Source organism: Nerophis ophidion, linkage group LG19 (genome assembly GCF_033978795.1).
Source record: "Nerophis ophidion isolate RoL-2023_Sa linkage group LG19, RoL_Noph_v1.0, whole genome shotgun sequence".
NCBI lineage: Eukaryota > Metazoa > Chordata > Actinopteri > Syngnathiformes > Syngnathidae > Nerophis > Nerophis ophidion.
The window spans coordinates 40,629,590-40,762,089 of NC_084629.1; the positions used below are offsets into that span (position 1 = coordinate 40,629,590).

At 41.6% G+C, this 132,500-nt stretch overlaps 2 protein-coding genes across 6 annotated transcripts in view; one reads left to right on the forward strand and one right to left on the reverse strand.

Moving 5' to 3' along the window:
- Positions 1-8,291, forward strand: part of bard1 (BRCA1 associated RING domain 1) — a 54,903-nt gene extending 46,612 nt beyond the window's left edge. For 2 of the 3 annotated variants that reach the window (XM_061879996.1, XM_061879998.1), the window contains one exon: positions 7,904-8,291. In XM_061879996.1, the coding sequence (XP_061735980.1) occupies positions 7,904-8,248 (345 nt within the window). In that variant the 3' untranslated portion in view covers positions 8,249-8,291. The remainder of the gene's footprint in view (positions 1-7,903) is intronic. The other variant, XM_061879999.1, reaches the window with a different exon arrangement.
- A 9,688-nt stretch (positions 8,292-17,979) lies between these two features.
- On the reverse strand, positions 17,980-111,181 carry vwc2l (von Willebrand factor C domain containing 2 like). 3 transcript variants are annotated; one of them, XM_061878876.1, is made up of 7 exons: positions 111,080-111,180; positions 106,743-106,868; positions 105,047-105,150; positions 84,114-85,146; positions 73,689-74,174; positions 39,440-39,569; positions 17,980-18,750 (listed from the first exon to the last, which is right to left on the reverse strand). In XM_061878876.1, the coding sequence occupies exons 5-7, from the start codon at positions 74,067-74,069 to the stop codon at positions 18,602-18,604; spliced, it is 660 nt and encodes a 219-aa protein (XP_061734860.1). In that variant the 5' UTR covers positions 74,070-74,174; positions 84,114-85,146; positions 105,047-105,150; positions 106,743-106,868; positions 111,080-111,180; the 3' UTR covers positions 17,980-18,601. The 3 variants fall into 3 exon arrangements, with proteins under 3 accessions (XP_061734860.1, XP_061734859.1, XP_061734861.1); XM_061878875.1 differs by lacking the exon at positions 106,743-106,868 and having other exon boundaries at positions 111,080-111,181; XM_061878877.1 differs by lacking the exons at positions 105,047-105,150; positions 106,743-106,868 and having other exon boundaries at positions 111,080-111,176.
- Between the last annotated feature and the right edge of the window lie 21,319 nt (positions 111,182-132,500).

Below are 132,500 nucleotides of genomic sequence, written 5' to 3' on the forward strand. Positions count from 1 at the left end.
CGCTTTGACACTACTTCCACATTTACCCATTCACACACTGATGGAGGGAGCTGCCATGCAAGGCGCCAACCAGCACCCATCAGGAGCAAGGGTGAAGTGTCTTGCTCAGGACACAACGGACGTGACGAGGTTGGTACTAGGTGGGATTTGAACCCGGGACCCTGGGGTTGCGCACGGCCACTCTTCCACTGCGCCACGCCGTCCACAGTTCGTTCACATTAAACAATAATAATAATAAATTATAACATATATAATATATGAATAATATAAATATATTTTACATATATTCTACATTTAAATGCAGTCAAGAAGGAACATATCAATCAATCAATGTTTATTTATATAGCCCCAAATCACAAATGTCTCAAAGGACTACACAAGTCATTACGACTACAACATCCTCGGAAGAACCCACAAAAGGGCAAGGAAAACTCACACCCAGTGGGCAGGGAGAATTCACATCCAGTGGGACGCCAGTGACAATGCTGACTATGAGAAACCTTGGAGAGGACCTCAGATGTGGGCAACCCCCCCCCTCTAGGGGACCGAAAGCAATGGATGTCGAGCGGGTCTAACATGATACTGTGAAAGTTCAATCCATAGTGGCTCCAACACAGCCGCGAGAGTTCAGTTCAAGCGGATCCAAGACAGCAGCGAGAGTCCCGTCCACAGGAAACCATCCCAAGCGGAGGCGGATCAGCAGCGTAGAGATGTCCCCAACCCATACACAGGCGAGCGGTCCATCCTGGGTCCCGACGAGCGGACCATCCTGGGTCTCGACTCTGGACAGCCATGGTCATCGGACCGGACCCCCTCCACAAGGGAGGGGGGGACATAGGAGAAAAAAGAAAAGAAGCGGCAGATCAACTGGTCTAAAAACGAGATCTATTTAAAGGCTAGAGTATACAGATTAGTTTTAAGGTGAGACTTAAATGCTTCTACTGAGGTAGCATCTCGAACTGTTACCGGGAGGGCATTCCAGAGTACTGGAGCCCGAACGGAAAACGCTCTATAGCCCGCAGACTTTTTTGGGGCTTTGGGAATCACTAATAAGCCGGAGTCTTTTGAACGCAGATTTCTTGCCGGGACATATGGTACAATACAATCGGCAAGATAGGCTGGAGCTAGACCGTGTAGTATTTTATACGTAATTAGTAAAACCTTAAAGTCACATCTTAAGTGCACAGGAAGCCAGTGCAGGTGAGCCAGTACAGGCGTAATATGATCAAACTTTCTTGTTCTCGTCCAAGGTTTCTGAGATGCATTACAACATTATAAAGTCAAGTAGAGGAGGAACAACAGATCCCTTCCCCATCAACAACAATGCTAATCAAGCAGCCTTTGTGAGACTTTACTTTGGGAAAAATGATGATCCAGAACTTTGTATTTTTGAGCCCGAACACAAAGAGGATGAGCGATAGGTTTTAGAAGCCGAGTGCTAAAGGGATGTAGCTGTATTGTGACACTGTAGCATCCGCAGCCTTGCTAGGTGCTAAACATATAAACACGTGGGGCGGTATAGCTCGGTTGGTAGAGCGGCCGTGCCAGCAACTTGAGGGTTGCAGGTTCGATTCCCGCTTCCGCCATCCTAGTCACTGCCGTTGTGTCCTTGGGCAAGACACTTTACCCTCCTGCTCCCAATGCCACCCACACTGGTTTAAAAAAAAAATGTAACTTAGATATTGGGTTTCACTATGTAAAGCGCTTTGAGTCACTAGAGAAAAGCGCTATATAAATACAATTCACTTCACTTCACTCACTGTAACATTTCCACTCTCGCTGGGATGGCCACCGTCGGGACGCTAACATAATTCTGTTTAGATGAAGACACAGTCGCAATCCTCACGAAGGGTTGAAAAAAGTTTCCGCAAGTAGCATCTTTTTCTGTCTGGAGCAGCCTGTGGGTCCATGGCCACATGTGTCTGCTAGCAGGTGAGACATGCATGAATTATAATCTACAACTGACTTTGAGCAAGTTTGACACCAAGCAGAAGCAGCTGTCAACAATAGCAGCGTAAGCTAGCATTAGCTCACTGCTATCAATGTGCTGCTAAAATTTGCCATCAGCGTAGGCGCTTAAAATAACAATATCACTCATGTTTGCTTTATTCTCAGGTCACCACATGTATATGGAGTATTGTTGGCATGTAATATATACATAATATATGTCATGTAGTGACATCCATAATAAAATGTATTACATACATGATGTGAGTATATACATAGTATCTAGTAACATTCATAATAACATGTAATGTATACATGATGTAAGTATATATGTCATGTAGTAACATTCATAATAACATGTAATATATACATGATGTAAGTATATATGTAGTATCTGGTAGCATTCATAATAACATGTAATGTATACATGATGTAAGTATATATGTCATGTAGTAACATTCATAACATGTAATATATACATGATGTGAGTATATACATAGTATCTAGTAACATTCATAATAACATGTAATGTATACATGATGTAAGTATATATGTAGTATCTAGTAACATTTATAATAACATGTAATATATACATGATGTAAGTATATATGTAGTATCTAGTAACATTCATAATAACATGTAATATATACATGATGTAAATATATATTTAGTATTTAGTAACATTCATAATAACATGTAATATATACACACAATGTAAGTATATTTGTCATGTAGTAACATTCATAATAACATGTAATATATACATGATGTAAGTATATATGTAGTATCTAGTAACATTCATAATAACATTTAATATATATACATGATGTAAGTATATATGTCATGTAGTAACATTCATTATAACATGTAATATATACATGATGCAAATATATATGTAGTATTTTATGTAGTAACATTCATAATAACGTAATATATACATGATGTAAATATATATTTAGTATTTAGTAACATTCATAATAACATGTAATATATACATGATGTAAGTAAATATGTAGTATCTAGTAACATTCATAATAACATGTAATATATACACACAATGTAAGTATATTTGTCATGTAGTAACATTCATAATAACATGTAATATATACATGATGCAAGTATATATATGTAGTATCTAGTAACATTCATAATAACATGTAATTATATACATGATGTAAGTATATATGTCATGCAGTAACATTCATAATAACATGTAATTTATACATGATGTAAGTATATATGTAGTATCTAGTAACATTCATGATAACATGTAATGTATACCATTCATAATAACATGTAATATATACATGATGCAAATATATATATGTAGTATTTTATGTAGTAACATTCATAATGTAATATATACATCATGTAAATATATATTTAGTATTTAGTAACATTCATAATAACATGTAATGAATACATGATGGAAGTAAATATGTAGTATCTAGTAACATTCATAATAACATGTAATATATACACACAATGTTAGTATATTTGTCATGTAGTAACATTCATAATAACATGTAATATATACATGATGTAAGTATATATGTAGTATCTAGTAACATTCATAATAACATGTAATATATACATGATGTAAGTATATATGTAGTATCTAGTAACATTCATAATAACATGTAATATATACATGATGTAAGTATATATGTAGTATCTAGTAACATTCATAATAACATGTAATATATACATGATGTAAGTATATATGTAGTATCTAGTAACATTCATAATAACATGTAATATATACATGATGTAAGTATATATGTAGTATCTAGTAACATTCATAATAACATGTAATATATACATGATGTAAGTATATATGTAGTATCTAGTAACATTCATAATAACATGTAATATATACATGATGTAAGTATATATGTAGTATCTAGTAACATTCATAATAACATGTAATATATACATGATGTAAGTATATATGTAGTATCTAGTAACATTCATAATAACATGTAATATATACATGATGTAAGTATATATGTAGTATCTAGTAACATTCATAATAACATGTAATATATACATGATGTAAGTATATATGTAGTATCTAGTAACATTCATAATAACATGTAATATATACATGATGTAAGTATATGTCATGTAGTAACATTCATAATATCATGTCATACATACATATACTGTCCATTTCAAGTATATGGTGGTGTATTCATTTCACGGACACATAACGTTCACTTTCCCTTCAACAACATGAAGACTACTAATCATGGCAGACTAGATGAGAGACAACAAAGACTACTTTGATGATCCAGAAACTTCTATTTTTGAGCCTGAAAATAAGGAGGCTGATGTACAAGTTTTAGAAGCTAAACAGATGCAGCTTTAAGTCAAACACTAAGCATCATATAGCAATATTGCTAAGTGCTAAACAAGATATAAAAATATAATAAAACAATCACTTACTGTACAATGTCTGCTCTCACTAGGATAAAGACTGATGGCATGTTTACATCTTCCCCTTGAGATGAACATTTCATCATAATCCTCACAAATGGTTAAAAAAAGTGTGTTTCTTTCTGGCCATCTCCAAGTCGGAGTTGGATGTCAAAGTTAGCAGTCCTCACCCACATGGCGGGAACTAAACCTGTGGGATTATGTCCACAACCTTCTACTATCCAGGTGAGAGACATGCTTTATCATCTATAATAACTTTCACCAACTCAGAGGCCATGCAGCAGCTCAATATGTCAATATAGCAGCATAAGCTAGTTAGCTCTCTGTGATCACGACTTTACTAAAAATAGTCTGTGTTAGCACTTTTAATAACAATATTGCTCATCTTCATATTCAAGTCACCACATGTACATGGACAATTGTTGATGCTTTTTACATGTTTTTAGAGGACTTTATGGGGAAAGTAGTGTACTCCCTTTAGCTGTATTGTTAGCCACCTCATACTCGCCATATTTTACGAATTAGAATGCATGGAAAAATTAAAACGTGTGTTCTTGTCTTATGTAAAATAATTGTGAAAGATTGAGTGCTGCCACAGAGGATCTTTGACTCACTTTCTTGCAGAAGGTCCTTTAAAAGCAGCCCAGTGTTCCTGGGAAGAAAAACATAGAAATATAATGTATTTATGTTATTCATATGTGAATATTGCTGTATAATGGACTGTATTTATATTATTCACATGTAAATAATGCTGTATAATAGACTGTATTTATATTATTCACATGTGAATAATGCTGTATAATAGACTGTATTTATATTATTCACATGTAAATAATGCTGTATAATAGAATGTATTAATATTATTCACATGTGAATAATGCTGTATAATAGACTGTATTTATATTATTCACATGTGAATAATGCTCTATAATAGACTGTATTTATGTTATTTACATGTGAATAATGCTGTATAATAGAATGTATTAATATTATTCACATGTGAATAATGCTGTATAATAGACTGTATTTATATTATTCACATGTGAATAATGCTCTATAATAGACTGTATTTATGTTATTTACATGTGAATAATGCTGTATTATTATACAACATTATTAATAAGCATGTATAATAGACTGTATTATAATGTCATTGATTAATAAGCATGTATAATAGACTATTTATATTTTTCACATGTGAATAGTGCTGTATAATAGACTGTATTGATATTATTCTCATGTAAAAAAATACCTAAGTGATTATTGTCTAGTGTGAGTGAACTGTGTTGCAGAAATTCCCCCAGGGATCAATAAAGTACTTTCTATTCTCTTCTATTCTATTATTTTCTATTCTATTCTAAATAGTAGTCAATGGAAGATGTCAGGCCCAGTACTCCTCAGCTTTCTGGGATGTGGCCCACCACACTATTGAGTTGACTAGGATTGTGGCCCACCACACTATTGAGTTGACTAGGAATGTGGCCCACCACGCTATTGAGTTGACTAGGAATGTGGCCCACCACACTATTGAGTTGACTAGGAATGTGGCCCACCACACTATTGAGTTGACTAGGAATGTGGCCCACCACACTATTGAGTTGACTAGGAATGTGGCCCACCACACTATTGAGTTGACTAGGAATGTGGCCCACCACACTATTGAGTTGACTAGGAATGTGGCCCACCACACTATTGAGTTGACTAGGAATGTGGCCCACCACACTATTGAGTTGACTAGGAATGTGGCCCACCACACTATTGAGTTGACTAGTTGGCCATAGGAGGTGAAGTATTGATTATCCGACATATTTGCCTGGTCAATCCAACAAAGCCAACACAAGTGGTGACATTGATTGTCCCGATGTGGCAAAAGAGATTTCCATTGTTTAGTAGTTCTACTAACGTAAACAAGCTCTTTATTTGCAGGTTGTTGTACTAATATTAACTCTAAGTTTGTTTGTACTTCCATCCCAATGACAGCACCTTGCTGCTAAAAACAAACTTTAGCTGCAAAGTAACGTTTCCTAAAGTCCTGAAAGAACCTACCAAACTTAAGACATCAAAGTTACAACTTTTCTTAAAGTCTTTGAATAACCCACCAAACTTTAAGACATCAAAGTCACAACTTTTCCTAAAGTCTTGAATCCTAAAGTCCTGAAAGCACCTATCAAACCTAACACATCAAAGTCACAACTTTTCCTAAAGTCTTGAATCCTAAAGTCTTGAAAGCACCTACCAAACTCAAGACATTTGAGTTACAACGTTTTTCTTAGTCTTGAATCCTAAAGTCCTGAAAGCACCTACCAAACCTAACACATCAAAGTCACAACTTTTCCTTAAGTCTTGAATCCTAAAGTCCTGAAAGCACCTACCAAACCTAACACATCAAAGTCACAACTTTTCCTAAAGTCTTGAATCCTAAAGTCTTGAAAGCACCTACCAAACTTAAGACATTTGAGTTACAACCTTTTTCTTAGTCTTGAATCCTAAAGTCTTGAAAGAACCTACCAAACTTTAAGACATCAAAGTAACAACTTTACCTAAAGTCTTGAATCGTAAAGTCTTGAAAGAACCTACCAAACTTAAGACATCAAACTAACAACTTTTCCTAATGTCTTTGAAGAACCTACCAAAGTTAAGACATCAAAGTAAAAAGTTCAAGAACCTACCTAACTGAAGACATCAAAGTAACAACTTTTCCTAGTCTTGAATCCTAGTCTTGAAATAACCTACCAATCTTTAAGACAGACATCAAAGTAACAACTTGTTCTAAAGTCTTGAAAGAACCTACCAAACATAAGACATCAAAGTAACAACGTTTCCTAGTCTTGAAATAACCTACCAAACTTTAAGACATCAAAGTAACAACATTTTCTAAAGTCTTTAATCCTAAAGTCTTGAAAGAACCTACCAAACTTAAAGACATCAGAGTAACAACTTTTCCTAGTCTTAAATCCTAGTCTTGAAATAACCTACCAAACTTAAGACATCAAAGTAACAACTTTTCCTAGTCTTGAAATAACCTACCAAACTTTAAGACAGACATCAAAGTAACAACTTGTTCTAAAGTCTTGAAATAACCTACCAAACTTTAAGACATCAAAGTAACAAAGTTTTCTAAAGTCTTTAATCCTAAAGTCTTGAAATAACCTACCAAACTTAAAGACATCAGAGTAACAACTTTTCCTAAAGTCTTGAATCCTAAAGTCTTGAAAGAATCTACCAATCTTAAGACATCAAAGTAACAACTTTTCCAAAAGTCTTGAAAGAACCTACCAAACAAGACATCAAAGTAACAACTTTTCCTAAAGGTTTGAATCGTAGTATTGAAAGAACCTACCAAACTTAAGACATCAAAGTAACAACTTTTCCTAAAGTCTTTGAAGAACCTACTAAACTTAAGACATCAAAGTAACAACTTTTCTTAAAGTCTTTGAAGCACCTACCACAGTTAAGACATCAAAGTAACAAGTTCAAAGAACCTACCAAACTGAAGACATGTCTGGTTTTCTTCCAGCTCCCCCCGCTCTTCGATGGTTGTTTCTTCTTCCTCCTGGGCTCCTTCAAGTCTCTCCGCAAGGAGGAGCTGGCCAAGCTGCTGCGGGAGGCCGGCGGACAACTGCTGAGTCGGCAGCCCAAACCTGACAGTGACGTGACCCAAACCCTGGACTCTGCAGCCTACCACGCCATGCCGGGGTCTGACCAGGCCCTCTGTACTCAGTACATCATCTTTGACCCTCAGGGCCAGCACAAGGTCAATGTGCTCCGACGCGGCAAAGTGTGGTCCGCTCCTTCCTCCTGGATCATCGACTGTATCGCAGCCTTCCAACTACTTCCTGTACCGGACCTTCAATCACTCTAGTCGTCTTTTATTTTGAAACACAATTATTAAATCATGGAAGCCACTTCCACTTCCAGTGTGTATTTGACCAGCAAACAGCCTTTCTTAAAGTTACGGTTGTTGTTCTCCTCACATATGAATAGTCCTTCCTAGAGGAGGAGATCTACCCTGCATGACTGACACCTAGAGGAGATCTACCCTGCATGACTGACACCTAGAGGAGATCTACCCTACATGACTGACACTTAGAGGAGATCTACCCTACATGACTGACACCTAGAGGAGATCTACCCTACATGACTGACACCTAGAGGAGATCTACCCTGCATGACTGACACCTAGAGGAGATCTACCCTGCATGACTGACACCTAGAGGAGATCTACCCTACATGACTGACACCTAGAGGAGATCTACCCTGCATGACTGACACCTAGAGGAGATCTACCCCACATGACTGACACCTAGAGGAGATCTACCCTACATGACTGACACTTAGAGGAGATCTACCCTACATGACTGACACCTAGAGGAGATCTACCCTGCATGACTGACACCTAGAGGAGATCTACCCTACATGACTGACACCTAGAGGAGATCTACCCTACATGACTGACACCTAGAGGAGATCTACCCTACATGACTGACACCTAGAGGAGATGTACCCTACATGACTGACACCTAGCGATCTATCCTACATGACAGACACCTAGAGGAGATCTACCCCACATGACTGACACCTAGAGGAGATGTACCCTACATGACTGACACCTAGCGATCTACCCTACATGACTGACACCTAGAGGAGATCTACCCTGCATGACTGACACCTAGAGGAGATCTACCCTACATGACTGACACCTAGAGGAGATCTACCCTACAAGACTGACACCTAGAGGAGATCTACCCCGCATGACTGACACCTAGAGGAGATCTACCCTACATGACTGACACCTAGAGGAGATCTACCCCGCATGACTGACACCTAGAGGAGATCTACCCTACATGACTGACACCTAGAGGAGATCTACCCTACATGACTGACACCTAGAGGAGATCTACCCTACATGACTGACACCTAGAGGAGATCTACCCTACAAGACTGACACCTAGAGGAGATCTACCCCGCATGACTGACACCTAGAGGAGATCTACCCTACATGACTGACACCTAGAGGAGATCTACCCCGCATGACTGACACCTAGAGGAGATCTACCCTACATGACTGACACCTAGAGGAGATCTACCCTACATGACTGACACCTAGAGGAGATCTACCCTACATGACTGACACCTAGAGGAGATCTACCCTACAAGACTGACACCTAGAGGAGATCTACCCCGCATGACTGACACCTAGAGGAGATCTACCCTACATGACTGACACCTAGAGGAGATCTACCCCGCATGACTGACACCTAGAGGAGATCTACCCTACATGACTGACACCTAGAGGAGATCTACCCTACATGACTGACACCTAGAGGAGATAACCCCGCCCCCCACAAAGTCTTTGTGTGATCAACATTTAATTTCATGTCCAACAACATAGTTTGTCCATTACAGTGCACATTGGAGGTCACTGACATGGTAAGATGTGAAGCACCAAGAGTTGTTTTAGTTTCTTCTACCAACTTTGTGTGTTTGTGTACATTAATCATGCTCATTATTATTATTATTATACCTTTTCAGATCTCCTCATGTCCCACAATGCACTGCACGGTAAAACCCTTAGTGAGGTGATTGTATATAAAATGTCTCCCTGTCTGCTCTTTTTCAGCCACACTTTCTTTCTACAGTTTGATTCATAAAATACAACAATCTTCCATTTGTTTTGATAGTACACAAGCTTGTGATGTACTTGTGGAGGCACGTGAAGTACTTGTGGAGGCACGTGATGTACTTGTGGAGGCACGTGATGTACTTGTGGAGGCACGTGATGTAGATGTGGTCGTATGTGATGTACATGTGGTTGTATGTGATGTACATGTGGAGGTATGGGATGTACTTGTGGAGGTATGTAATGTACATGTGGAGGTATGTGATGTACTTGTGGAGGTATGTAATGTACATGTGGAGGTATGTGATGTACTTGTGGAGGTATGTGATGTACTTGTGGAGGTATGTGATGTACTTGTGGAGGTATGTGATGCACTTGTGGACGTATGTGATGTACTTGTGGACGTATGTGATGTACTTGTGGAGGTATGTGATGTACTTGTGGAGGTATGTGATGTACTTGTGGAGGTATGTGATGTACTTGTGGAGGTACGTGATGTACTTGTGGAGATATGTGATGTACTTGTGGAGATATGTGATGTACTTGTGGAGATATGTGATGTACTTGTGGAGGTATGTGATGCACTTGTGGAGGTATGTGATGTACTTGTGGTCGTATGTGATGTACTTGTGGAGGTATGTGATGTACTTGTGGAGATATGTGATGTACTTGTGGAGGTATGTGATGCACTTGTGGAGGTATGTGATGTACTTGTGGTCGTATGTGATGTATTTGTGGTCGTATGTGATGTACTTGTGGAGGTATGTGATGTACTTGTGGAGGTATGTGATGTACTTGTGGAGGTATGTGATGTACTTGTGGAGGTATGTGATGTACTTCTGGAGGTATGTGATGTTCTTGTGGTCGTATGTGATGTACTTGTAGAGGCACGTGATGTACTTGTGGAGGCACGTGATGTACTTGTGGAGGCATGTGATGTACTTGTGGAGGTATGTGATGTACTTGTGGAGGTATGTGATGTACTTGTGGAGGTATGTGATGTACTTGTGGAGTTATGTGATGTACTTTTGGAGCTATGTGATGTACTTGTGGAGGTATGTGATGTACTTGTACTTGTGGAGTTATGTGATGTACTTGTGGAGGCACGTGATGTACTTGTGGAGTTGTTTGATGTACTTGTGGAGGTATGTGATGTACTTATGGAGGCACCTGATGTACTTGTGGAGGTATGTGATGTACTTGTGGAGTTATGTGACGTACTTGTGGAGGTATGTGATGTACTTGTGGAGTTGTTTGATGTACTTGTGGAGGTATGTGATGTACTTGTGGAGGTATGTGATGTACTTGTGGAAGTATGTGATGTACATGTGGAGGTATGTGATGTACTTGTGGAGGTATGTACTCTGCTATAAAACAACACAGTGCCTGTTGTGTCATACTATACAACATCAACACAGTACTTGTGTTGTGCCATACAACATCAACACACTACTTGTGTTGTGCTATACAACATCAACACACTACTTGTGTTGTGCTATACAACATCAACACACTACTTGTGTTGTGCTATACAACATCAACATTCTACTTGTGTTGTGCTATAAACAACACAGTGTTTGTTGTGTTCTGCTATACAACATCAACACACTACTTGTGTTTTGCTATACAACATCAACACATTACTTGTGTTGTGCTATAAAACATCAACAAACCGCTTTTGTTGTGCTATACAATATCAACACACTACTTGTGTTGTGCTATACAACATCAACATAGTACTTGTGTTGTGCTATAAAACATCAACACACTACTTTTGTTGTGCTATACAACATGAACACAGTACTTGTGTTGTGCTATACAACATCAACACACTACTTTTGTTGTGCCATACAACAACACACTACTTGTTGTGTTGTGCCATACAACATCAACACACTACTTGTTGTGTTGTGCCATACAACATCAACACACTACTTGTTGTGTTGTGCCATACAACATCAACACAGTACTTGTGTTGTGCCATACAACATCGACACACTACTTGTTGTGTTGTGCCATACAACATCGACACACTACTTGTTGTGTTGTGCTGTACAACATCAACACAGTACTTGTGTTGTGACATACAACATCGACACACTACTTGTTGTGTTGTGCCATACATCAACACAGTAATTGTGTTGTGCCATACAACATCGACACACCACTTGTGTTGTGCTATACAACATCAACATAGTACTTGTTGTGTTGTGCTATAAAACATCAACACACTACTTTTGTTGTGCTATACAACATCAACACAGTACTTGTTTTGTGCTATACAACATCAACACACTACTTGCTGTGTTGTGCCATACAATATCAACACAGTACTTGTGTTGTGCCATACAACATTAACACACTACTTGTGTTGTGCTATACAACATCAACACACTACCTGTGTTGTGCTATACAACATCAACACACTTCTTGTGTTGTGCTATATAACAACACACTACTTGTGTTGTGCTATACAACATCAACACACTACTTGTGTTGTGCTGTAAACAACACAGTGTTGTGTTCTGCTATACATCAACACACTACTTGTGTTTTGCTATACAACATCAACACACTACTTGTGTTGTGCTACAAAACATCAACAAACTACTTTTGTTGTGCTATACAATATCAACACACTACTTCTTGTGTTGTGCTATACAACATCAACATAGTACTTGTTGTGTTGTGCTATAAAACATCAACGCAATACTTTTGTTGTGCTATACAACATCAACACAGTACTTGTGTTGTGCTATACAACAACACACTACTTTTGTTGTGCCATACAACAACACACTACTTGTTGTGTTGTGCCATACAACATCAACACACTACTTGTTGTGTTGTGCCATACAACATCAACACACTACTTGTCTTGTGCCATACAACATCAACACACTACTTGTTGTGTTGCGCCATACAACATCAACACACTACTTCTTGTCATGTGCCATACAACATCAACACACTACTTGTTGTGTTGTGCCATACCACATCAACACACTACTTGTTGTGTTGTGCCATACAACATCAACACACTACTTGTGTTGTGCCATACAACATCAACACACTACTTGTTGTGTTGTGCCATACAACATCAACACAGTACTTGTTTTGTTGTGCCATACAACATCATCACAGTACTTGTTTTGTTGTGCCATACAACATCGACACACTACTTGTGCCATACAACATCGACACAGTGCTTGTGTTGTGCCATACAACATCAACACACTACTTGTTGTGTTGTGCCATACAACATCGACACAGTACTTGTGTTGTGCCATACAACATCAACACACTACTTGTTGTGTTGTACCATACAACATCAACACACTACTTGTTGTGTTGTTCCATACAAGATTGACACAGTACTTGTGTTGTGCCATACATCAACACACTACTTGTTGTGTTGTACCATACAACATCAACACAGTACTTGTTGTGTTGTGCCATACAACATCAACACACTACTTGTTGTGTTGTGCCATACAACATCAACACACTACTTGTGTTGTGCCATACAACATCAACACATTACTTGTTGTGTTGTGCCGTACAACATCAACACAGTACTTGTTGTCTTGTGCCATACAACATCAACACACTACTTGTTGTGTTGAGCCATACAACATCAACACACTACTTGTTGTGTTTTGCTGTACAACATCAACACACTACTTGTGTTTTGCTGTACAACATCAACACAGTACTTGTGTTGTGCCTTACAACAGTAACACACTACTTGTTGTGTTGTGCCATACAACATCAACACACTACTTCTCATCTTGTGCCATACAACATCAACACACTACGTGTCTTGTGCTGTACAACATCAACACAGTACTTGTTTTGTTGTGCCATACAACATCAACACAGTACTTGTGTTGTGCCATACAACATCGACACACTACTTGTGTTGTGCCATACAACATCAACACACTACTTGTTGTGTTGTGCCATACAACATCGACACACTACTTGTTGTGTTGTGCCATACAACATCAACACACTACTTGTTGTGTTGTGCCATACACCATCAACACACTACTTGTTGTGTTGTGCCATACAACATCAACACACTACTTGTGTTGTACCATACAACATCAACACACTACTTGTTGTGTTGTACCATACAACATCAACACAGTACTTGTTGTGTTGTGCCATACAACATCAACACACTACTTGTTGTGTTGTGCCATACACAATCAACACACTACTTGTTGTGTTGTGCCATACAACATCAACACACTACTTGTTGTGTTGTGCCATACAACATCGACACAGTACTTGTGTTGTGCCATACAACATCAACACACTACTTGTTGTGTTGTGCCATACAACATCAACACACTACTTGTTGTGTTGTGCCATACAACATCAACACACTACTTGTGTTGTACCATACAACATCAACACACTACTTGTTGTGTTGTACCATACAACATCAACACAGTACTTGTTGTGTTGTGCCATACAACATCAACACACTACTTGTTGTGTTGTGCCATACCACATCAACACAGTACTTGTTGTGTTGTGCCATACAACATCAACACACTACTTCTTGTCATGTGCCATACAACATCAACACACTACTTGTTGTGTTGTGCCATACCACATCAACACAGTACTTGTTGTGTTGTGCCATACAACATTGATGGATTGATTGCAACTTTTATTAGTAGATTGCACAGTACAGAACATCTTGCCTACAATTGACCACTAAATGGTAACACCCCAATTAGTTTTCCAACTAGATTAAAGGCCTACTGAAATGAGATGTTCTTATTTAAACGGGGATAGCAGCTCCATTCTATGTGTCATACTTCATCATTTCGCCATATTGCCATATTTTTGCTGAAAAGATTTAGTAGAGAACATCCACGATAAAGTTCGCAACTTTTGGTCGCTAATAAAAAAGCCTTGCCTGTACCGGAAGTAGCAGAAGATGTGTGTGTGACGTCACGGGTTGTGGAGCTCCTCACATCTGAACATTGTGTACAATCATGGCCACCAGCAGCTAGAGCGATTCGGATCGAGAAAGTGTCGATTTCCCCATTAATTTGAGTGAGGATGAAAGATTTGTGGATTAGGAAAGAGTGAAGCACTAGAAAGAAAAAACAAAGGCGACAGCAGTGGGAGCGATTCAAGATGTAATTAAACACATTTACTAGGATAATTCTGGAAAATCCCTTATATGCTTATTGTGTTACTAGTGTTTTAGTGAGATTATATAGTCGTACCTGAAGGTCGGAGGGGTGTGGTGACCGCCAGTGTCTCTGATGGAAGCCATGGAGGAGCCAGGAAAGGCACAGCTGCTGGAGGACACAAGCTCCGCTCATGTCTCCACTCAGAGCCGACTTATACCACAATTTTCTCACCGAAACCTGCCGGTTGACAAGTGGTAGAGAAACATGTTCGCTTGACCGCTCTGTTCCATATTAAAGCTTCACAACAAACAAGGAAACACCGCCTGTGTTTGTGTTGCTAAAGGCAGCTGCAATCCACCACTTTCCACCTACATCTTTCTTCTTTGATGTCTCCATTATTATTGAACAAATTGCAAAAGATTCAGTAACACAAATGTCCAAAATACTGTGGAATTATGGGATTAAAACAGACTACTTTTAGCCGTGAGTGGTGCTGGGCAGAAATGTCAGATCCAACTAATAATTACAAGCACGCGTCGAGATAAGTGTCATCATTCCGCGACGTTTTCAACAGGACACTTTACTAAATTGCAGTTTAGTAAACAAAAAAGGCCGTATTGTCATGTGTTGCAATGTTAATATTTCATCATTGATATATAAACTATCAGACTGCGTGGTCGCTAGTAGTGGCTTTCAGTAGGCCTTTAAGTCGGGGTCCACCTTCATCAATTCATGGTAAATCATCAACATCAAGACACTACTTGTTGTGTTGCAAGCAACATTTCAAAGACTGGTGGCAGATCAACAGAGTCCATTTAATGTTAGTGGACATGAACGTTGGTGAAAAAGCTGCAGACATCCAAAAGAAAAGCCGTGATCTTGCAAGGAAGCTTTGAGAGAGAACTCTTCCACTGGTGTCATGTGACCCCTCAGCACAGGTAATGTGACCCCTCAGCACAGGTAATGTGACCCCTGAGCACAGGTCATGTGACCCCTCAGCACAGGTAATGTGACCCCTCAGCACAGGTAATGTGACCCCTCAGCACAGGTCATGTGACCCCTCAGCACAGGTCAAGTGACCCCTCAGCACATCAAAGTGTGTCTTTTCCCAGCCGTCAGGATAGCAAAGTCTCCTCTCTCTTTGTGGGTTGTGCTCCTGCCCTGCACAGGGGGGTGTCCAGGATCAGGGTCTTGCCAGAGTCTCTCTCTATAGCAAGGGGTGTCCAGGGTCAGGGTCTTGCCAGAGTCTCTCTCTATGACAAGGGGTGTCCAGGGTCAGGGTCTTGCATAAGTCTCTTTCTATGACAAAGGGTGTCCATGCTCAGGGTTGTGCCTGAGTCTCTCTCTATGACAAGGGGTGTCCAGGATCAGGGTCTTGCCAGAGTCTCTCTCTATGACGAAGGGTGTCCATGGTCAGGGTCTTGCCTGAGACTCTCTCTATGACGAAGGGTGTCCATGGTCAGGGTCTTGCCAGAGTTTCTCTATGACAAAGGGTGTCCAGGGTCAAGTTCTTGCCTGAGTCTCTCTCTATGACAAGGAGTGTCTAGGGTCAGGGTCTTGCCTGAGTCTCTCTCGATGACAAGGGGTATCCATGGTCAGGGTCTTGCCAGATTTTCTCTCTATGACAAAGGGTGTCCATGGTCAGGGTCTTGCCTGAGTCTCTCTCTATGACAAGGGGTATCCATGGTCAGGGTCTTGCCTAAGTCTCTCTCTATGACGAAGGGTGTCCAGGGTCAGGGTCTTGCTTAAGTCTCTTTCTATGACAAAGGGTGTCCATGCTCAGGGTTGTGCCTGAGTCTCTCTCTATGACAAAGGGTATCCAGGGTCAGGGTCTTGCCAGATTCTCTCTCTATGACAGAGGGTGTCCATGGTCAGGGTCTTGCCTGAGTCTCTCTCTATAACAAAGGGTGTCCAGGGTCAGGGTCTTGCTTAAGTCTCTCTCTATGACAAGGGGTGTCCAGGGTCAGGGTCTCGGTCTGAGTCTTTCTCACAGACAAACGGGTGTCCATGGTCAGGGTCTTGCCAGATCCTCTCTCTATGACAAAGGGTGTCCATGGTCAGGGTCTTGCCTGAGTCTCTCTCTATACAAAGGGTGTCCATGGCCAGGGTCTTGCCTGAGTCTCTCTATGACAAGGGGTGTCCAGGGTCAGTCTCGCCTGAGTCTCTCTCTATGACAAAGGGTGTCCAGGGTCAGGGTCTTGGCTGAGTCCCTCTCTATACAAAGGGTGTCCATGGTCAGGGTCTTGCCAGAGTCTCTCTATGACAAAGGGTGTCCAGGGTCAAGTTCTTGCATGAGTCTCTCTCTCTATGACAAGGGGTATCCAGGGTCAGGGTCTTGCCAGAGTCTCTCTCTATAACAAAGGGTGTCCAGGGTCAGGGTCTTGCCAGAGTCTCTCTATGACAAAGGGTGTCCAGGGTCAAGTTCTTGCCTGAGTCTCTCTCTATGACAAGGGGTATCCAGGGTCAGGGTCTTGCCAGATTCTCTCTCTATGACAAAGGGTGTCCATGGTCAGGGTCTTGCCAGAGTCTCTCTATGACAAAGGGTGTCCATGGTCAGGGTCTTGCCTGAGTCTCTCTCTATACAAAGGGTGTCCATGGTCAGGGTCTTGCCTGAGTCTCTCTCTATGACGAAGGGTGTCCATGGTCAGGGTCTTGCCAGAGTCTCTCTCTATGACAAGGGGTGTCCAGGGTCAGGGTCTCGCCTGAGTCTCTCTCTATGACAAGGGGTGTCCAGGGTAAAGGCCGTGCCTGAGTCTCTCTATGACAAAGGGTGTCCATGGTCAGGGTCTTGCCTGAGTCTCTCTCTATACAAAGGGTGTCCATGGTCAGGGTCTTGCCAGAGTCTCTCTCTATGACGAAGGGTGTCCAAGGTCAGGGTCTTGCCTGAGTCTCTCTCTATAACAAAGGGTGTCCAGGGTCAGAGCCTTGCCAGAGTCTCTCTATGACAAAGGGTGTCCAGGGTCAGGGTCTTGCCTGAGTCCCTCTCTATACAAAGGGTGTAATTGTCAGGGTCTAGCCAGAGTCTCTCTATGACAAAGGGTGTCCAGGGTCAAGTTCTTGCCTGAGTCTCTCTCTACGACAAGGGGTATCCAGGGCCAGGTTCTTTCCTGAGTCTCTCTCTATGGCAAGGGGTATCCAGGGATTCATGTTCTTGCCTGAGTCTCTCTCTATACAGAGGGTGTCCATGGTCAGGGTATTGCCAGATTATCTCTCTATGACAAAGGGTGTCCATGGTCAGGGTCTTGCCTGAGTCTCTCTCTATACATAGGGTGTCCATGGTCAGGGTCTTGCCTGAGTCTCTCTCTGTGACGAAGGGTGTCCATGGTCAGGGTCTTGCCTGAGTCTCTCTCTGTGACGAAGGGTGTCCATGGTCAGGGTCTTGCCTGAGTCTCTCTCTAAGACAAAAGGGTGTCCATGGTCAGGATCTTGCCTGAGTCTATGACGACTGGCCGTTGAGGCACTCGCGCCGCAAGCACTGAGCTGGTTTCCACCAGTCGCCGTTATGGCAGCGGCAGATGGTGCAGTCGTCCACCTTCACCTCAATCCCGGCTGGGATGATTGTCGATCCGGCGAAGCAATTTGGACCTGCCAGGCACAGAAAAAGAAAGGAATTAAAACAGGAATCAATCAATTCGGCCCCCTAGATGTTATAACTTTGATCAAGAATTTTACCCACAAGAAGATTGCATTCATTTCCAGTAGCCTGACAAATGTGTTGCTGCCATCTAGTGGATAACAAATCCATTGCAGTGCATGATGGGAAAATGCAAAATAATACTCTCCACACTTAGTCATGTTTTGGTGTATTTTAGCTGCTTGATATTTGTGATTGAATACAAACTTTAAAGAGGAAGTAAACAAAGTCAAAGTCAGACTCTCACATACTATTCATCCATCCATCCATTCATTTCCCAACCCTAACCATATATATATATATATATATATATATATATATATATATATATATATATATATATATATATATATATACATACATATATATATATATATATATATATATATATATTTATATATATATATATATATATATATTAGGGCTGGGCAACGATTAAAAATATTAATTGAAGTTAATCGCACTATTTCTCCGATTAATCGCGATTAACTGCATTGTATACGCAAAGCCCAATAATGAATTCAAAAGTAGTGTGTAGTGCACCTTTATTGGAATATTCTGCCACATGAACAAAAGCGCCAAAACATTTGTTGTGCAAACACAATTTAAATCAGTCCTTGTTAAACAGTAGCAGTTAAATAGCATATTTTATGAAAATCAACTCCAAAATGTAAATACAAACATTTAAGCTTATTGCCACTGCCAGGGTATTTAAGTTATCCTGTTTGTTATGGAAAATAAATATAATCTACATACAAATCTCTGAGCCACAATCATAACATCTGAACAGGCAATTTCTGAGGTAACAGCAGAAATTTTTTTTTTATCAGGGATCTTATGTTTAAAAAACCTATATTATAGGTAGTGGGCTGTTTTAGGGAATTTTTGATCAAATTATCCGTAGTAGCAATATTAATAATGTTGTGTTTATTCTGCGTAGTGCACTTAAAATAATTATGACCATATCTAGGAATTGATATGATGGGAATTTTCCGATTGTTTGCTTGGTGCTTTGATAAACTGAACGCATATACATGGTACTATATTGTGATGTTATGAGCCAGGGAAAAAAAGAACTACCCTACCCAGCATGCAACAGGAGTGACGAGCATGCGCGGTAGCCCGGTATAGGTTGTGTCGCCATGACGGCATCTTGTATGTAGTGATATGCACGCTCTGAAAGCAAACGTTAAGAACTCAGCCAACACTCCTGGTCTGCATTATTCATAAATAGACAGACAACACATATACTCCGCTGCTTCACAGGCCGCTGGATGTAGCCGGCAAAGTATTCCCATGCTAGCTAGCCGGTCTAGCAAGCACGCCTCATTCAGTCCAAAACGGCCCGATCTATCCACATCCAGAATTGTCTGGCGGTCGTAAGTGATCCCGGAGTGACCACGCTGTAAGCCAGCCAGGAAATTTGCAGAATTGTCCGGTATTTTTGCCAAATGTTCCATCTTGTTAAGAAAAGGCGTTAACAAAATAAAAGCATGTAAACAACATACGCAAATGTGCGATAAAATAATTGTCGGCGTTAATAGATTGATGAGTTAATGCGTAATTAACGCATTAATTTGCCCACCCCTAATATATATATATATATACACAGTGAGGCTAAAAAGTATTTAGTCAGCCAGCGATTGTGCAAGTTCTCCCACTTAAAATGATGACAGAGGTCTGTAATTTTCATCATAGGTACACTTCAACTGTGAGAGACAGAATGTGAAAAAAAACTCCAGGAATTCACATTGTAGGAATTTTAAAGAATTTGTGGCCTAGTCAAGTGTCAGGTCTATCTACGTTAAGACGGCTGAGATTGCCCGACTGAATGTTTTCTAGCAAGGTGACTCAGGTCAGGCACCCTAAGGTAAACTAGGAGTCCCCAGGATAGAGTGGATAACCAGCTGCAGCTAGGAGAGAATCACCAAAGAAAAAGAGACAGCAATCAAGTTTCCGTTGGTATGCTCTGAAGAGATGCTTCAGTGCTGGGTATTTATTGAAAGCAGACGCCCCCCCTAGGGCGGCTGAGATATGAGCCGGGTGACTTGGTGAAATGGGCTATGTTTTGCAAACACACATTCCTGTAACACAAGGTTGTATTGTCTTCTTGTATGAGACTTGGTACAGGTTGTACTGTCTTCTTGTCAGCCGTCCAAGGGACGGTGGTTCCTTACATTGTTCTAGTGAGTATCGAGGCAGATTACAACGTGAGAACTATTCTAACGGCGTGAGACAAATCAGCATGAACTAAAGCATATCTTACATCAGGTCTTATCCCTGCTACTGGTCAAATGTAAGCCAGTACAACCTGCCACATGGGTAGATGGGACCTGTCAGCCCAGTAATCAATCAATCAATCAATGTTTACTTATATAGCCCTAAATCACTAGTGTCTCAAAGGGCTGCACAAACCACCACGACATCCTCGGTAGGCCCACATAAGGGCAAGGAAAACTCACACCCAGTGGGACATTGGCGACAATAATGACCCAGTGGGACGTCGGTGACAATAATGACTATGAGAACCTTAGAGAGGAGGAAAGCAATGGATGTCGAGCGGGTCTAACATGATACTGTGAAAGTTCAATCCACAATGGATCCAATCCAACACAGTCGCAAGAGTCCAGTCCAAAGCGGGTCCAACTCAGCAGCGAGAGTCCCGTTCACAGCGGAGCCACCAGGAAACTATCCCAAGCGGAGGCGGATCAGCAGCGCAGAGATGTCCCCAGCCGATACACAGGCAAGCAGTACATGGCCACCGGATCGGACCGGACCCCCTCCACAAGGGAGAGTGGGACATAGGAGAAAAAGAAAAGAAACAGCAGATCAACTGGTCTAAAAAGGGAGTCTATTTAAAGGCTACAGTATACAAATGAGTTTTAAGGTGAGACTTAAATGCTTCTACTGAGGTGGCATCTCGAACTGTTACCGGGAGGGCATTCCAGAGTACTGGAGCCCGAACGGAAAACGCTCTATAGCCCGCAGACTTTTTTTGGGCTTTGGGAATCACTAACAAGCCGGAGTCCTTTGAACGCAGATTTCTTGCCGGGACATATGGTACAATACAATCGGCAAGATAGGATGGAGCTAGACCGTGTAAATATAGTATATAAATATAGTAAGGCGAACCATCAAGGAGAAGGTAAACGCCGATCCAAAACCCCCCGAGCCTTGTGGCATACCTTTCTAGGGTAAGGCTTCGGGAGTAAACCCTGAGGAAAAAAATCCGGAAACGGAGTCCCTAAGCTAGCTACAGTGGCAACTCCTGAGACACAGTTGGTGCCAAATTGTACCAGCTCTTGCTGCTCCTTTGGATCCATCAGTGGGCAACAACTTGACCTCCATACTACTCTGCCCTGGCTTGCGCCCTGCAGAGGTCACTCCAGCCTCGTGTCATAGCGTGGAAACAACAACGGGAAGCAAAAGTCTACCGGTTATAAGCTACAATGCTCGATTGGCATAGAGCAGGGGTGCCCACACTTTTTCTGCAGGTGAGCTACTTTTCAATTGACCAACTTGAGGGGATCTACCTCATTTATATATATCATTTATATTTATTTATTTATGAAAGAGACATTTTTGTAAACAAGTTAAATGTGTTTAATGATAATACAAGCATGTGTAACACATATAGATGTCTTTCTTTCACGAAGACAAGAATATAAGTTGGTGTATTACCTGATTCTGATGACTTGCATTGATTGGAATCAGACAGTAATGAGGATAACGCCCAAATTTTCAAATGGAGGAGAAAAAAAGTGGTCCTTTCTGTACAATACCACATGAAAGTGGTTGGTTTTTGGCATCTAATTCATCCAGCTTCCATACACTTTACAAGAAAAACATTGGCGGCAAATTCCGTAGCTTGCTTGATTGACATTCACGGCACCCGAGGGTCTTGTGAGATGACGCTGGCTGCTGCCAGTTCATTATTATGAAAAAATGACAGAGAGGAAGGCGAGAAACACTTTTTATTTCAACAGACTTTCGCGCCGTCCCTTCCGTCAAAACTCTAAAGGCCGACTGCACGTTTCCTATCTTCACAATAAAAGCCCTGCTTCATGCTGCCTGCGCTAACAAAATAAGAGTCTTGGAAAGCTGGCGTGCACAAGTGATGTGCACACCAGCTTTCCGAGGGATCGCTTGTGCACGCCAGTTTTCCGAGACTCTGTATTTAGTTAGCGCAGGCAGCATGAAGCAGGGCTTTTATTGTGAAGATAGGAAATGTGCAGTCGGCCTTTAGAGTTTTGACGGAAGGTACGGCGCGAGAGTCTGTTGAAATAAAAAGTGTTTCTCGCCTTCCTCTCGGTCATATTTTCATAATAATGAACTTGCAGCAGCCAGCGTCATCTCACAAGACCCTCCGGTACCGTGAATGTCATTTAAGTGACGTCTTGGTGAAGATTGATGATCACTCATTTTTAGGTCTATTTTTTTTTAAAAGCCTGGCTGGAGATGGACTGACACACCCCCCGCGGTCGACTGGTAGCTCGCCATCCATGTAATGGGCACCCCTGGCATAGAGCATAGCTCCAGGGGTTGCTTCCAATAGTGGGCTAGATCCTTGAATTTCATTGGACAGCTACCGCCCGCCTTGAGCTGGGCAGCCCCCACCCAACTCGGTGCTGTCCCGCCACAGTCTGCCTTCCTCATCGGGTGCACGGGGAGTAGAAAAATACTATAAGCAGACTGCAAGACCTGCACCAGGCAAGAAACAAAGTATGAAAAACAGGCACCCTGTCCTCATACTGGGAGGCTGGAATGTCCGGACTATGACACCCTGACACACAAACGATGTCCAAGACATCAGTGATGGTAGAAAACAAACAGTTGTCATTAACAAAGAGCTACTGAGACTCCATGTAGACATAACTGCATTGTTAGAGACCCTCTTAGCCGACTTGGGAACCCTCAAGGAGAAAGACTTGACCTTCTTCTGGCAAGGAAAGAGAGCCTGGAGTTGGACTCGTTGTTAAAAATGGTTGAACCATCTTTCATTTCTATTCTTCTCTGAATTTCAATTCCTTTACTTTTCATTTCTATTCTTCTCCTGTATTTATATTCTTCTACTCTATATTTATATTCTTCTACCCTATTTATACTCTTCTACTCTTTATTTCTCTACTCTTATACTCTTTATTTCTATTATTCGACTCTTAATTTATATTCTTTTACTCTTTATTTCTAGTCCTCTACTTTTTATTTCTACTATTCTACTCTTTATTTTCACTCTTCTACTCTTTATTTCTATTCTTCTACTCTTTATTTCTATTCTTCACCTCTTTTTTCTCTACTCTTCAAATCTTTTATTTCTATTCTTCTACTCTTTATTTCTGTTATTCTGTTCTTTATTTTTATTATTCTAGTCTATTTCCATTATTTTACTCTTTATTTGTATTCCTCTCTTTATTTCTATTCTTCTACTCTTTATTTCTCTACTCTAGTACTCCTTATTTCTCTTCTACTCTTTATTTCTATTCTTCTACTCTTTATTTCTATTCTTCACCTCTTTTTTCTCTACTCTTCAAATCTTTTATTTCTATTCTACTCTTTATTTCTGTTATTCTGTTCTTTATTTTTATTATTCTAGTCTATTTCCATTATTTTACTCTTTATTTGTATTCCTCTCTTTATTTCTATTCTTCTACTCTTTATTTCTCTACTCTAGTACTCCTTATTTCTCTTCTACTCTTTATTTCTATTCTTCTACTCTTTATTTCTCTAATCTTCTACTCTTTGTTTCTATTCTTTGACTCTTAATTTAAATTAGTCTACTCTATTTATTGCCCTCTACTTTTTATTTCTACTATTCTACTCTTTATTTCCACTCTTCTACTCTTTCTTTCTATTCTTCTACTCTTTATTTCTATTCTTCTACTCTTTATTTCCACTCTTCTACTCTTTATTTCTATTCTTCACCTCTTTTTTTCCCTCTTCAACTGTTTATTTCTATTCTTCTACTCTTTATTTCTATTATTGTACTCTTTATCTCTACTCTTCTACTCTTTATTTCTATTATTCTACTCTTTATTTCTACTCTTCTACTCTTTATTTCTATTCTTCTGTTCTTTATTTTTATTATTATAGTATATTTCTATTATTCTACTCTATTTGTATTCCTCTCTTTATTTCTATTCTACTCTACTACTCCTTATTTCTCTTCTACTCTTTATTTATATTCTTCTACTCTTTATTTCTCTACTCTTCTACTCTTTATTTCTATTCTTCTACTCTTTATTTCCACTCTTCATTTATATTCTTCACCTCTTTTTTCTCTACTCTTCAACTCTTTATTTCTATTCTTCTACTCTATTTCTATTCTACTCTTTATTTCAACTCTTCTACTCTATTTCTATTCTTCTGTTCTTTATTTTTATTATTCTAGTCTATTTCTATTATTCTACTCTTTATTTGTATTCCTCTTTTTATTTATATTCTTCTACTCTTTATTTCTCTACTCTACCACTTATTCCTCTTCTACTCTTTATTTCTATTCTTCTACTCTTTATTTCTCTTCTACTCTTCATCTCAGCACCACATTCTTGCGCTGCCTGCTGAGTTTGTGTCTGCGTTGGCATAAAATGTGATTAGTTGTGTTTCACTTTGACTCGGCTCAGTTCCCAACACAACATAAAAGACAACAAGAACTGTTGTTTGAAACATCTCACCACCACATTTGCAAACTATCTTCTGTCAAACACATCTCTTTTGAACGTCTCCTTTTGAACAGTACGGCCCTCACACACACACACACACACACACACACACACATACACACACACCCCCTCATTGAGATGTATCTGGCTGCTTGACCCGGCCCCCTCGTCCCCCCCGGGGATGACAGTCCTGCCCTCAAATGCCAAGGTTTGTCACTTTGTCCTTTCAGGATGGATTATCTCCGGCCAAGAAGCCTGTTATTAAGTCCCAGTGTGTAGTCGCCCTGGTGACAAAAGTGAGGAAGCGCTGCAACATGAAGAAGAAAATATGAGATGGGAGATGTGAGTAGTCGTTGAGAAGGCCATTTGTCTTCTGCCTGCGATGGATATCCTGTCATGTCTGCCAGCAATAGAAGCAGGACAAAGGACATATATTCTTTTCAAATAGGCATCCCTCAAGGATGCCTTCCTCCCCCAACAGCAAGGACCTCGCTTAATACAAACCCCGTTTCCATCTGAGTTGGGAAATTGTGTTCGATGTAAATATAAACGGAATGCAATGATTTGCAAATCCTTTTCAACCCATATTCAGTTGAATATGCTACAAAGACAACATATTTGATGTTCAAACTCATGAACTTAATTTTTTTGGCAAATAATCATTAACTTAGAATTTCATGGTTGCAACACGTGCCAAAGTAGTTGGGAAAGGGCATGTTCACCACTGTGTTACATCACCTTTTCTTTTAACAACACTCAATAAACGTTTGGGAACTGAGGAAAGTAATTGTTGAAGCTTTGAAAGTGGAATTCTTTCCCATTCTTGTTTTATGTAGAGCTTCAGTCCTTCAACAGTCCGGGGTCTCTGCTGTCCTATTTTACGCTTCACACATTTTCCATGGGAGACAGGTCTGGACTGCAGGCGGGCCAGGAAAGTACCCGCACTCTTTTACTACGAAGCCACGCTGTTGTAACACGTGGCTTGGCATTGTCTTGCTGAAATAAGCAGGGGCGTCCATGATAATGTTGCCTGGATGACAACATATGTTGCTCCAAAACCTGTATGGACCATTCAGCATTAATGGTGCCTTCACAGATGTGTAAGTTACCCATGCCTTGGGCACTAATGCACCCCCATACCATCACACATGCTGGCTTTTCAACTTTGCGCCTATAACAATCCGGATGGTTATTTTCCTCTTTGTTCCGGAGGACACCACGTGCACAGTTTCCAAATATAATTTGAAATGTGGACTCGTCAGAACACTTTTCCACTTTGCATCAGTCCATCTTAGATGATCTCAGGCCCAGCAAAGCCGGCGGTGTTTCTGGGTGTTGTTGATAAATGGGTTTGGCTTTGCATAGTAGAGTTTTAACTTTCACTTACAGATGTAGCGACCAACTGTAGTTACTGACAGTGGTTTTATGAAGTGTTCCTGAGCCCATGTGGTGATATCATTTACACACTGATGTCGGTTTTTGATGCAGTACCGCCTGAGGGATCAAAGGTCCGTAATATCATCGCTTACGTGCAGTGATTTCTCCAGATCCTCTGAACCTTTTGATGATTTTACGGAGCGTAGATGGTAAAATCCCTAAATTCCTTGCAATAGCTCGTTGAGAAATGTTGTTCTAAAACTGTTCCACAATTTGCTTACAAATTGATGACCCTCACCCCATCCTTGTTTGTGAATTAATTAGCATTTCATGGAAGCTGCTTTTATACCCAATCATGGCACCCACCTGTTCCCAATTAGCCTGCACACCTGTGGGATGTTCCAAATAAGTGTTTGATGAGCATTCCTCAACTTTATCAGTATTGATTGCCAACTTCTTTGTCACGTGTTGCTGGCATCAAATTCTAAAGTTAATGATTATTTGCAATAAAAAATAAATGTTTATGAGTTTGAACATCAAATATGTTGTCTTTGTAGCATATTCAACTGAATATGGGTTGAAAAGGATTTGCAAATCATTGTATTCTGTTTATATTTACATCTAACACAATTTCCCAACTCATATGGAAACGGGGTTTGTATTTATTATTGTATTATTGTATGATATATTATATGCTGACCACGTGCATTTGCCACAGTTGCAGTTGGTGCAGCATGTAGTTAGTCGCTACACAACTTTCTTGAATAAATAAAGTTCCCCTTGTGATCCGCCAAAAATTAAGATTTAGTTCTTCAGGAACTATTTTGAGTTCCTAGTAGCAAGGTGGCCCTTGTGGAAAGTTCCAGGAATTTTAGAGCTGCCCGTTGCTGATTAGTTCAACACAGTTTTGGGCGATCCTAAAACTTTGTTTAGTCCGCCGAGGACAACTTGTTTGTTTAACGCAGTTTGTTATTATTTCCAAACTTCATTTCAATAGTGTGAGAAGTAAAAGGACAAGTACAACAAAAGTGAATTCCGTCCAATATTGACTATTTGTTACATGCTGTAAAAGTAGTCAGAGATTTGGTGTAGTTACTCAACTCCACAGAATTCAAGGCTAACGCTAACGCTAAATCTGATGTTTTTATGGTGAAACTCTGACATTTATTCTTCATGTATTGTTCGTCACAGCTGAAATGGACCGCAAAGACTCAAGGTTGCAGGAACTTAAGGCTGCGATACTTGACTCTTGTGTCACCAGGCAGAATTCAAACTCTAATGGCTGTGTAAAATCGCTAATGCTAATTATTAGCATGTCAGTAGCAAACCCAATGCATATTAGCATCAATCAAGTGGAGCCTTACTGTACTTCCGTTCGGGCTCCAGTACTCTGGAATGCCCTCCCGGTAACAGTTCGAGATGCCACCTCAGTAGAAGCATTTAAGTCTCACCTTAAAACTCATCTGTATACTCTAGCCTTTAAATAGACCTCCTTTTTAGACCTGTTGATCTGCCGCTTCTTTTCTTTCTCCTATGTCCCCCCCCCTCCCTTGTGGAGGGGGTCCGGTCCGATGACCATGGATGAAGTACTGGCTGTCCAGAGTCGAGACCCAGGATGGACCGCTCGCCTGTATCGGCTGGCGACATCTCTACGCTGCTGATCCGCCTCCGCTTGGGATGGTTTCCTGTGGACGGGACTCTCGCTGCTGTCTCTTGGGTCCACTTGAACTGTGTTGGAGCCACTATGGATTGAACTTTCACAGTATCATGTTAGACCCGCTCCACATCCATTGCTTTCGGTCCTCTAGAGGGGGGGGGGTTGCCCACATCTGAGGTCCTCTCCAAGGTTTCTCATAGTCAGCATTGTCACTGGCGTCCCACTGAATGTGAATTCTCCCTGCCCACTGGGTGTGAGTTTTCCTTGCCCTTTTGTGGGTTCTTCCGAGGATGTCGTAGTCGTAATGATTTGTGCAGTCCTTTGAGACATTTGTGATTTGGGGCTATATAAATAAACATTGATTGATTGATACTCACGTTAGGGCGTTTTTTTTTTTGAGTCCAATTCTTTGATGGCATTGGAAATTGCAACGTTACCCTGAGGTAGTTTGCCTGAGTCTGCTCTCGGTGCTGCTGGAGTGCTCACCAAGGGATGAAGTGCAAAGACTCGGTTGAGTAGGATTTTCCCGGTAGAACCAGAGGGATTGAGTCCATGCAACAACAACAAAAGTAGTCATTACATATGTATTGTATAATATTGTTTTAGGAACTGACTTTCACCAAATAGACACCCTCCCCCCCCCGTTATAAAGTCATTAAATGCCCCTGGCGCCTTTTCATTTGGAAAAAACAATTACCACACACAAGTGTCCATAAGTTGAGCATCAAACCTGATGGTCTAGAATCAAGGACTGAATAATTGCCAGAGAACAGAGAGTCCGGTAATCAATCACTAGCTAATTAGTTGGTTCCAGTACGTGCGGGCGAGGGAGTCACATGCAGAGAATAAGTGCTACACTTGCACAAAGAAAGGGAGTGCGGGGAATTTTAAGGAGTGACATTGTAAGGACCTCCAGGGTTAGAGGAGAACCATCGGGCTTGGACTCTTGATTGCTCAAAATACAACCGCGGTGTCGTGATCTCTGCTGTCAATCACTCTGCAGAGTTGGCCAATCAAATGCCACAGAGAACCTTGTAAGACCTGCCTAAAAACGTCGGGGCTCACACGCTAGCATTAGCTTGTAGCCGGAGATAGACTTTGCTTTCCAAAATAAAATAGAATAAAATGAACATACCTATTTTTGAGTCCAACCGTCCAAGAGCAGACATACAATCTACATTTCAGAGGACGACTGGTGGATCTCCACAAGGGCGGCGCCCCGTAAAAAAAAGGTAGGAAAGGTACAAATATGGGACCTGGGGAGAAAAAAAGCAACTCCCAAACTAAACTCTTACGGGGGTGCTCAGTGTGAGACCAGTAACAACAAAACCTCGAGCAACTAGGAACGCATAAGGACACGTTACAGCACACAAAAACTCAACAGGAGGAAAGGGGAGAATCCGGTCCATAGGGCAGTGCTCCTTAAGCCACGATACTGTGATGAGTGGGGGTATGTGTTTAGTAGTCCATGACTAGTCCATGACTGGCAACACTAAATGGGCCCTAGTGTGTGAATGTGAGTGTGAAAGTTGTCTGTCTATCTGTGTTGGCCCTGCGATAAGGTGGCGACTTGTCCAGGGTGTACCCCGCCTTCCGCCCGATTGTAGCTGAGATAGGCGCCAGCGCCCCCCGCCACCCCAAAAGGGAATAAGCGGTAGAAAATGGATGGATGGATGGACTGTAATCGCTCCGTTTGGCGTGACTGAACAGAGTCAACATCCCCGGTGTCCTTGAATAAAAGCCTGTCTTTCACTGTGATGATCTCACAGGAGCGTTTACAGCATGACTTTGCCACAGAGGGCGCCGAATCGCAGATAAGGATTGCTCTCAAATTGATCATATTTTGGCCTTGCGGAGCGGAAAGCTTCCCCGAGATGTTATCCGATTTGCGATTCAATTCAGACATGACATCCACTGTTGGGAATAAAAGCATTCTGGATTGAGGCTGAGGGGCTTTTTCCTTTTCCTGAGGGAACTCTCCTGAAGGAATCAATAAAGTACCATCTATCTATCTATCTATCTATCTATCTATCTGTCTTTAAAGACCAATAAATCAAGTCAAGTAGTGTGGCTATCAGCATATTGTCATGAGGGCAGTTCTCCTGCCTTTTTTTCCCTCTTGTCTGCAAGTCTCTCCCTGGTCGTCAGGTGCAGGTGTGCTGCCAGCCATCCAAGCCCACCTGCACCTAATCAACGACCTGACTTAAACCCTGGATCTCCACCCAGCCAGTGCCAGTTCGTTCGTTGCCTGTGGTTCATTCTAACCTGAACACTATCATTCTGACCTTTTTTTTTAACCCTGTTTTTGTATTTCCTCAGATGCTGAACAGACTTTTTGACACCGTCTTCCTGGAGCTGACTTTTGTTACTCTTAGATTATTTTCTCCAGTGATTTTTTGTTATTGAAAATACTTTTTACTGATCTGCAATTGGATTCAATTTTTTTGAAACCGTAACACATATAACACCTAAGTCATCAATAGAGGGTCAGAGAAGCATATTTTGATGCCATAACACGACTTTTTAGATAAAAAGGAACAACTTTGGTGAGTCATAAGACAGAAAGCAACGCTACTGGAGGGTCACGCCCACTTCAAAACATCACGCATATACGACGCCTCAGCCTCAATCCAGAAAGCTTTTATTCCCAACAGTGGATGTCATGTCTGCATTGAATCGCAAATTGGATAACATCTCGGGGAAGCTTTCCGCTCCGCAAGGCCAAAATATGATCAATTTGAGAGCAATCCTTATCTACGATTCGGCGCCCTCTGTGGCAAAGTCTTGCTGTAAACGCTCCTGTGAGATCATCACATTGAAAGACAGGCTTTTATTCTAAGACACCGGGGATGTTGACTCTGTTCAGTCACGCCAAACGGAGCGATTACAGTCCATCCATCCATCCATTTTCTACCGCTTATTCCCTTTTGGGGTCGCGGGGGGCGCTGGCGCCTATCTCAGCTACAATCGGGCGGAAGGCGGGGTACACCCTGGACAAGTCGCCACCTTATCGCAGGGCCAACACAGATAGACAGACAACTTTCACACTCACATTCACACACTAGGGACCATTTAGTGTTGCCAGTCATGGACTAGTCATGGACTACCAAACACATACGCACACATACCCCCACTCATCACAGTATCGTGGCTTAAGGAGCACTGCCCTATGGACCGGATTCTCCCCTTTCCTACTGTTGAGTTTTTGTGTGCTGTAACGTGTCCTTATGCGCTTCTAGTTGCTCGAGGTTTTGTTGTTACTGGTCTCACACTGAGCACCCCCATAAGAGTTTAGTTTGGGAGTTGCTGTTTTTTCTCCCCAGATCCCATATTTGTACCTTTCCTACCTTTTTTTTACGGGGCGCCGCCCTTGTGGAGATCCACCAGTCGTCCTCTGAAATGTAGATTGTATGTCTGCTCTTGGACGGTTGGACTCAAAAATATGTATGTTCATTTTATTCTATTTTATTTTGGAAAGCAAAGTCTATCTCCGGCTACAAGCTAATGCTAGCGTGTGAGCCCCGACATTTTTAGGCAGGTCTTACAAGGTTCTCTGTGGCATTTTATTGGCCAACTCATGGCTGGGTTGCTTGTCACGCCAAATGTTTTCACTCCCTCCAACCAGGATTTCATGAATGAGCTAGCGCAGGGGTGCCCACACTTTTTCTGCAGGCGAGCTACTTTTCAATTGACCAACTCGAGGGGATCTACCTCATTTATATATATCATTTATATTTATTTATTTATGAAAGAGACATTTTTGTAAACAAGTTAAATGTGTTTAATGATAATACAAGCATGTGTAACACATATAGATGTCTTTCTTTCACAAAGACAAGAATATAAGTTGGTGTATTACCTGATTCTGATGACTTGCATTGATTGGAATCAGACAGTAATGATGATAACGCCCACATTTTCAAATGGAGGAGAAAAAAAAGTTGTCCTTTCTGTACAATACCACATGAAAGTGGTTGGTTTTTGGCATCTAATTCATCCAGCTTCCATACTTTTTACAAGAAAAACATTGGCGGCAAATTCCGTAGCTTTCTTGATTGACATTCACGGCACCCAAGGGTCTTGTGAGATGACGCTCGCTGCTGCCAGTTCATTATTATGAAAAAATGACAGAGAGGAAGGCGAGAAACACTTTTTATTTCAACAGACTCTCGCGCCGTCCCTTCCGTCAAAACTCTAAAGGCCGACTGCACATTTCCTATCTTCACAATAAAAGCCCTGCTTCATGCTGCCTGCGCTAACAAAATAAGAGTCTCGGAAAGCTGGCGTGCACAAGTGATGTGCACGCCAGCTTTGTGAGGGATCGCTTGTGCACGCCAGTTTTCCGAGACTCTGTATTTAGTTAGCGCAGGCAGCATGAAGCAGGGCTTTTATTGTGAAGACAGGAAATGTGCAGTCGGCCTTTAGAGTTTTGACGGAAGGTACGGCGCGAGAGTCTGTTGAAATAAAAAGTGTTTTTTCGCCTTCCTCTCGGTCATATTTTCATAATAATGATCTTGCAGCAGCCAGCGTCATCTCACAAGACCCTCCGGTACCGTGAATGTCATTTAAGTGACGTCTTGGTGAAGATTGGTGATCACTCATTTTTAGGTCTATTTTTTTTAAAAGCCTGGCTGGAGAACGACTGACACACCCCCCGCGGTCGACTGGTAGCTCGCGATCGACGTCATGGGCACCCCTGAGCTAGGGTGTACTCCACTTAGTGTGTTATTTAGAATGACAACAGCGACCACTCAATAGTCCGTGGTAATTTGTCCAAAAATGTCCTGGGTAAGACACTAAACTGGAGTGGAAAGGTCAAGTGTGGGATCAGGGGGACTCCAACCTGATACCTACAAAAAGTGCACAGGTGACCGTTACCGCCCACCTCATGACCGGCAAATGCAATTGTCGCCAAAAAAACGAGCGGGCCCTCAGGTTACTAGGGTTTTTGGAACATGCAAGTCTCCAACTAGCATATTTTAAGGCAGACCTCAACTGCAATTGAGTCATCCGGCAGCACCCTACCCAGATCCATCCTCCCAAACTCGGTCAGCTTGAAGTCCCTAGTCTGGAACCACACATGGGCAGTGCTTTGCTGAAGATCGTTCTATCCAAAAAGTTGTGGTAGTTTGGCAGCTATGGCCGTGATGTGGCTGACCAATCTAAGAGTACCACAACCCCACTTTGAACGGACCCCGAGAAAAGCAGAATGCCCACAACCCAACTCCCTCGCCAGATCCTGTTCTCACAACTTGTATCCCAAACGACCACTCCGCGACCAACTGAAGGAGACTCTCCTCCACCGCACCATTGACCGTGCCACCTCGGAGACCCTTGCCGAAGACTGCCCTGAGTGGGGGGCACACTATCCTTTCAAGGAACAGACCCTATGGAAAAGGAAGGTGGCGGAGGCCAGAAGACTACGACACAAATAACGCCTTCTCCACCCACACTTCCCTGTAATAAGTCCCTTGCTGGGACCAGGTCCAATTAATTCATCTGTAAATTCCAGACTCCAAGCCGCTTTGAACCCTGCATCATATAATTTAATTTCATTGTACTTAACGAAGTAAAAAACTCATTGAGATTAAACTCTCCTTTAAAGAGTGAGCTGGCCAAGAGAGCGACACAAAGCAGGTTTCATCAACACAGAGAACTACAACACTCACACAATAGAGATAAAAGCACAAATTATTTACAAAATGGAAATAAAAAACACAATAGGTAAACAAATAAAATGATTTAGAAAAGAAACCGATTCTCAATCTTTTCAAATGGCCTACAAGTCCCCCTAAGTGTTGAGTTCAGGTAGCCTTCTGGAATTCATTCCAGAAAGCTCAAGGAACCAACACACCAATGATGTACTTTTACCAAGACTGGTGTCGGCTCTAAGAACCAACACACCAAGGATGTACTTTTAATTAAGACTTGTGTTAGCTCTAGGAACCAACACGCCAAGGATGTCCTTTTACCAAGACTTGTGTGGGCTCTAGGAACCAACACACCAAGAATGTCCTTTTACCAAGACTAGTGTTGGCTCTAGGAACCAACACACCAAGGATGTCCTTTTACCAAGACTAGTCTTGGCTCTAAAAACCAACACACCAAGAATGTCCTTTTACCAAGACTAGTGTTGGCTCTAGGAACCAACACACCAAGGATGTCCTTTTACCAAGACTAGTCTTGGCTCTAAAAACCAACACACCAAAAATGTCCTTTTATCAAAACTTGTGTCGGCTCTAGGAACCAACACACCAAGGATGTCCTTTTAATTAAGACTTGTGTTAGCCGTAGGAATAAACACACCAATGATGTCCTTTTACCAAGACTTGTGTTAGCTCTAGAAACCAACACACCAAGGATGTCCTTTTACCAAGATATCTGTTGGCTCTAAAAACCAGCACACCAAGAATGTCCTTTTATCAAAACTTGTGTCGGCTCTAGGAACCAACAAACCAAGGATGTCCTTTTAATTAAGACTTGTGTTAGCTCTAGGAACCAACACACCAAGGATGTCCTTTTAATTAAGACTTGTGTTAGCCCTAGGAACCAAGACGCCAATGATGTCCTTTTACCAAGACTAGTGTTGGCTCTAGAAACCAACACACCAAGGATGTCCTTTTACCAAGATATCTGTTGGCTCTAAAAACCAGCACACCAAGAATGTCCTTTTATCAAAACTTGTGTCGGCTCTAGGAACCAACACACCAAGGATGTCCTTTTAATTAAGACTTGTGTTAGCTCTAGGAACCAACACACCAAGGATGTCCTTTTAATTAAGACTTGTGTTAGCCCTAGGAACCAAGACGCCAATGATGTCCTTTTACCAAGACTACTGTTGGCTCTAAAAATCAACACACCAAGGATGTACTTTTAATTAAGACTTGTGTTAGCCCTAGGAATAAACACACCAATGATGTCCTTTTACCAAGACTAGTGTCGGCTCTAGGAACCAACACACCAATGATGTCCTTTTATCAAGACTTGTGTTAGCCCTAGGAACCAACACACCAAGGATGTCCTTTTACCAAGACTAGTGTTGGCTCTAGGAATCAACACAGCAAGGATGTCTTTTAACCAACACTTGTGTTAGCTCTAGAAATCAACACACCAAGGATGTCCTTTTACCAAGACTTGTGTTGGCTCTAGGAACCAACACACCAAGGATGTCCTTTTACCAAGACTTTTGTTGGCTCTAGTAACCAACACACCAAGGATGTCCTTTTACCAAGACTTGTGTTGGCTCAAGCAACCAACACACCAATGATGTACTTTTACCAAGACTGGTTTTGGCTCTAAGAACCAACACACCAAAGATGTCCCTTTACCAAGATATCTGTTTGCTCTAAGAACCAACACACCAACAATGTCCTTTTTCCTAGACTTGTGTTAGCCCTAGGAACCAACACGCCAAGGATGTCTTTTTACCAAGACTTGTGTTGGCTCTAAGAACCAACACACCAAGGATGTCCTTTTAATTAAGACTTGTGTTGTCTCTAGAAACCAACACAACAAGGATGTCCTTTTACCAAGACTGGTGTTGGCTCTAGAAACCAATACACCAAGAATGTCCTTTTATCAAAACTTGTTTCGGCTCTAGGAACCAACACACCAAGGATGTCCTTTTACCAAGATATGTGTTGGATCTAAGAACCAACACACCAAGAATGTCCTTTTATCTAGACTCGTGTTTGCTCTACAAATCAACAAACCAAGGATGTCCTTTTACCAAGACTTGTGTTGGCTCTAGAAGCCAACACACCAAGAATGTCCTTTTATCAAAACTTGTGTCGGCTCTAGGAACCAAAACACCAAGGATGTCCTTTTACCAAGACTTGTGTTGGCTCTAAGAACCAACACAACAAGGATGTCCTTTTACCAAGAGTGGTGTTGGCTCTAGAAACCAACACACCAAGAATGTCCTTTTATCAAAACTTGTGTCGGCTCTAGGAACCAACATACCAAGGATGTCCTTTTAATTAAGACTTGTGTTTGCGCTAGGAACCAACACACCAAGGATGTCCCTTTACCAAGATATGTGTTGGATCTAAGAACCAACACACCAAGAATGTCCTTTTATCTAGACTTGTGTTTGCTCCACAAATCAACAAACCAAGGATGTCCTTTTACCAAGACTTGTGTTGGCTCTAGGAACCAACACACCAAGGATGTCCTTTTATCAAAACTTGTGTCGGCTCTAGGAACCAAAACACCAAGGATGTCCTTTTACCAAGACTAGTGTTGGCTCTGAGAACCAACACACCAAGAATGTCCTTTTATCAAAACTTGTTTCGGCTCTAGGAACCAACACACCAAGGATGTCCTTTTAATTAAGACTTGTGTTAGCCCTAGGAACCAACACGCCAATGATGTCCTTTAATCAAGACTTGTGTTGGCTCAAGGAACCAACACACCAAGGATGTACTTTTACCAAGACTTGTCGGCTCTAGTAACCAACACACCAAGGATGTCCTTTTACCAAGACTTGTGTTGGCTCTAGGAACCAACACACCAAGGATGTCCTTTTACCAAGACTTGTGTCGGCTCTAGGAACCAACACACCAAGGATGTCCTTTTACCAAGACTAGTCTTGGCTCTAAAAACCAACACACCAAGAATGTCCTTTTACCAAGACTAGTGTTGGCTCTAGGAACCAACACACCAAGGATGTCCTTTTACCAAGACTAGTCTTGGCTCTAAAAACCAACACACCAAAAATGTCCTTTTATCAAAACTTGTGTCGGCTCTAGGAACCAACACACCAAGGATGTCCTTTTAATTAAGACTTGTGTTAGCCGTAGGAATAAACACACCAATGATGTCCTTTTACCAAGACTTGTGTTAGCTCTAGAAACCAACACACCAAGGATGTCTTTTTAATTAAGACTTGTGTACTGCTCGCCTGTGTATCGGCTGGGGACATCTCTGCGCTGCTGATCCGCCTCCGCTTGGGATGGTTTCCTGCTGGCTCCGCTGTGAACGGGACTCTCGCTGCTGTGTTGGATCCGCTTTGGATTGGACTCTCGCGACTGTGTTGGATCCATTATGGATTGAACTTTCACAGTATCATGTTAGACCCGCTCGACATCCATTGCTTTCCTCCTCTCCAAGGTTCTCATAGTCATTATTGTCACCGACGTCCTACTGGGTGGGAGTTTTTCCTTGCCCTTATGTGGGCCTACCGAGGATGTCGTAGTGGTTTGTGCAGCCCTTTGAGACACTAGTGATTTAGGGCTATATAAGTAAACATCGATTGATTGATTGAATTGTACGGAATATGTACTGTACTGTGCAATCTACTAATAAAAGTATCAATCAATCAATCAAAAGTGTAAAGTAAAAAAGACACTTTTTATTTCAACCGTACTTCCCGTCAAAAGCCTAAAGACTGATCGCACAGTTCCTGTCTTCAGAATAAAAGCGCCGCTCCATCGCGCCTGCGCTAACAAAATAAGAGTCTCCGAAAGCCAGCGCAAACAAGCGGAGTTTGCCGCCAATGTATTTCTTGTAAAGTGTATAAAAACAAATATGGAAGCTGGACAAATAAGATGCCAAAAACCAACGACTTTCATGTGGTATTAGACAGAAAAGAGGAACTTTTTTTCTCCTCCATTTGAAAACGTGGATGTCTGATTTCAATCAATGCGAGTCATCAGAATCAGGTAATACACCAACTTATTTTCTTGTCTTCATGAAAGATAGGAATCTATGTGTTAAACATGCATGTATATTCATTCAAACACCTTCAACATGTCAACAAAAACGGCAAAATAAATATAAATTATATACTGTATATATAAATGTATGTATATATATATATATACATGTGAGGACGGCGTGGCGCAGTGGGAGAGTGGCCGTGCGCAATCCGAGGGTCACTGGTTCAAATCCCACCTAGAACCAAACTCGTCACGTCCGTTGTGTCCTGAGCAAGACACTTCACCCTTGCTCCTGATGGGTGCTGGTTGGCGCCTTGCATGGCAGCTCCCTCCATTAGTGTGTGAATGTGTGTGTGAATGGGTAAATGTGGAAGTAGAGTCAAAGCGCTTTGAGTACCTTGAAGGTAGAAAAGCGCTATACAAGTACAGCCCATTTATTTTATTTATTTACATATATATATGTATATATATATATATATATATGATATGTGTGTGTATGTATATATGAGGTAGATCACCTCGACTTGGTCATTTATTAAGTAATTGATAAACGTTGAAAAACTTATTGGGGTGTTACCATTTAGTGGTCAATTGTAGGGAATATGTACTGTACTGTGCAATCTACTAATACAAGTTTTAATCAATCAAGCAATCAATCAATCAAATCAATGAATGCCTACTGAGGCTATGGTGCTGTTAAGTTATTGTGGCTCAATGTGCAATTTTTTAAATTTTATTTTAATGTACTATTATTTATTATATATTATTGTTTTAGTTGCTTAAGAGATATTCCTGGCTCTGAATTTGCTCATTGCTATTTTTATGTTTTTGTGCATTACTTGTTGCCGTAATCAGGTTACTCATCAGTTACTCAGTTTTTTCACAACATACTTTTTACTTTTACTCAAGTAAATATTTGGGCGACTACTCCTTACTTTTACTTGAGTAATAAATCTCTAAAGCAACAGTACTCTTACTTGAGTACAATTTCTGGCTACTCTACCCACCTCTGGCAACAAGTATGTGCTCCAATCACTACATCATAACAAAATAAGAAATGATTGTAAAGTCAAGACAGACATGACATCATGTTCTTTACAAGTGTACCTACACTTTTGACCACCACTGTAGCCATTATATGTTTTTTTTAATCTTCTCAAATGTAGTGGGTGTGGCTTATATACCAGTGTGGTCTATAGTCCAGGAACTATGGGACTTGACATCCCCGACTGCCCCTGGGTCTGCAGTCAGTCAAAGTCCGGGCACGTCGATCATGATCATTCCTTACCATTTTTACAGATGGGGCAGCATTGCTCCGGCTCGTAGACGGGGTTGACGCACTCCGGGACGGCGCAGTCCGACACCACGCAGTGCACCTCGTTGTTGGGCTCGCAGCGACACCATTCACACGGCGACGGCTGTGGGCAGAGGAGGGGAGCGATGTCACATCACACTCACTTTTTAGCAGACAAAGAAAGAATACAAAGTTCAGTTCCCAATATGATCAGAGGAAAGCCCTCAATATGGAACTGTAGCCCTCATACTTTACTTACTGTCCCTTCAACTGCACTTTGTTGAAATAAACCTTGTTAATGGTGTCTCTCCACATATATTGTTGCATGTGTCAGGTTTAAGCACCAAGCCATCTTTTAAACAGAACAAGAAGCAAGGAATCAGGCAGAGACAGAGTTCAATTTCGCTCATGAGGAGAACGCATGGAGCTGCACACTCAGTTGCAGTCTCATCCTACACTCTGAGGAACAGTCCAAGCGTTCCTCTCTTTATTCAGTTTGGGAGTTCCCAGTTACATCGTTGAGGCTGCTTCTAAAGGGAGGGGGTCACACTTTGTGCAAGCAGCTCCGGTACGCACAATACGTGACGGAATGTGCTGGGGGGCCTTGTGATTGCGCCCTGTCTCTGCTTTGTCTGTCTGCTGTTCATATGCATTATCTTTGTTGAGGTGCTAGTTCATCCTTGGCTGTTAATAAGCTGAAAGACGGAAAACATCTGTGGCGAGGACACTCCACACATGCCATGGAAGATAAGTTGTGTGCCCTTGCACGAGACAGAAAAAGTACAGACTAGATAATAACTAGAGCATGAGAGTTGTGTGATAACTTATTAGTCCTTTGCCATGGGCCAAGGACCCTATTGAAACTGGTGCGTTTTATTATTATTATTATTCCGCCGCCTCTTTGAACTGTTATTTAACCCCCTGAACAAGCTTCAAAACTCACCAAATTTCACACATTCATCAGAACTGGCGAAAATTGCCATTTCATAACTGTACTTTCTAGGGAAAAAATCAATAAAAATTTAGCAAAAACCCATTCAAAGGAAAACTTTTTCAAAAAATGCTATTTTTGCCTCTTTGAGCTGTAATTTGACCCCCTTAAAATGCTTCAAAACTTACCAAATTTCACACATTCATCAGAACTGGCGAAAATTGCCATCTAATAAAAAAACCAAACCCTAAAAATCAAAAAATGCGCTCTAGCGCCCCCTACGAAAAAAACAAAAACAGACTGCTTGTAACTTCCGTTAACAATGTCGTAGAGACATGAAACAAAAACCTCTATATAGGGCTGACTTAGACCTAGATTTCATAATTATACTTTCTAGGGCGAAAATCAACAAAAATTTTGCAAAAACCCATTCAAAGCAAAATTTTCGCAAAAAATGCAATTTTTGCCTCTTTGAGCCGTAATTTGACCCCCTTAAAATGCTTCAAAACTCACCAAATTTCACAATTTCCTCAGAACTGGCGAAAATTGCCATCTAATAAAAAAAACAAACCCTAAAAATCAAAAATGCGCTCTAGCGCCCCCTACGAAAAAAAAAAAAACAGACTGCTTGTAACTTCCGTTAGCAATGTCGTAGAGACATGAAACAAAAACCTCTATATAGGGCTGACTTAGACCTAGATTTCATAATTATACTTTCTAGGGCGAAAATCAACAAAAATTTTGCAAAAACCCATTCAAAGCAAAATTTTCGCAAAAAATGCAATTTTTGCCTCTTTGAGCCGTAATTTGACCCCCTTAAAATGCTTCAAAACTCACCAAATTTCACAATTTCATCAGAACTGGCGAAAATTGCCATCTAATAAAAAAAAAAAACCCTAAAAATCAAAAGTGCGCTCTAGCGCCCCCTACGAAAAAAAAAAAACCAGACTGCTTGTAACTTCCGTTAGCAATGTCGTAGAGACATGAAACAAAAACCCTCTATATAGGGCTGACTTAGACCTAGATTTCATAATTGTACTTTCTAGGGCAAAAATCAACAAAGATTTTGCAAAAACCCATTCAAAGCAAAATTTTCGCAAAAAATGCTATTTTTACCTCTTTGAGCTGTAATTTGACCCCCTTAAAATGCTTCAAAACTCACCAAACTTGGCACACACATCAGGACTGGCAGAGATTGCGATTTAATGAAAAAACCAAATCCCAAAAATTTGCTCTAGTGCAATTTTTGGATAAAACACAGAAAAACTGCTCCTAGGAAGAAAACACAGACAAAACGGCTTGTAACTTGCAGCTTTAATTTATAATTATTCTACCAGTTTGATTACTCATTTCACATTTATTGTGGTTGTGTCAATGTCGGGGAAAGCAACAACTGTGTGGAATGGTCAACATTCACGTGCATGCCAGTTCAGAAAGAACTGCACTTTGTTTTTGGAATTTTTCACAATCCTTATATAGGACAAAGACACCTATGTTTGACTTTGGGCATTCTAAGTGGTAAAATATGGCATGTATGAGGTGGCTAACAATGCAGTACACATTACGCCCATAAACACTAAAATCACCAACAATACACATTGTGACCTGAATATTAATTATGTTGTTATTATAAGTGCTAACACAGACTAACTATTTTTAGTAAAGTTTGTGTTTGTGTTCAGGGGAGGTGTGAAGACAGGAGTAGTGGGCGGTGGGGAATTAGAATTCGATATAGAATTGGATCGAATCGTTAGGCACCCAAAGATTCACACGAAAGAATCAGTTCTACCTTTATCAGATTCGGGATTCTTTGTTCAGGAACTTCAAAGAGACTCCAGTGGTTACTTACTCAAAATGTTTGGTTGTACCAAAACAAAGACGGTATTAGAAAATCAGGGAAAATTTTTTGTTAATAAGTTCATGGTTCTCCAAATCCTACAAAAACTGAGCTATTATTGTGTTACTTAGTTCATTGTTTAGTCCGGCACTCTTGTACAAACTGTGGCAGAACATGGTTGTCACGTATGTGAGAGGACTTTGTGGTTTAGTCCGGCACTCTTGTACAAACTGTGGTAGAACATGGTTGTCACGTATGTGAGAAGACTTCGTGGTTTAGTCCGGCACTCTTGTACAAACTGTGGTAGAACATGGTTGTCACGTATGTGAGAGGACTTTGTGGTTTAGTCCGGCACTCTTGTACAAACTGTGGCAGAACATGGTTGTCACGTATGTGAGAGAACTTCATGGTTTAGTCCGGCACTCTTGTACAAACTGTGGCAGAACATGGTTGTCACGTATGTGAGAGGACTTCTTGGTTTAGTCCGGCACTCTTGTACAAACTGTGGCAGAACATGGTTGTCACGTATGTGAGAGGACTTTGTGGTTTAGTCCGGCACTCTTGTACAAACTGTGGCAGAACATGGTTGTCACGTATGTTAGAGGACTATGTGGTTTAGTCCGGCACTCTTGTACAAACTGTGGCAGAACATGGTTGTCACGTATGTGAGAGGACTTTGTGGTTTAGTCCGGCACTCTTGTACAAACTGTGGCAGAACATGGTTGTCACGTATGTGAGAGGACTTCTTGGTTTAGTCCGGCACTCTTGTACAAACTGTGGCAGAACATGGTTGTCACGTATGTGAGAGGACTTTGTGGTTTAGTCCGGCACTCTTGTACAAACTGTGGTAGAACATGGTTGTCACGTATGTGAGAGGACTTTGTGGTTTAGTCCGGCACAAAGTTGACTTCCAGTTTGAAATGGTACTGGTGCAAGAACAGAAGCAGATGTGCATATCACGAGGCTCCAGGGATGTCCGGAATGGACGATTAAGAGAGGACATAAAAAACATGTTTTATACGAGAAGAAAGAGCAGACTGGGCTGCAGGACTGACAATTAAAAGGAGCAAGCAGACCAGGAGAGGTCAGAGTTAGTCTTTGGCTGAGGAACATCTTCGGGAACTGAGCTATGGAAAGGCTCCATCTTTGATTTTTGAAAGAACTAGACCAGGGTCCTGATGTACTAAAGTGTCGTGACAAAGAACTAGACCAGGGTCCTGATGTACTAAAGTGTCGTGACAAAGAACTAGACCAGAGTCCTGATGTACTAAAGTGTCGTGACAAAGAACTAGACCAGGGTCCTGATGTACTAAAGTGTCGTGACAAAGGACTAGACCAGGGTCCTGATGTACTAAAGTGTCGTGACAAAGAACTAGACCAGGGTCCTGATGTACTTAAGTGTCGTGACAAAGAACTAGACCAGGGTCCTGATGTACTAAAGTGTCGTGACAAAGAACTAGACCAGGGTCCTGATGTACTAAAGTGTCGTGACAAAGAACTAGACCAGGGTCCTGATGTACTAAAGTGTCGTGACAAAGAACTAGACCAGGGTCCTGATGTACTAAAGAGTCGTGACAAAGAACTAGACCAGGGTCCTGATGTACTAAAGTGTCGTGACAAAGAACTAGACCAGAGTCCTGATGTACTAAAGTGTCGTGACAAAGAACTAGACCAGGGTCCTGATGTACTAAAGTGTCGTGACAAAGAACTAGACCAGGGTCCTGATGTACTAAAGTGTCGTGACAAAGAACTAGACCAGGGTCCTGATGTACTAAACTGTCGTGACAAAGAACTAGACCAGGGTCCTGATGTACTAAAGTGTCGTGACAAAGAACTAGACCAGGGTCCTGATGTACTAAAGTGTCGTGACAAAGAACTAGACCAGGGTCCTGATGTACTACAGTGTCGTGACAAAGAACTAGACCAGGGTCCTGATGTACTACAGTGTCGTGACAAAGAACTAGACCAGGGTCCTGATGTACTAAAGAGTCGTGACAAAGAACTAGACCAGGGTCCTGATGTACTAAAGTGTCGTGACAAAGAACTACACCAGGGTCCTGATGTACTAAAGTGTCGTGACAAAGGACTAGACCAGGGTCCTGATGTACTTAAGTGTCGTGACAAAGGACTAGACCAGGGTCCTGATGTACTAAAGTGTCGTGACAAAGAACTAGACCAGGGTCCTGATGTACTAAAGTGTCGTGACAAAGGACTAGACCAGGGTCCTGATGTACTAAAGTGTCGTGACAAAGGACTAGACCAGGGTCCTGATGTACTAAAGTGTCGTGACAAAGAACTAGACCAGGGTCCTGATGTACTAAAGTGTCGTGACAAAGAACTAGACCAGGGTCCTGATGTACTAAAGTGTTGTGACAAAGAACTAGACCAGGGTCCTGATGTACTAAAGTGTCGTGACAAAGAACTAGACGAGGGTCCTGATGTACTAAAGTGTCGTGACAAAGAACTAGACCAGGGTCCTGATGTACTAAAGTGTCGTGACAAAGAACTAGATCAGGGTCCTGATGTACTAAAGTGTCGTGACAAAGGACTAGACCAGGGTCCTGATGTACTAAAGTGTCGTGACAAAGAACTAGACCAGGGTCCTGATGTACTAAAGTGTCGTGACAAAGAACTAGACCAGGGTCCTGATGTACTAAAATGTCGTGACAAAGAACTAGACCAGGGTCCTGATGTACTAAAGTGTCGTGACAAAGGACTAGACCAGGGTCCTGATGTACTTAAGTGTCGTGACAAAGAACTAGACCAGGGTCCTGATGTACTAAAGTGTCATGACAAAGAACTAGACCAGGGTCCTGATGTACTAAAGTGTCGTGACAAAGGACTAGACCAGGGTCCTGATGTACTAAAGTGTAGTGACAAAGAACTAGAACAGGGTCCTGATGTACTAAAGTGTCATGACAAAGAACTAGACCAGGGTCCTGATGTACTAAAGTGTCGTGACAAAGAACTAGACCAGGGTCCTGATGTACTAAAGTGTCATGACAAAGAACTAGACTAGGGTCCTGATGTACTAAAGTGTCGTGACAAAGAACTAGACCAGGGTCCTGATGTACTAAAGTGTCATGACAAAGAACTAGACCAGGGTCCTGATGTACTAAAGTGTCATGACAAAGACCTAGACCAGGGTCCTGATGTACTAAAGTGTCGTGACAAAGGACTAGACCAGGGTCCTGATGTACTAAAGTGTCGTGACAAAGGACTAGACCAGGGTCCTGATGTACTAAAGTGTCGTGACAAAGAACTAGACCAGGGTCCTGATGTACTAAAGTGTCGTGACAAAGAACTAGACCAGGGTCCTGATGTACTAAAGTGTCGTGACAAAGATCTAGACCAGGGTCCTGATGTACTAAAGTGTCGTGACAAAGAACTAGACCAGGGTCCTGATGTACTAAAGTGTCGTGACAAAGAACTAGACCAGGGTCCTGATGTACTAAAGTGTCGTGACAAAGGACTAGACCAGGGTCCTGATGTACTAAAGTGTCGTGACAAAGGACTAGATCAGGGTCCTGATGTACTAAAGTGTCGTGACAAAGAACTAGACCAGGGTCCTGATGTACTAAAGTGTCGTGACAAAGAACTAGACCAGGGTCCTGATGTACTAAAGTGTCGTGACAAAGAACTAGACCAGGGTCCTGATGTACTAAAGTGTCGTGACAAAGAACTAGACGAGGGTCCTGATGTACTAAAGTGTCGTGACAAAGAACTAGACCAGGGTCCTGATGTACTAAAGTGTCGTGACAAAGAACTAGACCAGGGTCCTGATGTACTAAAGTGTCGTGACAAAGAACTAGACCAGGGTCCTGATGTACTAAAGTGTCGTGACAAAGAACTAGACCAGGGTCCTGATGTACTAAAGTGTCGTGACAAAGAACTAGACCAGGGTCCTGATGTACTAAAGTGTCGTGACAAAGAACTAGACCAGGGTCCTGATGTACTAAAGTGTCGTGACAAAGGACTAGACCAGGGTCCTGATGTACTTAAGTGTCGTGACAAAGAACTAGACCAGGGTCCTGATGTACTAAAGTGTCATGACAAAGAACTAGACCAGGGTCCTGATGTACTAAAGTGTCGTGACAAAGGACTAGACCAGGGTCCTGATGTACTAAAGTGTCGTGACAAAGAACTAAACCAGGGTCCTGATGTACTAAAGTGTCATGACAAAGAACTAGACCAGGGTCCTGATGTACTAAAGTGTCGTGACAAAGAACTAGACCAGGGTCCTGATGTACTAAAGTGTCATGACAAAGAACTAGACCAGGGTCCTGATGTACTAAAGTGTCGTGACAAAGAACTAGACCAGGGTCCTGATGTACTAAAGTGTCATGACAAAGAACTAGACCAGGGTCCTGATGTACTAAAGTGTCATGACAAAGACCTAGACCAGGGTCCTGATGTACTAAAGTGTCGTGACAAAGGACTAGACCAGGGTCCTGATGTACTAAAGTGTCGTGACAAAGAACTAGACCAGGGTCCTGATGTACTAAAGTGTCGTGACAAAGAACTAGACCAGGGTCCTGATGTACTAAAGTGTCGTGACAAAGAACTAGACCAGGGTCCTGATGTACTAAAGTGTCGTGACAAAGAACTAGACCAGGGTCCTGATGTACTAAAGTGTCGTGACAAAGAACTAGACCAGGGTCCTGATGTACTAAAGTGTCGTGACAAAGAACTAGACCAGGGTCCTGATGTACTAAAGTGTCGTGACAAAGAACTAGACCAGGGTCCTGATGTACTAAAGTGTCGTGACAAAGAACTAGACCAGGGTCCTGATGTACTAAAGTGTCGTGACAAAGGACTAGATCAGGGTCCTGATGTACTAAAGTGTCGTGACAAAGAACTAGACCAGGGTCCTGATGTACTAAAGTGTCGTGACAAAGAACTAGACCAGGGTCCTGATGTACTAAAGTGTCGTGACAAAGAACTAGACCAGGGTCCTGATGTACTAAAGTGTCGTGACAAAGAACTAGACCAGGGTCCTGATGTACTAAAGTGTCGTGACAAAGAACTAGACCAGGGTCCTGATGTACTAAAGAGTCGTGACAAAGAACTAGACCAGGGTCCTGATGTACTAAAGTGTCGTGACAAAGGACTAGACCAGGGTCCTGATGTACTAAAGTGTCGTGACAAAGGACTAGACCAGGGTCCTGATGTACTAAAGAGTCGTGACAAAGACCTAGACCAGGGTCCTGATGTACTAAAGTGTCGTGACAAAGAACTAGACCAGGGTCCTGATGTACTAAAGTGTCGTGACAAAGAACTAGACCAGGGTCCTGATGTACTAAAGTGTCGTGACAAAGAACTAGACCAGGGTCCTGATGTACTAAAGTGTCGTGACAAAGAACTAGACCAGGGTCCTGATGTACTAAAGTGTCGTGACAAAGAACTAGACCAGGGTCCTGATGTACTAAAGTGTCGTGACAAAGAACTAGACCAGGGTCCTGATGTACTAAAGTGTCGTGACAAAGGACTAGACCAGGGTCCTGATGTACTAAAGTGTCGTGACAAAGAACTAGACCAGGGTCCTGATGTACTAAAGAGTCGTGACAAAGAACTAGACCAGGGTCCTGATGTACTAAAGTGTCGTGACAAAGAACTAGACCAGGGTCCTGATGTACTAAAGTGTCGTGACAAAGAACTAGACCAGGGTCCTGATGTACTACAGTGTCGTGACAAAGAACTAGACCAGGGTCCTGATGTACTTAAGTGTCGTGACAAAGAACTAGACCAGGGTCCTGATGTACTAAAGTGTCATGACAAAGAACTAGACCAGGGTCCTGATGTACTAAAGTGTCGTGACAAAGGACTAGACCAGGGTCCTGATGTACTAAAGTGTAGTGACAAAGAACTAGAACAGGGTCCTGATGTACTAAAGTGTCATGACAAAGAACTAGACCAGGGTCCTGATGTACTAAAGTGTCGTGACAAAGAACTAGACCAGGGTCCTGATGTACTAAAGTGTCATGACAAAGAACTAGACTAGGGTCCTGATGTACTAAAGTGTCGTGACAAAGAACTAGACCAGGGTCCTGATGTACTAAAGTGTCATGACAAAGAACTAGACCAGGGTCCTGATGTACTAAAGTGTCATGACAAAGACCTAGACCAGGGTCCTGATGTACTAAAGTGTCGTGACAAAGGACTAGACCAGGGTCCTGATGTACTAAAGTGTCGTGACAAAGGACTAGACCAGGGTCCTGATGTACTAAAGTGTCGTGACAAAGAACTAGACCAGGGTCCTGATGTACTAAAGTGTCGTGACAAAGAACTAGACCAGGGTCCTGATGTACTAAAGTGTCGTGACAAAGATCTAGACCAGGGTCCTGATGTACTAAAGTGTCGTGACAAAGAACTAGACCAGGGTCCTGATGTACTAAAGTGTCGTGACAAAGAACTAGACCAGGGTCCTGATGTACTAAAGTGTCGTGACAAAGGACTAGACCAGGGTCCTGATGTACTAAAGTGTCGTGACAAAGGACTAGATCAGGGTCCTGATGTACTAAAGTGTCGTGACAAAGAACTAGACCAGGGTCCTGATGTACTAAAGTGTCGTGACAAAGAACTAGACCAGGGTCCTGATGTACTAAAGTGTCGTGACAAAGAACTAGACCAGGGTCCTGATGTACTAAAGTGTCGTGACAAAGAACTAGACGAGGGTCCTGATGTACTAAAGTGTCGTGACAAAGAACTAGACCAGGGTCCTGATGTACTAAAGTGTCGTGACAAAGAACTAGACCAGGGTCCTGATGTACTAAAGTGTCGTGACAAAGAACTAGACCAGGGTCCTGATGTACTAAAGTGTCGTGACAAAGAACTAGACCAGGGTCCTGATGTACTAAAGTGTCGTGACAAAGAACTAGACCAGGGTCCTGATGTACTAAAGTGTCGTGACAAAGAACTAGACCAGGGTCCTGATGTACTAAAGTGTCGTGACAAAGGACTAGACCAGGGTCCTGATGTACTTAAGTGTCGTGACAAAGAACTAGACCAGGGTCCTGATGTACTAAAGTGTCATGACAAAGAACTAGACCAGGGTCCTGATGTACTAAAGTGTCGTGACAAAGGACTAGACCAGGGTCCTGATGTACTAAAGTGTCGTGACAAAGAACTAAACCAGGGTCCTGATGTACTAAAGTGTCATGACAAAGAACTAGACCAGGGTCCTGATGTACTAAAGTGTCGTGACAAAGAACTAGACCAGGGTCCTGATGTACTAAAGTGTCATGACAAAGAACTAGACCAGGGTCCTGATGTACTAAAGTGTCGTGACAAAGAACTAGACCAGGGTCCTGATGTACTAAAGTGTCATGACAAAGAACTAGACCAGGGTCCTGATGTACTAAAGTGTCATGACAAAGACCTAGACCAGGGTCCTGATGTACTAAAGTGTCGTGACAAAGGACTAGACCAGGGTCCTGATGTACTAAAGTGTCGTGACAAAGAACTAGACCAGGGTCCTGATGTACTAAAGTGTCGTGACAAAGAACTAGACCAGGGTCCTGATGTACTAAAGTGTCGTGACAAAGAACTAGACCAGGGTCCTGATGTACTAAAGTGTCGTGACAAAGAACTAGACCAGGGTCCTGATGTACTAAAGTGTCGTGACAAAGAACTAGACCAGGGTCCTGATGTACTAAAGTGTCGTGACAAAGAACTAGACCAGGGTCCTGATGTACTAAAGTGTCGTGACAAAGAACTAGACCAGGGTCCTGATGTACTAAAGTGTCGTGACAAAGAACTAGACCAGGGTCCTGATGTACTAAAGTGTCGTGACAAAGGACTAGATCAGGGTCCTGATGTACTAAAGTGTCGTGACAAAGAACTAGACCAGGGTCCTGATGTACTAAAGTGTCGTGACAAAGAACTAGACCAGGGTCCTGATGTACTAAAGTGTCGTGACAAAGAACTAGACCAGGGTCCTGATGTACTAAAGTGTCGTGACAAAGAACTAGACCAGGGTCCTGATGTACTAAAGTGTCGTGACAAAGAACTAGACCAGGGTCCTGATGTACTAAAGAGTCGTGACAAAGAACTAGACCAGGGTCCTGATGTACTAAAGTGTCGTGACAAAGGACTAGACCAGGGTCCTGATGTACTAAAGTGTCGTGACAAAGGACTAGACCAGGGTCCTGATGTACTAAAGAGTCGTGACAAAGACCTAGACCAGGGTCCTGATGTACTAAAGTGTCGTGACAAAGAACTAGACCAGGGTCCTGATGTACTAAAGTGTCGTGACAAAGAACTAGACCAGGGTCCTGATGTACTAAAGTGTCGTGACAAAGAACTAGACCAGGGTCCTGATGTACTAAAGTGTCGTGACAAAGAACTAGACCAGGGTCCTGATGTACTAAAGTGTCGTGACAAAGAACTAGACCAGGGTCCTGATGTACTAAAGTGTCGTGACAAAGAACTAGACCAGGGTCCTGATGTACTAAAGTGTCGTGACAAAGGACTAGACCAGGGTCCTGATGTACTAAAGTGTCGTGACAAAGAACTAGACCAGGGTCCTGATGTACTAAAGAGTCGTGACAAAGAACTAGACCAGGGTCCTGATGTACTACAGTGTCGTGACAAAGAACTAGACCAGGGTCCTGATGTACTAAAGTGTCGTGACAAAGAACTAGACCAGGGTCCTGATGTACTAAAGTGTCGTGACAAAGAACTAGACCAGGGTCCTGATGTACTAAAGTGTCGTGACAAAGAACTAGACCAGGGTCCTGATGTACTAAAGTGTCGTGACAAAGAACTAGACCAGGGTCCTGATGTACTAAAGTGTCGTGACAAAGAACTAGACCAGGGTCCTGATGTACTAAAGTGTCGTGACAAAGAACTAGACCAGGGTCCTGATGTACTAAAGAGTCGTGAAAAAGAACTAGACCAGGGTCCTGATGTACTAAAGTGTCGTGACAAAGAACTAGACCAGGGTCCTGATGTACTAAAGAGTCGTGACAAAGAACTAGACCAGGGTCCTGATGTACTAAAGTGTCGTGACAAAGAACATCGCTACTAATAAAGTACTAATGTATTAAAAACAGTACTATACTGCCTTTGAAAAAGCCCCCAAGGACATGATGGCGTGCTGTGGTGACTTTGCTGGTAATATGATCAGAGAGTCAACACACACACACAGCACTCTCAAGTAAAGGTGAAGCTGTAAACACTAGCTTTAAAACATGGCGGCTAACGTCCCTCCACAGTGCTTGAGCTACTTCTAAATCACTAATCCTCGCCTACATGGCTACAAAGAATCTCTTTTTTTTTTGGTATAAAATTTATTGGAGTATTAAAGTCACAGTTATTACGAGATTTGACCGAAAACAAAAATACAAATATACAAAAAAGGGGAAAAAGGACTCCCTGCCGATATAAAAAAAATAAACATTGACTAGATAAACAATGAAATTAATAATATATATTAAAAAAATACATAAAAAGCCGATATATGAATATATAGACAATAAGAAATTATGTATAAAAATACCCATAAATGAACATATCAAAATACGTTATTGGGAACATAAATATTGTTATGGTCTCCAAAGTATCATGACTACTTTTTTAAATAAATGATCCACTTCAAGCATCTTTTCTTCAAGAGATTTAGTCCACTTGTGTGTGTAAGTTTTATGATCCGCTGCCCGGATCGTCTTGTCTTTGGTTTCTGGACTCCCTCAGTTCCTGTTTTCTGCACTCTTGAGTTTGTTTGTAGTTACCATGGGTGCTTATTGTTTCCCTGATTGGTGTTCTGGATGCACTAATCAGAAGGACTATTTAATCCTGCCTTTGCCAGTCAGTCGGCCTGGCTTCCTAATTCTCTACAAGCAACAGTTAACCACGGTTTGATTCCTCTTTTTGTATATTAGCTTCCACGCTAGCCCCCTTAGTTTTTGCCTTCCAGTTGTTGTTTTTTTGCCACCTGATTTATTTCCAAAATAAATCATTGTCTGCCTGCACGCTGTATCCAAAGTCTGTCTGCATCCTGGGAGAACAAACCCCGCATCATCATGCATGCCTGGACTTGTAGGACTTGGAGTTGGTCCAACACTCTTAATCCTAACCCTCACTAATATGTTCATTTTAGTACTTTTAACTCTGCTGATGAAATCTAAGGGGCCATCGTTCAATATTGTCTTTAACGTTTGGGATTGCAGGTCAATAATTTGCCTTTTTCAACTCACTTTTGACTCCTAAAAAGTTTCTTGATGTCAAGATAGCAAGAGTAACCCCCCTTTATAAAAAAGGAAGCAAATTAGAACCTGGTAACTACCGACCTGTTTCCATTCTCAGTTCCATTTCGAAAGTAATGGAGAAAATAGTTTATGAACAGGTTGATAGATACCTTGCTACTAATCAATCAATCAATCAATCAATGTTTATTTATATAGCCCCAAATCACAAATGTCTCAAAGGACTGCACAAATCATTACGACTACAACATCCTCGGAAGAACCCACAAAAGGGCAAGGAAAACTCACACCCAGTGGGCAGGGAGAATTCACATTCAGTGGGACGCCAGTGACAATGCTGACTATGAGAAACCTTGGAGAGGACCTCAGATGTGGGCAACCCCCCCCCCCTCTAGGGGACCGAAAGCAATGGATGTCGAGCGGGTCTAACATGATACTGTGAAAGTTCAATCCATAGTGGCTCCAAGACAGCAGTGAGAGTCCCGTCCACAGGAAAACATCTCAAGCGGATCAGCAGCGTAGAGATGTCCCCAACCGATACAGGCGAGCGGTCCATCCTGGGTCCCGACGAGCGGTCCATCCTGGGTCTCGACTCTGGACAGTCAGTACTTCATCCATGGTCATCGGACCGGACCCCCTCCACAAGGGAGGGGGGGACATAGGAGAAAGAAAAGAAGCGGCAGATCAACTGGTCTAAAAAGGAGGTCTATTTAAAGGCTAGAGTATACAGATGAGTTTTAAGATGAGACTTAAATGCTTCTACTGAGGTAGCATCTCGAACTGTTACCGGGAGGGCATTCCAGAGTACTGGAGCCCGAACGGAAAACGCTCTATAGCCCGCAGACTTTTTTTGAGCTCTAGGAATCACTAATAAGCCGGAGTCTTTTGAACGCAGATTTCTTGCCGGGACATACGGTACAATACAATAATCCTAATAAACTAATGTACAAATTCCAATCCGGCTTCAGAACTAACCACTCCACTGACACATGCCTTCTCTATCTGAGCGACCACATCAAACATGAGGTGGACGCGGGCAAATACTGCGGCATGGTCATGCTGGACATTCAGAAGTTCTTTGACACCGTTAACCACGCTATACTGTTGGATAAGCTCCGAGCAATCGGATTCGACGAAACCTCATCGAGCTGGATGCAATCTTACTTGGAGGGGAGGAAACAGGTGGTAGAGGTGGACGGCACCATGTCCCCTCCCCTCTCAGTAAGCTGTGGAGTCCCCCAGGGGAGTATACTAGGACCTTTACTGTTCCTAATATACGTGAATGACATGCCATCAGCATGCCACTGTGAATTGTTCCTGTATGCGGATGACTCGGCCCTGCTGGTATCCGGCAAGGACAAGTCACAGGTGGAACAAATCCTCAGTGCTGAACTCCTCAATATTTGCACCTGGCTCGCTGACAACAAGCTATCCATACACTTAGGTAAAACGGAATCCATCCTATTTGGGTCCCATATCGAACTTAAGAAGGTCAGTGACTTCACTATAAAAGTGGGTGACATTGTTATCACCAGGAAGGATGAGATCACCTACCTAGGTTCCATTCTAGAGGCTAATCTTTCCTGTGATAAAATGGCAACCAAGGTGATCAAAAAGGTCAACCAAAGAACGAGATTCCTCTACAGAATCTCCTCTCTGGTCAACAAAAGCACCTTGAGGATTCTAAATGGAACTCTCATTCAACCCTTCTTCCATTACGCTTGCACCTCCTGGTACCCCAGCACCTCCAAAACCCTCAAATCTAGACTCCAAACATCCCAGAATTTTCTAATCCGGTTACTTTTAGACATCCACCCCAGATCACACCTCAATCCAACCCACTTCTCCAAAGTGGGCTGGCTCAGGGCGGAGGACAGAGTCAAACAACTTGCACTGAGCCTGGTCTATAAAATCCGATACACCTCCCTGATACCCAAGTACATGTCAAACTACTTCCTTAACGTAAATAACCACCATAACCACAACACCAGGGGGAGCTCCACAAACCACGTTAAACCCAGATTCTGATCTAACAAAGGTCTTAACTCATTCTCTTTCTATGCCACATCAATGTGGGATGCACTCCCAACAGGTGTAAAAGTAAGTGCATCTCTATATTCCTTCAAAAGCGCTCTAAAACAACACCTCCAGGCAACTTCAACACTTTACTAATACCCTCCTCCATTCACATCCCATCTCCCCGGATTATAAACAACTCAAATGTACTTCTAATGTATATACTTGTTCTTATGCTATGTGAACTCACTATGTTCTCTGCTGGCTGTACATATCCTACTAAGTCACACCTACACTGTTTCAATGTCCACATTTCTCTGTTGATGCAATTGTTGATGACTGAAGTTCTGATATCAACCAAAGCTCCTCATCCCACCCCCCGGATTGTAAATAATTAAATGTACATACTATGATGATTAACCTGTGTGATGACTGTATTATGCTGATAGTATATATTTGTACCATGAATTGATTAACGTGGACCCCGACTTAAACAAGTTGAAAAACTTATTGGGGTGTTACCATTTAGTGGTCAATTGTACGGAATATGTACTGAACTGTGCAATCTACTAATAAAAGTATCAATCAATCAATCAATCAACATCTCGGATCAAATCTTTGTTTGGTTTCTTCTGAAGGAACATCATTAAATGTCAACAATTGTGTCTTATATCATTTATAGCACTCGCAGTCATCTAGGACGCTCATTCATTGGTCGCAATCTTTAAATAAGTCATGATGTCATCAGTAAATACACTAATTAGTTGTTTACAATGTCATATTTTAATGCCTTGTTATTGTTTATGTTGTAGAATGGTTCAGTATGAATGCAGAGTAAGTTTCTTACAAGTAGCATTATCACTGGAGGACGAGGAATAGCTGAACATGCTTCACTACACACCGTAGGAGGATACAACAGCTAATGGCTAATTGCAGGCTAGCACCCCTGAGTAAGTTTCTTACAAGTAGCATTATCACTGGAGCACGGGGAATAGCTGAACATGCTTCACTACACACCGTAGGAGGATACAACAGCTAATGGCTAATTGCAGGCTAGCACCCCTGAGTAAGTTTCTTACAAGTAGCATTATCACTGGAGGACGAGGAATAGCTGAACATGCTTCACTACACACCGTAGGAGGATACAACAGCTAATGGCTAATTGCAAGCTAGCACCCCTGAGTAAGTTTCTTACAAGTAGCATTATCACTGGAGGACGAGGAACAGATGAACATGCTTCACTACACACCGTAGGAGGATACAACAGCTAATGGCTAATTGCAGGCTAGCACCCCTGAGTAAGTTTCTTACAAGTAGCGTTATCACTGGAGGACGAGGAATAACTGAACATGCTTCACTACACACCGTAGGAGGATACAACAGCTAAAGGCTAATTGCAAGCTAGCACCCCTGAGTTTCTTACAAGTAGCATTATCACTGGAGGACGAGGAATAGCTGAACATGCTTCACTACACACCGTAGGAGGATACAACAGCTAATGGCTAATTGCAAGCTAGCACACCTGAGTAAGTTTCTTACAAGTAGCATTATCATTGGAGGACAAGGAATAGCTGAACATGCTTCACTACACACCGTAGGAGGATACAACAGCTAAAGGCTAATTGCAAGCTAGCACTCCTGAGTTTCTTACAAGTAGCATTATCACTGGAGGACGAGGAATAGCTGAACATGCTTCACTACACACCGTAGGAGGATACAACAGCTAATGGCTAATTGCAGGCTAGTACCCCTGAGTAAGTTTCTTACATGTAGCGTTATCACTGGAGGACGAGGAATAGCTGAACATGCTTCACTACACACCGTAGGAGGATACAACAGCTAATGGCTAATTGCAGGCTAGCACCCCTGAGTAAGTTTCTTACAAGTAGCATTATCACTGGAGGACGAGGAATAGTTGAACATGCTTCACTACACACCGTAGGAGGATACAACAGCTAATGGCTAATTGCAAGCTGGCACCCCTGAGTAAGTTTCTTACAAGTAGCGTTATCACTGGAGGACGGGGAATAGCTGAACATGCTTCACTACACACCGTAGGAGGATACAACAGCTAATGGCTAATTGCAAGCTAGCACCCCTGAGTAAGTTTCTTACAAGTAGCGTTATCACTGGAGGACGAGGAATAGCTGAACATGCTTCACTACACACCGTAGGAGGATACAACAGCTAATGGCTAATTGCAGGCTAGCACCCCTGAGTAAATTTCTTACAAGTAGCATTATCACTGGAGGACGAGGAATAGCTGAACATGCTTCACTACACACCGTAGGAGGATACAACAGCTAATGGCTAATTGCAAGCTAGCACCCCTGAGTAAGTTTCTTACAAGTGGCATTATCACTGGAGGACGAGGAACAGATGAACATGCTTCACTACACACCGTAGGAGGATACAACAGCTAATGGCTAATTGCAGGCTAGCACCCCAGAGTAAGTTTCTTACAAGTAGCATTATCACTGGAGGACGAGGAATAGCTGAACATGCTTCACTACACACCGTAGGAGGATACAACAGCTAAAGGCTAATTGCAAGCTAGCACCACTGAGTTTCTTACAAGTAGCATTATCACTGGAGGACGAGGAATAGCTGAACATGCTTCACTACACACCGTAGGAGGATACAACAGCTAATGGCTAATTGCAAGCTAGCACCCCTAAGTAAGTTTCTTACAAGTAGCATTATCACTGGAGGACGGGGAATAGCTGAACATACTTCACTACACACCGTAGGAGGATACAACAGCTAATGGCTAATTGCAAGCTAGCACCCCTAAGTAAGTTTCTTACAAGTAGCATTATCACTGGAGGACGAGGAATAGCTGAACATGCTTCACTACACACCGTAGGAGGATACAACAGCTAATGGCTAATTGCAAGCTAGCACCCCTGAGTAAGTTTCTTACAAGTAGCATTATCACTGGAGGACGAGGAATAGCTGAACATGCTTCACTACACACCGTAGGAGGATACAACAGCTAATGGCTAATTGCAAGCTAGCACCCCTAAGTAAGTTTCTTACAAGTAGCATTATCACTGGAGGACGGGGAATAGCTGAAGATGCTTCACTACACACCGTAGGAGGATACAACAGCTAATGGCTAATTGCAAGCTAGCACCCCTGAGTAAGTTTCTTACAAGTAGCATTATCATTGGAGGACGGGGAATAGCTGAAGATGCTTCACTACACACCGTAGGAGGATACAACAGCTAATGGCTAATTGCAAGCTAGCACCCCTAAGTTTCTTACAAGTAGCATTATCACTGGAGGACGAGGAATAGCTGAACATACTTCACTACACACTGTAGGAGGATACAACAGCTAATGGCTAATTGCAAGCTAGCACCCCTGAGTAAGTTTCTTACAAGTTGCGTTATCACTGGAGGACGAGGAATAGCTGAACATGCTTCACTACACACCGTAGGAGGATACAACAGCTAATGGCTAATTGCAAGCTAGCACCCCTGAATGTAAACAAATAGGTGGATTGACACAAATATGGACTGTAATGATATCAAGTACAACAGCCATATCTACTCAATACTGCAATGAGAACATCAATTATTTTTAGTATCACTAAATATATTTTTTAAATTTTCTAATTTATAGTCAGTAAATATGTCCCTGGACACATAAGGACTTTAAATATGACCAATGTATGATCCTGTAACTACTTGGTATCGACATGATCCATACCTAAATGTGTGGTATCATCCAAAACTAATGTCAAGTATCAAAGAAGAGAAGAATAAGTGATTATTACATTTGAAGAGTTGTGAGACCATCAAACATGACTTTTAACACCATCACCTGGTACATGTTGTGAGACCATCAAACATGACTTTTAACACCACCACCTGGTACAAGTTGTGAGACCATCAAACATGACTTTAAACACCATCACCTGGTACATGTTGTGAGACCATCAAACATGACTTTGAACACTATCACCTGGTACATGTTGTGAGACCATCAAACATGACTTTGAACACCATCACCTGGTACATGTTGTGAGACCATCAAACATGACTTTTAACACCATCACCTGGTACATGTTGTGAGACCATCAAACATGACTTTGAACACCATCACCTGGTACATGTTGTGAGACCATCAAACATGACTTTTAACACCATCACCTGGTACATGTTGTGAGACCATCAAACATGACTTTTAACACCATCACCTGGTACATGTTGTGAGACCATCAAACATAACTTTTAACACCATCACCTGGTACATGTTGTGAGACCATCAAACATGACTTTGAACACCATCACCTGGTACATGTTGTGAGACCATCAAACATGACTTTGAACACCATCACCTGGTACATGTTGTGAGACCATCAAACATGACTTTTAACACCATCACCTGGTACATGTTGTGAGACCATCAAACATGACTTTTAACACCATCACCTGGTACATGTTGTGAGACCATCAAACATGACTTTGAACACCATCACCTGGTACATGTTGTGAGACCATCAAACATGACTTTGAACACCATCACCTGGTACATGTTGTGAGACCATCAAACATGACTTTGAACACCATCACCTGGTACATGTTGTGAGACCATCAAACATGACTTTTAACACCATCACCTGGTACATGTTGTGAGACCATCAAACATGACTTTTAACACCATCACCTGGTACATGTTGTGAGACCATCAAACATGACTTTGAACACCATCACCTGGTACATGTTGTGAGACCATCAAACATGACTTTGAACACCATCACCTGGTACATGTTGTGAGACCATCAAACATGACTTTGAACACCATCACCTGGTACATGTTGTGAGACCATCAAACATGACTTTGAACACCATCACCTGGTACATGTTGTGAGACCATCAAACATGACTTTTAACACCATCACCTGGTACATGTTGTGAGACGATCACACATGACTTAACACCATCACCTGGTACATGTTGTGAGACCATCAAACATGACTTTTAACACCATCACCTGGTACATGTTGTGAGACCATCAAACATGACTTTGAACACCATCACCTGGTACATGTTGTGAGACCATCAAACATGACTTTGAACACCATCACCTGGTACATGTTGTGAGACCATCAAACATGACTTTTAACACCATCACCTGGTACATGTTGTGAGACCATCAAACATGACTTTGAACACCATCACCTGGTACATGTTGTGAGACCATCAAACATGACTTTGAACACCATCACCTGGTACATGTTGTGAGACCATCAAACATGACTTTGAACACCATCACCTGGTACATGTTGTGAGACCATCAAACATGACTTTGAACACCATCACCTGGTACATGTTGTGAGACCATCAAACATGACTTTGAACACCATCACCTGCTACATGTTGTGAGACCATCAAACATGACTTTGAACACCATCACCTGGTACATGTTGTGAGACCATCAAACATGACTTTGAACACCATCACCTGGTACATGTTGTGAGACCATCAAACATGACTTTGAACACCATCACCTGGTACATGTTGTGAGACCATCAAACATGACTTTTAACACCATCACCTGGTACATGTTGTGAGACCATCAAACATGACTTTTAACACCATCACCTGGTACATGTTGTGAGACCATCAAACATAACTTTTAACACCATCACCTGGTACATGTTGTGAGACTATCAAACATGACTTTTAACACCATCACCTGGTACATGTTGTGAGACCATCAAACATGACTTTTAACACCATCACCTGGTACATGTTGTGAGACCATCAAACATGACTTTTAACACCATCACCTGGTACATGTTGTGAGACCATCAAACATGACTTTTAACACCATCACCTGGTACATGTTGTGAGACCATCAAACATGACTTTGAACACCATCACCTGGTACATGTTGTGAGACCATCAAACATGACTTTTAACACCATCACCTGGTACATGTTGTGAGACCATCAAACATGACTTTGAACACCATCACCTGGTACATGTTGTGAGACCATCAAACATGACTTTGAACACCATCACCTGGTACATGTTGTGAGACCATCAAACATGACTTTGAACACCATCACCTGCTACATGTTGTGAGACCATCAAACATGACTTTGAACACCATCACCTGGTACATGTTGTGAGACCATCAAACATGACTTCGAACACCATCACCTGGTACATGTTGTGAGACCATCAAACATGACTTTGAACACCATCACCTGGTACATGTTGTGAGACCATCAAACAAGACTTTTAACACCATCACCTGGTACATGTGAGCCCATCAAACATGACTTTTAACACCATCACCTGGTACATGTTGTGAGACCATCAAACATGACTTTTAACACCATCACTTGGTACATGTTGTGAGACCATCAAACATAACTTTTAAGGCCATCACCTGGTACATGTTGTGAGACCATCAAACATGACTTTGAACACCATCACCTGGTACATGTTGTGAGACCATCAAACATGACTTTTAACACCATCACCTGGTACATGTTGTGAGACCATCAAACATGACTTTTAACACCATCACCTGGTACATGTTGTGAGACCATCAAACATGACTTTTAACACCATCACCTGGTACATGTTGTGAGACCATCAAACATGACTTTTAACACCATCACCTGGTACATGTTGTGAGACCATCAAACATGACTTTTAACACCATCACCTGGTACATGTGAGACCATCAAACATGACTTTTAACACCATCACCTGGTACATGTTGTGAGACCATCAAACATGACTTTTAACACCATCACCTGGTACATGTTGTGAGACCATCAAACATGACTTTTAACACTATCACCTGGTACATGTTGTGAGACCATCAAACATGACTTTTAACACCATCACCTGGTACATGTGAGACCATCAAACATGACTTTTAACACCATCACCTGGTACATGTTGTGAGACCATCAAACATGACTTTTAACACCATCACCTGGTACATGTGAGACCATCAAACATGACTTTTAACACCATCACCTGGTACATGTTGTGAGACCATCAAACATGACTTTTAACACCATCACCTGGTACATGTTGTGAGACCATCAAACATGACTTTGAACACCATCACCTGGTACATGTTGTGAGACCATCAAACATGACTTTTAACACCATCACCTGGTACATGTTGTGAGACCATCAAACATGACTTTGAACACCATCACCTGGTACATGTTGTGAGACCATCAAACATGACTTTGAACACCATCACCTGGTACATGTTGTGAGACCATCAAACATGACTTTGAACACCATCACCTGCTACATGTTGTGAGACCATCAAACATGACTTTGAACACCATCACCTGGTACATGTTGTGAGACCATCAAACATGACTTCGAACACCATCACCTGGTACATGTTGTGAGACCATCAAACATGACTTTGAACACCATCACCTGGTACATGTTGTGAGACCATCAAACAAGACTTTTAACACCATCACCTGGTACATGTGAGCCCATCAAACATGACTTTTAACACCATCACCTGGTACATGTTGTGAGACCATCAAACATGACTTTTAACACCATCACTTGGTACATGTTGTGAGACCATCAAACATAACTTTTAAGGCCATCACCTGGTACATGTTGTGAGACCATCAAACATGACTTTGAACACCATCACCTGGTACATGTTGTGAGACCATCAAACATGACTTTTAACACCATCACCTGGTACATGTTGTGAGACCATCAAACATGACTTTTAACACCATCACCTGGTACATGTTGTGAGACCATCAAACATGACTTTTAACACCATCACCTGGTACATGTTGTGAGACCATCAAACATGACTTTTAACACCATCACCTGGTACATGTTGTGAGACCATCAAACATGACTTTTAACACCATCACCTGGTACATGTGAGACCATCAAACATGACTTTTAACACCATCACCTGGTACATGTTGTGAGACCATCAAACATGACTTTTAACACCATCACCTGGTACATGTTGTGAGACCATCAAACATGACTTTTAACACTATCACCTGGTACATGTTGTGAGACCATCAAACATGACTTTTAACACCATCACCTGGTACATGTGAGACCATCAAACATGACTTTTAACACCATCACCTGGTACATGTTGTGAGACCATCAAACATGACTTTTAACACCATCACCTGGTACATGTTGTGAGACCATCAAACATGACTTTTAACACTATCACCTGGTACATGTTGTGAGACCATCAAACATGACTTTGAACACCATCACCTGGTACATGTTGTGAGACGATCAAACATGACTTAACACCATCACCTGGTACATGTTGTGAGACGATCACACATGACTTAACACCATCACCTGGTACATGTTGTGAGACCATCAAACATGACTTTTAACACCATCACCTGGTAAATGTTGTGAGACCATCAAACATGACTTTTAACACCATCACCTGGTACATGTTGTGAGACCATCAAACATGACTTTTAACACCATCACCTGGTACATGTTGTGAGACCATCAAACATGACTTTTAACACCATCACCTGGTACATGTTGTGAGACCATCAAACATGACTTTTAACACCATCACCTGGTACATGTTGTGAGACCATCAAACATGACTTTTAACACCATCACCTGGTACATGTTGTGAGACCATCAAACATAACTTTTAAGGCCATCACCTGGTACATGTTGTGAGACCATCAAACATGACTTTGAACACCATCACCCGGTACATGTTGTGAGACCATCAAACATGACTTTGAACACCATCACCTGGTACATGTTGTGAGATATTATTGTGAGATACACATATTTTGTGTTTGCCTTATAAAAAACGAAGTTGTTGTTTTTTAAAGAAGGGCCTAAAACAAACCAACAAGAAACATAATAAACAACAATAAAAGTTATAATTGACGGATAGATCTGAAGTTGATCTCGAGGCTATTGTGTAAAAAGTTTTCAAAAAGATGTGCGATTTATTTTTTTTAACACTTAACTGAGCAGGACCCTTTCGGATCCCCAATAATTTTAGTGGGACTTTCCTTTTTTAAGTGTCATTGCTCAAAAAATAATAATACATTTTGAAATCAATGTTGTTATGAGTTATGTTATGCGCTCCAATTATAATATGACCTGAAATACTCCACTTTAAAATTGTATTGGAGGAACATTTAGCATATTTTGTGGTTTTTCCATTAAAAAAACAGGGTTTTCTTTGAGGGAAAAAAAGGGCATACAACTTAAATCTTAAAAAACAACAACTTTATATTGACAGATAGACCTAATGTGGATCTAGAGATTTAAAATTTGAATAATAATAATTAGGGCTGGGCAACGATTAAAAATATTAATCGAAGTTAATCGCACTATTTCTCCGATTAATCGCGATTAACTGCATTGTATACGCAAAGCCCAATAATGAATTCAAAAGTAGTGTGTAGTGCACCTTTATTGGAATATTCTCCCACATGAACAAAAGCGCCAAAACATTTGTTGTGCAAACACAATTTAAATCAGTCCTTGTTAAACAGTAGCAGTTAAATAGCATATTTTATGAAAATCAACTCCAAAAATGTAAATACAAACATTTAAGCTTATTGCCACTGCCAGGGTATTTAAGTTATCCTGTTTGTTATGGAAAATAAATATAATCTACATACAAATCTCTGAGCCACAATCATAACATCTGAACAGGCAATTTCTGAGGTAACAGCAGAAACATTTTTTTTTTATCAGGGATCTTATGTTTAAAAAACCTATATTATAGGTAGTGGGCTGTTTTAGGGAATTTTTGATCAAATTATCCGTAGTAGCAATATTAATAATGTTGTGTTTATTCTGCGTAGTGCACTTAAAATAATGATGACCATATCTAGGAATTGATATGATGGGAGTTTTCCGATTGTTTGCTTGGTGCTTTGATAAACTGAACGCATATACATGGTACTATATTGTGATGTTATGAGCCAGGGAAATAAAGAACTGCCCTACCCAGCATGCAACAGGAGTGAGGAGCATGCGCGGTAGCCCGGTATAGGTTGTGTCGCCATGACGGCATCTTGTATGTTGTGATATGCACGCTCTGAAAGCAAACGTTAAGAACTCAGCCAACACTCCTGGTCTGCATTATTCATAAATAGACAGACAACACATATACTCCGCTGCTTCACAGGCCGCTGGATGTAGCCGGCAAAGTATTCCCATGCTAGCTAGCCGGTCTAGCAAGCACGCCTCATTCAGTCCAAAACGGCCCGATCTATCCACATCCAGAATTGTCTGGCGGTCGTAAGTGATCCCGGAGTGACCACGCTGTAAGCCAGCCAGGAAATTTGCAGAATTGTCCGGTATTTTTGCCAAATGTTCCATCTTGTTAAGAAAAGGCGTTAACAAAATAAAAGCATGTAAACAACATACGCAAATGTGCGATAAAATAATTGTCGGCGTTAATAGATTGATGAGTTAACTCATAATTAACGCACTAATTTGCCCACCCCTAATATATATATATATATATGGGTTTCATGCAGTATTGATGAGACTACGGAGACACAAGAAAGCTGCGTGTCCAAGGTGCAGGTGATTATCAAGCAGGTGTAACGATGATTGTAATTGCTTTCACTTGGTAAACCCCCTCATTAGATCCCTTGTTGACGCCACTAAATTGCAGGCAACAATCAATGGCAGCAATCATTTTTATCGCTATCATCTCCTCGTATATGTCAGTGCTGACTAACTCACTCACTAATTACTGATGCTGTCTCTCTCTCTGTGTGTGTGTGTGTGTGTGTGTGTGTGTGTGTGTGTGTGTGTGTGTGTGTGTGTGTGTGTGTGTTCACTCATATTAGAGAAGCACGGTTTGCTATCAAAAGTGAAATTCCAAGTCATAAGACAAGCAGCTTAAAGGGGAACATTAACACCATTTCAGAAGGGTTAAAACCAATAAAAATCAGTTCCCAGTGGCTTATTTCATTTTTTTGAATTTTTTTTCAAAATTTTACCCGTCATGGAATATCCCGAAAAAGGCTTTAAAGTGCCTGATTTTCGCTATCTGCAAATCCACCCGTCCACTGCGTGACGCCAATACAAACAACGTGGCGGAGAGAACAGAATGGTATGGCGACATTAGCTCGGATTCAGCCTCGGATTTCAGCGGCTTAAGCGATTCAACTGATCACGCATGTATTGAAATGGACGGTTGGAGTGTGGAGGCAGATAGCGAAAACGAAATTGAAGAAGAAACTGAAGCACGACAGACAAAGGCAAAGAGGACAAACCCGGCGATCGCCTTCTAACCAATGATTGCATCTTTTGACCACTGGTGCAACTTGAATCCGTCGATTGGTAAGTGTTTGTTTGGCGTTAAACGTGGGTGGAGGGAAAGGCTGGATGCAAATATAGCACAAATGAGGCATAACGATGCAATATGTACATACCTAAATAGCATGTTAGCATCGATTAGCATGCTGTGACCATTGATATGTCTGATTAGCACACTCCACGCAAGTCAACTTGAATCCGTCTCTGTTGGCGTTGTTAACACGACAACACACCAACGAGGCATGATGTCTCCAAAGTAAGGAAAACAGTGGAAAAAACGGAAAATAACAGAGCTGATTTGACTTGGTGTGTGTAATGTGGTGGAGAAAATGTCGGATTGCTTTGACAGCGAACAATTGAAAGGCATTTCAATCGGCAAATTCACTCTTTTAGAGTTGGGAAATCGGTTAAAAAAATATATGGTGTTTTTTCTGCAACATCAAGGTATATATTGACGCTTACATAGGTCTGGTGGTAATAAAAAGGAGGTTTGCTCTGTAATTGGAAGTAGGAGGTGAGCAAAAAGCAATCGTTTTGCGTGAAATGTGGTTGCCTTAACAGTAAATCCTAGCCAGTAATGAGCCTTCAAGGTTCAAATCATTCACTTTGGAACCTCAGGCCAAACATTAGAGTCAATCGAGTGTGTGAAATGTAAAGTGAGAGTGAGAGAGCGTGAGTTGCCTACTAAACCTTCCTGGGAAGCAATCAGGTTCCAGCATTCAAAAAAATGCAGCAACAGATGTGCTCACAGTGCAGAGTTCAGGATTTCTCCTTCTTGGACTCTACATTTACTACATTGCCTTTTCTACTACACTCTACTTCTTCTTTTGTCCTGTACATGGTGGTAGTGTGAGAGTCAACACACACACACAGACACACACACACAGACAGACACACACAGCACCTCCAAGCAGAAGACAGGATGGACATATTTTGGCTTCAAAACAAACGATAATGGTCAACATTTAATGACATCATTCTGCTTTGATTGCAATAATAAATGTATGTTTCATGTATTGTAATATTTCTTCTTCAGTGATGTGTACAAATACCTTTTGGGACATCTAGCAAAGTACTGGTATTATGTGAGCGGTCCATTGATTACCAGAAGGTGTTTAGCACATTTAACTCCACTGTTTGGTGTCAGGGCTTCACGGTGGCAGAGGGGTTAGTGCGTCTGCCTCACAATACGAAGGTCCTGCAGTCCTGGGTTCAAATCCAGGCTCGGGATCTTTCTGTGTGGAGTTTGCATGTTCTCCCCGTGAATGCGTGGGTTCCCTCCGGGTACTCCGGCTTCCTCCCACCTCCAAAGACATGCACCTGGGGATAGGCCCCTCCCACTTCCAAAGACATGCACCTGGGGATAGGCCCCTCCCACCTCCAAAGACATGCACCTGGGGATAGGCCCCTCCCACCTCCAAAGACATGCACCTGGGGATAGGCCCCTCCCACCTCCAAAGACATGCACCTGGGGGTAGGCCCCTCCCACCTCCAAAGACATGCACCTGGGGATAGGCCCCTCCCACCTCCAAAGACATGCACCTGGGGGTAGGCCCCTCCCACCTCCAAAGACATGCACCTGGGGATAGGCCCCTCCCACCTCCAAAGACATGCACCTGGGGATAGGCCCCTCCCACCTCCAAAGACATGCACCTGGGGATAAGTTGATTGGCAACACTAAATGGTCCCTAGTGTGTGAATGTGAGTGTGAATGTTGTCTGTCTATCTGTGTTGGCCCTGCGATGAGGTGGGCGACTTGTCCAGGGTGTACCCCGCCTTCTGCCCGACTAGCTGAGATAGGCGCCAGCGACCCCAAAAGGGAATAAGCGGTAGAAAATGGATGGATGGAGTGAAGATGTTGTTTGTGTGAGCAGATAGTGCTGCCTTGACACCAAACATCCATCCATTTTCTACCGCTTATTCCCTTTTGGGGTCACGGGGGGCGCTGGCGCCTATCTCAGCTAGTCGGGCGGAAGGCGGTAGAAAATGGATGGATGAAGATGTTGTTTGTGTGAGCAGATGCTGCTGCCTTGACACAAAACATCCATCCATTTTCTACCGCTTATTCCCTTTTGGGGTCGCGGGGGGCGCTGGCGCCTATCCCAGCTAGTCGGGCGGGAGGCGGTAGAAAAATGGATGGATGGAGTGAAGATGTTGTTTGTGTGAGCAGATGCTGCTGCCTTGACACCAAACATCCATCCATTTTCTACCGCGTGTCCCTTTTGGGGTCAGGGGAGGGTGCTGGAACCTATCTCAGCTGCTTCGGGTGGAAGGCAAAGTACAGCCTGGACAAGTCACCACCTCATCACAGACAGACACTCAACATTCACACACTAGTGTGAATTTAGTGTTGCCAATCAACCTATCCCCAGGTGCATGTCTTTGGAAGTGGGAGGGGCCTATCCCCAGGTGCATGTCTTTGGAGGTGGGAGGGGCCTATCCCCAGGTGCATGTCTTTGGAAGTGGGAGGGTCCTATCCCCAGGTGCATGTCTTTGGAGGTGGGAGGGTCCTATCCACAGGTACATGTCTTTGGAGGTGGGAGGGTCCTATCCCCAGGTGCATGTCTTTGGAGGTGGGAGGGGCCTATCCTCAGGTGAATGTCTTTGGAGGTGGGAGGGGCCTACCCCCAGGTGCATGTCTTTGGAGGTGGGAGGGGCCTATCCCCAGGTGCATGTCTTTGGAGGTGGGAGGGGCCTATCCACAGGTACATGTCTTTGGAGGTGGGAGGGGCCTATCCCCAGGTGCATGTCTTTGGAGGTGGGAGGGGCCTATCCCCAGGTGCATGTCTTTGGAGGTGGGAGGGGCCTATCCCCAGGTGCATGTCTTTGGAGGTGGGAGGGTCCTATCCACAGGTGCATGTCTTTGGAGGTGGGAGGAGCCTATCCCCAGGTGCATGTCTTTGGAGGTGGGAGGGGCCTATCCCCAGGTGCATGTCTTTGGAGGTGGGAGGGGCCTATCCCCAGGTGCATGTCTTTGGAGGTGGGAGGGGCCTATCCACAGGTGCATGTCTTTGGAGGTGGGAGGAAGCCGGAGTACCCGGAGAGAACCCACATAGTCACGGGAAGAACATGAGAGATCCCGAACCCAGGACCATCGTATTGTGAGGTACATGCACCAACCCCTGTACCACCGTGCTGCCCATCTTCGATCCAATCCCCAACAAATGTGATAGTCAGTGGACCTGGGCCATATTTAATAAGTCCACTCATGAAGACCTGGACAATGTCCATGAGCATGTAACGCTCCTAACAGTAACTCCAATATCGACATGTTACATTCTGACCTTGGACCAACCCTGACTGATGACCTCACTTTTACAAAATGATGGACCGACTAGCGTTAGCTCGTTAGCGACCGCCAATGCTAAGATGAAAATAAGAGGACGGAACGTCCTTCGCCAACAGGAAAGGTCATTGCCTGATCCAACCACGAGGATATCCACACAATGTTGATATCAACTTCTGTAACAGGAAGTGGAACGCAAGTACAATTTATTTAAAAAAAAAATAAAGTATTCTAAAACTTTGACACATTAAAATGGGAGATTTAGAAACATTTAGTACAAACAACTTATGAGGTTTTATTTTACTTGGATATTTACAAGTTTACTTGTTAAATATGTGAGAGATACACATTTAGTGAATTTAAACCTTGCATTATTATGATGTATTATCATACATGTGCATTATTATGATGTATTATCATACATGTATATTATTATGATGTATCATCATACATGTGCATTATTATGATGTATTATCATACATGTGCATTATTATGATGTATTATCATACATGTGCATTATTATGATGTATTATCATACATGTGCATTATTATGATGTATTATTATACACGTGCGTTATTATGATGTATTATCATACATACGCAATATTATGATGTATGATACATGTGCATTATTATGATGTATTATCATACATGTGCATTATTATGATGTATTATCATACATGTGCATTATTATGATGTCTTATTATACATGTACATTATTATGATGTATTATCATACATGTACATTATTATGATGTATTATCACACATGTGCATTATTATGATGTATTATCATACATGTACATTATTATGATGTATTATCACACATGTGCATTATTATGATGTATTATCATACATGTGCATTATATGATGTATTATCATACATGTGCATTATTATGATGTATTATTATACATGTACATTATTATGATGTATTATCATACATGTACATTATTATGATGTATTATCACACATGTGCATTATTATGATGTATTATCACACATGTGCATTATTATAATGTATTATCATATATGTGCATTATTATGATGTATTATCATACATGTGCATTATTATGATGTATTATCATACATGTACATTATTATGATGTATTATCACACATGTGCATTATTATGATGTATTATCATACATGTGCATTATTATGATGTATTATCATACATGTGCATTATATGATGTATTATCATACATGTGCATTATTATGATGTATTATCATACATGTGCATTATTATGATGTATTATTATACATGTACATTATTATGATGTATTATCATACATGTACATTATTATGATGTATTATCACACATGTGCATTATTATGATGTATTATCACACATGTGCATTATTATAATGTATTATCATATATGTGCATTATTATGATGTATTATCATACATGTGCATTATTATGATGTATTATCATACATGTACATTATTATGATGTATTATCACACATGTGCATTATTATGATGTATTATCATACATGTGCATTATTATGATGTATTATCATACATGTACATTATTATGATGTATCATCATACATGTGCATTATTATGATGTATTATCACACATGTGCATTATTATGATGTATTATACACGTGCATTATTATGATGTATTATCATACACGTGCATTATTATGATGTATTATCATACATGTGCATTATTATGATGTATTATCACACATGTGCATTATTATGATGTATTATCACACATGTGCATTATTATGATGTATTATCACACATGTGCATTATTATGATGTATTATCACACATGTGCATTATTATGATGTATTATCACACATGTGCATTATTATGATGTATTATACACGTGCATTATTATGATGTATTATCATACACGTGCATTATTATGATGTATTATCATACATGTGCATTATTATGATGTATTATCACACGTGCATTATTATGATGTATTGTCACACATGTGCATTATTATGATGTATTATCACACATGTGCCTTATTATGATGTATTATCATACACGTGCATTATTATGATGTATTATTATACACATGCATTATTATGATGTATTATTATACACGTGCATTATTATGATGTATTATCATACACGTGCATTATTATGATGTATTATCATACATATGCATTATTATGATGTATTATTATACATGTGCATTATTATGATGTATTATCATACATGTGCATTATTATGATGTATTATCACACATGTGCGTTATTATGATGTATTATCACACATGTGCATTATTATGATGTATTATCATACATGTGCATTATTATGATGTATTATCACACATGTGCATTATTATGATGTATCATCATACATGTGCATTATTATGATGTATTATCATACATGTGCATTATTATGATGTATTATCGTACATGCGCAATATTATGATGTATTATCATACATGTGCATTATTATGATGTATTATCACACATGTGACTTTTTTTGATGTATTATCATACATGTGCATTATTATGATGTATTATCATACATGTGCATTATTATGATGTATTATCACACGTGCATTATTATGATGTATTATCACACATGTGCATTATTATGATGTATTATCATACATGTGCATTATTATGATGTATTATCATACATGTGCATTATTATGATGTATTATTATACACGTGCATTATTATGATGTATTATCATACACGTGCATTATTATGATGTATTATCATACATGTGCATTATTATGATGTATTATTATACATGTGCATTATTATGATGTATTATCATACATGTGCATTATTATGATGTATTATCACACATGTGCGTTATTATGATGTATTATCACACGTGCATTATTATGATGTATTATCATACATGTGCATTATTATGATGTATTATCACACATGTGCATTATTATGATGTATTATCATACATGTGCATTATTATGATGTATTATCGTACATGCGCAATATTATGATGTATTATCATACATGTGCATTATTATGATGTATTATCACACATGTGACTTTTTTTGATGTATTATCATACATGTGCATTATTATGATGTATTATCATACATGTGCATTATTATGATGTATTATCACACGTGCATTATTATGATGTATTATCACACATGTGCATTATTATGATGTATTATCATACATGTGCATTATTATGATGTATTATCATACATGTGCATTATTATGATGTATTATTATACACGTGCGTTTTTATGATGTATTATCATACATATACGCAATATTATGATGTATGATACATGTGCATTATTATGATGTATTATCACACGTGCATTATTATGATGTATTATCACACATGTGCATTATTATGATGTATTATCACACATGTGCATTATTATGATGTATTATCATACATGTGCATTATTATGATGTATTATTATACACGTGCGTTATTATGATGTATTATCATACATACGCAATATTATGATGTATGATACATGTGCATTATTATGATGTATTATCACACGTGCATTATTATGATGTATTATCACACATGTGCATTATTATGATGTATTATCACACATGTGCATTATTATGATGTATTATCATACATGTGCATTATTATGATGTATTATCATAATTAATAATAATATCATTATTGGGGTTAGGGTTGGGTCAGTTGTATATTAACTATGTACAGTAGTTGACAAATATCAGTTGTATAATATTTGTGAGGTAGTGACTTGTCCAGGGTGTAGCCCGCCTTCCGCCCGAATGCAGCTGAGATAGGCTTCAGCTAACCTCCCACGTTCCCAAAAGGGACAAGCGGTATAAAATGGATGGATGGACAAGATGTTCAAATGCAAATCTGCACTTTCAATACGACACTTTCTTTTCTTAACTTCCTCTATTTTCTTATTTTTTTCCTGTCCTGTGCTCTTATTCTGCTTTTCATTTCCTGTTTGCACCTTTTTCCCACTGTTCTGCATTTGGTGCCCTGGCTTCCTCGCCCGACCCTGATTGCCAATCAGGACACGCTGGTTGCTAATCACGGTGCTTTATAAGTCAGCCCTGTCCTTTGTGCCGGGCTGGATCTCTGCTTTAAGTGCTAGAAATGTTAGCGTTCTGTGCACTAGCTTAGCTGCACTAGCATTTGTTTTGTGTGCACTCCCTAGCTGCACCAGTTTTTATTTTGTACCTGCTATCTTGATGTAATGTCTGTGTTAGCATCATTAACTTACAACCGCATTCTTTTTATATAGTTTCACTTTCACAAATTCCTCAGTAAATTCCCCAAAACGTCAGCGTGGCGTTAATGAGTCTGTTTAGCTGGTTGGAGAGCTAGTTAATCTATGACCATGACTTCTGTTTTGTTTCATCAACCGTTTTACTGCCCTGTTACAGACAGGTATGCAAACACATTTACATAATATATTATTGTAAATAAGTCTTTTCACAACATCTGTCCGGTGCAGCTAATATATGGGAGATAATATTTCTCTTCTAAAAATGTAGTGGGTGTGGCTTAAATACCAACATGCTCTAAAGTCCGGAATACACGGGCGAAGTATTTATTTCTGTCATGGTGTAAAAAGAAATACATTTAGTCAGATAATAATATTATCTCTGGAGTTTGAGCTGACCCACAATGCATTGCGTTGAATGGCTCAGACTTCCAAGCTGAACTTGAACTGACCTTGAACTCCTCCAGGATTTTGTAGGTCTTGCCCCGGTACTCGCAGAAGTTCTTGACCTCCTTGCACTCGGGGCAGCATCCATTGTGCTCCACCTTGGTGCACTTGGGGTGGAGTCTGGGACACTCGGGCTGGTCGCACACGGGGCCGTCCTCCGTGCACACGCAGGGACAGTTGGAGTGACCGGGGTAGAAGCGCTCGCCCAGCTTGTACACGAAGCCGCTGTCGTCCACGCAGCCTTTGCCCCGGTAGTCGTCGAACACCAGGCTGTCCCCGGCCGGCCTCTCCGCCTCGTCGCCGCCGTAATCCTCATGGCTCGCCGGCCGGGCGGCGGGGCCCAGGGCCAGTAGGAAGACCAGGGCGGCCCAGAGGGCGGGGCCCATGCTTAACCACCGTGGTTCCAGGACTTTAGGGCGATGTCATCCCTACACCGCCGCTGGAAACCTTGGATCAGGCGCCATTTCACCCCGTGGTCATGTGACTGGCAGCTGGAAGGACATTTCAGGGTGATATGGTCATGTGACTGTTCTTCTGTGTTAAGTGCTTGTTCCTGGTCTACGCTCTTATTTTGGTGCCACTTCCTGTTGTGTTGGTGTTCTTCTGTTTAGTGCTTGTTCCTATCCTACGCTCTTATTTTGGTGACACTTCCTGTTGTGTTAATATTCTTATGTGTTTAGTGCTTGTTTTTGTTCTGTGCTCTTATTTTGGTGGCTCTTCCTGTTGTGTTAATATTCTTATGTGTTTAGTGCTTGTTTTTGGCCTGTGCTCTTATTTTGGTGGCTCTTCCTGTTGTGTTGGTGTTCTTCTGTGTTTAGTGTTTGTTCCTGTCCTACGCTCTTATTTTGGTGCCACTTCCTGTTGTGTTGGTGTTCTTCTGTGTTTAGTGCTTGTTCCTGTCATACGCTCTTATTTTGGTGGCACTTCCTGTTGTGTTGGTGTTCTTCTGTGTTTACTGCTTGTTCCTGTCATACGCTCTTATTTTGGTGGCACTTCCTGTTGTGTTGGTGTTCTTCTGTGTTTAGTGCTTATTCCTGGTCCACGCTCTTATTTTGGTGCAACTTCCTGTTGTGTTGGTGTTCTTCTGTTTAGTGCTTGTTCCTGTCCAATGCTCTTATTTTGGTGGGACATCCTGTTGTGTTGGTGTTCTTCTGTTTAGTGCTTGTTCCTGTCCTACGCTCTTATTTTGGTGACACTTCCTGTTGTGTTGGTGTTCTTCTGTGTTTACTGCTTGTTCCTGTCATACGCTCTTATTTTGGTGGCACTTCCTGTTGTGTTGGTGTTCTTCTGTGTTTAGTGCTTGTTCCTGGTCTACGCTCTTATTTTGGTGCAACTTCCTGTTGTGTTGGTGTTCTTCTGTTTAGTGCTTGTTCCTGTACTATGCTCTTATTTTGGTGGGACGTCCTGTTGTGTTGGTGTTCTTCTGTTTAGTGCTTGTTCCTGTCCTACGCTCTTATTTTGGTGACACTTCCTGTTGTGTTGGTGTTCTTATGTGTTTAGTGCTTGTTTTTGTTCTGTGCTCTTATTTTGGTGGCTCTTCCTGTTGTGTTAATATTCTTATGTGTTTAGTGCTTGTTTTTGTTCTGTGCTCTTATTTTGGTGGCTCTTCCTGTTGTGTTAATATTCTTATGTGTTTAGTGCTTGTTTTTGGCCTGTGCTCTTATTTTGGTGGCTCTTCCTGTTGTGTTAATATTCTTATGTGTTTAGTGCTTGTTTTTGTCCTACGCTCTTATTTTGATTGCACTTCCCCTTGTGTTGGTGTTCTTCTGTGTTTAGTGCTTATTCCTGTTCTACGCTCTTATTTTGGTGACACTTACTGCTGTGTTGGAGTTCTTCTGTGTTTAGTGCTTGTTCCTGTTCTACGCTCTTATTTTGGTGGCACTTCCCGTTGTGTTGGTGTTCTTCTGTGTTTAGATCTTGTTCCTGTCCTATGCTCTTATTTTGGTGACACTTCCTGTTGTGTTAATATTATTATGCTTGTTTTTGTCCTGTGCCCTTATTTTGGTGGCTCTTCCTGTTGTGTTGGTGTTCTTCTGTGTTTAGTGTTTGTTCCTGTCCTACGCTCTTATTTTGGTGGCACTTCCTGTTGTGTTGGTGTTTTTCTGTGTTAAGTGCTTGTTCCTGTACAGTGCTCTTATTTTGGTGGCACTTCCTGTTGTGTTGGTGTTCTTCTGTGTTTAGATCTTGTTCCTGTCCTATGCTCTTATTTTGGTGACACTTCCTGTTGTGTTAATATTCTTATGTGATTTGTGCTTGTTTTTGTCCTGTGCTCTTATTTTGGTGGCTCTTCCTGTTGTGTTGCTGTTCTTCTGTGTTTCGTGCTTGTTCCTGTCCTACGCTCTTATTTTGGTGGCACTTCCTGTTGTGTTGGTGTTTTTCTGTGTTAAGTGCTTGTTCCTGTACAGTGCTCTTATTTTGGTGGCACTTCCTGTTGTGTTGGTGATCTTCTGTGTTTAGATCTTGTTCCTGTCCTATGCTCTTATTTTGGTGACACTTCCTGTTTTGTTAATATTCTTATGTGTTTAGTGCTTGTTTTTGTCCTGTGCTCTTATTTTGGTGGCTCTTCCTGTTGTGTCGGTTTTCTTCTGTGTTTAGTGCTTGTTCCTGTCCTACACTCTTATTTTGATTGCACTTCCCGTTGTGTTGGTGTTCTTCTGTGTTTAGTGCTTGTTCCTGTTCTACACTTTTATTTTGGTGACATTTCCTGTTGTGTTGGTGTTCTTCTGTGTTTAGCGCTTGTTCCTGTTCTACGCTCTTATTTTGGTGACATTTCCTGTTGTGTTGGTGTTCTTCTGTTTAGTGTTTGTTCCTGTTCTACGCTCTTATTTTGGTGGCACTTCCCGTTATGTTGGTGTTCTTCTGTGTTTAGATCTTGTTCCTGTCCTATGCTCTTATTTTGGTGACACTTCCTGTTGTGTTAATATTCTTATGTGTTTAGTGCTTGTGTTTGTCCTGTGCTCTTATTTTGGTGGCACTTCCTGTTGTGTTGGCGTTCTTATGTGTTTAGTGCTTGTGTTTGTCCTATGCTCTTATTTTGGTGGCACTTCCTGTTGTGTTGGTGTTCTTCTGTGTTTAGTGCTTGTTCCTGTCCAACGCTCTTATTTTGGTGGCACTTCCTGTTGTGTTGGTGTTTTTCTGTGTTAAGTGCTTGTTCCTGTCCAATGCTCTTATTTTGGTGGCACTTCCTGTTGTGTTGGTGTTCTTCTGTGTTTAGTGCTTGTTCCTGTCCTACGCTCTTATTTTGGTGGCACTTCCCGTTGTGTTGGTGTTTTTCTGTGTTAAGTGCTTGTATGTACAGTGCTCTTATTTTGGTGGCACTTCCTGTTGTGTTGGTGTTTTTCTGTGTTTAGTGCTTGTTTGTACAGTCCTCTTATTTTGGTGGCACTTCCTGTTGTGTTGGCGTTCTTCTGTGTTTAGTGCTTGTTCCTGTCCAATGCTCTTATTTTGGTAGCACTTCCTGTTTTGTTGGTGTTCTTCTGTGTTTAGTGCTTGTTCCTGTCCTACGCTCTTATTTTGGTGGCACTTCCCGTTGTGTTGGTGTTTTTCTGTGTTAAGTGCTTGTTTGTACAGTGCTCTTATTTTGGTGGCACTTCCTGTTGTGTTGGTGTTTTTCTGTGTTTAGTGCTTGTTTGTACAGTCCTCTTATTTTGGTGGCACTTCCTGTTGTGTTGGCGTTCTTCTGTGTTTAGTGCTTGTTCCTGTCCAATGCTCTTATTTTGGTAGCACTTCCTGTTTTGTTGGTGTTCTTCTGTGTTTAGTGCTTGTTCCTGTCCTACGCTCTTATTTTGGTGGCACTTCCCGTTGTGTTGGTGTTTTTCTGTGTTAAGTGCTTGTTTGTACAGTGCTCTTATTTTGGTGGCACTTCCTGTTGTGTTGGTGTTTTTCTGTGTTTAGATCTTGTTCCTGTCCTATACTCTTATTTTGGTGACACTTCCTGTTGTGTTAATATTCTTATGTGTTTAGTGCTTGTTTTTGTCCTGTGCTCTTATTTTGGTGGCTCTTCCTGTTGTGTTGGTGTTCTTCTGTGTTTAGTGTTTGTTCCTGTCCTACGCTCTTATTTTGGTGGGACTTCCTGTTGTTTTGGTGTTCTTCTGTGTTTAGTGCTTGTTCCTGTTCTACACTCTTATTTTGATTGCACTTCCCGTTGTGTTGGTGTTCTTCTGTGTTTAGTGCTTATTCCTGTTCTACGCTCTTATTTTGGTGACACTTACTGCTGTGTTGGTGTTCTTCTGTGTTTAGTGCTTGTTCCTGTTCTACGCTTTTATTTTGGTGACATTTCCTGTTGTGTTGGTGTTCTTCTGTGTTTAGTTCTTGTTCCTGTCCTATGCTCTTATTTTGGTGACACTTCCTGTTGTGTTAATATTCTTATGTGTTTAGTGCTTGTTTTTGTCCTGTATGTAGACTGTTTAAAGACGCAGTACGTAGACTGTTTAAAGACACAGTACGTAGACTGTTTAAAGACACAGTACGTAGAATGTGTGAAGACACAGTATATAGACTGTTTAAAGATGCAGTATGTAGACTGTTTAAAGACGCAGCACGTAGACTGTTTAAAGACACAGTACGTAGAATGTTTGAAGACACAGTATGTAGACTGTTTAAAGACGCAGTACGTAGACTGTTTAAAGACACAGTACGTAGAATGTTTGAAGACACAGTACATAGACTGTTTAAAGACGCAGTACGTAGACTGTTCAAAGACGCAGTACGTAGACTGTTTAAAGACGCAGTACGTAGACTGTTTAAAGACGCAGTACGTAGACTGTTTAAAGACGCAGTACGTACACTGTTTAAAGACACAGTACGTGGACTGTTTAAAGACGCAGTACGTAGACTGTTTAAAGACGCAGTAAGTAGACTGTTTAAAGACGCAGTACGTAGACTGTTTAAAGACGCAGTATGTAGACTGTTTAAAGACGCAGTACGTAGACTGTTTAAAGAGGCAGTACGTAGACTGTTTACAGACGCAGTATGTAAACTGTTTAAAGACACAGTACGTGGACTGTTTAAAGACGCAGTATGTAGACTGTTTAAAGATGCAGTATGTAGACTGTTTAAAGACGCAGTACGTAGACTGTTTACAGATGCAGTATGTAGACTGTTTAAAGACACAGTACGTAGACTGTTTAAAGACACAGTATGTAGACTGTTTAAAGACGCAGTATGTAGACTGTTTAAAGATGCAGTATGTAGACTGTTTAAAGACGCAGTATGTAGACTGTTTAAAGACGCAGTATGTAGACTGTTTAAAGACGCAGTACGTGGACTGTTTAAAGACACAGTACGTAGACTGTTTAAAGACGCAGTATGTAGACTGTTTAAAGACGCAGTACGTAGACTGTTTAAAGACGCAGTACGTAGACTGTTTACAGACGCAGTATGTAGACTGTTTAATGATGCAGTATGTAGACTGTTTAAAGACGCAGTACGTAGACTGTTTACAGACGCAGTATGTAGACTGTTTAAAGACACAGTACGTAGACTGTTTAAAGACGCAGTATGTAGACTGTTTAAAGACGCAGTACGAAGACTGTTTAAAGACGCAGTACGTAGACTGTTTAAAGACGCAGTACGTAGACTGTTTACAGACGCAGTATGTAGACTGTTTAAAGATGCAGTATGTAGACTTTTTAAAGACGCAGTACGTAGACTGTTTACAGACGCAGTATGTAGACTGTTTAAAGACACAGTACGTAGACTGTTTAAAGACGCAGTACGTAGACTGTTTAAAGACGCAGTATGTAGACTGTTTAAAGATGCAGTATGTAGACTGTTTAAAGACGCAGTATGTAGACTGTTTAAAGACGCAGTATGTAGACTGTTTAAAGATGCAGTACGTAGACTGTTTAAAGACGCAGTATGTAGACTGTTTAAAGACGCAGTACGTGGACTGTTTAAAGACACAGTACGTAGACTGTTTAAAGACGCAGTATGTAGACTGTTTAAAGACGCAGTACGTAGACTGTTTAAAGACGCAGTACGTAGACTGTTTACAGACGCAGTATGTAGACTGTTTAAAGACACAGTACGTAGACTGTTTAAAGACGCAGTATGTAGACTGTTTAAAGACGCAGTACGTAGACTGTTTACAGATGCAGTATGTAGACTGTTTAAAGACACAGTACGTAGACTGTTTAAAGACACAGTATGTAGACTGTTTAAAGACGCAGTATGTAGACTGTTTAAAGATGCAGTATGTAGACTGTTTAAAGACGCAGTATGTAGACTGTTTAAAGACGCAGTATGTAGACTGTTTAAAGACGCAGTACGTAGACTGTTTAAAGACGCAGTATGTAGACTGTTTAAAGATGCAGTATGTAGACTGTTTAAAGACGCAGTACGTAGACTGTTTACAGACGCAGTATGTAGACTGTTTAAAGATGCAGTACGTAGACTGTTTAAAGACACAGTATGTAGACTGTTTAAAGACGCAGTACGTGGACTGTTTAAAGACACAGTACGTAGGTTATAGTCCACATAAAATTCCATCTTTGGAGGTTATAGTCCACATACAAATCCATCTTTAGAGGTTATAGTCCACATATAAATCTATCTTTAGAGGTTATAGTCCACATATAAATCCTTCTTTGGAGGTTATAGTCTGTCACGTCTATGTGATCATGTTTTGTTTTGGTCATGTTCGGTTTTGTTTTTTGGACAATCAGTTCCTGTTTTCGCACTTCCTGTTTTTTTTTTGTTACCATAGCAACTCATTAGTTTTCACCCTGTCCTCATGTCACACACCTGTTTGCACCAATCATGTCCATTATTTAAACCTGTAGTTGCCAGGTGGTCAGCCTGGCGACTTTACCTACACCTCCTTCACACCATCTATCACCTTCTATGCCGATGATCCAGGTTACTTTCTTGTTCAAGGTAAGTTTTTTGTTATTCATGCCATAGTGCTAGTTTTTTGTTTTATGACTATAGTTTTGCCTTAGTGCAAGTTTTGTTTTCATAGTCAAGTTTTGTACTTCCGCCCATGTGCGCGCCTTCTGTTTGTTCCTGTTTTTTTTTAGTTATAGTGTTAAAATAAAATATGTCTCTACCTTCACGCCATCTCCGGTCCAAGTTCACTTGCAGCTCGGGAAAACAACCACCTCATAGTCCAGGTATTGACAATAGTCCACATATAAATCCAGCTTTGGAGGTTATAGTCCACACATAAATCCATTTTTGGAGGTTACAGTCCACATATAATTCCATCTTTGGAGGTTATAGTCACATATACATCCATCTTTAGAGGTTATAGTCCACATATAAATCCTTCTTTGGAGGTTATAGTCTGTCACGTCTATGTGATCATGTTTTGTTTTGGTCATGTTCGGTTTTGTTTTTTGGACAATCAGTTCCTGTTTTCGCACTTCCTGTTTTTTTTTGTTACCATAGCAACTCATTAGTTTTCATCCTGCCCTCATGTCTCACACCTGTTTGCACCAATCATGTCCATTATTTAAACCTGTAGTTGCCAGGTGGTCAGCCTGGCGACTTTACCTAAACCTCCTTCACACCATCTATCACCTTCTATGCCGATGATCCAGGTTACTTTCTTGTTCAAAGTAATTTTTTTGTTATTCATGCCATAGTGCTAGTTTTTTGTTCTACGACTATAGTTTTGCCTTAGTGCAAGTTTTGTTTTCATAGTCAAGTTTTGTACTTCCGCCCATGTGCGCGCCTTCTGTTTGTTCCTGTTTTTTTTAGTTATAGTGTTAAAATAAAATATGTCTCTACCTTCACGCCATCTCCGGTCCAAGTTCACTTGCAGCTCGGGAAAACAACCACCTCATAGTCCAGGTATTGACAATAGTCCACATATAAATCCAGCTTTGGAAGTTATAGTCCACACATAAATCCATTTTTGGAGGTTATAGTCCACATATAAATCTATCTTTGGAGGTTATAGTCCACATATAAATCCTTCTTTGGAGGTTATAGTCCGTCACGTCTATGTGATCAAGTTTTGTTTTGGTCATGTTCGGTTTTGTTTTTTGGACAATCAGTTCCTGTTTTCGCACTTCCTTTTTTTTTTTTGTTACCATAGCAACTCATCAGTTTTCACCCTATCCTCATGTCTCACACCTGTTTGCACCAATCATGTCCATTATTTAAACCTGTAGTTGCCAGGTGGTCAGCCTGGCGACTTTACCTAAACCTCCTTCACACCATCTATCACCTTCTATGCCGATGATCCAGGTTACTTTCTTGTTCAAAGTAAGTTTTTTGTTATTCATGCCATAGTGCTAGTTTTTTGTTCTACGACTATAGTTTTGCCTTAGTGCAAGTTTTGTTTTCATAGTCAAGTTTTGTACTTCCGCCCATGTGCGCGCCTTTTGTTTGTTCCTGTCTTGTTTTAGTTATAGTGTTAAAATAAAATATGTCTCTACCTTCACGCCGTCTCCGGTCCAAGTTTACTTGCAGCTCGGGAAAACAACCACCTCATAGTCCAGGTATTGACAATAGTCCACATACTGTATAAATCCAGCTTTGGAGGTTATAGTCCACACATAAATCCATTTTTGGAGGTTACAGTCCACATATAATTCCATCTTTGGAGGTTATAGTCACATATAAATCCATCTTTAGAGGTTATAGTCCACATATAAATCCTTCTTTGGAGGTTATAGTCTGTCACGTCTATGTGATCATGTTTTGTTTTGGTCATGTTCGGTTTTGTTTTTTGGACAATCAGTTCCTGTTTTCGCACTTCCTGTTTTTTTTGTTACCATAGCAACTCATTAGTTTTCATCCTGTCCTCATGTCTCACACCTGTTTGCACCAATCATGTCCATTATTTAAACCTGTAGTTGCCAGGTGGTCAGCCTGGCGACTTTACCTACACCTCCTTCACACCATCTATCACCTTCTATGCCGATGATCCAGGTTACTTTCTTGTTCAAGGAAAGTTTTTTGTTATTCATGCCCTAGTGCTAGTTTTTTGTTCTACGACTATAGTTTTGCCTTAGTGCAAGTTTTGTTTTCATAGTCAAGTTTTGTACTTCCGTCCATGTGCGCGCCTTTTGTTTGTTCCTGTTTTTTTTTTAGTTATAGTGTTAAAATAAAATATGTCTCTACCTTCACGCCATCTCCGGTCCAAGTTCACTTGCAGCTCGGGAAAACAACCACCTCATAGTCCAGGTATTGACAATAGTCCACATATAAATCCAGCTTTGGAGGTTATAGTCCACACATAAATCCATTTTTGGAGGTTACAGTCCACATATAATTCCATTTTTGGAGGTTATAGTCCACATACAAATCCATCTTTGGAGGTTATAGTCCACATACAAATCCATCTTTGGAGGTTATAGTCCACATATAAATCCACCTTCCAACCCAATAGACATAATGAATGCATGTGTTATAAGTAATAACACCACTTATTTGATGATCATTTGAGTGTTTGAAAGGAGTTCAGTCCTCAGGATATCAACACATTAAAACCTGTCATGACCATTGATGGACTTATTTGTTTAAAATGGTGCAATTATTTGTAGAGTAAAAGCTTCATGGCTACATTACAGCTGTTCTCAACCATTGTTGGGCCCCACAAAAACGTGTCTTTCAGCCGCCAAAGTACTCAGGTGTAATTCAGTTTTCCACCACTTGTGGCAGTAATGACAACATCAAACAAACAGAAGAAGTCTGGAGCTAAAGTCATAGATAAGTTATTTTAAGCGCAAAAACTATGACTAAAGTGGTGAAGCTGTATATTCATGTGCACTTTGACAGTTAGTCCACTACAGAGGTCTTCAACCTTCATCCCCATCAGTTACTTGGAGAAAAAAATAGACATGTTAGCCATTTGTGTTTGCCAACATTTAAATTGTAATTTATTTACAAAGCAGATCTCCATTCAAACAATGCAGTCATGGTTTTTATGCTATGTTGTGGTGCTTGATATTTAAATAGAGGCTCACTGTCTGAGTTAAACAGGAAAATAATAGAGGATTTAAGCAAATTACAGAGGATGTCGTAGTGGTTTGTGCAGCCCTTTGAGACACTAGTTATCTAGGGCTATATAAGTAAACATTGATTGATTGATTGACTGACTTTAATTTTATTATAATTGTGTTCAAGAAACAGTTTATTTTAGCTCAACATAGTTCTATGTGAGTCCATTGTTTTGTGCCGTCCTATGCAGCATATTTGCTATATTTATTGTTGTAATCAGCCTGACCTAAGCCTAAATTTTATGATACATATTTGTGATTTCCTATGATTTGACAAACTAGGTTGGATATAATTGAATATGATTCATATCAAGAGTACAATTGTTATTTCGGCGTTGATATTTGAGTGGGGCCCCGGTTCCCTCTGTAGTGGAAAAGTTGGCCCCTGACATACAAAAGGTTAAGTAATCCTGTTATAGTAAATGTATTTGTTATAGTAGATGTATTTGTGTTTCAAGAGATGACAAAGTACAAACTCACCGTTTGTGTGTTTCTTTAGGAATCTGCAGTGGTCGATGTGTGTTATGGAGAACTTATGCAGCCTCCAAGAAAGAAGGAAGAAAAAAAAAAAAAGACTATAATCCTCTGCGATTTAAATTTGGCGACGTTGAAGAATCAGCAGCAAAGCCGCAGCTGCTCCATGTTTACATGTCGTCCACGTTGAAGTATGCGCTGCGTCAAATTCCCCCTCAGCTGACTCGCCTCTGAGAAATCACATGGCTCGCGGGAGTCCCTCGGCGTTTAATCCCAGTCGTGCAGGCGCAGGTCCAACGCCATGGTTTTGTGGGGAGGGAAAAAAAAGCTCTCTTGTTGCGTCCGCTCCAGGCAGGACAATCCCCGCATGCACACGTGGAAGGGCGCTCCACCTATCTTACATTTTCATCAGCGCCGGACTGACGACGATGTTCCTCTTTCAGTACATTGGACAGCGACTGTAGCTGAGGAGGAAGGCGCTGCTCCTCGTCAGCACCGCGGACAGCGACGGTGGAGGAGGACGCTGTTCCTCTTCAGCACCTTGGAAAGCGACTGAAGCTGAGGACGAAGACGCTGCTCCTCTTCAGCACCTTGGAAAGCGACTAAGGCTGAGGAAGACGCTGCTCCTCTTCAGCACCTTGGACAGCGACAAGAGCTGCGGAAAGCGGTGTTTCTTTTCAGCACCTTGGACAGCGACTGAAACTGAGGATGGACCCGCTGCTCCTCGTCAGCACTTTGGACAGCGACCGACGCTGCCTGCAACTGAGAGAGAGAAGGCGCCTCCACCCGGCTGCGTCATCTCCTGCACGCGCACACACGCACACGTGTACGTGTAGTCATGCAAGGGTTAAAGTGGAACGAGGCGCACGGTCACTAATCACGCCGGAGCAGCTGGTGACTTCACTGAGTTAGAGCTCCATCTTTCAACGGTGCGTGAGGATCTTTCATCCCTGCACCTGTTTTGTTGTTGTTGTTGATGTTGTGCGTCTCACACAGATGACTTGTGCTGCTCATGTCACTCACACACCATTAAAATCACCTAACAAGAAAAGATGCACATTAGTATAGTATTATATAGTATAGTATTTTGTATTCAGTATACATACATATATAGGCAACGATTACAATTTTTAATCGAAGTTAATCGCACGTTTTCTCCGATTAATCGCGATTAACTGCATTGTATACGCAAAGCCCAATAATGAATTCAAAAGTAGTGTGTAGTGCACCTTTATTGGAATATTCTCCCACATGAACAAAAGCGCCAAAACATTCGTTGTGCAAACACAATTTAAATCAGTCCTTGTTAAACAGTAGCAGTTAAATAGCATATTTTATGAAAATCAACTCAAAAAATGTAAATACAAACATTTAAGCTTATTGCCACTTCCAGGGTATTTAAGTTATCCTGTTTGTTATGGAAAATAAATATAATCTACATACAAATCTCTGAGCCACAATCATAACATCTGAACAGGCAATTTCTGAGGTAACAGCAGAAACATTTTTTTTTATCAGGGATCTTATGTTTAAAAAACCTATATTATAGGTAGTGGGCAGTTTTAGGGAATCTTTTATCAAATTATCCGTAGTAGCAATATTAATAATGTTGTGTTTATTCTGCGTAGTGCACTTAAAATAATTATGACCATATCTAGGAATTGATATGAGGGGAATTTTCCGATTGTTTGCTTGGTGCTTTGATAAACTGAACGCATATACATGGTACTATATTGTGATGTTATGAGCCAGGGAAATAAAGAACTACCCTACCCAGCATGCAACAGGAGTGACGAGCATGCGCGGTAGCCCGGTATAGGTTGTGTCGCCATGACGGCATCTTGTATGTTGTGATATGCACGCTCTGAAAGCAAACGTTAAGAACTCAGCCAACACTCCTGGTCTGCATTATTCATAAATAGACAGACAACACATATACTCCGCTGCTTCACAGGCCGCTGGATGTAGCCGGCAAAGTATTCCCATGCTAGCTAGCCGGTCTAGCAAGCACGCCTCATTCAGTCCAAAAGGGCCCGATCTATCCACATCCAGAATTGTCTGGCGGTCGTAAGTGATCCCGAAGTGACCATGCTGTAAGCCAGCCAGGAAATTTGCAGAATTGTCCGGTATTTTTGCCAAATGTTCCATCTTTACCAACAGCCCCTCGACGCCGAAGCCCGTCCGGGGTCCGCCATCTTTATAAGAAAAGGCGTTAACAAAATAAAAGCATGTAAACAACATATGCAAATGTGCGATAAAATAATTGTCGGCGGTAATAGATTGATGAGTTAACTCGTAATTAACGCATTAATTTGCCCACCCCTAATATATATATATATATATATATATATATATATATACACACACACACACACACACACACACACACACACACACACACACACACACACACACACACACACACACACATACAGTATATACACTGTATTTCCTTGAATAGCCGCTGGGGCGCTAACTAATTTAAAAGCTCCTCTCACTCCCGCGCGTATTCAAGGCGTGCGGTAAAAGTAAGTAGGCGTTATTCATTTTAAAACCTCTTCTCACCCCTGCGCTTACCAATGGCTTGCAGTAAAAAATTGAGTGTGATGTAAGGATACCATCAAGAAAAGCACATTTAATAAAAAAACAAAACATTATTATGGTTATTATTTTCAGCACCAAAGGCCTGGAATAACTTACAATTGAATATTCAACTTAAAAGCCTTGTTACATGAAATGAGTTTAAAGCTTCTGTGAAAGGATTGCAGTCTACCTTGTCTGTATCCACATGTGTCATATGAGCAAGTTTTAATGTTGTAAATGTGATGTTTTATGTGTTGTTTACTGTTTTTGAATGTAACCTTGCTGCTGCCCAGGTCTCCCTTGGAAAAGAGATCTTTGATCTCAATGGGATTTGGCCTGGTTGTAAAAAGGGAGGTTTTTGTCATGAAAAAGAGAGATTCTTTGGCTTGGTGCACTAATTGTAAGTGTATCTTGTGTTTTTTATGTGCCACACTGTGTCCCTATGGGGCCCGGCCGGGCACAGCCCGAAGAGGCAACGTGGGTCATCCCTCCAATGGGCTCACCACCCATAGCAGGGGCCATAGAGGTCGGGTGCAATGTGAGCTGGGCGGAAGCCGAAGGCAGGGCACTTGGCGGTCCGATCCTCGGCTACAGAAGCAAGCTCTTGGCACGTGGAACGTCACGTCACTGGGGGGGAAAGAGCCTGAGCTAGTGCGCGAAGTCAAGAAATTTCGGCTGGATATAGTCGGACTCACTTCGACGCACAGCAAGGGCTCTGGAACCACTTCTCTCGAGAGGGATTGGACCCTCTTCCACTCTGGCGTTGCCGGCAGTGAGAGGCGACGGGCTGGGGTGGCAATTCTCGTTGCCCCCCGGCTCAAAGCCTGTACGTTGGAGTTCAACCCGGTGGACGAAAGGGTAGCCTCCCTCCGCCTTCGGGTGGGGGTACGGGTCCTGACTGTTGTTTGTGCTTACGCACCAAACGGCAGTTCAGAGTACCCACCCTTTTTGGGAGCACTCGAGGGAGTACTGGAAAGTGCTCCCCCGGGTGATTCCCTTGTCCTACTGGGGGACTTCAACGCTCATGTTGGCAACGACAGTGAAACCTGGAGAGGCGTGATTGGGCAGAATGGCCGCCCGGATCTGAACCCGAGTGGTGTTTTGTTATTGGACTTTTGTGCTCGTCACAGTTTGTCCATAACAAACACCATGTTCAAACATAAGGGTGTCCATATGTGCACTTGGCACCAGGACACGCTAGGCCGCAGTTCCATGATCGACTTTGTAGTTGTGTCATCGGATTTGCGGCCTCATGTTTTGGACACTCGGGTGAAGAGAGGGGCGGAGCTTTCTACCGATCACCACCTGGTGGTGAGTTGGCTGCGATGGTGGGGGAGGATGCCGGACAGACCTGGGAGGCCCAAACGCATTGTGAGGGTCTGCTGGGAACGTCTGGCAGAGTCTCCTGTCAGACAACGTTTCAATTCCCACCTCCGGAAGAACTTTGAACATGTCACGAGGGAGGTGCGGGACATTGAGTCCGAGTGGACCATGTTCCGCACCTCTATTGTCGAGGCGGCAGATCGGAGCTGTGGCCGCAAGGTAGTTGGTGCCTGTCGTGGCGGCAATCCTAAAACCCCTTGGTGGACACCAGCGGTGAGGGATGCCGTCAAGCTGAAGAAGGAGTCCTATCGGGTCCTTTTGGCTCATAGGACTCCGGAGGCAGTGGACAGGTACCGACAGGTCAAGCGGTGTGCAGCTTCAGCGGTCGCGGAGGCAAAAACTCGGACATGGGAAGAGTTCGGGGAAGCCATGGAAAACGACTTCCGGACGGCTTCGAAGCGATTCTGGACCACCGTCCGCCGCCTCAGGAAGGGGAAGCAGTGCACTATCAACACCGTGTATGGTGCGGATGGTGTTCTGCTGACCTCAACTGCGGATGTTGTGGATAGGTGGAAGGAATACTTCGAATACCTCCTCAATCCCACCAACACGTCTTCCTATGAGGAAGCAGTGCCTGGGGAATCTGTGGTGGACTCTCCTATTTCTGGGGCTGAGGTCGCTGAGGTAGTTAAAAAGCTCCTCGGTGGCAAGGCCCCAGGGGTGGACGAGACCCGCCCGGAGTTCCTTAAGGCTCTGGATGCTGTGGGGCTGTCTTGGTTGACAAGACTTTGCAGCATCGCGTGGACTCGGGGGCGGTACCTCTGGATTGGCAGACCGGGGTGGTGGTTCCTCTCTTTAAGAAGGGGGACGGAGGGTGTGTTCCAACTATCGTGGGATCACACTCCTCAGCCTTCCCGGTAAGGTTTATTCAGGTGTACTGGAGAGGAGGCTACGTCGGATAGTCGAACCTCGGATTCAGGAGGAACAGTGTGGTTTTCGTCCTGGTCATGGAACTGTGGACCAGCTCTATACTGTCGGCAGGGTTCTTGAGGGTGCATGGGAGTTTGCCCAACCAGTCAACATGTGCTTTGTGGACTTGGAGAAGGCATTCGACCGTGTCCCTCGTGAAGTCCTGTGGGGAGTGCTCAGAGAGTATGGGGTATCGGACTGTCTTATTGTGGCGGTCCGCTCCCTGTATGATCAGTGCCAGAGCTTGGTCCGCATTGCCGGCAGTAAGTCGGACACGTTTCCAGTGAGGGTTGGACTCCGCCAAGGCTGTCCTTTGTCACCCATTCTGTTCATAACTTTTATGGACAGAATTTCTAGGCGCAGTCAAGGCGTTGAGGGGTTCCGGTTTGGTGACCGCAGGATTAGGTCTCTGCTTTTTGCAGATGATGTGGTCCTGATGGCTTCATCTGACCGGGATCTTCAGCTCTTGCTGGATCGGTTTGCAGCCGAGTGTGAAGCGACCGGAATGAGAATCAGCACCTCCAAGTCCGAGTCCATGGTTCTCGCCCGGAAAAGGGTGGAATGCCATCTCCGGGTTGGGGAGGAGACCCTCCCCCAAGTGGAGGAGTTCAAGTACCTAGGAGTCTTGTTCACGAGTGAGGGAAGAGTGGATCGTGAGATCGACAGGCGGATCGGTGCGGCATCTTCAGTAATGCGGACGTTGTACCGATCCGTTGTGGTGAAGAAGGAGCTGAGCCGGAAGGCAAAGCTCTCAATTTACCGGTCGATCTACGTTCCCATCCTCACCTATGGTCATGAGCTTTGGGTCATGACCGAAAGGATAAGATCACGGGTACAAGCGGCCCAAATGAGTTTCCTCGACCGTGTGGCGGGGCTCTCCCTTAGAGATAGGGTGAGAAGCTCTGCCATCCGGGAGGAACTCAAAGTAAAGCCGCTGCTCCTTCACATCGAGAGGAGCCAGATGAGGTGGTTCGGGCATCTGGTCAGGATGCCACCCGAACGCCTCCCTAGGGAGGTGTTTAGGGCACGTCCAACCGGTAGGAGGCCACGGGGAAGACCCAGGACACGTTGGGAAGACTATGTCTCCCGGCTGGCCTGGGAACGCCTCGGGATCCCCCGGGAAGAGCTAGACGAAGTGGCTGGGGAGAGGGAAGTCTGGGTTTCCCTGCTTAGGCTGTTGCCCCCGCGACCCGACCTCGGATAAGCGGAAGATGATGGATGGATGGATGGATGGATGGATTTAGTATTAGTAGTTTATCATAGTTTAGTATTATTCTGTATTATATCATACAGTATTGTATTATGTAGTTTAGTATTATATAGTATTTTATTATAGTATAATGTATGTTTTTAAATAATATAGTATTATAGTATTTTTGTTAATGAGAATAGTAGTTTTAGTATAATCTAAAAGGTTTTACTGTGTCAATGTTGTCTATCTGTGTTGGCCCTGTGATGAGGTGGTGACTTGTCCAGGGTGTACACCGCCTTCCGCTGGAATGCAGCTGAGATAGACCCCAGCGACCGCGAAAGGGACAAGCGGTAGAAAATGGATAGTTAAGCATAGAGACGTCACATGCGGCTCTTTAGCGCCGCCCAAGTGGCTCCGTGGAACTTTTTCAAACATGTTTGAAAATGGCAAAAGATGGAAAATGAATATAACTATTTAGTTTTTTTGTGGTTTGTGCAGGAGGACAAACGTGACAGACTACGACTACTACTATGACTACTCACACGTCACAGACTACAACTACTACTATGACTACTCACACGTCACAGACTATGTCTACTACTACGACTACTCACACGTCACAGACTATGTCTACTACTACGACTACTCACACGTCACAGACTACAACTACTACTACGACTACTCACACGTCACAGACTATGACTACTACTACGACTACTCACACGTCACAGACTACGACTACTACTATGACTACTCACACGTCACAGACTACAACTACTACTACGACTACTCACATGTCACAGACTATGTCTACTACTACGACTACTCACACGTCACAGACTACAACTACTACTACGACTACTCACACGTCACAGACTATGACTACTACTACGACTACTCACACGTCACAGACTACAACTACTACTACGACTACTCACACGTCACAGACTATGACTACTACTACGACTACTCACACGTCACAGACTATGACTACTACTACGACTACTCACACGTCACAGACTACAACTACTACTACGACTACTCACACGTCACAGACTATGACTACTACTACGACTACTCACACGTCACAGACTACAACTACTACTACGACTACTCACACGTCACAGACTATGACTACTACTACGACTACTCACACGTCACAGACTACAACTACTACTACGACTACTCACACGTCACAGACTATGACTACTACTACGACTACTCACACGTCACAGACTATGACTACTACTACGACTACTCACACGTCACAGACTACAACTACTACTACGACTACTCACACCTCACAGACTATGACTACTACTACGACTACTCACACGTCACAGACTACAACTACTACTACGACTACTCACACGTCACAGACTATGACTACTACTACGACTACTCACACGTCACAGACTACAACTACTACTACGACTACTCACACGTCACAGACTACGACTACTACTACGACTACTCACACGTCACTGACTATGACTACTACTACGACTACTCACACGTCACAGACTACAACTACTACTACGACTACTCACACGTCACTGACTATGACTACTACTACGACTACTCACACGTCACAGACTACAACTACTACTACGACTACTCACACGTCACAGACTACTACTACGACTACTCACACGTCACAGACTACAACTACTACTACGACTACTCACTCGTCACAGACTACGACTACTACTACGACTACTCACACGTCACAGACTACAACTACTACTACGACTACTCACTCGTCACAGACTACGACTACTACTACGACTACTCACACGTCACTGACTATGACTACTACTACGACTACTCACACGTCACAGACTACAACTACTACTACGACTACTCACACGTCACAGACTATGACTACTACTACGACTACTCACACGTCACAGACTACAACTACTACTACGACTACTCACACGTCACAGACTATGACTACTACTACGACTACTCACACGTCACAGACTATGACTACTACTACGACTACTCACACGTCACAGACTACAACTAATACTACGACTACTCACACGTCACTGACTATGACTACTACTACGACTACTCACACGTCACAGACTATGACTACTACTACGACTACTCACACGTCACAGACTACAACTACTACTATGACTACTCACACGTCACAGACTACGACTACTACTACGACTACTCACACGTCACTGACTATGACTACTACTACGACTACTCACACGTCACAGACTACAACTACTACTACGACTACTCACACGTCACTGACTATGACTACTACTACGACTACTCACACGTCACAGACTATGACTACTACTACGACTACTCACACGTCACAGACTATGACTACTACTACGACTACTTACACGTCACAGACTACAACTACTACTACGACTACTCACATGTCACAGACTATGACTACTACTACGACTACTCACACATCACTGACTACTACTACGACTACTTACACGTCACAGACTACAACTACTACTACGACTACTCACGTGTCACAGACTATGACTACTACTACGACTACTCACACGTCACAGACTATGACTACTACTACGACTACTCACACGTCACAGACTACAACTACTACTACGACTACTCACACGTCACAGACTACAACTACTACTACGACTACTCACACGTCACAGACTATGACTACTACTACGACTACTCACACGTCACAGACTATGACTACTACTACGACTACTCACACGTCACAGACTACAACTACTACTACGACTACTCACACGTCACAGACTACGACTACTACTACGACTACTCACACGTCACTGACTATGACTACTACTACGACTACTCACACGTCACAGACTATGACTACTACTACGACTACTCACACGTCACAGACTACAACTACTACTACGACTACTCACACGTCACAGACTACGACTACTACTACGACTACTCACACGTCACTGACTATGACTACTACTACGACTACTCACACGTCACAGACTACAACTACTACTACGACTACTCACACGTCACTGACTATGACTACTACTACGACTACTCACACGTCACAGACTACAACTACTACTACGACTACTCACACGTCACAGACTACTACTACGACTACTCACACGTCACAGACTACAACTACTACTACGACTACTCACTCGTCACAGACTACGACTACTACTACGACTACTCACACGTCACTGACTATGACTACTACTACGACTACTCACACGTCACAGACTACAACTACTACTACGACTACTCACACGTCACAGACTATGACTACTACTACGACTACTCACACGTCACAGACTACAACTACTACTACGACTACTCACACGTCACAGACTATGACTACTACTACGACTACTCACACGTCACAGACTATGACTACTACTACGACTACTCACACGTCACAGACTACAACTAATACTACGACTACTCACACGTCACTGACTATGACTACTACTACGACTACTCACACGTCACAGACTATGACTACTACTACGACTACTCACACGTCACAGACTACAACTACTACTACGACTACTCACACGTCACAGACTACGACTACTACTACGACTACTCACACGTCACTGACTATGACTACTACTACGACTACTCACACGTCACAGACTACAACTACTACTACGACTACTCACACGTCACTGACTATGACTACTACTACGACTACTCACACGTCACAGACTATGACTACTACTACGACTACTCACACGTCACAGACTATGACTACTACTACGACTACTTACACGTCACAGACTACAACTACTACTACGACTACTCACATGTCACAGACTATGACTACTACTACGACTACTCACACATCACTGACTACTACTACGACTACTTACACGTCACAGACTACAACTACTACTACGACTACTCACGTGTCACAGACTATGACTACTACTACGACTACTCACACGTCACAGACTATGACTACGACTACTCACACGTCACAGACTATGACTACTACTACGACTACTCACACGTCACAGACTATGACTACTACTACGACTACTCACACGTCACAGACTATGACTACTACTACGACTACTCACACGTCACAGACTATGACTACTACTATGACTACTCACATGTCACAGACTACAACTACTACTACGACTACTCACACGTCACAGACTACGACTACTACTACGACTACTCACACGTCACTGACTATGACTACTACTACGACTACTCACACGTCACAGACTACAACTACTACTACGACTACTCACACGTCACAGACTACGACTACTACTACGACTACTCACACGTCACAGACTACAACTACTACTACGACTACTCACACGTCACAGACTACAACTACTACTACGACTACTCACACGTCACTGACTATGACTACTACTACGACTACTCACACGTCACAGACTATGACTACTACTACGACTACTCACACGTCACAGACTATGACTACTACTACGACTACTTACACGTCACGGACTACAACTACTACTACGACTACTCACATGTCACAGACTATGACTACTACTACGACTACTCACACATCACTGACTACTACTACGACTACTCACACATCACTGACTACTACTACGACTACTCACACGTCACAGACTACGACTACTACTACGACTACTCACACGTCACTGACTATGACTACTACTACGACTACTCACACGTCACAGGCTACAACTACTACTACGACTACTCACACGTCACTGACTATGACTACTACTACGACTACTCACACGTCACAGACTATGACTACTACTACGACTACTCACACGTCACAGACTATGACTACTACTACGACTACTTACACGTCACAGACTACAACTACTACTACGACTACTCACATGTCACAGACTATGACTACTACTACGACTACTCACACATCACTGACTACTACTACGACTACTCACACGTCACAGACTATGACTACTACTACGACTACTCACACATCACTGACTACTACTACGACTACTCACACGTCACAGACTACAACTACTACTACGACTACTCACACGTCAGACTACGACTACTACCACGACTACTCACACGTCACAGACTATGACTACTACTACGACTACTCACACGTCACAGACTATGACTACTACTACGACTACTCACACGTCACAGACTACAACTACTACTAAGACTACTCACACGTCACAGACTACGACTACTACTACGACTACTCACACGTCACTGACTATGACTACTACTACGACTACTCACACGTCACAGACTACAACTACTACTACGACTACTCACATGTCACAGACTACAACTACTACTACGACTACTCACACGTCACAGACTACGACTACTACTACGACTACTCACACGTCACAGACTACGACTACTACTACGACTACTCACACGTCACAGACTACAACTACTACTACGACTACTCACACGTCACAGACTACGACTACTACTACGACTACTCACACGTCACAGACTATGACTACTATTACGACTACTCACACGTCACAGACTATGACTACTATTACGACTACTCACACGTCACAGACTACAACTACTACTACGACTACTCACACGTCACAGACTATGACTACTACTACGACTACTTACACGTCACAGACTACAACTACTACTACGACTACTCACGTGTCACAGACTATGACTACTACTACGACTACTCACACGTCACAGACTATGACTACTACTACGACTACTCACACGTCACAGACTACAACTACTACTACGACTACTCACACGTCACAGACTACAACTACTACTACGACTACTCACACGTCACAGACTATGACTACTACTACGACTACTCACACGTCACAGACTATGACTACTACTACGACTACTCACACGTCACAGACTACAACTACTACTACGACTACTCACACGTCACAGACTACGACTACTACTACGACTACTCACACGTCACTGACTATGACTACTACTACGACTACTCACACGTCACAGACTATGACTACTACTACGACTACTCACACGTCACAGACTACAACTACTACTACGACTACTCACACGTCACAGACTACGACTACTACTACGACTACTCACACGTCACTGACTATGACTACTACTACGACTACTCACACGTCACAGACTACAACTACTACTACGACTACTCACACGTCACTGACTATGACTACTACTACGACTACTCACACGTCACAGACTACAACTACTACTACGACTACTCACACGTCACAGACTACTACTACGACTACTCACACGTCACAGACTACAACTACTACTACGACTACTCACTCGTCACAGACTACGACTACTACTACGACTACTCACACGTCACTGACTATGACTACTACTACGACTACTCACACGTCACAGACTACAACTACTACTACGACTACTCACACGTCACAGACTATGACTACTACTACGACTACTCACACGTCACAGACTACAACTACTACTACGACTACTCACACGTCACAGACTATGACTACTACTACGACTACTCACACGTCACAGACTATGACTACTACTACGACTACTCACACGTCACAGACTACAACTAATACTACGACTACTCACACGTCACTGACTATGACTACTACTACGACTACTCACACGTCACAGACTATGACTACTACTACGACTACTCACACGTCACAGACTACAACTACTACTACGACTACTCACACGTCACAGACTACGACTACTACTACGACTACTCACACGTCACTGACTATGACTACTACTACGACTACTCACACGTCACAGACTACAACTACTACTACGACTACTCACACGTCACTGACTATGACTACTACTACGACTACTCACACGTCACAGACTATGACTACTACTACGACTACTCACACGTCACAGACTATGACTACTACTACGACTACTTACACGTCACAGACTACAACTACTACTACGACTACTCACATGTCACAGACTATGACTACTACTACGACTACTCACACATCACTGACTACTACTACGACTACTTACACGTCACAGACTACAACTACTACTACGACTACTCACGTGTCACAGACTATGACTACTACTACGACTACTCACACGTCACAGACTATGACTACGACTACTCACACGTCACAGACTATGACTACTACTACGACTACTCACACGTCACAGACTATGACTACTACTACGACTACTCACACGTCACAGACTATGACTACTACTACGACTACTCACACGTCACAGACTATGACTACTACTATGACTACTCACATGTCACAGACTACAACTACTACTACGACTACTCACACGTCACAGACTACGACTACTACTACGACTACTCACACGTCACTGACTATGACTACTACTACGACTACTCACACGTCACAGACTACAACTACTACTACGACTACTCACACGTCACAGACTATGACTACTACTACGACTACTCACACGTCACAGACTACAACTACTACTACGACTACTCACACGTCACAGACTATGACTACTACTACGACTACTCACACGTCACAGACTACAACTACTACTACGACTACTCACACGTCACAGACTACAACTACTACTACGACTACTCACACGTCACAGACTACGACTACTACTACGACTACTCACACGTCACTGACTATGACTACTACTACGACTACTCACACGTCACAGACTACAACTACTACTACGACTACTCACACGTCACAGACTGTGTCTACTACTACGACTACTCACACGTCACAGACTACAACTACTACTACGACTACTCACACGTCACAGATTATGACTACTACTACGACTACTCACACGTCACAGACTACAACTACTACTACGACTACTCACACGTCACAGACTACAACTACTACTACGACTACTCACACGTCACAGACTACAACTACTACTACGACTACTCACACGTCACAGACTATGACTACTACTACGACTACTCACACGTCACAGACTACAACTACTACTACGACTACTCACACGTCACAGACTACGACTACTACTACGACTACTCACACGTCACAGACTACAACTACTACTACGACTACTCACACGTCACAGACTACAACTACTACTACGACTACTCACACGTCACTGACTATGACTACTACTACGACTACTCACACGTCACAGACTATGACTACTACTACGACTACTCACACGTCACAGACTATGACTACTACTACGACTACTTACACGTCACGGACTACAACTACTACTACGACTACTCACATGTCACAGACTATGACTACTACTACGACTACTCACACATCACTGACTACTACTACGACTACTCACACATCACTGACTACTACTACGACTACTCACACGTCACAGACTACGACTACTACTACGACTACTCACACGTCACTGACTATGACTACTACTACGACTACTCACACGTCACAGGCTACAACTACTACTACGACTACTCACACGTCACTGACTATGACTACTACTACGACTACTCACACGTCACAGACTATGACTACTACTACGACTACTCACACGTCACAGACTATGACTACTACTACGACTACTTACACGTCACAGACTACAACTACTACTACGACTACTCACATGTCACAGACTATGACTACTACTACGACTACTCACACATCACTGACTACTACTACGACTACTCACACGTCACAGACTATGACTACTACTACGACTACTCACACATCACTGACTACTACTACGACTACTCACACGTCACAGACTACAACTACTACTACGACTACTCACACGTCAGACTACGACTACTACCACGACTACTCACACGTCACAGACTATGACTACTACTACGACTACTCACACGTCACAGACTATGACTACTACTACGACTACTCACACGTCACAGACTACAACTACTACTAAGACTACTCACACGTCACAGACTACGACTACTACTACGACTACTCACACGTCACTGACTATGACTACTACTACGACTACTCACACGTCACAGACTACAACTACTACTACGACTACTCACATGTCACAGACTACAACTACTACTACGACTACTCACACGTCACAGACTACGACTACTACTACGACTACTCACACGTCACAGACTACGACTACTACTACGACTACTCACACGTCACAGACTACAACTACTACTACGACTACTCACACGTCACAGACTACGACTACTACTACGACTACTCACACGTCACAGACTATGACTACTATTACGACTACTCACACGTCACAGACTATGACTACTATTACGACTACTCACACGTCACAGACTATGACTACTATTACGACTACTCACACGTCACAGAGGAACACCCCGGTCCTTGACCTGGGTTCTGAAGAAAGGTGACCTTGATGTGGTTCTAGAACCCTCCCCACCTCTATTCCTGCTCTCACACTGCAGAACTACCAGTGTGCAGAAAGTGACTATTCATTATTTAGTCTAGAAAGCTTGATCCCAGTGGAGCTGACTGAGTCTTGGACAGCCAGTGACTTCAGCACAGTACGCTGCATGAAGCCTTCAGTGCGGCTCACCAAGAACATAGGACACATGTCCACCTCGCCAACTGCATGGTTCTACTGTAGGGCCGGCCTGCATGGTCCTAGTGTAGGGCTCGCCTGCATGGTTCTACTGTAGGATCCGGCCTGCATGGTTCTAGTGCAGGGCTGGCCTGCATGGTTCTACTGTAGTGCCTGCCTGCACGGTTCTACTGTAGTGCCGGCCTGCATTATTTTAGTGCAGGGTTGGCCTGCATGGTTCTAGTGTAGGGCCGGTCACATGGTTCTACTGTAGGGTCCACCTGCATGGTCCTACTGTAGGACCGGTCGCATGGTTCTACTGTAGTGCCCGCCTGCACGGTTCTACTGTAGTGCCGGCCTGCATTATTCTAGTGCAGGGCTGGCCTGCATGGTTCTACTGTAGTGGCCGCCTGCATGGTTCTAGTGTAGTGCCTGCCTGCATGGTTCTATTGCAGGGCTGGCCTGCATGGTTCCAGTGTAGGGCTCGCCTGCATGGTTCTACTGTAGGATCCGGCCTGCATGGTTCTAGTGCAGGGCTGGCCTGCATGGTTCTACTGTAGTGCCTGCCTGCACGGTTCTACTGTAGTGCCGGCCTGCATTATTCTAGTGCAGTGTTGACCTGCATGGTTCTACTGTAGTGCCTGCCTGCACGGTTCTACTGTAGTGCCGGCCTGCATTATTTTAGTGCAGGGTTGGCCTGCATGGTTCTAGTGTAGGGCCGGTCACATGGTTCTACTGTAGGGTCCACCTGCATGGTCCTACTGTAGGACCGGTCGCATGGTTCTACTGTAGTGCCCGCCTGCACGGTTCTACTGTAGTGCCGGCCTGCATTATTCTAGTGCAGGGCTGGCCTGCATGGTTCTACTGTAGTGCCTGCCTGCATGGTTCTTTTGCAGGGCTGGCCTGCATGGTTCTACTGTAGTGCCTGCCTGCATGGTTCTAGTGCAGGGCTGGCCTGCATGGTTCTATTGCAGGGCTGGCCTGCATGGTTCTACTGTAGGATCCGGCCTGCATGGTTCTAGTGCAGGGCTGGCCTGCATGGTTCTATTGCAGGGCTGGCCTGCATGGTTCTACTGTAGGATCCGGCCTGCACGGTTCTACTGTAATGCCGGCCTGCATGGTTCTAGTGCAGGGCCGGCCTGCATGGTTCTACTGTAGTGCCTGCCTGCATGGTTCTATTGCAGGGCTGGCCTGCATGGTTCTACTGTAGGGCTGGCCTGCATGGTTCTACTGTAGGGCCGGCCTGCATCGGCCAAAGTAAGCCTATGGTTCTGACGGAGGCATTTACGTCTCAATTGTGTCAGACATTGGAGACAAACAATCCTCAGCCTGCAGGACTGCATTCCAATTCAATCAGCTAATGGAGAGGAAGCTCTTCATCCCCCTCAGCATCTTCCTGGACCCCCCCCCCCCCCCCCAACACACACACACACACACACACACACACACACACACACACACACACGCACACATTTGGCGAGAGAGAGGAAGGGTTTCTTCACTCAGGAATCAAACAGACGTGAGACATTCTCCGTGGTTTGCTAACACTTCCTGCTGAAATTGTGCTTTTTCTTTTTCCCTGCATCAGCAAACTTAATGGAATGTTTTTTGTACGTCACCTAAGACACTTTTAATGCTCATGTCTTAGTGACCAGAGTTATTCCATTATTGCTCATGTCTTAGTGACCAGAGTTATTCCATTATTGCTCATGTCTTAGTGACCAGAGTTATTCCATTATTGCTCATGTCTTAGTGACCGGAGTTATTCCATTATTGCTCATGTCTTAGTGACCAGAGTTATTCCATTATTGCTCATGTCTTAGTGACCAGAGTTATTCCATTAAAGCTCACACACACGTGTACGTGTTTGAAGAATATATTCTTGACGACTTGAAATGTTTACATGAGATGTTACTAAAATTGTCTCACAAGACAGTTGCATCTGAGAATGTATTATTCATCTTTCAGCAGTGGTGGCAGCAGCTGCCAGTTGCTTTGTTGGTCACGCCAAAGACCTTTGGCAGTGTTAATCACACGTGTGATTACGCATTTTTAATGTTTCTGCACATCGCATGTAATCATTTTTTATCACAATTTAAGATTGTAACTGTTTCAAAATGACTTGTTTTGCTTTTTGAGGAGCCATTCTTGGGGTGACAAATTTATTCAGAAACAGTTCTTGATTCAAACTGATTCCTGCAATAAATCATTTGGTATGTACATTGAAAAAAAATGTCAGAGCTATTTAAGTGCAACACTTCATGATGCACGTGGAAGCCTGTACATAATTTAACATTACATGTGCCGTGTCCACTCGCAAGTCTTAACCATGTACATTACATGTGCCGTGTCAACTCGCAAGTCTTAACCATGTACATTACATGTGCCGTGTCCACTCGCAAGTCTTAACCATGTACATTACATGTGCCGTGTCCACTCGCAAGTCTTAACCATGTACATTACATGTGCCGTGTCCACTCGCAAGTCTTAACCATGTACATTACATGTGCCGTGTCCATTCGCAAGTCTTAACCATGTACATTACATGTGCCGTGTCCATTCGCAAGTCTTAACCATGTACATTACATGTGCCGTGTCGACTCTCAAGTCTTAACCATGTACATTACATGTGCCGTGTCCACTCGCAAGTCTTAACCATGAACATTACATATGCAGTGTCCACTCGGAAGTCTTAACCATGTACATTACATATGCCGTGTCGACTCTGAAGTCTTAACCATGTACATTACATATGCCGTGTCGACTCTGAAGTCTTAACCATGTACATTACATATGCCGTGTCCATTCGCAAGTCTTAACCATGTACATTACATGTGCCGTGTCCATTCGCAAGTCTTAACCATGTACATTACATGTGCCGTGTCGACTCTCAAGTCTTAACCATGTACATTACATGTGCCGTGTCCACTCGCAAGTCTTAACCATGTACATTACATGTGCCGTGTCCATTCGCAAGTCTTAACCATGTACATTACATGTGCCGTGTCCACTCGCAAGTCTTAACCATGTACATTACATGTGCCGTGTCCATTCGCAAGTCTTAACCATGTACATTACATGTGCCGTGTCCATTCGCAAGTCTTAACCATGTACATTACATGTGCCGTGTCGACTCGGAAGTCTTAACCATGTACATTACATGTGCCGTGTCCATTCGCAAGTCTTAACCATGTACATTACATATGCCATGTCCATTCGCAAGTCTTAACCATGTACATTACATGTGCCGTGTCGACTCTCAAGTCTTAACCATGTACATTACATGTGCCGTGTCGACTCGCAAGTCTTAACCATGTACATTACATGTGCCGTGTCGACTCGCAAGTCTTAACCATGTACATTACATATGCCGTGTCGACTCGGAAGTCTTAACCATGTACATTAGATGTGCCGTGTCCACTCGGAAGTCTTAACCATGTACATTACATATGCCGTGTCGACTCTGAAGTCTTAACCATGTACATTACATATGCCGTGTCGACTCGGAAGTCTTAACCATGTACATTACATGTGCCGTGTCCATTCGCAAGTCTTAACCATGTACATTACATATGCCATGTCCATTCGCAAGTCTTAACCATGTACATTACATGTGCCGTGTCGACTCTCAAGTCTTAACCATGTACATTACATGTGCCGTGTCGACTCGCAAGTCTTAACCATGTACATTACATGTGCCGTGTCGACTCGCAAGTCTTAACCATGTACATTACATATGCCGTGTCGACTCTCAAGTCTTAACCATGTACATTACATGTGCCGTGTCCATTCGCAAGTCTTAACCATGTACATTACATGTGCCGTGTCCACTCGCAAGTCTTAACCATGTACATTACATGTGCCATGTCGACTCTCAAGTCTTAACCATGTACATTACATGTGCCGTGTCGACTCTCAAGTCTTAACCATGTACATTACATATGCCGTGTCGACTCTGAAGTCTTAACCATGTACATTACATATGCCGTGTCGACTCGGAAGTCTTAACCATGTACATTACATGTGCCGTGTCCACTCGGAAGTCTTAACCATGTACATTACATATGCCGTGTCGACTCTGAAGTCTTAACCATGTACATTACATATGCCGTGTCGACTCTGAAGTCTTAACCATGTACATTACATATGCCGTGTCGACTCGCAAGTCTTAACCATGTACATTACATGTGCCGTGTCCACTCGCAAGTCTTAACCATGTACATTACATGTGCCGTGTCGACTCGCAAGTCTTAACCATGTACATTACATGTGCCGTGTCCATTCGCAAGTCTTAACCATGTACATTACATATGCCGTGTCCACTCGCAAGTCTTAACCATGTACATTACATGTGCCGTGTCCACTCGCAAGTCTTAACCATGTACATTACATATGCCGTGTCCACTCGCAAGTCTTAACCATGTACATTACATGTGCCGTGTCCACTCGCAAGTCTTAACCATGTACATTACATGTGCCGTGTCCACCCGGAAGTCTTAACTATGTACATTACATGTGCCGTGTCGACTCGCAAGTCTTAACCATGTACATTACATGTGCCGTGTCGACTCGGAAGTCTTAACCATGTACATTACATGTGCCGTGTCCACTCGCAAGTCTTAACCATGTACATTACATGTGCCGTGTCCACTCGCAAGTCTTAACCATGTACATTACATGTGCCGTGTCCACTCGCAAGTCTTAACCATGTACATTACATATGCCGTGTCCACTCGCAAGTCTTAACCATGTACATTACATGTGCCGTGTCCACTCGCAAGTCTTAACCATGTACATTACATATGCCGTGTCCACTCGCAAGTCTTAACCATGTACATTACATGTGCCGTGTCCACTCGCAAGTCTTAACCATGTACATTACATGTGCCGTGTCCACTCGCAAGTCTTAACCATGTACATTACATGTGCCGTGTCGTGTTTCTGTAGAGCACTTTAAGTTGCACTGTGTACGAATTGTGCTCCAAAAATGAACTGGCCTATTTTTCATGACCAATTTTGGAGGTTTTGAAATGTGTAACGCTAGCATGGCTCGGCGGGTTAAGAGTGTAAAGCATGTGACAGAAGATGGTTGGTCGAGGAGCCTGAGGGATGAAAGATGACGACAACTACTTACTTTGGTTTCTACTGCATTCAATGTATTGACACAAGAATATAAATGCCACAGATGACACAATAGAAAAATTTAAAAAAAAGGCTTAAAGCAAAAATACAAGATAGAGTCCTGTTTCCTTTTCAGTACCGGTCCACAGTTCAGTTCAAAAAGGTACACGAATGCAACGACTTTCGCCTCAGTCTAAAAGTTCAGTTCCAAAAACAAAAGTAAACCAAAAGGTTCATGGCGGAGGAGGAAAAAAAATGCTTGTCCTACCACAGAGTTGTTTAGCTCGCCGTTTGTTGAGTTGAGTTGAAGGTGGATATGGAGCTCAAGTTGTTTGGGGCGCCGGGTATTCCTTCACGGGAAAAAAACCTGACCTAAAAGTCCCAAAAACAAAGTGAGTAACCTTGTTACCTCTTCAATAGCACAGTAAATTATATATGTACTTGAAAGCATAATGTAAGCATTAGATTGTCCGGGATGACTCATTTTTTGTACTAATAAATAGGGATGCACCGATTAATCGGTAACCGAATATGGCAAAAAAAGCCACTTTCGGCCTCCGGTGGAATGAGTTAAGAACAAGGCCGAATAGTGGCGTGTGACGCAATTTTTTGACGCGGTGACGCAATCAACCAACGTGCGGTGACGTTGGGATATGTTGTGTACCTGTATAAGTGTATGAGGTTACAAGCACACACTTAATTGAGATTTACTTGAGTCTACTGTTTACATTATTAGCCTGTTGTGTAGGCTACCTGTATAAGTGTATGAGGTTACAAGCACACACTTATTGAGATTTACTTGAGCCTTCTGTTTACATTATTAGCCTGTTGTGTAGGCTACCTGTATAAGTGTATGAGGTTACAAGCACACACTTATTGAGATTTAGTGGGGCCTCTGTTTACATTATTAGCCTGTTGTGTAGGCTACCTGTATAAGTGTATGAGGTTACAAGCACGCACTAAATTGAGATTTACTTGAGCCTTCTGTTTACATTATTAGCATATCTACTGTGGCTAAGAAGACTTTTGCCGAAAGGACAATAATTAATTTGTTGTGGGTTTATCCACTTTGATGCACTTTATTTTTTTTTTGGAATGCATGTTTTGTTTGAAGGCCTAATATAAATGAAAAACGTTGTGCTTTTTTTGAAAAGCAAAGGCTACTGGAATATTAAAAAAATGTCAATATTCAATACAAAAAATACTTTATTTGAAAAACATGTCTAAATGTGTATTCTAGGCTATTTATGCAATATAAAAAAAATTGTGAAAAACTGCATTCATTATTCGGTATTCGGCCTTCGGCCAAGCGTCTAAATGTTATTCGGCTTCGGCTTTGGCCACAAATGTTTCATTTCGGTGCATCCCTCAATCGATGACATAATTTAACCATATTGATTAATATACAATCTTGAGTGTGAATGTTGTCTGTCTATCTGTGTTGGCCCTGCGATGAGGTAGCGACTTGTCCAGGGTGTACCCTCCCTTCCGCTCGATTGTAGCTGAGATAGGCGCCAGCGCCCACCGCGACCCCGAAAGGGAATAAGTGGTAGAAAATGGATGGATGGACTGAGTCCAATCAAAATGAACATTCCTAATACATTTCTAATAAACTAATTGATATGACATAATTAACCATCTTGATTAATATACAATCACGATTCCAATTAAAATGAACATTCATAATACATTTCTGATACAATTTCTTATCTAAAGTGATAAAACTCAATCATGGCTCAATGACAAGTGCACTTATATAAACTAGTTTCATAATAAAAGTCATTATTAGAAACTCAATGTATCATGATTCAATTCAAGTACTTGTCCAAACGTTCAAAGTTGATAAACAATCAAGCAGAGTTCATCAATTAAAGCAGGGGTCTCAAACACGCGGCCCGCGAGACGTCATTTAATACGAAAATTTTACGCACGTTTTATATTAATGGCACTTGTCAGTGTCATACCTGCCGACCCTCCCGATTTTTCCGGGAGACTCCCGAGTTAGGGCGTGCCGTGATGGCGCTGCCTTTAGCGTCCTCTCCAACCTGTACTAACAGCGTGCCAGCTCAGTCACATGTTGGATTTGGCTTCTGTGGACACACACGAGTGAATGCAATGCATACTTGGTCGACAGCCATACAGGTCACACCGAGGGTGGCCGTATAAACAACTTTAACACTGTTACAAATACGCGCCTCACTGTGAACCCACACCAAACAAGAATGACAAACACATTTCGGGAGAACATCCGCACCGTAACACAACAGAACAATACCCAGTACCCCTTGCAGCACTAACTCTTCCGGGATGCTACAATATACAGCCCCCCGAACCCCACCCCCGTTGGCTCCAGACAGAGATGATTTTTGTTATTTGGCTCCAAACGTGTCTTATTTGCACAGAGAAAGTGCACAAGGAATACAATTTGAAACGTCATTATCCAACTAGACAAGCTGAGGAGGATGCAAAATACCAGGAAGGTGAGAAAGTGAACCGGGTTGCACATTTTAAAACCAGTCTACTGAGGCAAGAAGATTTCTTCAAGAAAGCAACCCAAAGCGAGCTACATGGTGAGGGAGATGGTTGACAGGGCGGGAAAGCCATTCAAAGAAGGTGAACAACAGAAGAATACGTGATTATTACATTTTAACAGAACATGTTAAAAAAGAAAGTAAGAGAGATTAACGGTAAATGAACGTGTAGATTAATAATTAATTTTATACCGCTTGTCTTTAATACTGTTGACAAAATAATAGAATGGAAAATGACAAAATATGTTACTGCATATGTCAGCAGCTAAATTAGGAGCCTTAGTTTGTTTACTTACTACTAAAAGACAAGTTGTCTTGTATGTTTACTATTTTATTTAATGACAAACTTGCAATAAAAAACATATGTTTAAAGTATCTTAAGATTTTTTTGTTAAAATAAAGCCAATAATGCCATTTTTTGTAGTCTCCTTTATTTAGAAAAGTATCGAAAAGTATTGAAATAATTTTGGTACCGGTACCAAAATATTGGTATCTGTATGATATTGCTTTTGATTGATTGATTGATACTTTTATTAGTAGATTGCACAGTACAGTACATACTCCCTACAATTGAGCACTAAATGGTAACACCCCAATACATTTTTCAACTTGATTAAGTCGGGGTCCACCTTCATCAATTCATTAAAGGGGAACATTATCAGCAGACCTATGTAAGCGTCAATATATACCTTGATGGTGCAAAAAAAAGACCATCTATTTTTTTAACCGATTTCCGAACTCTAAATGGGGGAATTTTGGCGAATTAAACGCCTTTCTGTTAACCGCGCTGGAGGCGATGACGTCAGAATGTGACGTCGCCGAGGTAACACACCCACCATTTTCATTTTCAACACATTACAAACACCGGGTCTCAGCTCTGTTATTTTCCGTTTTTTTGACTATTTTTTGGAACCTTGGAGACATCATGCCTCAACGGTGTGTTGTCGGAGGGTGTAACAACACTAACAGGGAGGGATTCAAGTTGCACCACTGGCCCCAAGATGCCAAAGTGTCTGCCGCCAGACCCCCATTGAATGTGCCGGAGTGTCTCCACATTTGACCGGCGATGCTAAGACAGACATGGCACAGAGATGTATGGATAACCTGCAGATGCATTTGCAATGATAGTCAACGAAATCACAAAGTTGAGTTTTGTTGATGTTGACTGCCAGCTAATCGATGCTAACATGCTACGCGAATCGATGCTAACATGCTATTTACCGGGTCTCAGCTCTGTTATTTTCCGTTTTTTCGACTATTTTTCGGAACCTTGGAGACATCATGCCTCGTCGGTGTGTTGTCGGAGGGTGTAACAACACTAACAGGGAGGGATTCAAGTTGCACCACTAGCAAGAAATCTGCCACAAGACCCCCATTGAATGTGCCAGAGTGTCTCCACATTTTACTGGCGATGCTAAGACAGACATGGCACAGAGATGTATGGATAACCTGCAGATGCATTTGCAACGATAGTCAACGAAATCACAAAGGTGAGTTTTGTTGATGTTGACTGCCAGCTAATCGATGCTAACATGCTACGCTAATCGATGCTAACATGCTATTTACCGGCAGTGCTAAAGCAGACATGGCACAGAGATGTATGGATAACCTGCAGATATATTTGCAACTATATTACGTTTCCTTCCACCCACATTTAATGCGAAAAAAACACAAATCGACGGATTTAAGTTGCTCCAGTGTCAAAAGATGCGAAAGTCCTGATCGTTTGGTCCGCACATTTTACCGGCGATGCTAACGCAGCTATTCGGCCATGCTATGGCTATGAATAGCATCAATAGCTTCAGTTTCTTCTTCAATATTTTCATTCTCCGACCATCTGTTTCAATTAGGGCTGGGCAACGATTAAAAATTTTAATCGAAGTTAATCGCACTATTTCTCTGATTAATCGCGATTAACTGCATTGTATACGCAAAGCCCAATAATGAATTCAAAAGTAGTGTGTAGTGCACCTTTATTGGAATATTCTCCCACATGAACAAAAGCGCCAAAACATTTGTTGTGCAAACACAATTTAAATCAGTCCTTGTTAAACAGTAGCAGTTAAATAGCATATTTTGTGAAAATCAACTCCAAAAATGTAAATACAAACATTTAAGCTTATTGCCACTATTTAAGTTATCCTGTTTGTTATGGAAAATAAATATAATCTACATACAAATCTCTGAGCCACAATCATAACATCTGAACAGGCAATTTCTGAGGTAACAGCAGAAACATTTTGTTTTATCAGGGTCTTATGTTTAAAAAACCTATATTATAGGTAGTGGGCTGTTTTAGGGAATTTTGGATCAAATTATCCGTAGTAGCAATATTAATAATGTTGTGTTTATTCTGCGTAGTGCACTTAAAATAATTATGACCATATCTAGGAATTGATATGATGGGAATTTTCCGACTGTTTGCTTGGTGCTTTGATAAACTGAAAGCATATACATGGTACTATATTGTGATGTTATGAGCCAGGGAAAAAAAGAACTACCCTACCCAGCATGCAACAGGAGTGAGGAGCATGCGCGGTAGCCCGGTATAGGTTGTGTCGCCATGACGGCATCTTGTATGTTGTGATATGCACGCTCTGAAAGTAAACGTTAAGAACTCAGCCAACACTCCTGGTCTGCATTATTCATAAATAGACAGACAACACATATACTCCGCTGCTTCACTGGCCGCTGGATGTAGCTGGCAAAGTATTCCCATGCTAGCAAGCACGCCTCATTCAGTCCAAAACGGCCCGATCTATCCACATCCAAAATTGTCTGGCGGTCGTAAGTGATCCCGGAGTGACCACGCTGTAAGCCAGCCATGAAATTTGCAGAATTGTCCGGTATTTTTGCCAAATGTTCCATCTTTACCAAGAGCCCCTCCACGCCGGGCGACGCCACCTTGTTAAGAAAAGGCGTTAACAAAATAAAAGCATGTAAACAACATACGCAAATGTGCGATAAAATAATTGTCGGCGTTAATAGATTGATGAGTTAACGCGTAATTAACGCATTAATTTGCCCACCCCTAGTTTCAATACATGCGTAATCTGTTGAATCGCTTAAGTCGCTGAAATCCGAGTTTGAATCCGAGCTAATGTCGCTATATCTTGCTGTGGTATTCCCGTTGTTTGTTTACATTGGCAGCACTGTGTGACGTCACAGGGAAATGGCCAGTGTCTTCGCAGAGAGCCGAAAATAAGGCACTTTAAAGCTTTATTTAGGGATATTCCGAGACCGGTAACATTTTGAAAAAAACTTCAAAAAATACAACAAGCCACTGGGAACTGATTTTTATTGTTTTTAACCCTTTGGAAATTGTGATAATGTTCCCCTTTAAAAAGTGCATGTTAGATCTTTTAAGAAATCTTTTCTCGCGGCCCAGCCTCACCCAGTTTCTGCATCCAGTGGCCCCCAGGTAAATTAAGTTTGAGACCCCTGAATTAACCCAAATACACACACCTGCGTAGTAAAGAAGAGCCCACAGAGGAAATGTAACAACTCGAAAAAGCATCCACAAAGTGGCTAAAGAATATTAGCATTGCAAAGCCCTTTGTTGCCTATAAATGGGTCGGATGATCATAAGAGAATAAAAGGTGAGTAATGGAGGGCAAAACAACACACCTGAAAGTTAATCCTACATGGCAGCTGTATGGAGGAATAGCAGCTAGCGGTTAGCGCCTATGCTAAAACAGATGCTAACATAAAATTGGCGACCTGATTGTGATTTTGGAATTCCATTGATTATAACTTGATAAAAGACTCACCTTATTATGAAGTTTGCAAAGTGTGAGGATGAGAAGATTTTGCGAGTTTCTTCTCAGCAGAGACAGGATGGGCAGGTGAAGTTTGCAGCGAGCGCCATTTTGGGGGCAGGAAGTAACCCTCCACTAGGGTTGGGCGTATCGATACAAAGTATCGATAGTATCGGTATCGTATCGATACTGGTGTGATGTATCGATACTTCACCAAATTAAGCGAATCACTCCGATGTAAAAAAAAAATGTGAGCGCTCCTCACCACTCCACCCTCCTCCCTACTGATGGGTTGCGAACGAGATTTAAAAAACACTTTAAAAATGTATCTTCAACTCAAAATAAAATAAAATAAATACAATTAACTTGACACTTGGTGCGTTCGCGCACACACATCAGTATAATTCGCTCCGAGGTTCACTCGGACACGCGCACACAAACACGCGTGCGTTTCCAGTGCGACTTAATGTCTTGGTTGTAAACTGTAAAGTATTTTATTGCACTAAAATAACGATACGAATTTCTCAGTTCTTTTGTTTTGTGTTTATTTTTACAACTGTTTAATAACTAGTGTTTTCTTTTTTACTTAAGTTCTTGTGTGTTGTGAGGCGATTAGCCAAGTTCAGTGTTTGTTTTCACCTTATTTGCACTACTTACTTTATTGTAATTCAATCAATCAATCAATGTTTATTTATATAGCCCTAAATCACTAGTGTCTCAAAGGGCTGCACAAACCACTACGACATCCTCGGTAGGCCCACATAAGGGCAAGGAAAACTCACACCCAGTGGGACGTCGGTGACAATAATGACTATGAGAACCTTGGAGAGGAGGAAAGCAATGGATGTTGAGCGGGTCTAACATGATACTGTGAAAGTTCAATCCACAATGGATCCAACACAGTCGCGAGAGTCCAGTCCAAAGCGGATCCAACACATCAGCGAGAGTCCCGTTCACAGCGGAGCCAGCAGGAAACCATCCCAAGCGGAGGCGGATCAGCAGCGCAGAGATGTCCCCAGCCGATACAAAGACAAGCAGTACATGGCCACCGGATCGGACCGGACCCCCTCCACACGGGAGAGTGGGACATAGAAGAAAAAGAAAAGAAACGGCAGATCAACTGGTCTAAAAAGGGAGTCTATTTAAAGGCTAGAGTATACAGATGAGTTTTAAGGTGAGACTTAAATGCTTCTACATTATTACTTTTTTATTTGAATTTCTCAGTTCTTTTGTTCTGTGTTCATGTTTACAACTTTGTTCACTAACTAGAGTTTTGTTATTTACCTTAAGTGTTTGTGTGTTTTGAGGCAAGAAGCCAGGTTCAGTAGTTGTTTGCACCTTATTTGCATTACTTTATTGCTATTTATATTACTTTTGTAATAAATATTTTTTTTTTTGACTTAAATCGTTGTCCTGTGTTGTATTATTATCATAATCAATTAATAAAGGCAAAAATACAAATTTGTTTTTCGAAAGCATGGATACCCCGAAGTCCCCCCCGCCCCCATCAGATGACGACACTTCCGGTATTGGTATCGGTATCGGCGATATTGGCCAGTATCGGATCGGTATCGACACCCAAATTTGCGATATCGCCCACTCCTACCCTCCACAATAAAAGTCTTTGCACTGTTATGCATGTGTTTAATGCAGGGGTGTCCAAAGTGTGGCCCGGGGGCCATTTGCGGCCCACAGCTAATGTTTTACCGGCCCGTAGCACATCGTTGTAAAAATACTAAAATATATATATATTTTTTAAACAATAAAAAGTGGAATAAAAGAGCAAATTGGTGAAATGCATTGTTGACTCTAATAACCCCATTTATTAAATAATTTCTCCAAAAATAGTAATGAATTTAAAAATCAATGTTGCTATAAACTATTGATTGATTTAAGGACATTGTTGCGTTTTGACCCGTTCTTCCTTCGGTCAAAGCCCCCAGATTGTTTGATGACACATAAGCTGGTTTTAAATCAATCAGAGACAGAGGTTACTCATTTTGATATTTTATAACCAAAGCGCCTTGGGAGATCAATCTAGATCCAACATTTCAAAGCTCGGTCCAAATTGATCTAATCCTAAAATGGCAGTTTCTCCCTCCTCACTCACTCTCACCCGCCCCTCTTCTTCTCCTCCCTACCTTGGACAGTTGAGATAACAGATTGTTATGTCTTCATTCCAACATTCCAAATTCAAGGTCTATGTAAAAGGCTCACACTTTAGCTGTTCTAAAATCTGACTAGGAAATAAAAAGACAACCACATCCAACAACATAAAGGACATAAATACAACAAACATAAAAACATGACAAATTTGAACATTTGAAAAAATAATGTCCGTACTAATTATATACTAATACTAATTATACTAATCATTGTTATAATGAATATACTAAACCAATTACAATATATATTATCTGAAGAGATTTAAGTGTTGAATGAAAAACAAAAAAAAGCATGACCTTTTTAGGAGTGTCGCACTTTTAGATCCCCAAGGATTTTAGTGGAATTTAATAACTGTCTTTGCTAAAAAAATAAAATAAAATAAAATAATAATAAATTCTAATAAATGTATTTATTTATTTTTTTTTAACAATGGCTGTGCAGCACTTTGGAAACATTATTGTTGTTTAAATGTGCTGTATAAATAAAGTGGATTGGATTGGATTGATGAATTATTGACCTATTTAGGGATCCAACTACTTCACATCAAATATTCCACTTTGAAAATCTTTTTGGGAAAAATATTGTATATTTTGTATTTTTGACCCAAAAAGTAGGGTTTCGACAAAAAGCTCGTAAAATGTAATAGAAATAAGGAAGTAGAATTAGAGATTCAAGGGTTTTATGAAAACAATTATCCACCCATCCATCATCTTCCGCTTATCCGAGGTCGGGTCGCGGGGGCAACAGCCTAAGCAGGGAAACCCAGACTTCCCTCTCCCCAGCCACTTCGTCTAGCTCTTCCCGGCGGATCCCGAGGCGTTCCCAGGCCAGCCGGGAGACATAGTCTTCCCAACGTGTCCTGGGTCTTCCCCGTGGCCTCCTACCGGTTGGACGTGCCCTAAACACCTCCCTAGGGAGGCGTTCGGGTGGCATCCTGACCAGATGCCCGAACCACCTCATCTGGCTCCTCTCCATGTGGAGGAGCAGCGGCTTTAATTTGAGTTCCTCCCGGATGGCAGAGCTTCTCACCCTATCTCTAAGGGAGAGACCCGCCACACGGCGGAGGAAACTCATTTGGGCCGCTTGTACCCGTGATCTTATCCTTTCGGTCATGACCCAAAGCTCATGACCATAGGTGAGGATGGGAACGTAGATCGACCGGTAAATTGAGAGCTTTGCCTTCCGGCTCAGCTCCTTCTTCACCACAACGGATCGGTACAACGTCCGCATTACTGAAGACGCCGCACCGATCCGCCTGTCGATCTCACGATCCACTCTTCCCTCGCTCGTGAACAAGACTCCTAGGTACTTGAACTCCTCCACTTGGGGCAGGGTCTCCTCCCCAACCCGGGGAAAACAATTATATATGACTTATTTTGAACCTTTTTTAAGAGCGAAACCCTTCTGGGTCCCTAGGACCTAACTTGAGGGAGCCCCATCAATTAAAAAAAAAACAAAAAAAAGTGTATATTGTATTGGTTTTGAAAATGAAAAAATATCATCTTGGCCCCCGCGTGCTTTGATTTTTCAGTGTGCGGCCCTCGGTGGAAAAAGTTTGGACACCCCTGGTTTAATGGGTATTTTGAACATGTAGCATGTTTAGTGCAAATGTAATGTGAATTAGCATGGAGCTAGCACATGTTGAAAAGTGGAGCCTGAGCGTACGGTGGAGTGTCTGGCTTCAAACAAATTGCAACATTCCTCAGCGGCAGTCCGACTGAGTCTGTTCCGAGGAATGATTGAGTGCTTGTTTGCCGGCTAAGTGTTTAAACCGGCCGAGTCTGCAACCAACAAAAGGTATCGTATTATGGCATCATTTGATTTGATTTGATTTGAATTGATCCTTACAACAAGAGTAGGAGTGTGAATCTTAAATTCAATTTGATTCTGATTCTTGGGGTAACGATTCGAATCAGAGTCGATTGTTAATTAAAACCGATTCTTAATTCTAAAGCAATGCCAGTTGCATAAGTCAATTCCTCCGTAAGAGAGACAAAGAACTTTGATGCATTTTTATGTTGTTCAACAGAAAACTGGTTATTAAGAAAAAGCTGCTTTGCAAGTTTCAATCATGTCATCTGAAATTATACAAACATTAAACTTTTGACAAAGTGCTGACTATTAATTTTGCTTACCTTGCTAAAATGTAAATGTATTTGTTTGGAAGTGAAGCAGTCCAATAATTTGCTACAAAGTCTGGTGATGAGCAGACAGGAAGTGGTCAGGAGAAGGAGAAGTATAGAAACAAAACTAATGGCTGTGTTTCAAGATGAAGCTTTAAATATTTAGGGGCCGAATGTCCCTTTGGGACAGAGGACACTATTGTATTTTTAAGATTTTATTGTTATTATACCGCCGCCTCTTTGAGCTGTACTTTCAGCCCTTTAACATGCTTCAAAACACACACATCAGGACTGGCAAAAATTGCGATCTAATCAAAAAGCAAAACCCAAAACTCAAAATTACGCTCTAGCGCTCCTTAGGAAAATACACAGACAAAACTGCTTGTAACTTCCGTTAAGAATGCCGTAGAGACATGAAACAAAAATCTCTAAGTAGGTATAACTTAGACCTAGATTTCATTCTTGTACATCCTTTAGCAAAAATGAACAGGAAGTTGGCAAACACCCCTTCGAAACAAATGTTTCCTAAAAAAATGTCATTTTTGCCTCTTTGAGCTGTAATTTGACCCCCTTAAAATGCTTCAAAACTCACCAAACTGGACACACACATCAGGACTGGTGAAAATTGCGATCTAATAAAAAAACAAAACAAAAAAAAAACTCAAAATTGCGCTTTAGCGCCCCCTATGAATAAAACACTGACAAAACTGCTCTTGTGAAGAAAACACAGACAAACCTGTTTGTAACTTCCGGAAGGAATGTTGTAGGAACATGAAACAAAAAACTCTATGTAGGTCTTACTTAGACCTACATTTTATTAATTGACATCCTTCAGCAAAAATCAACAGGAAGTTGGCAATTACCCCTTCAAAACAAGAGTTTTGTAAAAACCTGTCACCCTTTTTCAAACATTATCTCCTCTGAGCGCATTTCTTGTGTCGGCTTCAAACTCGCACAGAACACTGACAAAACTCCTTTTGGGAAGAAAACACAGACAAAACTGTTTGTAACTTCCAGTAGGAATGTTGTAGAGACATGAAACAAAAAACTCTATGTAGGTCTTACTTAGACCTACATTTTATTAATTGACATCCTTCAGCAAAAACCAACAGGAAGTTGGCAATTACCCCTTCAAAACAAGAGTTTTGTAAAAACCTGTCACCCTTTTTCAAACATTATCTCCTCTGAGCGCATTTCTTGTGTCGGCTTCAAACTCGCACAGAACACTGACAAAACTCCTTTTGGGAAGAAAACACAGACAAAACTGTTTGTAACTTCCAGTAGGAATGTTGTAGAGACATGAAACAAAAAACTCTATGTAGGTCTTACTAAGACCTACATTTTATTAATTGACATCCTTCAGCAAAAATTAACAGGAAGCTGGCAATTACCCCTTCAAAACAAGGGTTTTGTAAAAACCTGTCACCTTTTTTCAAACATTATCTCCTCTGAGCGCGTTTCTTGTGTCGGCTTCAAACTCGCACAGAACACTGACAAAACTGCTCTTGGGAAGAAAACACAGACACAACTGTTTGTAACTTCCGGTAGGAATGTTGTAGAGACATGAAACAAAAAACTCTATGTAGGTCTTACTTAGACCTACATTTTATTAATTGACATCCTTCAGCAAAAATCAACAGGAAGCTGGCAATTACCCCTTCAAAACAAGAGTTTTGTAAAAACCTGTCACCTTTTTTCAAACATTATCTCCTCTGAGCGCATTTCTTGTGTCGGCTTCAAACTCGCACAGAACACTGACAAAACTGCTCTTGGGAAGAAAACACAGACAAAACTGCTTGTAACTTCCGGTAGGAATGTTGTAGAGACATGAAACAAAAAACTCTATGTAGGTCTTACTTAGACCTACATTTTATTAATTGACATCCTTCAGCAAAAATCAACAGGAAGTTGGCAAACACCCCTTCAAAACAAATGTTTCCTAAAAAATGTAATTTTTGCCTCTTTGAGCTGTAATTTGACCCCCTTAAAATGCTTCAAAACTCACCAAACTGGACACACACATCAGGACTGGTGAAAATTGCGATCTAATAAAAAAACAAAACAAAAAAAAAACTCAAAATTGCGCTCTAGCGCCCCCTATGAATAAAACACTGACAAAACTGCTCTTGTGAAGAAAACACAGACAAACCTGTTTGTAACTTCCGGAAGGAATGTTGTAGGAACATGAAACAAAAAACTCTATGTAGGTCTTACTTAGACCTACATTTTATTAATTGACATCCTTCAGCAAAAATCAACAGGAAGTTGGCAATTACCCCTTCAAAACACGAGTTTTGTAAAAACCTGTCACCTTTTTTCAAACATTATCTCCTCTGAGCGCATTTCTTGTGTCGGCTTCAAACTCGCACAGAACACTGACAAAACTGCTCTTGGGAAGAAAACACAGACAAAACTGTTTGTAACTTCCGGTAAGAATGTTGTAGAGACATGAAACAAAAAACTCTATGTAGGTCTTACTTAGACCTACATTTTATTAATTGACATCCTTCAGCAAAAATCAACAGGAAGTTGGCAATTACCCCTTCAAAACAAGAGTTTTGTAAAAACCTGTCACCTTTTTTCAAACATTATCTCCTCTGAGCACATTTCTTGTGTCGGCTTCAAACTCGCACAGAAGAGAGATTGAACCCTTTTGATTAAAAGTTGCGCAAATCGTTTTTCTAACTGCTCCAGTTTGGATTTTATGACCCTTCAAAGAACCTCTGCGCTAATGCTGCTGTGCTCTCAAGATGGCCGCTTAAAAGCAGGAAGCACTAGCGTGACCACACAATGCAGAGAAGGTAGGTAATGTGTGGGTAAAGGTATGTTGTCTGGGTGAAAGAAGGAGGCAGCAGTTTGACTCCAGGATACAGAGAAGGTAGGTAAAGTGCAGGTAAAGATATGTTGTCTGGGTGATGGCAGGAAGCACCAGCGTGTATGGGTGAAAGAAAGAAGCACCAGTGTGACCCCAGGATGCAGGGAAGGTAGGTAATGTGCAGGTAAAGATATGTTGAATGGGTGATGGCAGGAAGCACCAGCGTGTATGGGTGACAGAAAGACGCACCAGTGACCCCAGGATGCAGGCAAGGTAGGTCATGTGCAGGTAAAGTTATGTTGAATGGGTAAAGGCAGGAAAAACCAGCAAAGTCGGTCCCGTCCATCGCTGCTTGCAGCTTTAATTTGTACTTATGCTTCCCTTCTTGGTCATTCGGTCATGCGATGTGAGGCTGAGGCCGCCGTAGTGAGTCAACTGGAGATAAAAAGCCAGCTGCAGTTTTATGAGACAGCGTCAGATTTATATCCACTCATAAATCCCAAAGACAAAATATCTTTTATGAGCGAGTAAAACCCCTCCAGCGACTAAAGGGTCTTTAATCCACAAATGTGCTCCTTTGAAAATGATGTCCTTTCTTTATTTGAAGGAAAACGATGTTTATTGTTATCAAGGCAGTGTAATATTTATTCAAATGTGAAACTCTTTTGTGTTGAAACTGATTTTATTTTGATTCGGTCTCGCCTTCCACTCAGTAAATGTGCCTCGTAATGATTTGACATAACGAGAATCCAATTTCTTTTGGATCACAAAGCAGAGTCCATGCAGGAAAGTTCCTCCTCGTCCCTGCAAATAGTTTCCAGCAGAAGGACCACCATAACGACCCCCACTGCGCATATCTAGGTCACTGAATGATGTCATGTCTCATATTTGGTGAAAGCGACTCAAATGCTACATGAAAAGCAAATTTTCCAGGATTCTACTTTGCACAACAACATAAAATAGCACATGGGTTGTACTTGTATAGCGCTTTTCTACCTTCAAGGTACTCGAAGCGCTTTGACACTACTTCCACATTCACACACACATTCGCACACTGATGGAGGGAGCTGCCATGCAAGGCACTACCCAGCACCCATCAGGAGCAAGGGTGAAGTGTCTTGCTCGAGGACACAACAAACATGACAAAGATGGTAGAGGGTGGGGATCGAACCAGGAACCCTCAGGTTGCTAGCACAGTCACGGTGGAGGGGTGAGGGCATCTTGCTGAGGACACAACAGCTGAAATCATGCAATATCGCTGTTGGGACTATCTACCTTCCGACTTGGTTGTTATCAATGACTATTAGGGAGGGAGAGTCCTCCACCCCAAAAGGGACAAGCGGTAGAAAATGGATGGATGGATGTGTCCTCGCAGATGATTTTGTTCTAAGTCCTAAATGATGAGAGGTGACTAAAACTGAAGTGGAACAATTCATTCGAAAAAAACAAGAATAAGTACGAACAATTTAAAAAAAGAATACCAGCGCTGGTCGCCCGTCTCACATGCTTTTGTCCACCAAGGTTGCCTGGCCTCGGCAGGAACCGAAACTGAAAGTTGACAAGATTGTGACGCGAATCACTGGAACATGATCAGCATTGGAGTTTGACCCGCCCACTGCTATTGTCAGCGTCTACTTTGGCTACTACTTAGCACTTTGTGGTACAACACTTCATTTGAAGCCCTGACTTGGTACTACTTGGTACTACTTGGTACTACTTGGTACTACTCGGTCCTGTCATGGTCTGCCTTCCCTTGCTTTGGCATTTGCTTTCAACCCCTCAAAGTCTTAGGGCCTTATCAACTCAGATCCAAATAACACGTGCTAAATGATTCACTAATATCCAAATAACATGTGCTAAATGATTCATTAAGATCCAAATAACATGTGCTAAATTATTCACTGAGATCCAAATATGACGTGCTAAATTGTTCACTAAGATCCAAATAAGACATGCTAAATATTTCACTGAGATCCAAATAACACGTGCTAAATGATTCACTGAGATCCAAATAACACGTGCTAAATGATTCACTGAGATCCAAATAACACGTGCTAAATGATTCACTAAGATCCAAATAACACGTGCTAAATGATTCACTAAGATCCAAATAACACGTGCTAAATGATTCACTAAGATCCAAATAACATGTGCTAAATGATTCACTAAGATCCAAATAACACCTGCTAAATGATTCACTAAGATCCAAATAACACGTGCTAAATGATTCATTAAGATCCAAATAACACGCGCTAAATTATTCACTGAGATCCAAATATGACGTGCTAAATTGTTCACTAAGATCCAAATAACATGTGCTAAATGATTCAATAAGATCCAAATAACACGTGCTAAATTATTCACTAAGATCCAAATAACACGTGCTAAATGATTCACTAAGATCCAAATAACACGTGCTAAATGATTCACTAAGATCCAAATAACATGTGCTAAATGATTCACTAAGATCCAAATATGTGCTAAATGATTCACTAAGATCCAAATAACACATGCTAAATGATTCATTAAGATCCAAATAACACGTGCTAAATGATTCACTAAGATCCAAATAACATGTGCTAAATGATTCACTAAGAACCAAATAACACGTGCTAAATTATTCACTAACAACCAAATACAATGTGCTCAATGATTCACTAAGATCCAAATAACACGTGCTAAATGATTCACTAAGATCCAAATATCACGTGCGAAATTATTCACTGAGATCCAAACAGCACGTGCTAAATTTTTCACTAGGATCCAAATAACATGTGCTAAATTTTTCACTAGGATCCAAATAACATGTGCTAAATGATTCACAAAGATCCAAATAACACGTGCTAAATAATTCAGTAAAATCCAAATAACATGTGCTAAATGATTCACTAAGATCCAAATAACACGTGCTTAATCATTCACTAAGATCCAAATAACACGTGCTAAATGATTCACTAAGATCCAAATAGCACGCGCTAAATTTTTCACTAAGATCCAAATAAAATGTGCTAAATGATTTATTAAGATCCAAATAACACGTGCTAAATATTTCACTAAGATCCAAATAACATGTGCTATATTATTCCCTATGATCCAAATAACACGCGCTAAATGATTCACCAAGATCCAAATAACATGTGCTATATTATTCACTAAGATCCAAATAACACGTGCTAAATGATTCACTAAGATCCAAATAACATGTGCTATATTATTCACTAAGTTCCAAATAACACGTGCTAAATGATTCACTAAGATCCAAATATCACATGCTAAACTGTTCACTAATATCCAAATAGCATGTGCTAAATAGCGTGTATAAAATTGCAGGTGGTATTAGTGGGCATGGTGCAGGTCATCTACTAGGTGTGCACAGCCTCTGGCATGTTAGAAGAAGGCAGGTAAGGGAAGTCAGCAAGGCAGATCCGTAACTTCGGGACAAGGATTGGCTTTTTCCTTGTCAATCCTCTTATTTTCAGTTCCACTTCCTGTTTGTCACCTTTTGTCACCTGTCCTTAGTCTGAGCGCCGGCTTCCTCACCTGACCCTGATTGGCAATCAGGACACACTGATTCCTGGTTGACTTTTTGCATGATCCAGAGCCAAAAAAATGCTGGTTTTGTTCTCGACTTTGTCGGGAATAGGTTGAGAATAGTAACCTTTAGAAGGACTGAGATCCGACATGTTTAGTAACTTTACCAGGGGCAGTAGCCAGACCCAGATGGCAACCTGGATGTGACACACTCACAGACTTTTGTTGGCATCAAAATGAAAACAATAACAATATTTCAGGGCTTTAAATGTAATATGAAAATGAGAATATGAACTACTTGTGGAGAGGCGGAGCCGATGGTCCGACGGAGCGGCAGGGCACGCTTGAGATGGCGGCAAGGAGGCGGAGAATACGAGGGAGCGGCGAGGCGGGGCGACACCGCAAGCAAGATCAGGTGCAAGGATCAATTAATGTATCTCCTAACGATGTATAAAAGGGGAGAAGGAGGAGAGAACGACGCAGAAGGAGTTGGAGAGCCCGCAGCAACGGGTGAAGAGCGGAAGCGAGAGAGAGCAAGACTGCGATGACGAAGACGCGGCCGACTACAGAGCGAGACGGAGGAGCGAGCAGTGAGAGCGACGACGGCGCAAAAGACTTCCTTTATTTGAAAAAATAAACAAGAGTCAAACCTGATTGAGCAATGTCCTTCCTGGGTGGTCCATGGAACCCACACGACAGCGAGGTACTATCACACTACTGTTATCACCTATAGAGGTATTGGAAAATAAGATGATTTATTATTGCCTTTTGACGTATCATTTAATGATGACTTGATATGAAATGCTTACATATGGCTCCTTTAAGTCATCTGTTGCTAAATAAACAATATATATTTTATTCATAAAAGTTTATGTTGACACACAGACAGGCAGAATATTCTCTCGCTTTTAACGGTATGTTCATCGACTCGTTTCTCACAGACTTTTGTGCACAACTCTGACATTTTGCATGGACAGGCCAGACCTGCTATCAAATCACGGTCTTGATGAATCACATTGCGAGCGCCAAATGATTAAATGTCATCTCCTGGCCCCAATCTTGTGGGCGCTGTAACAAATCAGTTGTAAGTTGTGCAGATACGTCATGGATTGCATGCTTTATTTTGCTCATTTCCAAGAAAATCTCAGTAGTGAGCTTGACGTGTTTTAGTACAGCCGATCTTTCCCAGATCCGGCATGAAGTGTTGGCTTAGTTTCTCTTCACGTGATCTTGACTCCATATGAGGACCTTTTTTTACATGGACTTGTTACACGCTGCCAGAGTTGCAAGTGGTGTATGACGGTGGCAGCGGATGCACAATTATTTCTTCCCCACTCTCAGACCCCTTCATGCAATTCTAAAGCCTTGGAGAGCATCGCTACTTCCTGACGTCCTGCAGGAAATTTGTCTCTGAGAAAGAAGCCAGGCCAGATGGTGGGATGGGCATGGCTCCCGTTTTGGGGGGGTTTTCACTTTGTAATTATCATCCGTTTGAAAAACAAAACAAAATTAAAGCTGGGAGCAGCGTTGGTCGGGCAGCCCCCGAGACCCAAACCCGTAACAGGTGTTAGAAGATGCATGGATAGTAGCTACTATTATTATAGGGTATTTTGTGTAGAATTTTGAGGACAAAAACGATTTAATTCCATTCACATTGTCATTGTCTACTGTTAGTCGTAAGTGGCCCAATAGTTTTGCCTAGTGTTAGTTCTAAGTGTCCCAATACTTTTATCCAGTGGTAGTAGCCATCTTGAGACAACAGCAGCGCAGTTGATCTTTGAAGGGTCATAGAATCAAAACCGGAGCGGTAATCAAAACTCTTCAAATAACTTTTAATCAGAAGGGTTCAAACTCTCTCCTGTGCGAGTTTGAAGCCAAAACGACAAAGGCGCTCAGAGGAGATAACATTTGAAGAAAGGTGACGGGTTTTTACCAAACTTTTGTTTTGAAGGGGTAATTGCCAACTTCCTGTTGATTTTTGCTGAAGGATGTCGATATTAAAATATTGGTCCAAGTGAGACCTACATAGAAGTATTTGTTTCATGTCCCTCCGACATTCTTACTGGAAGTTAAAGGCAGTTTTGTCTGAGTTTTCTTCCTAGGAGCAGTTTTTTCTGTGTTTTATTCAAAAATTGCGTTAGAGCGCAATTTTGAGTTTTGGGGTTTGGTTTTTTTACTAGATTGCAATTTATGCCAGTCCTGAGGTGTGTGCCAAGTTTGGTGAGTTTTGAAGCATTTTAAAGGGGTGAAATTACAGCGCAAAGAGGCAAAAATTGCATTTTTTAGGTAAATTTTGCTTCGAGGGGTTTTTGAAATTTTTTTGTTGATTTTTGCCCCAGAGGTACGATTATGAAATGTAGGTCTAAGTCAGCCCAACATAGAGGTTTTTGTTTCATGTCTCTACGACATTCCTAACGGAAGTTAAAATCAATCTGTTTTTTTTCCCTAGGGGGCGCTAGAGCGCATTTATGAGTTTTGGGGTTTGTTTTTTTATTAAATGGCAATTTTCGCCAGTTCTGATGAGTGTGTGAAATTTGGTGAGTTTTGAAGCATGGTCAGGGGGTCAAATTGCAGTTCAAAGAGGCGGCGAAATAATAATAAAGAATTAAAGCTGCAAGCAGCGTTGGTCGGGCCCGCCTTTGGCTGCTGCCGCCGAGACTCAAGCCCTGGTCTTAGTCAGACCTACATAGAAGTTTTTTATTCATATCTCTACGACATTCCTAACAGAAGTTACAAGCAGTTTTGTCTGTGTTTTTTCTTAGGGGGCGCTAGAGCGCACTTTTGATATTTGGGGTTTGGTTTTTTATTAGATAGCAATTTTCACCAGTCCTAATGTGTGTGTAAAATTTGGTGAGTTTTGAAGCATCTTAAGGGGGTGAAATTACAGATAATTTTTTCTGGATGTTGCTGATAAATGGCTTTCGCTTTGCATAGTAGTGCTTTAACTTGCACCTTGAAGCATTTTAAGGGGGTCAAATTACAGCTCAAAAAGGCAAAAAAGACATTTTTTAGGAAAATTTGCAGAGGTTTTTTTGATGGCGCGTAAAATCCAAACCAGAGCAGCAATCAAAACTCTTTCAATAACTTTTAATTAGAAGGGTTCAAACTCTCTTCTGTGCGAGTTTGAAGCTGAAACGACAAACACGCTCAGAGGAGATAACGTTTGAAAAAGGTGACGGGTGTTTACAAAACTTTTATTTTGAAGGGGTAATTTTTAACTTCCTGTTGATTTTTGCTGAAGGATGTTCATCATTAAAATGTAGGTCTAAGTGAGACCTACATGGAAGTTTTTGTTTCATGTCTTTCCGACATTCCTACGGGAAGTTACAAGCAGTTTTGTCTGTGTTTTCTTCCTAGGAGCAGTTTTTTCTGTGTTTTATTCAAAAATTGCGCTAGCGCAATTTTGAGTTTTGGGGTTTGGTTTTTTCATTACATCGCAAATTTTGCCAGTCCTGATGTGTGTGCCAAGTTTGGTGAGTTTTGAAGCATTTTAAAGGGGTCAAATTACAGCTCAAAGAGGCAAAAATTGCATTTTTTAGGTAAATTTTGCTTCGAAGGGGTTTTTGAAAATTTTTTGTTGATTTTTTCCCCAGAAGGTACAATTATGAAATCTAGGTCTAAGTCAGCCCTACATAGAGGTTTTTGTTTCATGTCTCTACGACATTCCTAACGGAAGTTACAAGCAATCTGTTTTTTTTCCCTAGGGGGCGCTAGAGCGCATTTTTGAGTTTTGGGGTTTGGTTTTTTATTAAATGGCAATTTTCGCCAGTTCTGATGAGTGTGTGAAATTTGGTGAGTTTTGAAGCATGGTCAGGGGGTCAAACTACGGTTCAAAGAGGCGGCGGAATAATAATAAAGAAAAAGAATAATAAAACGCACGACAAACAATAGGTCCTTTGGCCATGCGGGCCCTAAAAATCATTTTTGGCGCAAACATTCAATTACGTCTTTGAGGAAGCAGAAGATTAAAAGGCAACATCCCAAAGCATTCATGCCAATCAGCCAAAGAAAGAATTCAGCAGCCTGCACGGCACTTTTGACAAATAACCAGGTCAAGGATGGCTCGTCCAATAGGAAGTCTGAGATGTTGACCCCAGCGACACAAAGAATAAGACAAGCTTGACTTGATAAACTTACAACTATCACTCATCTAACATCTTTGATGATCAGCCATTTTTATCAACATCCTGAAGTTTAGCATATTAAAACATCCATTTCTAAAACCACATTTTCAACCAGGACCTATGACCTTGTGCTTTGCACTGCAAGTACTAACACAGTGTTAGAATAATTATGTGTAAGTTATCACACAACTCTTATGCTTAAAGGACGTTGCTATAGTTATTATCAATTGTGCTGGAGTTGTACTTTTCTATTTGTGCAAAGACACAACTTTTGGTCTTGCTTTGCGAGTTTTCTCTTGTCGGCAGTTTGGTTCAAGACCCTGCCGGCTGACACCAGGGACGGACATCCAGTGCCTTGGCGCGGGCAGGATGGAGACAGGGCGTGATCACGAGTGTCAGCACATTTCCATTCTGAATAATCACGTAGTGTGTCTACTAGGGCTGTTTGCAGCCTCAGTGGTGTTAACTAGGGACCTCCCGGATAAATAGAGGAGCACGTGGGACTGTACCTTAGAGCGTAGGGGGGAACTGGAACTGAGTGTGCAGCCCAATAAGTCTCTCCTTATGTGTTAAACTCAACATGACAATGTTCACTTACTATAGAGAGTGACATGACAATGTTTACTAACACACTATAGAAAGTGACATGAAAATGTTCACTAACACACTATAGAAAGTGACATGACAATGTTTACTAACACACTATAGAAAGTGACATGACAATGTTTACTAACACACTATAGAAAGTGACATGACAATGTTTACGAACAAACTATAGAAAGTGACATGACAATGTTTACTAACAAACTATAGAAAGTGACATGACAATGTTTACTAACACACTATAGAAAGTGACATGACAATGTTCACTTACTATAGAAAGTGACATGACAATGTTTACGAACAAACTATAGAAAGTGACATGACAATGTTTACTAACACACTATAGAAAGTGACATGACAATGTTTACCAACACACTATAGAAAGTGACATGACAATGTTTACCAACACACTATAAAAAGTGACATGACAATGTTTACTAACACACTATAGAAAGTGACATGACAATGTTTACTAACACACTATAGAAAGTGACATGACAATGTTTACCAACACACTATAGAAAGTGACATGACAATGTTTACTAACACACTATAGAAAGTGACATGACAATGTTTACCAACACACTATAGAAAGTGACATGACAATGTTTACCAACACACTATAGAAAGTGACATGACAATGTTCACTTACTCTAGAAAGTGACATGACAATGTTTACCAACACACTATAGAAAGTGACATGACAATGTTTACTAACACACTATAGAAAGTGACATGACAATGTTTACTAACACACTATAGAAAGTGACATGACAATGTTTACCAACACACTATAGAAAGTGACATGACAATGTTTACTAACACACTATAGAAAGTGACATTACAATGTTTACCAACACACTATAGAAAGTGACATGACAATGTTTACCAACACACTATAGAAAGTGACATGACAATGTTCACTTACTCTAGAAAGTGACATGACAATGTTTACCAACACACTATAGAAAGTGACATGACAATGTTTACTAACACACTATAGAAAGTGACATGACAATGTCTACTAACACACTATAGAAAGTGACATGACAATATTTACTAACACAATGTAGAAAGTGACATGACAATGTTTACTAACACACTATAGAAAGTGACATGACAATGTTTACTAACACACTATAGAAAGTGACATGACAATGTTTACTAACACACTTTAGAAAGTGACATGACAATGTTTACTAACACACTATAGAAAGTGACATGACAATGTTTACCAACACACTATAAAAAGTGACATGACAATGTTTACTAACACACTATAGAAAGTGACATGACAATGTTTACTAACACACTATAGAAAGTGACATGACAATGTTTACCAACACACTATAGAAAGTGACATGACAATGTTTACCAACACACTATAGAAAGTGACATGACAATGTTCACTTACTCTAGAAAGTGACATGACAATGTTTACCAACACACTATAGAAAGTGACATGACAATGTTTACTAACACACTATAGAAAGTGACATGACAATGTTTACCAACACACTATAGAAAGTGACATGACAATGTTTACCAACACACTATAAAAAGTGACATGACAATGTTTACTAACACACTATAGAAAGTGACATGACAATGTTTACTAACACACTATAGAAAGTGACATGACAATGTTTACCAACACACTATAGAAAGTGACATGACAATGTTTACTAACACACTATAGAAAGTGACATGACAATGTTTACCAACACACTATACAAAGTGACATGACAATGTTTACCAACACACTATAGAAAGTGACATGACAATGTTCACTTACTCTAGAAAGTGACATGACAATGTTTACCAGCACACTATAGAAAGTGACATGACAATGTTTACTAACACACTATAGAAAGTGACATGACAATGTTTACCAACACACTATAGAAAGTGACATGACAATGTTTACCAACACACTATAAAAAGTGACATGACAATGTTTACTAACACACTATAGAAAGTGACATGACAAAGTTTACTAACACACTATAGAAAGTGACATGACAATGTTTACCAACACACTATAGAAAGTGACATGACAATGTTTACTAACACACTATAGAAAGTGACATGACAATGTTTACTAACACACTATAGAAAGTGACATGACAATGTTTACCAACACACTATAGAAAGTGACATGACAATGTTTACTAACACACTATAGAAAGTGACATGACAATGTTTACCAACACACTATAGAAAGTGACATGACAATGTTTACCAACACACTATAGAAAGTGACATGACAATGTTCACTTACTCTAGAAAGTGACATGACAATGTTTACCAACACACTATAGAAAGTGACATGACAATGTTTACCAACACACTATAAAAAGTGACATGACAATGTTTACTAACACACTATAGAAAGTGACATGACAATGTTTACTAACACACTATAGAAAGTGACATGACAATGTTTACCAACACACTATAGAAAGTGACATGACAATGTTTACCAACACACTATAGAAAGTGACATGACAATGTTTACCAACACACTATAAAAAGTGACATGACAATGTTTACTAACACACTATAGAAAGTGACATGACAATGTTTACTAACACACTATAGAAAGTGACATGACAATGTTTACCAACACACTATAGAAAGTGACATGACAATGTTTACTAACACACTATAGAAAGTGACATGACAATGTTTACCAACACACTATACAAAGTGACATGACAATGTTTACCAACACACTATAGAAAGTGACATGACAATGTTCACTTACTCTAGAAAGTGACATGACAATGTTTACCAGCACACTATAGAGAGTGACATGACAATGTTTACTAACACACTATAGAAAGTGACATGACAATGTTTACCAACACACTATAGAAAGTGACATGACAATGTTTACCAACACACTATAAAAAGTGACATGACAATGTTTACTAACACACTATAGAAAGTGACATGACAAAGTTTACTAACACACTATAGAAAGTGACATGACAATGTTTACCAACACACTATAGAAAGTGACATGACAATGTTTACTAACACACTATAGAAAGTGACATGACAATGTTTACTAACACTATAGAAAGTGACATGACAATGTTTACCAACACACTATAGAAAGTGACATGACAATGTTTACTAACACACTATAGAAAGTGACATGACAATGTTTACCAACACACTATAGAAAGTGACATGACAATGTTTACCAACACACTATAGAAAGTGACATGACAATGTTCACTTACTCTAGAAAGTGACATGACAATGTTTACCAACACACTATAGAAAGTGACATGACAATGTTTACCAACACACTATAAAAAGTGACATGACAATGTTTACTAACACACTATAGAAAGTGACATGACAATGTTTACTAACACACTATAGAAAGTGACATGACAATGTTTACCAACACACTATAGAAAGTGACATGACAATGTTTACTAACACACTATAGAAAGTGACATTACAATGTTTACCAACACACTATAGAAAGTGACATGACAATGTTTACCAACACACTATAGAAAGTGACATGACAATGTTCACTTACTCTAGAAAGTGACATGACAATGTTTACCAACACACTATAGAAAGTGACATGACAATGTTTACTAACACACTATAGAAAGTGACATGACAATGTCTACTAACACACTATAGAAAGTGACATGACAATATTTACTAACACAATGTAGAAAGTGACATGACAATGTTTACTAACACACTATAGAAAGTGACATGACAATGTTTACTAACACACTATAGAAAGTGACATGACAATGTTTACTAACACACTATAGAAAGTGACATGACAATGTTTACTAACACACTATAGAAAGTGACATGACAATGTTTACCAACACACTATAAAAAGTGACATGACAATGTTTACTAACACACTATAGAAAGTGACATGACAATGTTTACTAACACACTATAGAAAGTGACATGACAATGTTTACCAACACACTATAGAAAGTGACATGACAATGTTTACCAACACACTATAGAAAGTGACATGACAATGTTCACTTACTCTAGAAAGTGACATGACAATGTTTACCAACACACTATAGAAAGTGACATGACAATGTTTACTAACACACTATAGAAAGTGACATGACAATGTTTACCAACACACTATAGAAAGTGACATGACAATGTTTACCAACACACTATAAAAAGTGACATGACAATGTTTACTAACACACTATAGAAAGTGACATGACAATGTTTACTAACACACTATAGAAAGTGACATGACAATGTTTACCAACACACTATAGAAAGTGACATGACAATGTTTACTAACACACTATAGAAAGTGACATGACAATGTTTACCAACACACTATACAAAGTGACATGACAATGTTTACCAACACACTATAGAAAGTGACATGACAATGTTCACTTACTCTAGAAAGTGACATGACAATGTTTACCAACACACTATAGAAAGTGACATGACAATGTTTACTAACACACTATAGAAAGTGACATGACAATGTTTACCAACACACTATAGAAAGTGACATGACAATGTTTACCAACACACTATAAAAAGTGACATGACAATGTTTACTAACACACTATAGAAAGTGACATGACAATGTTTACTAACACACTATAGAAAGTGACATGACAATGTTTACCAACACACTATAGAAAGTGACATGACAATGTTTACTAACACACTATAGAAAGTGACATGACAATGTTTACCAACACACTATAGAAAGTGACATGACAATGTTTACTAACACACTATAGAAAGTGACATGACAATGTTTACCAACACACTATAGAAAGTGACATGACAATGTTCACTTACTCTAGAAAGTGACATGACAATGTTTACCAACACACTATAGAAAGTGACATGACAATGTTTACTAACACACTATAGAAAGTGACATGACAATGTTTACCAACACACTATAGAAAGTGACATGACAATGTTTACCAACACACTATAGAAAGTGACATGACAATGTTTACCAACACACTATAGAAAGTGACATGACAATGTTCACTAACACACTATAGAAAGTGACATGACAATGTTTACCAACACACTATAGAAAGTGACATGACAATGTTTACCAACACACTATAAAAAGTGACATGACAATGTTTACTAACACACTATAGAAAGTGACATGACAATGTTTACCAACACACTATAGAAAGTGACATGACAATGTTTACCAACACACTATAGAAAGTGACATGACAATGTTTACCAACACACTATAGAAAGTGACATGACAATGTTCACTTACTCTAGAAAGTGACATGACAATGTTTACCAACACACTATAGAAAGTGACATGACAATGTTTACTAACACACTATAGAAAGTGACATGACAATGTTTACCAACACACTATAGAAAGGGACATGACAATGTTTACTAACACACTGTAGAAAGTGACATGACAATGTTTACCAACACACTATAGAAAGTGACATGACAATGTTTACTAACACACTATAGAAAAAGAACATTTATATCATGAGCTGTCATTCGTGTCTGTAGACATTTTCACTTTTCAACTTACAAAAATGTATCTTCCAACGACATAAAATCCATCCATTTTTCTACCGCTTGTCTTTTCGGGGTCGCGGGGGGTGCTGGAGCCAACTTAGCTCCATTGGGACGGAAGGCGGCGTACGCTTAGGACAAGTCACCAGCCAACACAGATGTACAACATTCACACACTAGGGACCATTTAGTGTTGCCAATCAACCTATCCCCAGGTGCATGTCTTTGGAGGTGGGAGGGGCCTATTCCCAGGTGCATGTCTTGGAGGTGGGAGGGGCCTATTCCCAGGTGCATGTCTTGGAGGTGGGAGGGGCCTATTCCCAGGTGCATGTCTTGGAGGTGGGAGGGGCCTATTCCCAGGTGCATGTCTTGGAGGTGGGAGGGGCCTATTCCCAGGTGCATGTCTTGGAGGTGGGAGGAAGCTGGAGTAGAACCCACACTGTCACGGAGAGAACATGCAAACTCGGGAAGATCCCGGGCTCGGGATTAAACCCAGGACCTTTGTTATGTGA

Excerpts from the sequence above, each read along its gene's own strand:
- vwc2l (XM_061878875.1), bottom strand. The coding sequence starts at position 74,069 with ATGGGCCCCGCCCTCTGGGCCGCCCTGGTCTTCCTACTGGCCCTGGGC. Across the intron at positions 39,570-73,688 it reads AAATCCTGGAGGAGTTCAAG|CCGTCGCCGTGTGAATGGTG; the intron begins GTCAGTTCAAGT and ends CTCTGCCCACAG. Across the intron at positions 18,751-39,439 it reads CTGCCCCATCTGTAAAAATG|GTCCAAATTGCTTCGCCGGA; the intron begins GTAAGGAATGAT and ends TGTGCCTGGCAG.